This window comes from Musca domestica, unplaced genomic scaffold (genome assembly GCF_030504385.1).
Source record: "Musca domestica strain aabys unplaced genomic scaffold, Musca_domestica.polishedcontigs.V.1.1 3, whole genome shotgun sequence".
Taxonomy (NCBI): domain Eukaryota; kingdom Metazoa; phylum Arthropoda; class Insecta; order Diptera; family Muscidae; genus Musca; species Musca domestica.
In genome coordinates this window covers 16,547,376-16,691,554 of record NW_026712299.1, presented here as the reverse complement: position 1 = coordinate 16,691,554, position 144,179 = coordinate 16,547,376, and the positions used below count along the sequence as shown (strand labels likewise).

Genomic DNA, 144,179 nt, shown 5'->3' with positions numbered 1-144,179 from the left:
ATATATATGGGAGCTATAGATATATCTGAACCGATTTCCACTAAAATTTGAAGTACTTGCTTTTAGGCTAAATTCCGTCGTAATTGCCAAAATTCAGTCCATTTGATATCGGATAAATCGATCTTGACAAAATTTTAAAAGCTTATTTCTGAGCTGTATCTGATATCCTGTATCAAACATTATTGTTGTTGAATGCATACTCATTAAATTTAGGAGCTATAGCTTTATCTGAACAGATTTTTACCAAATTTGAAATACTATAAATTCAGTTGGAATTGCCAAATTTTTAGTTCATTAGCAATTTGGTGTACAATAAATCTGATATCGGATAAAGATATATATATGGTCCGATCTCTATAAAATTTGTCAGAGGTATTTAGATCTCCATAAGTTATCCGGTACCAAATATCATTTATGTGGAGGGAGCTATAGCTATACCTGAACCGATATTCACCACTAGACAAAATTCGGTCGGTTGTGCAAAAAAAAAAAAAAAAAGTGCACAATTAAACCGAAATCCGTTGAAGATATATAGGAGCTATATTTAAATTTGATCCGATTATCACAAATTTCAATAGGGCCAAACAAATATTTTTTGGAAAATTTCATCTCAATCGGATAATAAATGCGACCTGCATTTTGTTCCCAAAAATATATGGACAGACGGACGGACCATGTTACAAAACAAATGCACAGAGACATAATACCCTTACCACTATGTGGTGTAGGTTATAAAAACCCATCAAAAAATAAAAACCCATTTTAGGGTTAAAGTCATAGATCATGTGAGTCTGTACCGATTTCTCGTACAAAACATTATTTAAGAAGGATGATGTCAAAGACAAAAATAACACAATTATTGCATCATTGTTTTAAAAAATATTTTATACTTTTTCCAATATTTCATTTTTTTTTTTTAATTTTTCTCTCGAACTACAAATACTATTTTATAGGGAAAATGTGGCAAAAATCATTAAAATACCAAATATCGGGAGGACCGTTATATTGCGACTATACCAAAGCGTGGTATATCATTTTCAATACAACCATCCTAGACACAACAAAAATTGTCCTGCCAAATTTTGAAGCTCTACGTCAAATAATGTGGGCTGTATCGTGATTTCTACATACAGACAGACGGACATCGGTAAATCGATTTAGAGTTTAATGCTCATCATGAATATATATACTTTATGGGGTCTACGACGAATATTTATTGACGTTACCACCGGAATGACAAAGTTAAGTTGGAGGGTATGAATATTATACTTAGGCAAATAGTTGATCGTGGAAATTTTAGTGAAATTTGATGGCAAAATCTTCCTTTTTTTAGGCACTTTCTGTCTAAATCGAAATTATTTACTTTACTGTCCTAGGTTACTTGTAGTTAAAAGTTATAAAGAATATGTTTGTTCTTCACGCCCTAATTCTAAAAAGATGTTTTGTGGGCAAATTTTGCAGAAATTCATATGAAGTATGTCTTTAAACTTAAAATGTGGCGTTTAGGTACGATTTAGAGTTTTGGTAAAATTCTACTAGATTTTTATGACAAAAAAAAACAACATTTTGTAGAATATTTTGACTTGTTACGATCTCGTTCAAGCGGTATTTTAGTCATTTTTAAGAAGGTTCAATGATAAAAGTTTTACCAAAACAATCATTGTATTGTTATCAGTAGTTTCAGCCCAAGACACTATGCATCTAAAATGCAAGGTTTCCAAGGAATATTAATTTGCAAAAATGTTGAAGAGTGGGAAATTCCGTAAAAAGCAGTAAGTTCGACCGGGCCGAATTTTGAATATCCTCCAACATTTAGAACGAATTTGAAAATTTTCGAAAAAGATAACATTCGCCAAAAATTCTGTTAACATTTTTAAAATACCGAATATAGCCGTTATATTAGGGCCTGTACGACGTGCACCTACATTGGCATTGTTTGTCACAAGCCATTACCATATTCAAATTCGAAACTTGAAATAAACGATGAATAATGTAGCCAAAATCATCAAAATATCGTACATAGGGAGGTACCGTTATATAGGAGCTATACGAAGACTTGGACCTGCATAGACAATTTTCTGTCACAGGCTGTAGCTTCCATTACGAACTTCAAATACGACATCTCAAACAATTTCGGTGAGTATTGTACTTTAAATCGTCAAAATACCAAATATGGAGGTACTGATATATGGGGCCTATATGAAGACCTGGACCTGCATAAGCAATTTTCTGTCACGGACTGTAGTTCCCATTACGAACTCTAAATGCGTAATTTGAAACTACTACGGTGAATAATGATGGTAAAATCATCAAAATACCGCATATTGGGAGGTACCGTTATACGGGGGCTATATGAAAACGTGGACCTACATGGTCCATTTACGAACTTAACCTGCCTACTGGAAAAATAGACATGTGTGCATTTTAGCCTTTTATCTCAATTCGTTCAAAAGATAGCGTGATTCCAAAGACAGACGGACAGACAGACAGACGGACATGGCTAAATCGTCTTAAAATTTTACGCTGATCAAGAATATATGTACTTTGCTGGGTCTAAGATCATTATTTATTTATGTTGTTTATATTTTTTGTTCGTCACATAAAAATCTCATCTCCCAACTACCGGTATTTGAGTTTAATCCAGTCGATTTCATCTCTTCTCCCCAGTAAGGGAGATGAGTTAAAATAGTTTATTCTGGCAAACAAAATGAGTTGAAAATGAGACTGGAAGAGGGAAAACACTCACTATTTGTCAGTTTATTACCAACAAAAACAATAAAACCATATCATTTGTATCCGAAGCACAAAACTAGGCAACGACTGCAATGCTACCACAACTCTATGAGTTGAATTTGTGAAGAGCAAGTGCAGTTGGCGTTTTTATTGTGTAGTTAACACTCGAGCAAAAATGTCAGCTCATATTGACTTTGACCGATTGTTTTCAAGGTCAAGGAAGAGAAAAACAAAGTTAAGCGACATCAATGGGAAAATTGATATTTATTACTTCGTGAACTCGTAATACCGTTTTATGATGGATATAAATTCAGGCAAGAGCGACTAAGGAAAAAATGACATTTTTTTTCAATAAGAAGTGCTAATTGCTTGGAGTTCTTGCTTCAGAACGAAGTAATAAGGTGAAATATCTAATTTGCTCCTGTAAAGAAAAGTTTAGATCTATAGCACTAACATCGCAACGTTTCAGATTCAACTACATTCTTCGCCGCATTTGTTTTTCAACTGTTTAGCTGGAGGTTCAGAATTTATCCCAAATCTAAATGAAGTATTCCCAAAAGACATGGATATCTTTTACATACTGTATTTCCGGGGAGGTATGGTGACTCTTACTTTGCATCTTTATTCAGCGAGGTATGCCTTGTTTGGTTCCTTCTACTGCTTTATTTGATGTTGGAACCGAATCCATCGAAAACTGCTATTCAACATCGGTTTGAGGCAGTTGTTTAGAGGACAGTCACCATAGCGATACCATACGACAAGCATCTGGCTCTTGTTGTCTAGTAGCTTTGGATTTGTTATCGTTTAAGGCGATGACACTGAAAATAGAAGCTTTAAAGGTCTGACTAAGTGCCGGTGAGAGTTGATGGTCCTTACTGATCTAATTTACTTCACACCTTTAGATGATGAGAGCTTCTCATTTGTTGCAGCCGTTTATCACTTTACAGTCTTTGAAAAATACTCGCTCTTCTTTATAGTTTTATTGAGTGGCTCCGTATGGGATAATGCTGAACTGGATCTGATCATATGCAACAAATCAGTTATATTTCATTTGTGGGAAGGAACCGCAGATTATCTTATGGTACGGCTTTGTCCAGAGGTTGGAACTGAGTTGGTTTTGTCCAGAGGCTGGAACTGACCAGGCTATTTGAGAATTCCGATGAAAATTTCTTCTTAAGGCTCTATGAATCTGACAATCTGGATAGATTCTGAGTCGACAAAGTAATAACTCGACTCCAGCTCCCAGTAACAAGATTTTTTATTCTTTTGTTTCCCCATTTGTTTTATTTAGCCTGCATGTAATGCTTCTTCGTGGGTTAGCCTCATAATGATTAAAAATTTGTCAATTTGAGAGTTGGCTCCAGTGAAAAGCCTTTCTCAAAAGTTTTGTAATGATTTAAAAAAAAAAAAAGTAAAAAAGCTGTAAGTTCGGCCGGGCCGAACTTTGAATACCCTGCACAGTTTGGAACGAATTTTTCAATTTTCAAAAAAATCAGTTAAAATTCAATTAAAATCTTAAAAATACCGAATGTACCCGTAAATTTAGGGTCTATGCGACTACATGGACTTGCATAGGCAACTTCTGTCATAAGCCATTACAATATTCAAAGGCGAATCTTGAATAATGTATCTAAAATCATTAAAATACCGAATATAGGGAGGTACCATTATATGGGGGCTATAGCAAAACGTGAACCTGTACGAACAATTTTCTGCCAAAGTTTGTAGAATCCATTACGAACTTCAAATACCAAATTTGAAATAGTTCTGGTAAATAATGTCGCTAAAATCATCAAAATACCGAATATCGGGGGGTATCGTTATATGAGGGCTACACGAAGGCATAGACCTGCACAGACAATTTTCTGACACAGGCTGTAGTATTCATTACGAACTTCAAATACCAAATTTGAAATAGTTCCGGTAAATAATTTCGCTAAAATCATCAAAATACCGAATATCGGGGGGTATCGTTATATGAGGGCTACACGAAGGCATAGACCTGCACAGACAATTTTCTGTCGTAGGCTGTAGTAGTATTCATTACGAACTTCAAATACCAAATTTGAAATAGTTCTGGTAAATAATGTCGCTAAAATCATCAAAATACCGAATATCGGGAGGTGCCGTAATATGGGAGCTATGCGAAGGCGTGGACCTATACGAACAATTTTTTTGTCATAGGCTGTAGTGTCCATTACGAACTTAAAATACCAAATTTGATACATTTCCGATGAGAAGTATCGATTAAATCGCCGAAATACTGAAAATTGGGAGGTACCTTTATATGGGGGGCTATACCAACACGTGGACCTACAAGACTCATTTTCAAACCAAACGACCTGCAGATATAATATACATTTGAGTAAAAAACTATAAAAATTGTATCAACCTACTTCATTTCGTTCGGAAGCTAGACGGACGGCATCGTAGCTTTCGACACGTTCTGACAATAACCAAATAGGGTTGCCCACATTCGACGGACCTTTGGGCCCATTCCAATCGACGAGGCTTGTCCGCAGGCAACATTCTTTGCGTCAATTGAATTTTGTACGGGAACAAATGCAAATCAATGCGAATAATCCGTTGTAAAGTGGACCGAGCCATGCCCAACTGCTGAGAACGGCGTTTTTGGGATGTTCTTGGGGACCTCTCAACACTGGCTCGTACGGCAGCGATATTCTCGGCCGATCGCCTTGGTCGACTTTTATATGGCCTCTTCGGATTAGAAAGAGCCTTACCAGTCGAAATTTTTTCGTATAAACGCTTAATGGTGTTCTTAGAAGGCGTACTTCTCACATTTTTTTTTTTACAATTGACTTCTTCTGTTGACTTCTTGTAAATTTCAACTATATCAGAGCGCTCGCGTGGCGTGTATTGGTTCATGGTAAAAATCTGCTTTAAATGACGCTTCAAACGTGGTATGTCATTAAGCGATGTGACATCTCTGTCAAAAGCTATGGCGTTGCCAAATGGGTCCGTCGAATATGGGCAACCCTGTATAACCCGGCTTCTCTTAAACCACGTTTACAGTGCTCCTTATGGCTTTGTTGCATTTTCACCAAAAACTGCCATCAGAATATCTTTCGCTGATTTATGAGGATGTTTTTTGATTCGCGGACCATTTTCCTTGGCTGTCGCAATTCTGCTTCTTTGCAAGATATCTTGGATGTGAAAGGGTCTATTGCTCCCATTATTTCCTCGAGCCTAGTCCAGAGAAAATGTGAGAAAATGTTGTTGTGTGGTACAACAAAAACAAGAATCGAAAGAGCACCATATAAAACTAGTACCGATGCGAGTTTGTTTTGTAGCAATGCACTCATCGCCAACTTGACTCACAGCTACATATAGTTTCTGATGTTGTTGTTGGCGGAGGTTTTGTTGCTGCCGCCGCTTTTGGTGATTGTAATGTGACGCTTTCGCGCCCGCTGTACTTTCAATAATTTCATATTGTTGTAACGTATCCGCTCGATGTGTGTAATATTGGAAGTAAAAGTGTGAGTAATTGACTCGGATGATGGCTGGCGGTTGGATAAGCAGACGGTGACAATGACGACGGCGACGTTAACGAACGAAATTACAACAAGAATTGAAATATCAATTTTTGCAACAACTACAACATATAGATGGTGAAACTAGTGAAATAGGCAACCCGACGGACTGGCGGGAAGGCAGGCATGCAGCCAGTCAATTCGTCTGTTAGTTTGTCATTGCTCCCACCGCCACTGTTGGGGGAAAACTAAAGCTCTGGAGGCGATATGACTCGGAATATTTGAATGACGACGACTCGGCGAATGCATAGTCTGACTATTGGCAACAATTACAAAAACAACACAGTCACAATAATAAAAGGGAGACCAAGAAATAGCAGTAACAGCAATAAACGAGACAACAGCGGCATGAGCGCAAAATTGCAACAAAAACAACAACTACTACAGCAGCAACAACAACAATAATGGACAGGAGAAGAACTACAACAACAACACACATTGCACATTGAAATACAATTTTTCTCTACCCTTTAGTTTTGTCTTTTTCGCAAAAATACAGTCGTCAGTCAGTCAGTATGGAGCGCGACTTTGAAATGAACGTTTGTTTAAAATTACCTTGCATGCGGAGAGGGGGACATCCCTACACTAACAAAAAAAAACTAAAAACAAACGGAAGTAGTTTTGTGTTCAAAAAAAAAAGACAAATTTTAAAAACAAATAAATAATAAATAAAAAACGTTTTTAAAAACTTCAAAATAACTTAAAAAGTCAACAATAAAAGCGCTGGGCTGTGTACATCATTCAAATATCCCATCTGGAAAAAAAGTAATAATCTCATATTTTTGTAAATCTCGAAAAAAAAAAAATGAAATGAATTTCCTTTGTTTTCAAAATGTCTGGTGAATGGCTCCCATCTCAAAGCCTTTGGTGAGCAAAAAAAAAAAAACAGAAAGAAATTCTTGTATATTGACCTACGACAAAGGAAATGTAATCAACATGCAGTGCATAAAAGAAAATTGAGAAAATGGAGAAAGAGTCGTTCTGCCACCATTGTTCACCACTACCGTGAAAAAAGACGAGAGATATCAAACGGAGAATGAATCCACTAAAATGCACAAATACTCCCCTAAGAAGAGTCATAACATGCCATCAGTTAGTCATTGTGTTGGCTGTTGTTGCAGTAGCAGCGACGGCGGCAGCAGCAGCAATAACAACAACGATAACAGCGGCGGCATCTGGGCTTTTTAAGTTACTCACTTGCATAGAGGAAATGCACACTCACTAACACGCACGCATATGCACATTCATATACACTGATAGGAAACTCGTAATAGTGAAGCTCTCAGAGCAATAGTTGTTACTCACTTGCCATAGAGAAAGAAGAATACTGGACAACGAAACACACGATGTTCAAGAGTGTTGCTAACCTCAGGAAGAAGAAGTTGCTAACCTCTAGAAATTGAAAAACGGTAAAATGTGAGATTACGTTATTGATGATTGGGTTAGGTTAGGTTGAAAAGAGGGGCGAAATAATTCCCCGCATGCCCTGTTGGGCATACACTTAAGCCAGTAAGGCCTGTTGTGCGGTCTAGACTAAGAGGTTTTTTCGAAAGAAGGCGGGCAGTTTACATTCTGTTATATTTGAAATTCAGTTGCCTTTATGGAATTTCTTAACTGTTTTATATTATTTACCATGATCTGATTAAGGTCTGGTATGAAGTCATTTTCTAAGAATTGGGATCTGATACTGATTATTAACCTACTACATGTAATAGATCAATTGGATTAATGGAAAATGGAAAATATACTTCAGACTTTATAACCTCCACCAAACTATTGAGGGTATATTAACATCGACTGTAGTTCTCGAAATACTCATGTTAGACCCCATAAAGTGTTCATGTTTTTTATTTTTTTAGTTGTCTGTCCGTCCCTCAATCATATGGCTAGAGAGGGTATATATCATTTTATGCGTCCAAAACGTGCCTCATCGAAATAACGTTTTTAGATCCTAAGTCTCTTTGGACCAAATCCGTTTAAGGCCATATGGGGTCGATCTAGCGATGTCCGTCCGTCCGTCTATCTGCCTGTCTGCACACCAGCACGATAACTCTCGAAGGGAGTATCCAATTTGATCCAAACTTCCTACATCATAATATTATTGTCAAACTTAGATCGAGTTCGGAGATGGGCAATATCGGTCCTCTCCTTCTCCTTCCACCTCCCACACAAAATGTCAACATCTTCAAAGAAAATAATTTACTGCATATAAAGAGAAAGGATAATCTGACTTTGCTCCAACCTAATATTTGCATCAGTGCTGGGTTAGGTGCGAAAATGGAAAATATTAGTTCACTCCATGAAGCACTTCCCCCACAAAGGGTCAAAATTTTAAATAATTATAACTCTTAGAAAATGTGATGTAAGTGTCCGATTGTCTTTATGTTACACACATCACAATATTATTGCTAACCCAAGATATGGTGTGAAGATGGAATATATCGGTCCACTCCTTCTGGTTCCTCCCCCAAAAAGGGTTAACATTTTTTAAATATTCATGAAGCTCATAAGATTTCGATTCCGTTCAGACTTGACACATCTTAATACTTCGATCAACACAAGATCTGTTATAAAGATGGTAGATATCGGATCACTCCTTCTGGTACCTCTCCCACAAAGGTCAAAGTTTTAAATAACCAAAACGATCACAAAATCCAAAATAAGCATCCGGTTCTCTTTAAGTTACACACATCAAAATATTTTTATTAACCCAATATCTGGTGAGAAGATAGAATATATCGCTGTTACTTCCCCCACAAAGGGTTAAAATTTGGAATAACCATAAACGCTCATAAAGCGGGAAATTCATATCCGATTTCATTCAGAATTGACACAGCTCAATATTTTCTTTAATACAAGGTCTGTTATAAATATGGTAGAGATCGGAACATTTCTTCTGGTACCTCCCCCACAAAGGGTCAACGCTTTGAATAACCAAAACGATCGTAAAATTCAAAATAGGCATCCTGTTACACACATCACAATATTTTTATTAACCCAAGATCTGGTTTGAAAATGGAATATATCCGTACACTCCTTCTGGTACCTCCCCCATAAAGGTTCAACATTTTGAATATCCATGAAGCTCATAAAACGCGAAATTAACATCCGATGCCATTTAGACTTGGAACATCTCAATATTTCCTTCAACACAAGATCTGTTATAAATATCCCTCCTCCTCCCCACAATGCGTTCAAGCTTTTCGAAAAAATATCATATAAAGCGAAATAAGCATTCAGCTCAGATACATATTGTTCAATATTGGCCAACTGCTTCGGAACCTCCCCCATAAAGGGTCAACAGTTTGAATAATCATAAGTCAAGGCTGGGGGCATACATCTGTCGGCAAAACCGACTGATACAATTTTACTTGTTCTTTTTAATTTTCAGTATATTAGAAGATTTTGGTTCCAATTTCCACTCAAATCAGCTGAAACTTGACATTTCTGGTTCCCAAATATTATACGATATAGGCAAACATATAACGGAAACCCCAAAATTTACTGACTTTGAGGATAACCGATTTGGCCAACTGCTGTCTAATATTGTTTTTCTGACCTGGAGTTTAGATTGATTCAAATATTCCCATCAACAAGGCTGATAATTTTTATCCTTAAAAATAATTTATGTTCTTCTTCTGATATGAAATATTTTCAAATTTAATATACCGTGAAACTCTTACCCTTATTTCTGGTAAACCAAAGAGTCTAGGAAAAATAGCTCTATAATTTATTTGAGTCTCGATTATTCATTTGAGGGTAGCAGTGCATTTTAAACATCTTGGAAATATTGTAGCTTAACTGCTCTCTAATTTAGAATTATCTGATAAAATTGATTTTATTTTTCAAATTCTAAAAAACGTCAAATTAATATGAATTGAGAGCACAATTATGTGTAGAATAAACAAAAAAACGCAAAATTGACATCACATAACTCAAATAGTTGCAACTCCGAGAGTACTCTGAGCGAAATAACTGAGTGAGTTAACGGACGTTTGTTTATCATACCGTCAAAGGGGAGAGAGATTGCATCCGTTTATTTTGTTTCTTTTCTTTTGGCATGGCTATTTGCCTTTCTCCTCTTCTGCTTTGCACATTTAGTTGATTGTACTATTGCGCGCACACACAGCCCAAATACCGAACCTAGCCTAACAAAATATTCAGACAATACCAAGGAAAGAAAAAAAGAAAAATAAAACTTGCATTCTCAAATGCGCATGACTCACCCATACATTTATAGAATTCATTTCACGGCTTTGTTTGTATTCGTGCGAGTGTGTGTCTGTATATATGTGAGTGCAGTTGTTGGATCTATGAATGCATGCATGGCTTTCTTTGTTGTATAGGATCAGTTTTTATTTCTAGTTGTTTTTTTTGTTTTTGTTTTTTTTTTTTTTTTTAATTTGCTATTTGAGTTCTTGAGTTGGGTATAGAGAATTTCTTTATAGTTTTTCTTTTTGTTCATTTTTATTATTATTTCATTTACTCTCTGCATATTTCATTACTTCTATTTTCCAGTGGAGAATAAAACTATATACATATATGCACATAGGGTACCGAAATGGCAAATAACAATAAAAAAATAGGAGAGCAAAAGAAAGAGACTGGGGATTTTTATGATGACTGACATTAAAATGGGAGCTAAAGCCCTTAAAAATGAGAGCTGAGAACCTTTTAATAAATAAATAAATAAATAAATAAATGTGTATGTGGGCATTGTTATAAATAAAAACAAACGGCGAAGAGAAGTATTTTTATAGACAACAAAGAAAAGATTTATTAAACAAAGAACTTAATAAACTATTTCTACCCACTTTGTAGAGAAGTGAGTTTTGAAATTTATATAGCTCAAAATAGGTTTGCAAAATCTATTCCTTGAGAGACAGTGCAAAACATTACAAAAATTATAATAATAATAAAAAATAAATAAATTAATATTAATTTTTGCCATTATAAATACCTATGCAAATTAAGAAATTACATCAATTAATGAACCGGGCAAGTGCAAAATTTATTTGTTCCAACAAAGACTGAGACAAATATGTAAAAACAAACAAAATAAAAAAATGTTGTAAGAAATAAGTAATATTGTGAAATTACAAAAGATAATACAAAAATTATCAGCTTTAAAATAAACATTTGTATACAATTACATATGTATTTATTTAATATCAAGAGCCGATAATTTCAATGAAACGTACCCAGGGGAAACTATTAATTTCATAACTAAACCAGTAAAAAAAGTCCTATAGTCGGGCGGGGCCGATTTTATGATACCCTACACCACTTTGCTAATTTAGTTGAGCTCCGCATAACAATTAAAAGTTTTTATGGGAGAATTCAATCATACACGGACTAAATATGCCGAAGCATTTGTATCTTTTACATTCGGACTTGTATTGCCCATTTGGTGCGAAATTAATTTGAAATCGGATAAAAATATATATGGGAAATATATCCAAATCTGAACCGATCTCGATAAAATTTGGCAAAGATATTTCTGAGCTGTATTTGATATATTTCCCTGAATATCGTTGTTACGGAGTGCATATTACGGCTGTGGGTAACAAATACAATAAATAGGATGAACAAAATATATGGGAGCTATAGCTATATCTGAACCGATTTCGATCAAATTTGGCATACATATTTTCAGGCCTAATTTATGTGTATATGCAAAATTCCATACAATTCGGGCTGATATTACACGTTATTACACAATAAAAGGCAAATCGGACGAAGATATATATGGGAGCTATATCTAAATTTTTACCGATTATCTCCAATTTCAATAGGGTTCGTCCTTGGGCCAAACAAATGATTTGTGCAAAATTTCATTTGGATAGGGCAATAAAGGCGAACTGTACTTTGTTTACAAAAATACGTGGACAGACGGACAGACGGACAGACGGACGTACGGACATGCATAAATCGACTCAGAATGTGATTCTATGCAGATCATCAAAAGGAACTATGGCTCTATCTCGTTTCCTTTTGCCTGTTACAAACAAATGCAGACAAGACATAATACCCTGACCACCTTGTGGTGTAGGGTATAAAAAGTGAATCAGTTACTATTGAAAGTGGTTTATAACATTGCCAATTGGTTTTCATACCACCATTTTTCGACTTTTTCGTAAGGTTACTACATGAGTTTTATAGACCAGCGCATAGCGATTCAGAATGCTCCTAAAGGCGTCTATTCCCTAAATATGCAATTTTTGTAAATTTCAGGAGAAAGGCCTTAACAAGAAGCCCCCGATACTTTGTTTTTTGAAATTTGTTTCAGAGTCAGATATTTTTTCCTTGATTGTGAAAAATTATTTTTTTCTTGACCTGAAATGTTGGTTTTTTTATCGGCTTAGTAGATCCAGGTATGAACTGGGACTCTCTCTCAAGAATCAAGATTTTTTAATACGTGGAATTTCGTTCAAATATAACTGGGAATGTCCTCTTTTAGGCTTAATTTTACGTTTCAATTTCTTAAAGGGGAAAGTTTATCTGCGCTTTCCGGCATTTTGAAGGTTTCCTTGAACACTTCGGGCACTCAATGAAAAAATTAACTCATTGTGAAAAATATTTAATGTAGATTCTCTTTTTGGTATAGGCCCATAAAACGGGGTTTCCCAATTTTCAGAATTTTGAAAGCTTTAGCCAAATTTTTCATTCAAACTGGATGTGATGTTTAATATAAGTATAGTGCCCATATAGTGGATCTTTCTAATTCTTAAAATAGCAGATTTGGCCACAAGTTAAGTTTTTACATGGGTAGAGGATATAAAAAATTAGACAGGGCGGAATTAACGGTCCTGTTGTCCACTGGCTGTCGGACGAATTGAGAAAGAATGCTAAAATTTTGCACACATGTGTATTTTGTGATTAAGTTCGTAAATGGGCCATATCGGTACACGTTTTCGTATAACTTTACGTTCCTATCTTCGGTATTTTGAAGATTTAGATCAAATTTTTTTTAAAATTGGGTACTTAGAGTTTGTAATGGATTTTATATCCTGTGGCAGAACATTGTCCATATGGGTACATGTTGACACCCCCCTAAAAAGGGTGCCTCCTGATATCCGATATCATCAGAATGATTTCATGGGTACACGCCCCCATGTAACAATACCTCCTGATACGAATATTCCAATAATTTCAGGCACAATCTCAAACGGAATTGTTTTAAATTAGGTACTTATGGTTCGTAATGGGTTCCTTCTCCTGTGGCAGACCATTGCCTTTATAGGTTAACGTTTTGCTTTAGCTCCCCATGTTTCGGTATTTCCCTATATTCGATTTTTTAGTCACATTTTTTTAACCGAATACCTTGATATTTAAACTTGCAACACTGAAGCAGGATATTTTTTGAAATCTTCGGACTATTATTTCTTGGAATCCTTGTATTATTGGTACATTGTGTGTTTTGATAATATTACGTTGTCCTTTTTTGTCCTTTTTTAACAATATGGTACAAATTGCTTTTCAAGTGAATCGTAGCAAATCAAAATATTTCACAAAATTATTTGTCGTTCAAGTCTACTATAGGTCGCAGAATACATCAGAAGACTAAATGTTATCTAAACGCGAGGAGTGTTGAAAAAGTCTCCAACAAAGCAACATTTTAAAATTACGATCCATGAAAGTAGCATGAAATATTAAAATGTAAACTGACGCCAAAGGGGGTTTGCAGGTTTCATCTTCACAACAGATCTTGCGTTAGCAAAAATGTTTGTATGTGTGAAATTTTAAGATAGATGGATGCTTTTAGCGTTTGGTTTTGTCAAAATCTTGAACCACGTGTGGTGCAGGTGCTAGAAGAAATGGTCCGATCTTTACCATCTTTATAATAGATCTTGGGCTGATGGAAATATTGAGATTTACCAAGTCTGAAAGGAATCTGATGTTAATTTCGCATTTTATGAGCTTCATGGATATTCAAAATGTTGACCCCTTGTGGGGGAGGTGCCAGAAGGAGTGGACCGAAATATTCCATCTTCACAGCAAATATTGTTTTTGTAGAAATAATGGGAAGTGTGAAATATTAAGAGAACCGGATGCCTATTTCGGATTTTATAATCGTTTTGGTTATTCAAAATTTTGACCCTTTGTGGGGGAGGTACCAGAAGGCATGGTCCGATCTTTACCACCTTTATAACAGATCTTGCTTTGATAGAAATATTGAGATGTGCCAAGACTGAATTTTGACCCTTTGTGGGGAAGGTTACAGAAGGAGTGGGCCGATAAATTCTATTTTCACACCAGACCTTTGGTTAAGAAAAAAAATTGTGATGTGTGTAATTTGAAGATGATCGGGCTCTTACACCATATATTATATGGGTTATAATTTTTAAAAATGTTGACCCTTTGTGGGGATGGTACTTGATGGAGTGAACCGATATTTTCCATTTTCGCACCTAACCTAGCACTGACGCAAATATTAAGATTTGCAAAGTTGGAGCAAAATCGGATTATCGTTCCTCGTTCTGTGAAGAATATATTTTTTGAAAATTTCGACATATTGTGGGCGAGGTACCAGAAGGAATGGACCGAAATTGCCCATCTCCGAACTCGATCTAAGTTTGATATGATCGGATACTACCTTCGGGAGTTGTCGTACGCACCAGCTAGGCAGACGGATCGATGGACATTGCTAGATCGACTCCAAATGTCCTGAAACGGATTTGGTCCGCGGAGACCTAGGGTCTAAAACCGTTATTTTGTTGCTGATATATTTACCCTCTCTAGTCATATAGCTGAGGGTATAAAGAGTACAAAATGCAAAGTTTGATATATGTTATGTCGCTCCAACTATTTTGAAATGGAATTTTTCCAAGAATCTTGTCTAGTCCAGGGGAATAATCTCATCAATTTTGTTTTGAATTAATAACTATTCAATACTTGGTTAGATAAAAATGTATTATTATTTTCACAAATATGTCATTATTTGTGTTACTTGAAATTGCTTACCAATTAATACTCTAATGTTGTTGCGTGCGTATGATTAATAAATATTACACATACTATTACTCATACGCTGCTGGTGTTCATATTAATCTATTAATAAAGCAAACCGAAAGGTTTTTAAATAATATCAGATTCTAGGAACGTTTATTAAAATCTAATTAAAAAAGCTGTAAGTTCGACCGGGCCGATCTTTGAATAACCTCCACCATTTGGAACAATTTTGGGAATTTTCAAAAAATAAAATCCGTTAAAAAATATGTTAAAATCCTAAAAATACCGAATGTAGCCGTTATATTGGGGTCTATACGACGACGTGGACCTGCATAGGCAACCTTCGTCATAAGCCATTACAATATTCAAATGCGAAACTCGAAAAAAAGATGAATAATGTAGCTAAAATCATCAAAATACCGAATATAGGGAGGTACCACTATATGGGGGCTACACACCAAACGTGGTAACGTACCTGCATAGACAATTTTCTATCATAGGCTGTAGTATCTATTGCGAACTTCAAATACCAAATTTGAAACAATTCCGGTGAATAATGTCGCTAAAATTATCAAAATACCGAATATTGGGAAGTACTGTTATATGGGGGTTATACGAAGACGTGGACCTGAACAGAAAATTTTCTGTAATAGGCTGTAATGTCCATTATGAATTTCAAATACCAAATTTGAAACAATTTCGGTAAATAATATAGTTAAAATCATCGAAATACCGAATATCGGGAGGTATCGTTATATGGGGGCTATACGAAGACGCGGACCTACATGGCCCATTTTAAATACCAAAAGTCATGCAGACATAATATACATTTGCGTGGAATTGTATCAATCTACTTCATTTCGTTCGGAAGCTAGAGTGATTTCCACAGACGGACGGACATCGCTAAATCGACATAGAATTTTATGCTGATCAAGAATATATATACTTTGTGGGGTCTAAAATGTATATTTCGAGGTGTTACAAACGGAATGACAAACTCTATATACCCTCCATACTATGGTGGAGGGTATAAAATCTGATTCAGCTCTGATTGTCCTCCATAAAATATTTTGTTTTTATATCCGCCATCGTCATGATGTCAAAAGATCTTTGAGAAAAATACTGTGGAGATCCATAATCATAGCTCTGTTGGTCCTCTGAGAAAAAAGAGAATACAAATCTATGACCATGACTTCAATTGTCGTTTGGAAATATATCCTTCCAAAAACCATGGTTATGACACCGATTATCTTCCGAGAAAATTTATTTAAAAAAAACTCTTTATTTATAGCTCTAATTGTCATTTAAGGAAAATGCTTTGAAATTCTAAAATCATGGCCTTGATTATTTTTATAAAAACCTTGTTAAAAATCCTTGATGGTCCTTGAAAAACGTACAAATGCCACAAAATCTAAAATTGTCATAACAAAATGTACTAAAAGTCTATGATAAAGGCAATAAATGCGTTTTAAGAAATCTTTTGAAAAAAAATCCTCCTAAAACCCACTGAACTGATTTTTTATAAATCAATTAATTAACATTTTTTGAATAAATCTATATTACAGTTCTAATTGTCCTCCGAAATATATTTTTTATAAATCAGACATTTTAAGAAATCTTTTGAAAAAACATTCTACTAAAACCCACGATAAAGGCTCTAGTTGTTCTGGAAGAAATATTTTTAGAATCGTGGAGTTCTAAAAATAATTCTTCCAGAACAATTAGAGCCATTATCGTGGGTTTTAGGAGAATTTTTTTTCAAAAGATTTCTTAAAATGTCTGATTTATAAAAAATATATTTCGGAGGACAATCAGAACTGTAATTTAGATTCATTTAAAAAAATGTTAATTGATTTATTACAGAAATTCAAAAAGAAAAAAAATAAATAAAAAAATAACAAGAAAATTATTTCATTTGAATATAAGGCAATTTTTTATAATCTTCGAGGAGGGCTTTTCTTCCCTAATAATAATAAAAAAACTATTAATAAAACTTAAGGATAACCTGAATGCAAAGAGTTATATTTTTAATATCAGGAAAAAAACATTTCTCCCCTATACAAAAAAAAAAAAAAAAAAAAAAATAAATAAAATAATAAATAAATAAAAAAAAACATTTATGAAAAAATCCTGGTTATCCTTTTGAAAAATATGAGAATTTTTTTTTCCAATCATTTGGTCTCCCTACTTTAAACTATTCTATGTACAAGAGGGACCATCATCATTTCGTATATATTTCGTACATACACACACTATTATATACATTTATATACAAGAAATGTATACATGTGTATGTGTATGTGCGTTGTTTGATTACGTTATAGTTGTATAGTATTATATCACATGACGACGACGACGATGATGATGATGGCGCTTACGCAAAAAGGATGGCTGGCGTTAAAGGACAAAAACAGTTCAAGTGCAAGCGAATACACACCAATGGAAATTTTATTTTCTGACATTCACATGCACGCACACATACGCGCTCATGCAATCTCACACACACGTTTTGTACACACTTGTATCCTGCCGTGCCGAATAGTTATGGCACATCGTTCATTGTACCAGACAGAATACGAAGACCGGCAACAGTGGCAACACATTGGGGGAGTGTATATCGTTTGGACGCATCTGTCAGGAGGCAACGCGTCAAAACGCCTGGCCGACCAGGGGCAATGGAAAATTAAATTGGAAGTGAAAAGCAGACACACACACACGGGGAAAAGAATAAAGGAAAATTGCCGAAAGGGAGAGGGAGAGAAAGAGAGTTGGGGGAGCTGGAATAAGATAAGTGAGAGAATTGAGAGCCTTTCACACACACACACACATATATATATGTTCATATACATCTCCGCACAAAACTATAATTTGAAGTGAATAGTGCAGCTCGCAATGCATGTGTATAGGTGTTGTGTGCGTGTGTATGTATGTGTAACGGCTTAAAAATGGCACCCAAATAAATGCATGTATATATTTACCTAAGGATATTTATATACTTGGTTTAAATATGTATTTAAGCACGCGCACACACACACACACACATGTATTTACACTTTTTTGAAATAATACAAAATACACAGTCACACTTGGCCTTCCTACCTTCCCTCCAATTTTATTCATTTTCCTTGGTTGTTTTTTTTACGTTTTGTTTATAAACTAAATATTATACCTTTCCCACCACCCATTCACCCCCCTCCTACTTACCGTGCCATGATTTCTTTAGCCGAAATCCTATATTGTTAATTTCTTTTGAGGTTATGTACACACTTTATCCTTCCATCCATTTGCAATGTGGTTGTGACCTTTTTCCATGCTCTCTTTCTCTGCGATTCCTCATTTGGATAATGGATGCCAAGCCACATCATTGGTTTTCCGAACGTTTATCAATGGATTTTCCGTTTAATGTATGTTAATATATTTTGACCTATTAAGGTTTTTGTGAAAGGAGAAAGCTTTGTGACGTATTAGAAATGCATTCAAAATTAGAGAATAAATATTGTATATCAGAGTCGGAATAATTTGTAAGAATAGTTTTTTCTTCAGGGTTGTCCGAATTATTTTATAGCAGATTCTTAAAATATTGAATTAAAGGATAATCTTGGATTTTTTTCATTCATATTATAATTTATTGATCATTTGGTTTTGGATTTTCTAAATCAATATATTTTTTTAATGTTAAAAAGGATTTTTTTAAATATTTTCAAGGACATTGCAGATTTATTTAAAAATTCATAATTTTTAATAAAATCAGGAAAACGTATTTTTTTCGAAAATATTTTATCTATCAAAAAACAAGTTAAAAATGATGAGCCGGGTTTTCCAATACATGAATATCCTCAGCCAATGTTTTTTTTACTTAAATATATTTTGACATCCGTTATGATAATCAAAACGTTAAGAGTTCATGGGGAATCTTCCGAAGGAGTTGGACAATAGTGTTCCTTTCGATATATCTGATATAAATAGTATAACGTCAGATTTGGACTATATCGATATTTTTTTTTGGAAAATGTTGAAATGTGCCTTAGGTACCAGATACAGTGGAAGCATTCCTCTTACTCTAATGCTGATAAAAATATTGAATCAAAAAATCATAAAATTCTAAGACGATTTAGTGATGTCCGTCTGTCTGTTGTAATCACACTATCTTTCGAACGAATTAAGATAGAAGGCTAAAATATTGTACACATGTGTATTTTGCCCGTAGGCAGGTTAAGTACGCAAATGGTCCACGTTTTCGTATTGCCCCTGTATAACGGTACCTTCCGATATTCGGTATTTTGATGACTTTAACGATATAATTCAGCCGAATTGTTTCCAATTTCGTATTCGAAGTTTGTAAGGGGTACTACAGCCTATGCCTAAAAATTCGTATGCAGATCCACGTCTTTGCATAGCCCCCATACCTCCCTTTTTTTTTTTTTTTTTTTTTTTTTTTTTTTTTTTTTTTTTTTTTTTTTTTTGTCAAGGATCACCACAATTTTTATTCTCTCAGTCATATGGGTCTGTGTCAGGACATTTGGAGTCGATCTAGGGGCGTCCGTCCGCCCGTCTTTCTTACTGACTGAAACCAGGAAAACTAGATATAGGAGCTATTTTTAAAAACCCGAACCAATCTGTATAAAATTTTGTGGAGGTATTACTATGCAGTTAAAGCATAGCTGATACCAAATATCATTGCTTAGGTGTGAGGTACTTAAGTACAAAATTGGATAAAACAAATATATGGCATCTATAGCTAGTACTTATTTCTCAAATAAATTCAATTGCTAAGTATCAGTTAAGTTGGGCTGATATTTGCCTTGTGGTGTATATAGATATATATGAGAGCTATATCCAAATCTGATCCAATCTTGATAAAATTTGACAGAGGTATTCCTGGGCTGTATCTGATATCTGGTACCAAATACATACATGAAACATATATATGGGAGCTATAACTATATTTGAACAGATTTTTGATGTATATGTTTCTAGACTGAATTCGATCGGATGTGCCAAAAGGCAGGTCATTTGGACTGATATTGACCATTTGGTGCACAATCAATCCGAAATCGATTGATGATAGATTTGAACCGATTCTTACCAATTTAAATACCGTTTGTTCTTGGGTCAAGCAAATGATTTTTTTAAAAATTTCATCTCAATCGGATTATAAATGCGACCTGCATTTTGTTCACAAAAATGCATGGACAAACGGACGGACAGATAGACAGACAGACTATCATGCATAAATCGACTCAGAAAGTGATTCTATGAAGATCCTCGAAATTACTTAATATTTTTTAAGAATTTATTTAAGATATTTTGGACCAAATAATATAAAGCTACGACGCAAAGTGTTCGCTTTTGGCCAATTTGTGTCCGTTGATACCTCTACACATCTTTTTTCTTGTGGGTTTGGGCCAGATGACCTCGATCTAAACAATGTTTGGCGTCCCACTTTAATAAGAGCCTTCATACCGAGTTTTGTTACTACATTGGCGGAAATAGGTCTAAAGATGTTGTCCTTAGAGGTCTATAATTAAAAGCTTTTTACACCCCATACAATACTGTGGTCAGGGTACTATATCTTTGTGCATTTGTTTGTAACATGGTGAAGGAAGCGATATAGTTCCTGCTTACAAAATCCAGCTCAAATTCATAATCAGATTTATATAAAATATTACACAGATCATTTGTTTGATCCATGAACGAACCATATTGAAATTTTAAATAATAGGATTAGATATGGATGTAGCTCTCATATATATTTGTCCAATTTGTCTTTTATTGTGCACCAAATGTGTCATATTAGTTCAAATAGGATGGAATTTGACACATGCGACCAAATTGAGCCTAGAAACAAGTATGTCAAATTTGATCGAAATCGGTTCAGATATTGCTCCCATATAGAATATTTATCCGATTTGTTATTTTAGTTCCAAACAACCATAATATGAACTCCATAACAAGGATATTCGTGAAATGATATCATATACAGCTCAGAAAGGCCTCTGCCAAATTTTATCAATATCTTTTCTGACTTGGATATAGCTCTCATATATATCATTATCCGATTTCAGGTTAATGTTCACCTAACAGTTAATATAAGCCCGAATTAAATGACACATACGAACGAATTAAGCCTGGAAGAAACTGTATTAATTTGATGAAAATCGTTTACGATAAAGGTATAGTGCAACATAAATGTTTCATCTGATTTTATATTTGAATCACTCGTAAAATGCTTCCACAACTACGATATTTGGTGCCAGTTATCATATATATAGCCCCCATATAACGGTACCTCCCGATATTCGGTATTTTAATGCATTTAGCGACATTATTCACCGGAATTGTTTCAAATTTGGTATTTGAAGTTTGAATTGGATACTACACCCTAAGACAGAAAATTGTCTGTGCAAGTCCACGTCTTCATATAGCCCCCATATAACGGTACCTCCCGATATTCGGTATTTTAATGATTTTAGCGACATTATTCACCGGAATTGTTTCAAATTTGGTATTTGAAGTTTGAATTGGATACTACACCCTAAGACAGGAAATTGTCTGTGCAGGTCCACGTCTTCGTATAGCCCCCATATAACGGTACCCCCCTATATTCGGTATTTTGACGATTTTAGGTACAATACCCACCGAAATTGTTTGAGGTGTGGTATTTGAAGTTCGTAATGGATGCTACAGCCTGTGACAGAAAATTGTCTATGCAGGTCCAGGTCTTCGCACAGCTCCGATATAACGGTACCTCCCTATATATACGATATTTTGATGATTTTAGCAACATTATTCACCGTTTATTTCAAGTTTCGAATTTGAATATGGCTTATGACAAACAATGCCTATGTAGGCCCACATCGTATACACCTCAATATAACGGCTATATTTGGTATTTTTAAAATTTTAACAGAATGTTTTAATGAATTTTTTTCTGAAAATTTCCAAATTCGTTCCAAATGGTATTCAAAGTTCGGCCCGGCCGAACTTACTACTTTTTAACTTGTTTGTGCCTAAAAAGAGTAATATCAGCTCAGATAGGATGGATTTTGATGAATATCGGTTCAGACACAAATGCCTCCTAAAAACGATTCGGGGAAGGATACACCTCTCATATATTAGTTCCCATTGACTTTAAGTTATAACTATAATCATAGTTTGGATGATTTATTTGTCATAAATTCCACAAAAAAAAGTTTATTTGTTATGGGTGGATCTACTAAATATGAAACAGAGTGTAGGGTATCATAAAATCGGTCCCGCTCTACTTTTGACCTTTCTTTACGGGTTGTGATCTACCATAGAGTTATGAGCTTAAATAGTTTTGAGACTACTTTCAGGTAATGCAAAGCATGCAAAGATATCCAGCCCTAGGACATCGTAATGTTAAATCGATTAGTTATTCAAGGCATTTAAGTTATTTTTGAACTAGTCGTAACTTTACTGGAGATTTTTGTCACTAAAAATGACACACAATTTACGGATATCATACTAATTACGTATATCCGATATTTTCTATACTTTTTTATATTTTAGTGTGGCATTTCTTGTAATATTATTACTCACACTCGCCATTCAATTGCCTTTTGTTCGAATTCAAAAACCTTTGAATTTGTTATGGCCAAAATTCTCTCGAATTCTAATAGTTCTAATAATTCCAAACAATACACAATTAAATAAAATTGAACGCTATTGAAATTCCTTGTTAAAAATTTATGAGCCTTTTCGAAGAACTCAATATAGAATAATCATTGTTTCGTCGCGCTCTCTCTCTTTCTCTGAATTCAAAATGTGATTCATTTTCAAGTCATTTGCATCATTAAAACGTTTATAGCTCATTATGCATGAATTTAGTAGAGCGAACAAAAAAAAAAAACTTATCATTTGAAAATCTCCTACATTTCCTCCTTTACATCAGCGTTCGCCTGCGCTCGCTTATGTCATAGAAATAATATTTCAAACCAATTAAATAAATTACAAAGTATTTTCTCTAAGCACCGAGCGAACACACTATGGCAACAAAATGTCAAAAAGCGAGAGACAGACAACAACAACAAAGAGAAAAATGTGGACCATAATAATAATATTTGCATCATTTGGGAAGAATAGAATACACAACATTTCTGGAATAGACACAGTCTATAGAGGCGTACAGAGACGCTCACACACCCGCTGCGTGGAACTGTACCCCTAAAAAGTGGAAGAAAACGCATAATGGAATAATGCCATGGTTGAGCACTTGCTGGCAAAGTCCAGGGCCCACATCAAAGTCTCGTGGAGCTGTAATATTCCACAGTCACATCATTACTATTGCCGGTCCGATGGTCACATTGGCATCATCATTTCTGGCAATTTGTTGTGCTTTAGCACATTTCCACTAGTTTAGGTTATACACCTTGTATCTTTTTTCGCTCTTCTTCTCCTTTTCCCTTTATGTATTTCTACTTCAATGCCATCATCATCATCAGCATCGTTATTATGCATTCATAGTTTGACCATAGGAAACGATGCTCTCTCTCATACACACACACATGCTCACACAATTGAAAACTATTCCAGGCACACACACACACACACACTATTTTTCTCTAATATTCAAATACATTCGCAAATCCCCATAGTTTGGAGCAAATGCATACAAACACGACAAAATACAATATTGCCCATCTTTATACAAGAGATTCCACGAGAAGGGAGAGAGAGAGAGAGAGAAAGGCCACGAGAGGAAGGCCTTCACTTTATGAAAGGCACTAAAGAACGATACATTTAATATGCACTTGATGTTCATCTCATCCATTCTGCACGAGTGTTGAAAATATTTGTTTGAGAATTGTTTTGTTGTTTTTGGGTGAGGAAAACAAAGATAAGGCAGTTTTATCTTTGTTTTACCCAATTAAAAATTAAACAAGTTAAAAAGTATCAGTCGGTATTGCCGTTAGATATATACCCTCAGCCTATGTTCGATTATCTAAATATATTTTGACTAGTGTTAAGATTATTCAAACGTTTGACCCTCTATGGAGCAGATCCCGAAGGAATGGGCCAATATTGCCCATTTTCTATCGGACCCAAAAATATGATATAAATATTTCGACAGATGTGCCAAGTCTAAATGGAATCGGATGTTAATTTGGCGTTTTATGAGCTTCATGGGTACTCAAAATTTCAATATTTTGTGGAGGAGGTACCAGAAGGAGTGGACCGATGTATTCCCCCTTCACACCAGACCATGGGTTAATACAAATATTAGGATGTGTGAAATTTGAAGACAATCGGACTTTTACTTCACATTTAATGATATTGTATTCAAAATTTTGACCATTTGTGGGGGAGGTACTTGATGGAGTGGACCGATATTGTCCATTTCCACACCTGACCTAGCACTGACGCAAATATTAGGATTTGCAAAGTTGGAGCAGAATCGGATTATCCTTTCTCTTTCTGTGCAAAAAATATAATTTGTGAACATTTCGACCTTTTGTGGGGGAGGTACCAGAAGGAGTGGACCGATATTGTTCATCTTAACACCAGACCTTGGGTTAATATAAATATTGGGATGTGTGAAATTTGAAGACAATCGGACTCTTACATCACATTTTATGAGAGTTGTAATTATTCAAAATTTTGACCATTTGTGGGGGAGGTACTTGATGGAGTGGACCGATATTGTCCATTTTCACACCTGATCTAGCACTGACGCAAATATTAGGATTTGCAAAGTTGGAGCAAATTTGGATTATCCTTTCTCTTTCTGGGCAAAAAATATGTTTTTTTGAAAATTTCGACCTTTTGTGGGGAAGGTACCAGAAGGAGTGGACCGATATTGCCCATCTCCGAACTCGATCTAAGTTTGACAAAAATATTACGATGTAGCCAATTTAGACCAAATCGGATACTCCGTTCGAGAGTTATCGTGCGCACCAGCCAGCCAGACAGACGGACGGACATCGCTAGATCGACTCCAAATGTTCTGAAACGGATTTGGTCCAAAGAGACCTAGGGTCTAAAACCGTTATTTCGACTAGGCACGTTTTGGCCGTATCAAATGATATATACCCTCTGTAGCCATGTGGCTGAGGGTATAAAAAAACAGTAAGAAGAGGATAAAAAGTCGAGCGGAATCGACTATATGATACACTACATCAGTGCTGCAGAGTTGATATTTTTGATCGCTTTTAAGCTCGGCTCCGAAAACAAAATCATATTTAACCTCGAAAAAAAGCTTTAACTTTTATATCTTGCCGGAAATGCCGGTACTTCGTCAGGGAAAAGTGCACCGTAAAATTTTGGGATTTATTCCAATAGTTTGTGCTAGCCTTTTGATACCCTTCACCATACCATGGGGGTATATTGACTTTGTCCACGTCTTCGTATATCCACCATTTAACGGTACCTCTCGATATTCGGTATTTTGATGACATTATTCACGGGAATTGTTTCAAAATTGGTATTTGAAGTTCGTAATGGATACTACAGCCTATGATAGTTGTGGTATAGCCGCCATATAATGGTATCTCCCTATATTCGATATTTTGATTATTTTAGCTACATTATTCATCGAGTTTTTTTCAAGTTTCGCATTTTTTGCAATACAACCACCAGATACCAACATTGACCTCAATATCAAATTTGTGTTACAAATTTCAGATTTTTATCTTCGTCCCTTCATCACATACCAAATATAGTACTATTTGGGACTTTTCGTACAATTTAGTAGACATTTACAAAATCACCACCACATCTCAACAACAGATTCCAACAGAGGCGTCAATATCAAATTTCGGCTTTTCCTAATACCCAATTAAGTACCACTTAGTACATTTCGAACAATTATTGTACAAATTTTAGTACTTTTCTCACAATTATAGCACACGTTTCCAAAACCAGCTCCATATCTCAATCCCAGATACCAAAAAAGACCTTGAAGATATGAAGATTCCCCTTATATTATATTTAGTGTCATTTTGTATTTTTTTGTACAAATATAGGACGCATTGCTAAGCCACCTCCAAATCTCAAACAGAGATACCAATCCCAAGTATAGCATCATTTAGTAGGTTTCGTACAATAATAGTACACATTTCTAAAACCACCTCCATATGCCCAGACTAAACATGAACAGTGATCCTAATACCAAATTTCAGCTTTCAAGTACTATCTGTTCACCCAATACCAAATTGTACCAAGTATAAGTACTTTCCGTGCACTGGTAGCACACATTTCAAAAACCATCCTTTTATCACAAACATACCACCAACAGGTACCGCAGTACAAAATTGTCAAGATATCAATTTTCCAAAATTCCAGCTACATCCTTTCACCCTAAACAAACTGTTCTAAATTTGTCTGTCCGTCTGTCTGTTGAAATCACGATACAGCCCACATTATTTGACGTAGAGCGCCAAAATTTAGCAGAGCAATTTGCATTGTGTCTAGGATGGTTGGTATTGAAAATTAGATATATCGGTCCACGTTCTGGTATAGTCCCCATATAACGGCACCTTCCGATATTCGGTATTTTGATGATTTACGTCACATTTTTTCACGGATTTGTCTGAAAATTGGTATTTGTAGGTCATAACGGGTCCCTGTGCGTGTGGCAAAACATTGCATGTATAGGTCCACGTTATGGTATAGCCCCCGTATAAAGGTACCTCCCGATATTCGGTATTTTAATTTTTTTTGCCACATTTTTTTCACGGATTTGTCTAAAAATTGATATTTTTTGGTCATAATAGGTTCCAGCTCCGGTGGCGAGACATTGCATGTATGGGTCCATGATTTGGTATAGCCCCCCATATAACGGTACCTCCCGATATTCGGTATTTTGATTGATTGGTTTTTGTCACATTTTTTTCACTGATTTGTCTAAAAATTGGTAGTTGTAGATCATAATGGGTTCCAGCTCCGGTGGCGAAACATTGCATGTATGGGTCCATGATTTGGTATAGCCCCCATATAACAGTACCTCCCCATATTTGGTATTTTGATGGTTTTTGCCACATTTTTTCACTGATTTGTCTAAAAATAGGTATTTGTGGGTCATAATGGGTCCTAGTTTGTGTAGCGATACATTGTAATTATAGGTCCACGTTTTGGTGTAGCCCCCATATAACGGTACCTCCCGATATTCGGCATTTTAATGGTGTTTGGCACATTTCTTCTAATGTTTCTTTTACCCTAAGGTGGAGGGTATTAAAAGTTTGGCCCGGCCGAACTTAATGTTTTTTTACTTGTGTCTTTAAAGTCATCCTTCTAATCCTTTGACTTACTACGATCCAGATTAAAAGAGATACCATATTTTGAAAAAAAAAAAAAACTATCTAAAAAGTATTTTGCAAGGGTTTGATGGGGGCTTAAAATTTTGAAATAAAATTTTCGTATTTTTATCTACAACACTGCTGAGGATACTATCTACCCAAAATAAACGGATTCCAAGGAATCTTAATCCAAAATTTCTAAAAATGGGAAGAGGGGGAACTTTCCCCCCTCTATGTGGGTCACTTTGCGATGTAAACGTTAAAAAAAAAACCAAAATGTATGTCTTTTTTCGGTCTACTCTCATTATCTGCTGATTTTCCCTGTATCGTGGTCCTATTACAGCATTTTTCTGTAGAGATCCTCGAACAACAGAACCAAGAGAGCTGTTATATGAAGAAAAGCAAATCTCAACTGATTGAAATCATCCAAGGCAACCGGAGGTTCCCCGGCGTTCTTTCCTGCCTTCCGAACGATGTTATGCGTTGGCTTCCCATTTCCTTTAATTTATTTTCTGATTTCTAAAATATCTCTTACAAGTTGGTTCCGATATTTTTTACAAATTTTCTTACATATAATTAATTACTTCTCATTTCTCTCCTCATCTATCTTCCGAATCCCTTCATTCATTGTTCCATAATGCCATCCATCCATCCATCCATTTGGTAAATCTTCTTATCGCTGTTGCCTGGCTATTTACATTTCTGCATGAGTTGCGTCTTACTTTGTCTCTGGGTTTTAAGGTTATTATCACCCGGGCAGTTTCGATGCTGTTTTATTAAATTTTTCTGCTTTTCTGAGTGAGTGGGCTTCTGTTGTCCGACACGAGTTGTGATTTTATTGTTTGGCTGCTGCTGCATTTCAAAAAAAAAAAAAAAAAAAAAAAAAACGACAAAAGCAAAAAAAAAACGAAAGAAATGTAAATGCTTTTTATGGTTATTTATAAAATTTCCGATGCCGGTGTAGGAGATATTGAAATTGTTTTATATATAGAATTAAAAATATATGAAAATGCAACAATATCTTTACAAAATTCCGTGAGTGGTCGTATGAATGGGTGTTAGGTGTAAGTGAGTGAGTCATCAATGGACCATTAAAAGATCTATTCCATTAGAAACTACTGCTAAAATATTAAAAGAGCATAAAACTTAGAATTTTTGCTGGCCATCATTTTGAAATGTTCATGTATATAGCAATGATAGTTCTACAAAAATGATAAGGATACCAAAAAAGCTTCAAAAAATTAAAAAAATAATAATATACCCTAAAAATTTCCAAAAACTATATATACATTCAAAAATACGTTTATAAACCCAATATTTGGGACTCCAAAGGCCTCACTTCAAAAAATCTTTGAAATTATAATGATCGTAAGCTCTAAATTGAAAAACTAACTTATGGCCAAATGGGCTAACCACAAGAAAGCCGAAACATTAATTAATTTAGATTTCTGGAAAATTGAGCTGTAACCTTCAAAATATTGAAAATCTGGGGATACCATTATATGGGAACTATACCAACCAGTAAAGAAAGTCCTAAAGTCGGGCGGGCCCGATTTTATGATACCCTACACCACTTTGCTAATTTAGTTGAGCTTTAGTTGAGTTGATTGATTATAATTATAATTTAAAGTTCAAAAGACTAAACATGCCGAAGCATTTGTATCTTTTAAATTCGGAATTCTATTACCCCTTTGGTGCAAAATTAATTTGAAATCAGATAAAGACATGTATGGAAGCTATATCCAAATCTGAACCGATCTCGATAAAATTTGGCAAAGATATTTCTGAGCTGTATTTGGTATATTTCCCTGAATATCGTTGTTACGGAGTGCATATTACGGCTGTGGGTAACAAATGCAACAAATCGGATGAACAATTTATATGGGAGCTATAGGTATATCTGAACCGATCTTCATCAAATTTGACATACTAGCTTCTAGACTCAATCCGGTCGTATGTGCCAAATTCCATCTCATTTGGGCAAATATTAGACGTCTGATGTACAATAAAAGGTAAATCGGAGTTATATATTGGAGCTATATCGAAATCTGAACCGATCTCGATAAAATTTAGCAAAGGTATTTCTGAGCTGCATTTGATATATTTCCCCAAATATTGTTGTTACAGAGTGCATATTACGGCTGTGGAGGACAAAAATAACAAATCGGATGAACAATATATATGTGAGCTATAGCTATATCTGAACCGATTTCGATCAAATTTGGAATACTTATTTTCAGGCCTAATTTGGTTGTATGTGCAAAATTCCATAATATTCGGGCTGATATTGCACGTACATCCGTACATCACGTACAAATACATCCTTGGAGTCATATCAATGCCAATACAAAAATTCAAAACGCGAAATTCAGTAACGATTTTCCAGACGGACTTAAATCGACATAGAAATATACGCTGATCATGAGGTCTCCGAAAAATATTTCAAATTTTTCTAACCTTCATTTAATGTTGCACTAGCAAGTGCCCGCTACTTCTTCAGCGACAAGTCCACCTTAAAATCTTAGATTTTTTCAAAGAGTTGAATTTTTTAAGTCACCAAAATGCACAATTTGTTCAGGTTGAAAAAATTTTTAAGCAAAACTGCATACATGGGACTAAATTTTCAGACTTTCACAGTTTTATAAATAATATCAGTTTTCCTTTTTCGGAAAGAATAATAAGAAAATTTTTATCTTTTACACCATAAAGTCTTTAAAATCTTTCATTTTGAAACTTCAAAGCAGAATATATGTAAAACTATTGCGCAATGGACCCGCATCCAATTTTTACGCCCAAAACCATTTCAACCTCACCATATGTAAACCCTGGAAGCCAACAGGAACCTCAATATCAAATTTCAGAATTTCAGCTCCATCCCTTCACCCAATACAACATTTAGATCAATTTAGTACTTTTCTAACAATCCCCTTACCTAATATCAAATTTAGTACCATTTAGTACTTTTAGTACAAATATAGGACGCATTTCCACCACCGCCAAATTCCAAACACATATACCATCAGCAACCTAAATATCAAATTTCAGAATTTTATCTCCATCCCTTCGCCCAATACCAAATTTAGTACCACTTATTACTTTTCGAACAATTATAGTACTCATTTTCAAAGCCAGCTTCATATATCTTAAACTCAGACACCAGTTGTGACATCCATATCAAATTTTAGGATTTCAGCTCTATTTTTTCACCCGATATCAAATTTAGTATTTTTCGTACAATTATAGTACATATTTCCGAAACTACTTCCATATGTCCAGGCTACACATGAACAGCGACCTTAATACTGAATTCCCAAACCACCGCCAAATTTCAAACATAAATCTAAATATCAAATTTTCAACAAAGACCTAATTTACAGCCATTTAGTACTTTTTATACCCTACAACACTATGTGTTGGGGGTATTATAAATTTGATTGGGCCAAAAATTATGTAACACCTCGAAATATTGGTTTCCCACATAGGAAAGTATATATGGATCTTCCTATCTCGCCGAGCTGAGTCGTTCTAGCTATGTATGTCCGTCCGTCCGTCTGTCCGTCTGTCCATGTTAATTTGTAATCACTCTACAGGTTGTAATTATGGCCCGATCTTCACGAAATTTAGAATGGAGGTGGGACTGGGGTCAGAAAAGAACCCTATTTCTTTTGGAGATGATCGCATAATATTTAGGGGTTGAAATGGACAAAAACTGAAAAAAATCCTGGTTTTGCAGTTGCTCTACAGGTCGCAATTATAGACCAATCAAAGCAAATGTTAGCATGGGGCTAGAGTTTGGGGCTGGGCAGAAGCCTTCCAATTTTGATGGTCATCGGGTAATATTTAGTGGGTGAAATAGGCCACAACATTTGTGTTAAATAAAATTCAAATTTTCCATTAGACCGCGAAAATTTTTAATCCCGGCGAAATCACACATAGACGAACAGGTCAATTCTGACCGTTACGTAGATGCCGATAGTAAATATATCGGTTATATATAACGAAATGTATAGAATGTGTATATACAAAGGAAGGGGATGTTAGTTAGAATGCTTATATCTCAAGAATGGCTGGACCGATTTTGACAAATTTTGTCAATTCAGAATGCTCTCTTGAAATAAAAGTATAAAATCTAAAAAAATCCCAGAAAAATATGCCAATAATGATGATAATATACATTTTGTAGTATATTGTGACATATTTTTATTTTTTCATATTTTTTATCGCATGCGATTTTTTCAATTTGACTTATAATATTTTGTAATAGGCTAGGCCTATTGTTTTCAAAGATGTCCGCAATATATTAGGGGTTGAAATGGACCAACAACTAAAAATTTACCAGATTTTGAAGCCGTTATGAAGGTCACAAATAGAAACCAAAGGACACGAAATCTCGCATAAAGTTAGAGTTTAGGACAGCGGGTAGAATGGACCACTAATTTTGTGTGAAAAAATACCACCATTACTTACCGGCGAAATCTAAAATACACAAAAGGCGAACTTCTGGCTTTTTTATGCTGATTTCGTTGACGAATATAGCCAAATATCGTAGACAAGAAAATCATATAGATGAGTCTAAATTTGGAGATACAGAGATGCTTCTTGCTTTTGGAGATGATTGCAAAATATTTAGGGGTTCAAATTGATCAAAAACAGAAATGTTTTTCCGATCACACAATTGAAGCCAATCGACACACCCGTGAAGAGAGTTTAGGACAGGAAAGAATTATAGCATTTTGGATGACCATTGGGTTATATTAATCTGTAAAATAGAATACAACAACTAACAGCCCGACGGAGTGCATAAATGTTGGGCAAATGTCCCTAGTCAAAATCCTAATTTCAAAAGCGAAATCGTCCAATATGGATTTGGACATAAGGGGGCTTCTAACATATTGAAGTGTTGTAGGGTATAACATAGTCGGCCCCGCACGACTATAGCCTTTTCTTACTTGTTGTACAATTATAGTACATATTTGCGAAACCACTTCCATATGTCCAGGCTACACATGAACAGCGATCCTAATACCAAATTTCACCTAGTACCAAAGCGTTTTGAAAATAGTACTATTTAGTACTTTTCGTGCACTTGTAGTTCACATTTCCAAAACCACCACTTCCTATCAACCACTGAGACTAACAGTGACATCTAAATTAAATTTCAGGATTCCTGCTCTATCCCTTCGCCCAATATCAAATTTAGTACCAGTTGCCAGTTCAAAGTTGTATCTCTATCTCTTCTCCTCAGACCGATGATAGCATCATTTGGTACTTTTCGTACAATTATTGTACATATTTTCAAAACCATCTCCATTTCTTATTATACCCTACAACACTATGTGTTGGGGTATTATAAGTTTGGTTGGGCCAGAATTTATGTAACGCCTCGAAATATTGGTTTCCCATATAGGAAAGTATATATGGATCTTCCTAGCTCGCCGAGCTGAGTCGATCTAGCTATGTATGTCCGTCCGTCCGTCTGTCCATGTTAATTTGTAATGACGCTACAGGTCGCAATTATTACCCGAACCTAACGAAATTTTGCACGAAGGTGGGGTTAGGATCAGAATAGAAACCTATTTCTTTTGGAGATGATCGCCAAATGTTTAGGGGTTGAAATGGACCAAATACTAAAAAAATGTCGGATTTTGCAGTAGCTATACAGGTCGCAATTATTACCAATCGACACGGAATTTCGCATGTAGCTAGAGTTTAGGGCGGGGAAGAAGCCTACCAATTTGGGTGGTCATCGGATAGTATTTAGCGGGTAAAATAGACCATATCTTTTGTGTTAAAAAAAAATTCAAAAATTTTTATTAAACCGCGAATATTGTAAATCCCGGCGAAACCACAAAGCCATGACAAGGTTACTTCTGATCTTTACATTGATGTTAACATCCAACAAATCGGATATATAGCAAAATATGTGCGATATATATGTCTATCAAAGAAGATATGCTTGAAAGATCTCTTATATGTCGAGAACGGCTGAACTGATTTCGACAGTTCTCATTAATTCAGAATGGCCTCTTGGCAGGAAACAAATAACGTCTAAAAAAATCGCATAAAAATATCTCCCTAAAGATGAAAATATTGATTTTGTAACATTTTCTCATATTTTTCAATTTTGTCATATTTTTGGCATATTTTCATTTTGAATTAAACATTTGGTAATATTTCTACAGCTAACAAAACTAAGTAGTTAGGATATTAGGATATCATATACAGATCGCATTTATGGCCCGATAAGGGATAAGATAAGGGTCAGAATAGAAGTCTACTCTTTTTGGAGATGATCGCCATATATTTAGGGGTTGAAATGGACCAAAAAAACTGCAAAATTGTCAGCAGGTCGTAATTATCGTCCGATCCTCACGCACATTTGAATGGGGGTTACTGGACATTGCAAAAGCCAAGCAGTTTTGGATGGCCATCCAAAAATATTCAATGTGTGAAATAGTTTGCCAACTTTTGTATTTTGTCTACAAAAGAGAAAGAAAATGTCCATTCCAGTGACTTTTTGTAGAATTCACAAATACAGGAAAGACGCACTTCTGAATATTTCGTTAACGCTGATTTCGTTGAAGAATATAGTCAAATGGAAGAATATAGATGCGTTTCAGTCAAAAACCAATAATAAATGTTAATCTTTTGCCACTTCGGAGAGATTATAGGTTTTTGGGAAATTTTGGTTCCAGATCTAGGAACATCTCCATTTACGTGCAACATCTGCCAATAAATTGGAAATGAGCAAATTAGTTTAAGTTGCTATTATTCGAAAATTAGAGAACGAAACCTGACGAAACCTGGTTTTCTTTTATTATTTGTCACAATATCTTGTGGAATTTTTTCGAGTATTTCGCCTATATAAACTGTATCGTTTAATATAGTGTTGTAGGGTATTCAACGGTCGACCCCGCTCGACTGTAGCCTTTGCTTTTTTGTATTTTAATACCTACAGAGACTTTAATATCAAATTTACGGATTCCAGGTCTATTCCTTTAGCCAATACCAAATTTAGTGCGATTTATTTCCTTTTATCAAATGGAGGACGCATTTCCAAACCACCGACAAATCTCTACACACAATACAAACAGAGACTTTAGTATCCAATTTGGGAATTCCAGCCCCATCCCTTCATCCAGTACTTTTCGTACAATTATAGCACATATTTCCCTAACAACCTCCATATGTCCAGACAGCACATGAACAGGGACCCTTATAACCAATTCACGATTTCAAGTTCTTTCCGTTTACTCAATATTATATTGTAGAAAATATAGTACTTTTCGTTCACCAACTCTTTATCAAAAACCTACAACCAACAGCGACCCAATACAAAATTCCAGTTTCAGCTGTTCTCCTTAAACCAAAGTGTTCCAAATTTACAGGGTTGCCCATATTCGACGGACCCATCTGGCAACGCCATAACTTTTGACAGAAATATCACATCGCTTAATGACATAACGCGTTTGAAGCGTCAGCCCAAGCAGATTTTTACCATAAACCAATACACGCCTCGCGAGCGCGACAGAAGAAGTCAATTGTGAAAACTCAACGTGCTTTTAAAACATTAAAAAATGTGAGAAGTGCGCCTTCTAAGAACACCATTTTCGACTGGTAAGGCTCTTTCTAAACCGAAGAGGCCATATAAAAGTCGACCAAGGCGATCGGCCAAGAATATCGCTGCCGTACGAGCCAGTGTTAAGAGGTCCCTAAGAACATCCCAAAAACGCCGTTCTCAGGAGTTGGGCATAGCTCGGTCCACTTTACAACGGATTATTCGCATTGATTTGCATTTGTTCCCGTACAAAATTCAATTGACGCAAAGAATGTTGTCTGCGGACAAGCCTCGTCGATTGGAATGGGCCGAAGATGACGAGCAATTTTGGAACAAAATTATCATGTCTGATGAAGCCCATTTCACATTGAATGGGACCGTAAATAAGCAAAATTGCCGTTTTTACGCCACTGAAAATCCTCAGGAGATTTAAGAAGTACCTCTTCATGATGAAAAAGTTACAGTTTGGTGCGGCGTTAGTGCGAAAACGGTCATTGGGCCGTTTTTCTTCCAAAATGAAAATGGCCATGCTGTTACCATCAATCAGGAGCGTTATCGCGACATGATGACCAATTTTGTGATGCCAATTATTCGTCGAAAGCGTATGAGGCAGTTCTGGTTTCAACAAGACGGCGCTCCACCGCACACAAGTCCCATAACAATCGATTTTCTGAAGAATTTGTTTCCGGGCCGTTTGATGTCGAAAAGTAGTGATTTGGATTGGCCACCGCGTTCGCCCGATTTGACGCCGCCTGACTTCTTGTGGGGATATTTGAAGTCAAAGGTTTACGTTAACAAGCCAAGGACCGTAGAAGAGCGCAAGGACAACATTCGTGAAGAAATAGCCGCTATTCCGGCCGAAATGTTGGCAAAAACGATGGAAAATGCAGCAAAAAGGGCACAATACGTCATCAACGCCAGAGGCGACCATTTGAGAGATATCATATTCAAAAATTGATGTAAACAAATCTACTTGGAACAAATTAAAATTAACATTGCCAACCGCCAAATTTTTATTTTTTTTCTTTGATTAAAAAAAAAAACATGGGTCCGTCGAATATGGGCAACCCTGTAGTTCAGTTCGGACTCTAAGTACACATTTCTAAAACCACCTTCATATGTTAAACTTACTTTCGAATCTTGACTAGCTCAATACATTCACATAATAACAAATGGTAACATTTATGAAGTTCAGTACCGTTTTAGAACTTTTCGTAACCTTAAAGTTCAAATATTGCATACCATAAGTGAATCTCATTCCAAATTCTAGCACATTCCATTTGCCCAATACAAAGCATTAAGTTTTAAGTACATATTAGTACTTTTCGTACCCTTTTAGTTCGAATTTCCATGAACCCAGGTGTGTAACCTACGCACCAAGACTGACTCTCGTGCAAAATGTTAATATTCTTCTGGGCTTTAATTCTCGGTCAGTCAGTCAGTTAACTATTTCACTACTCTTTTAAAAATAAGGATAGTACAAACGGTTCTAGCCCTGGGATTCTAAGTTCCAATGATCTTATCTAAAAATATGTATGTGCATCTGTACATATTGTACTATTTTTTTTCGCTATTCAAACGTATATAGGAAAAACTAATAATTTCTTCTAATGATTGTCATCCGTTTAATTTAGATTATGTGTGCCATATTTTGTTTCCAACATCCCACAGAGACACACAAAGTACTTTTGCTCACACAGACACACACACACACACACACATAAATATGCAACAATAGTTGGTTGCACTTAGTGCTAGGCACTCATGCATATGACACTGTGTGGCAACACCAACCTTATTCACATTTCCCGGAGATGTGGCAGTCTGTCAGTCTGTTGGCCTTTGACTCACATTTACACCCGCACACACTCATACATATACGAACAGGCACGTCTGCTTTAGGGCGTGACTTTTCGGAAACTCTATTTGCTATTTTTTTTCTTGCAATTTATTTCCGTTCATCTTTTTCTAGTTTATTTTTTTGTTGTTGTATTCTTTTTGTTATTGTTGTTGCATATTTCTTTCTTGTGTCTGCATTGTCTGGAACTATTTTTCTGTTGCTGTTGTTGTTGTTTTCTGGTTGGTCGGTCGGTCGGCGGTCTGCCGCTAGACTCTTTGTGATGCATTTTTTGTTGATCTGGAATTCGTTCGTTGGTTGCATTTTGTCGGTCTCGTTATTTGTTGCCATTGTTGTTGTTGTTCATGATGATGTCTGCTATATGACCTGCAACAATTAGCACAATTTCTATGAAGTGATGTTCATTGCTTTGATGCAGCAAATGCATGATTCAATGGAATAAACGCTACACTTTGAGAAATGAAAAGCAATAAAAACATTGTTTTTGAAAAATATTTCAACCTTTTTCATTCGCGACGAATGGATTCTTGGAAAATCGTATCGAAATTTACATATTTATGATTGTAAATTACATATTTTACAACTATATGGGGTCTAAAATAAAATGTGAACCGACATGATCAATTTTTCAAACAAATGATTTTTGAATTAATTCAAATCTTTCTGTAAATTTTCAAATCTCTATAATATTTAAAAATTTGGGGAGTACTTTTGTATATGCCAAAGGCTAAATAAATGCTTTTCAAACAGGTTTGAGCTAAGAAACTGACACTTTTTTGGGGTTTTGATCTAAAAGCCGATAACTGTCAAATCCAATAGGAATTCGTCACAACCCAGACTGGCTATTGGACAGAAAAAAGTTAAAAACCTATACGAATACGGGTCAAATCTAAAATCGAAAAAAATTACGATTTTAAAATATTCTTCACAAATTAATATGAAAAAAAAAACAGTTTTAAGCAGTAAGTCCGGCCGGACCGAACTTTGAATATCCTCCACCATTTGGAACGAATTAGGAAAAAAATAAATAAATAAAATAAAATCCATTAAAAATTCTGTTAAAATCTTAAAAATACTGAATATAGCCGTTATATTGGGGCCTATATGAAGACGTGGAACTGCATAGGCAATTGTTGTCATAGGCCATTACAATATTCAACAAGTAAGCAAAGGCTACAGTCGAGCGGGGCCGACCGTTGAATACCCTACAACACTATAATAAACGATGCAGTTTATATAGGCGAGATATTCGAAAGAATTCCACAAGATATTGTGACAAATAATAAAAGAAAACCATTAGGTTTCGTTCTCTAATTTTCGAATAATAGCAACTTAAACTAATTTGCTCATTTCCAATTTATTGGTAGATGTTGCACTTAAATGGTATTCCTAGATCTGGAACCAATATTTCCCAAAGACCTATAATCTCTCAGAAGTGGCAAAAGATTAACATTTATTATTGGTTTTTGACTGAAACGCAACGAAATCAGCGTTAACGAAATAGTCAGAAGTGCGTCTTTCCTGTATTTGTGAATTCTCCAAAAAGTCACCGGAATGGACATTTTCGTATTTTGTCTACAAAAGTTGGCAAACTATTTCACACATTGAATATTTTTGGGATGGCCATCCAAAACTGCTTGGCTTTTGCAATGTCCAGTAACCCCCATCCAAATGTGCCTGAGGATCGGGCAATAATTACGACCTGTTGACAAATTTTGCAGTTTTTTGGTCCATTTCAACCCCTAAATATATGGCGATCATCTCCAAAAAGAGTAGGCTTCTATTCTGACCCTCATCTTATCCCCATGCAAAATTTCGTAAGGATCGGGCCATAAATGCGATCTGTATATGATATCCTGATATCCTAACTACTTAGTTTTGTTAGCTGTAGAAATATTACCAAATGTTTAATTCAAAATGAAAATATGCCAATAATATGACAAAATTGAAAAAATATGAGAAAATTTTACAAAATCAATATTTTCATCTTTAGAGAGATATTTTTATGCGATTTTTTTAGACGTTTTTTGTTTTCTGCCAAGAGGCCATTCTGAATTAATGAGAACTGTCGAAATCAGTTCAGCCGTTCTCGACATATAAGAGATCTTTCAAGCATATCCTCTTTGATAGACATATATATCGCACATATTTTGCTATATATCCGATTTGTTGGATGTTAACATCAATGTAAAGATCAGAAGTAGCCTTGTCATGGCTTTGTGATTTAGCCGGGATTTAAAATATTCGCGGTTTAATGAAAAATTTTGAATTTTTACAACACAAAAGATATGGTCTATTTTACCCGCTAAATATTATCCGATGACCACCCAAATTGGTAGGCTTCTTCCCTGCCCTAAATTCCGCGTCGATTGGTCTATAATTGCGACCTGTATAGCTACTACAAAATCCGATATTTTTTCAGTATTTGGTCCATTTCAACCCCTAAACATTTGGCGATCATCTCCAAAAGAAATAGGGTTCTATTCTGACCTCAACCCCACCTACATTCCAAATTTCGTGAAGATCGGGCCATAATTGCGACCTGTAGAGTGATTACAAATTAACATGGACAGACGGACAGACGGACAGACGGACGGACGGACATACATAGCTAGATCGACTCAGCTCGGCGAGCTAGGAAGATCCATATATACTTTCCTATGTGGGAAACCAATATTTCGAGGTGTTACATAAATTCTGGCCCAATCAAACTTATAATACCCCCAACACATAGTGTTGTAGGGTATAAAAAGAAAATTTTAAATAATTTCCTTGAATAGTGAACTATAAATCATTGAAATATCGAATATAGGGAGGTACCGATATAGGCCCCTTATACGAAGACCTGCACCTGCATAGAAAATTTTCTGTCACAGGCTGTAGTACCTATTAGGAACTTCAAATACGAAATTTCAAACAATTTCAGTGAATATTGTATCTAAAATCTTAAAAAAAAATGTAATATAGGGAGGGACCGATATATGGGGCCATACGAGGACCTGGACCTGCATAGATAATTTTCTGTCATAAAGTTCTCATTACGAACTCTAAATACGAAATTTGAAACAACTCCGGTGAATAATGTCCCTAAAATCGTCAAAATATCTAATATACGGGAGTATCCTTGTATGTGGGCTATACGATATAGTGGACCTATATAGACATCTCTCTTCAAAAGGGTAAAATGCTTAGAAAGAACTTCTAGTATGGCTTTTTAGACAATTCCATTGAAAAATGTGGCTAAAATCATCAAAATACCGAATATAGGAAGGTACCCATATATAGGGGATATACGATATCGTGGACCTATACAGATTATACTCTTTCAGGGGGCAAAGTACTCCTTCTGAGTACTTTGCGGATTTTCAGACAATTTCATTGAAAAATGTAGCTAAAATCATCAAAATACCGAACATAGGCAGGTACCGTTATATGGGGGATATACGATATCGTGGAGCGATACAGCCCATCTTCGAACATCAACTACCTGCAGGCAAAATACTGATTTGTGAAAAATTTTTTGCTTCCTATGGCCACCAAAATCTGCGGATATCAATCCACTGGACTATTGTCTTTGGAGTATCTGGGAAAGCAAGGTTGGCACAAAAAATTACCAAGTGTCGATCACCCCAAACAAGTGCTTCACAGGGAATGGTCCAAAATACCTCAGAGCAACATTCGGGCAACGTGTGACGGTTTCTTTGGCCGTTTGAAGGTCATAATTCGTGCCAAAGGCGACCAATTCGAACAAATCTAAACTTATTCTAAAATTTGATGCTATTTCCGACATTTTTTGCTTTCATTCAATAAAATTTAAAATAAAGTAAAAATTTTGGCGTTTGACTTTTTTGCGTTTTTTATCTCACCCTGTATTCATTAAAAATCTATGACTGTGGCTGTGTTGTCCATTTGATTGTAACTCTTCCTTGGCTCTGATAATCCATGACAAAAATATTTTAATATTTATTTTTAAACCCAAATTTCGTTTAATTTTTGTTTTAAATTTCCACAGATTCGAAATAATGATGACGAACATTGTGCTGAGGGGAATGTCTGTTTAACTTGTGAAATTGTTTCGTACTGCATCGTAAACAAATTAATTAGTACACTTGCTTAGTTATGACTATGGTCTCGATATTGTTGTCTGGCCATTTGTTAATTATTTTTCTAGGCCATGTCTGTGTGTCTGTGTCTTTGTTCATGCAGTTCGGGTATAGAAAACGATGTTAGAAGTTCATCGACATTGTGATGGTAATTTTCTAAACGTAACTCATATTTTTTCTTAAAACAAAGGATAGAAAAATTTTTTAAACAACAACATAACATTCGATGTCATGAATACTTTTTTAATCTTAAAAAGGTTAAAATTTATTCAAATGTACACTAGCAAGTGTCCGCTATTTTGTCAGCGAAAAGTCCAACTTAAAATGTTAGATTCTTTTCAACAGTTCGGGTTAGGCCCCTTTGTACTAAAAAGCCACAGTTTGGTACAATTTTTTAATCACAACTTCATACATTGTTCTACAGTTTCAGACCTTCAAGGTTATATATATTATTCAAGATTCCTTCTTCGAAAAGAATAATAGGAAAATGTTTACCTTGTACACCAAAAAGTTTTCAAAATCCTACATTTTGAAGTCTACCAAGTAGAGTATTAGTAAAAACCATTGCACAATGGCCCCAAATCCAATTTTATTATATTTAATTTAAATAATAATAACAATTGAACACCTCCATAAATCCTAGAAACCAACAGTGACCTCAAAATCAGATTTCAGGATTCAAGCTTTATTTATTCACTCAACGGTTAGTACAATTTTGTCCTTTTCGAAAAATTATAGTACGCATTTGCCAAACCAACACCAGATACCAACAGTGACCTTAATATCAAATTTCGGGATATCTGCTCTATTCCTTCATCCAATACACAATTTAGTACCATTTAGTACTTTTCAAGCAATTGTAGTACAAATTTCCAAAACCATCACCATTTCTTAACCACAGACACCAACACTAAATTTGAGGGTTCCAGCCCTTTCCCTTCACCCAATACCAAATTTAGTACCATTTAGTACTTATCGTACAAATATTAAACGCATTTTCAAGATACCACCTCTTTATCACAAACCAACCACCAACAGCGATCCTGATACAAAATTTAAAAATCCAGCTTCATCCGTCCACCCTAATTTAAAGTGTTCCAATTTTTATACTATTTAGTACTTTTTGCACAAATTAAGTACGCATTTGCAAAACCATGTTTGTGGTTCGCAACAGAAGATACCAAGAGAGACCTCTTTATGAAATTTCGGGATTCCGCCACTATTCCTTCGCCCAATACCCAATTTTGTGCCACATAGAACTTTTCAAACAATTATAGCATACATTTCCCAACCCACCTCCATATCTTAAATACATACACCTATTTTAGCAACAGTAACATCTATTTCATATTTCCGGATTTCAGCTCTAATCCTTACCCCAATGCCAAATTTTGTACTACTTAGAACTTTTCGTACAATTATGGTGCAATTGCTAAAGCCACCTCCAAATCTCAATTCCAGATACTAACAGAGATATTAATATCAAATATCAGAATTTGATCTCTATCCCTTCATCCAATATCAAACATAGTTCTAGTTAGTACTTTTCGTACAATCATAGTAAACACTTCCGAAACCACCTCCACATGTCCAAGCTACTCATAAACAGCGATTCTTAACCAAATCCCCCGCCATGTATCAAACCGAGCAAAAGGTGATCGTAATGTCAGAGTTTAGACTTCCAACTCTAATCTTTACCCAAGTTCAAAATTTAGCACCATTCAGTAACTTTTTAGTACGTATTTTGAAACCATATCCAAATCTAAACCCCACCCAATAACAGTGATCCTAATGCTAAATTTCGGGTTTGAAGCAGTATCTGTTCACACAATACCAAATTTTCTACCATTCAGTACCTTTGCTTAACGATTTTTAGCTAATTGAACCAAATTGGGAGATTGAAATTTCGAATTTTTAGCTGAAGATAAGAATCGAAAAGTCTTATGATCGATCTTGTATCCGCATGTATATGTCTGCACTCTTATATCTTTAATCAATCAAAAAAAAAAAAAAAAACATGTAAAGAAAGTCTAAATTTCGGGCGGGAGCTGTAGCTATATCTGAACCTCAATTTGGTCGTAAATTCCAAATTTCCATCCCATTGGAACTAATATTACTCGTTTGGTGCACAATAAAAGGGAAATCGGGCAAAGATATATATATGAGCTATATTCAAATCTGAACCGATCTCTATAAAATTTGGGAAAGGTATTTCTGTGCTATATTCGATACATTTCCCCAAATATCGTTATTACAGAGTGTATATTACGGCTGCGGAGAACAAAAATCGGATGAACTATAGTTATGGGAGCTATAGCTATATCTTTTATATACATTTGACAAACATATTTCCAGACATAATTTGGTCGTATATGTAAGACCAGTAAAGAAAGTCTTAAAGTCGGGCGGGGCCGACTTTATGATACCCTACACCATTTTGCTAATTAAGTAGAGCTCCACATAACAATTAAAGGTTTTTTTGGGAGAATTTAATCATACACGCTATGATTATAATTATAATTTAAAGTTCAAAGGACTAAATATGCCGAACCATTTGTATCTTTTAAATTCGGAATTATATTGCCCATTTGGTGCACAATTAATTTGAAATCGGATAAAGATATATATATAGGGAGCTTTATCCAAATCTGAACCGATCTCGATAAAATTTGGCAAAGATATTTCTGAGCTGTATTTGATATATTTCCCTGAATATCGTTGTTACGGAGTGCATATTACGGTTGTGGGTAACAAATATAACAAATCGGATGAATAATATATATGGAAGCTATAGCTATATCTGAACCGATCTTCACTAAATTTGACATACTAGCTTCTAGACTCAATTCGGTCATAAGTGCCAAATTCCATCCCATTTGGACAAATATTAGACGTTTGGTGCACAATAAAAGGTAAATCGGACGAAGTTATATATGGGAGCTATATCCAAATCTGAACCGATCTCGGTAAAATTTAGCAAATGTATTTCTGAGCTGTATTTCATATATTTCGCCAAATATTGTTGTTACGTAGTGCATATTACGGCGGCGGTGGACAAAAATAACAAATCGGATGAACAATATATATGGGAGCTATAGCTATATCTGAATCGATTTCGGTCAAATTTGGCATACATATTTTCAGGCCTAATTTGGGTGTATATGCAAAATTCCATACAATTCGGGCTGATATTACACGTTTGGTGCACAATAAAAGGCAATTCGGACGAAGATATATATGGGAGCTATATCTAAATTTTTACCGATTATCTCCAATTTCAATAGGGTTCGTCCTTGGGCCAAACAAAAGATCTTTGCAAAATTTCATCTGGATCGGGCAATAAATGCGACCTGTACTTTGTTTACAAAAATACATGGACAGACAGACGGACGGACATACATAAATCGACTCAGAATGTAATTCTATGTAGATCATCAAAGGGTACTATGGGTCTATCTCGTTTTCTTTTGCCTTTTACAAACAAAAAGACACAAAGACATAATAATGTGGTGTAGGGTATAAAAATTTACTTTGGTTTGCAAAAATCGATTTTTGTCAAAATACAAGATTGAATATTTAGCTGAAGGCAAGAATTAAAAAATGTCTACTGGTCGTCTTCGTATCCGTAACAAAATTTCTATAGGACCTCCAAGAAAAATTACAAATTTTATTTCGATTTGAAAACATTGATATTTCCTTAATCTATTCATATCTTGGCAAAACTACAAACCAAAAGATCTAAAAGCGAAACTTAATTTGGTTTGAAAAGCCAAAATCCAAGACGGATTTTTAGCTTGGTCAAAGTCGAAATATCGACACGTGGACATATTTTGTTGAAGAAAAGAATTGAAAAAATTCAAAAGTCTACTTTTAATTTGGATGAGCATATTTAGTTTACAAAGTACTTTAAAAAAATCTTTAAATATGGTGTTGTGGTATCTTTAATGGCGGATAATGCAGATGAAAATCCTAAAAAATATTATTCGTGTTGTTAACTAATTAATTTATATTTTTTTATTTTCAGATATGCGACAAACGTTCAACACCATGAAATTTTTCTCCTGAGGTAGGTGGATCAGGAACATATTGAAATTCAATAAGTAGCGTTCTTAATCAGAATTTATGGATCAGGGAACAATGTTGAAATCTAGGAAATGGCTAGCTTTAAAATCGTGAAAAATAATCCTAGTCGGTTTCCAATTTAACACAATATTGTCTACTCAGATAGCTTAAGTTTAATTTATGTTTTACAACTCATAGTTGGTGGTGCTTAATTCGCTGGGAACTTGAAAAAAATGTATGCAATCCACTAAATGGAAGTCTGCTTTAAATATGGGTCATATTAATTGGAGGCGAATGAAAATTAACTGTGGGAATATGAATAGACACAGCATTTCACACAATAAATGGATTAGCAAAGACTATTTTTATATTTGAAAGATAGAAAAATAAATTAATCATCATTCTTGGGAACCATTTGAAATTATCAGCCGATTCATGCATTTTGGCTGGGAAAAAATTATGACAAACGGGTTACAGATATTTTTGTATTACAACACACATGTTGAGCGATACAAGAGCAATTGAAGGTTCTCAGTTACATTGTTGTACAAAGACAGAAAAAATAATAATAAAAACATCTCTTTTTACAATAAAATACAGGGCTGAATGTAGGGAAGATATTATCGGCATATCATCATCAAAAAAAAAAAAAACTTGACATCCTTTTCCGTTCTCATTTCTTGAGTTCTTTGTTTTTTTTTCTTATTCACTTCTTTCTCCCTTTTGCATTTGGTCATTTATTCTTGACTTGTTTTGATGTAAAGATATCACCATGCGATTGAAGACTGACTTGAAGAGGAACGGATGGATGGACGCGCAAACCCCTTTAAGCTTGATGCGTAAAAACAAAAAAAAAGAAAAAAAAAAACAAAAAAAAAAAACGAGGGAACAAATACCTTGCACGCATTGAATTGGCATTTGAATGAAATACAAAAATAACAAATACGACTGTTAAGTACAGTTATAAGCGAATTTACAAGATCTTACAAATACAACAATAATATGTGGGTATTTCAAGGCATTCCTTCCCACACTTCCGTCCACCTTCGTAAAGTTGTTGCTTTTCTGCCAAGAAAAAGAAAGCGACAACAAAAGTACCGTTGGCATTTTTAGTCGGTCAATAACGGGAATAAAAGTTATGTTAATGTGCCATCAAAACAACGCCATAACAACATCCACATCAACACCGTCATTGACGGGTGCGTCGTCAACAATTGTTCCGAAATTTTGTGTAGGTTGGTGATATTGTTAAGGGTGTGTGTGCATGTCCGGTTAGAGAGTGTGAATGAGAAACAGGTTTTGAGAAAATATTTATATATATAGTGTAGGCCTGTAAAGATCTCCTATGCAGGACCTATATAAGATAAAAGTGGAAAACGGCTTGCCGGGAGATATATACAGGGTGAGATGAAAAAATTTCAGAAAAATTTCAGACTGCTGTCATTTCTAAACCACTCTTCCGACAGCTGTTAAAAATATTCCAGTGACAGCTCATTATATTGTTTGCAAACGTAATAAAGCATTTCGGTGAGAATTTTCCGGAGAAAAAGTTGTTCGTGATGGAATTTAAGCGTGATAGTTTGATTTCTTTATATTTGGCTGGAAAACCAAAAGTGGCTATCGTTGGAGCACTCCAGCATTTAAATGCAAATAAATCGTTTGTATCTTGTACCATTGCTCGTTGCCGTGATACTGGGATCGTAGCCCAACAACATCAGCAGAAATAATTCGAAAAGTAAAAAAGCGACTTGATCGAAACCCGCGTCGCAGTGGCCGAAAAATGGCTCGTATGCTGAACATATCGCAATATTCCATTCGGCAAATATTGAAAAATGAGCTCGGGGTAAAGCCATTGAAATTTCTAAAAGTGTAAGAATTTACACCGCAACAGAAAGAAAATATACCAACAGAACTCAGCACCATTGCACTCAGCACGCGCCATCCAAGAATGGTTACAAAATGAGGTTCCTCGCTTCATTTCCAGCACAAAATGGCCACCAAAATCTCCCGGTACCAATCCGATGGACTATTGTTTCGGGAGTATTTTGAAAAGCAAGGTTGGCACTAAAAAATACCAAAGTGTCTATCACCTCAAGCAAGCGCTTCGCCCGGAATGTGCCAAAATACTGAAAAGCAACATTTCGGCAGCGTGTGAAAGTTTCATTGTCCGTTTAAAGGCCATAATTCGTGCCAAAGGTGACCAATTCGAACAAATCGAAACCTATTCTAAAACTTGATGCTATTTCCGACATTTTTTGCTTTCATTCAATAAAATTTAAAAAAAAATGTACAAATTATGGCGATTGACTTTGTTATTTATTTTTATCTCACACTGTATATGTTGACTTGCGTCATGATTATTCAAGCTCTTGACCCTTTACGGGGACGGCTCTGTAAGGGTTGGCCAATATTGTCCATTTCGTATCTGATCTAAGTCTGATATAAATATTATAAGGTCCCAGATTTGGCCCATGTTGGCTACTTCCTGTACTTTATATGAGATATGTTATAATTTTTCGTGGGATCGTGTGCCGAAGTTCCACTTTATCTAAAACCGATAAAAAATATTAGGAAGTGAAAATTGTAAATAAAACCGAACATTTATAAAAAATCCTGTAGGAATAATTTTAAGTCTAGTTTAACCAGAAGGAGTCGATAAAATTCCACATTTGCATTAGATCTCTAAAATTCAGAGGAATTTTTTCTAAAGAAAAAATTGGTCCTCTGGGTCAGAGGAATTTTTTCTATAGAAAAAAGTAGTCCTCTCTCTAGGTGAGAGAAATTTTTCCCATAGAAAAAATCAGCCCTCTGGGTCTAGGGTTTTTTCTATAGAAAAAAGTAGTCCTCTGTGTCAAAGAATTTTTTTTCTATAGAATATCTAATATAATCTAATATGAATAGATTTTGGCGGGAAGGTACCAGAAGGATTAAATCAATATATCCAACCTTTACATCAGTTCTTGTGTTAGTGGAATAGTTGGAATTTTATTTTTCACTTTATAAGGGTTTGGGTTGTTCCAAATGCTGACCCGTTGTAGGGCAGTTACCAGAAGCAGTAGTCCTATATATTCCATCTTCACACCAGATATTATTATTTTAGTAGAAATATTGGGTTGTGTGAAATTGAAGATAATTGGATGCTCAATCGTTGGGCAGGTATTAGAAGGGGTGGTCCGAAATTTATCACCTTCAAAAAAATTTTTGTGTCATTTGTTTTAGTAGAAATATTGGGATGTGAGAAATTTGAAGAGTATCGGACTTTTATTTTACACTTTAATATTCAAAATTTTGTGGCAGAGGTACTTGATAGAGTTAGTCGATATATTCCATTTCTGTAGCTGACCTAGCACTGATAAAAGTATTGGGATTTCCCAAGTTTGCACAAAATCGAATGATCCGTTCTATTACTATGAGGTAAATTATTATACCCTCCACCATACTAAGGAGGGTATATTAAGTTTGTCATTCCGTTTGTAACACCTCCAAATATACATTTTAGACCCCACAAAGTATGTATATTCTTGATCAGCATTAAATTCTAAGTCGATTTAGCGATGTCCGTCCGTCTGTCCGTCTATCTGTATGTTCGTCTGTGGAAATCACTCTAGCTTCCAAACAAAGTGAAGTAAATTGATAAAATTTTAGTCAAATGTATGGCCAATACCAATAGTCCTGCAGACATAAGCAGGACTCCTCCCTATTTTGGGTATTTTGGTGATTTAAGCGACATTATCCACCGGAAATGTTTTAAATTTAGTATTTGAAGTTCGTAATAGATACTACAGTCTAAGTCAGAAAATTGTCAGTGCAGGTCAACGTCTTCGTATAGCCCCCACATAACGGTACCTCCCTATTTTCGGTTTTTTGTTGATTTAAGCGACATTATTCACTGGAAGTGTTTTAAATTTGGTATTTGAAGTTCGTAATGGATATTACAGCCTATGAAAGAACATTGTCTGTGGAAGTACACGTCTTCGTATAGCCCCCATATAACCGTACCTCCCGATATTCGGTATTTTGATGCTTTTAGCGACATTATTCACCGGAATTGTTTCAAATTTCGTATTTGAAATTCGTAATGTATATTACAGCCTGTGACAGAAAACTGTCTGTACAGGTCCAAGTTTTGTTATAGCCCCCCATATAACGGTACCCCTCTATGTTCGGTATTTTGATGAGTTTGGCTACATTATTCAACGATTTTCACGTCCACGTCCTCATATAACGTCTTAATTTAACGGCTACATTCGTTTTTTTTTAAGATTTTAACAGAATTATTAACGGATATTATTATTATTTTTTTTCGAAATTTGTCAACTTCGCTCCAAATGGTGGAGGGGGTATGCAAAGTTGGGTCCGGCTGAACTTACAGTTTTACGCGTTTTTTTTTTTTTTTGAAAATGTTGACTTTTAGCAGGTGAGAGATACCAGAAGCAGTGAACCGATGTTGTCCATCTTCGAACTCGATCTAAATTTGACAATAATATTACGTTTTTCCAAGTTTGGATCAAATATGATACTCCCTTCCAGAGTTATCGTGCGTACCAGGTAGACAGACGAATGGACAGACACTCCTAGATCGACTCCAAATGCCCTGAAACGGATTTGGTCCTAAACCCGTTAGAGCTCCACATAACAATTAAAAGTTTTTATGGGAGAATTCAATCATACACGCTATGATAATAAGTATAATTTAAAGTTCAAAGGACTAAATATGCCGAATCATTTATATATTTTAAATTCGGACTTGTATTGCCCATTTTGTGCATAATTAATTTGAAATCAGATGATGATATATATGGGAGCTATATCTAAATCTTAACCGATCTCGATAAAATTTGGCAAATATATTTCTGAGCTGTATTTGATATATTTCCCTGAATATCGTTGTTACGGAGTGCATATTACGGCTGTGGGTAACAAATACAACAAATTGGATGAACAATATATATGGGAGATATAGCTATATCTGAACCGATCTTAACCAAATTTAGCATACTAGCTTCTAGACTCAATTCGGTCGGGAGTGCCAAATTCCATCCCATTTGGGCAAATATTAGACGTCTGGTGTACAATAAAAGGCAAATCGGACAAAGATATATATGGGAGCTATATCTAAATTTTTACCGATTATCTACAATTTCAATAGAGTTCGTTCTTGGGCCAAACAAGTGATATGTGCGAAATTTCATCTCAATCGGATAATAAATGCGACCTGCATTTTGTTCACAAGAATACATGGACAGACGGACGGACTGACATGTATAAATCAACTCAGAAAGTGATTCTATGGAGATCCTCAAAAGTATATATGGGTCTATCTCGCTTCCTTCTCCATATTACAAACAAATTACCTCTATGTGGTGTAGGATATAAATATATATAGAAATGAGTTAATTTCTTGCTAAAAAGAACAATTCGAAAAAAACTTTGACCAAATTTATGAAAATACCGCATATCTGGGGCATAATTTTATATGGGGTATACAGGCATATATAGGACTATTGAAACAATTTTTTTTATCAAAGTCATACATATTCATACATATTAAGAGTACACATTGGATATCATGGATAAATGTGGCAAATCATCAGAATACCGAATATCGGGAGGCACCGTTATATGGAGGCTAGGCGATATCGCGGACCTCTACAGATCATTCTCTTTCTCTGCAGACCATTTTCTTTCACAATTTCATGAAAAAAATATGCCTAAAGTCACTAAAATACCGAATATCTAGGGGTACTGTTATATGAGGGTGAAACCTATTTACACATTTTTTGTCAGATTCATTAATGTCTATTAGGAACTTCACACATCGTATTCCAGACAAATCAATTGAAAAATGTGGCTAAAATAATCAAAATATCAAATATGGGGAGGTGCTGTTATATGGGGGCTATACAATATAGCGGGCCTATATAGACCATTCTATTTTAGGGGGTAAAGTACTCGAAATTAATTTCATGTGCAGAATTTCCAAAATTGAAAAATGTGGCTACAATCATCAATTGGCATGCCTGCAGGCAAAAGACTGATCTGATGTTAGCTTCCTATTTAATTCTCTTCGGCTTTCACGCAGATCAAGATTATATATTCTTTGTAGGGTCTAAAATCGTTATTTCAATGAGTTACATAGGGGATGACAAATTTAATATGGACTATACCTCCAAAAGGCAATAAAACTAGTTTATCATGCACGAATATAAAATTATCGTGTAGTCTATCTCTTCTGGCTAACTGAGGAATAACTGCTGGTTCTGTATGGGAGAATCAACAAAGATAGTGCGTAATTCCTCCATCTCCCCCATATAGTCTTTGTGTTACACCGAGAAGAGTTTAATAGTGGCAGAGTAAGGGCTCCACCGTTTCAGTTTCCTCCTCATCTTGAAAGAGTAATCAGTGTCGTCGACACTCCACTTAGAAGTCATGGTCATTATGTTTCAGTGACCTATGATGACTTCCACCACAAGTTTTAGGTCAGATTTTGCCATGGAGATGAGCGACCTCCCCGGAGTGTGTAGGCCATATTTTCTTCGGGACATTGGCATATCTATATAGTTCTGTTCAAATCTCACGAAATATTACTCATGTAAGAATGCAGAGGGTAATTGGTTATCATTACTGGTAATGCTGAAAGTGGGACATACGCCTAACAAATTGTTGATGGGTAGGATATATTTTGAGCTACATCAAAATATTGACCTATGTTGAGGTTGTTTAAAAAAAGCAGAAACATACACAACGAACCTATTTGCTTTGAAAATGTTATCTTATAATTGAGGTGACAATTTTTTTTTTAATCTGTATTTTGTAAATTCATGCCCATGAGTTGTGGTGTAACATATCACATAGTCATAGGGAGCCCCACTCTTTATCATTTTTTTATATCATTTTTATTCTCCTAAAATTTTTGAAATATTTACTTTTCTTCACACGAAGCGTTATTGCCCGCCTGCATGTTACAACATATTTGCATAAATCCATTAATTTAATGACCAGTGCAAACATTGCATCTCCACCCGATATTTACCTTGATGAATTCCCAGCAATTTATTGTCTGTTGAAGCGCGGTCGTTCGGTTGTCATAATGAATGCAATAATTGTCAATGACTCCGAACAGTTTTAATAATGTTTACACTCAGCGAAATCATGTTAATGATTTGTGTGTAATTTCGATAATTTTTACATAGCCACACAGCGAAATTGCTTCCTGTCATGGCAGGATGGTCAGGATTTCATGTGGATACATTTATATTTTTTAATAACATACATTTATATGTGTAATAACAGGACAAAGGGTATATTAGTGTGTATTGACACATACAGTGTGGGATAAAAAATGTAACAAAGTCAAGTGCCATAATTTTTACATTTTTTTTTTAAATTTTATTGAATGAAAGAAAAACATTTCGGAAATAGCTTCAAATTTTAGAATAAAATTAGATTTGTTTGAACTGGTCAGCTTTGGCACTAATTGCGGCCTTCAAACGGCCAATGAAACCGTCACACCTTGCCCGAATGTTGCTCTGCGGGATTTTGGCCCATTCCCTTGCTTGAGGTGATCGATACATTCGTATTTTTAGTGCCAACCTTGCTTTCCAAAATACTCCAGACACAATAGTCCAACGGATTGGTATCCGGAGATTTTGGTGGCCATTGTGCTAATAATAATAATAATAATAACAAGTAAAAAAAAATTAAGTTCGGCCGGGCCAAACTTTTAATACCCTCCACCTTAGGGTAAAATAAACATTAGAAGAAATGTGGCAAAAACCATTAAAATGCCGATTATGGGGAGGTACCGTAATATGGGGTCTACACCAAAACGTGGACCTATAATTACAATGTTTCGCCACATGAACTAGGACCCATTATGGCCCACAAATACCAATTTTTAGACAAATCAGTGAAAAAATGTGGCAAAAACCATCAAAATACCGAATATCGGGAGGTATCTTTATATGGGGGCTATATCAAATAATGGACCCGTGCATACAATGTTTCGCCACCGAAGCTGGAACCAATTATGACCAACAAATACCAAATTTCAGACAAATCCGTGAAAAAAATGTGGCAAAAATCATTAAATTACCGAATATCGGGAGGTCCCGTTATATGGGGGCTATACCAAAACGTGGACCTATAATTAAAATGTTTCGCCACACGAACTAGGACCCATTATGACCCACAAATACCAATTTTTAGGCAAATCAGTGAAAAAATGTGGCAAAAACCATCAAAATACCGAATATCGGGAGGTACCGTTATATGAGGGCTATACCAAATCATGGACCCATACATGCAATGTTTCGCCACCGGAGCTGGAACCCATTATGACCAACAAATACCGATTTTCAGACAAATCCGTGAAAAAATGTTGCAAAAATCATCAAATTACCGAATATCTGGAGGTACCGTTATATGGGGGCTATACCAAATTTTGGACCCATACATGCAATGTTTTGCCACACGCTCAGGGACCTGCTATGACCCACAAATACCAATTTTAAGACAAATCCGTGAAAAAACGTGGCATAAATCATCAAAATACCGAATATCGGGAGGTACCGTTATATGGGGACTATACCAGAACGTGGACCGATATATCTGATTTTCAATACCAACCATCCTAGACACAATGCAAATAGCTCTGCTAAATTTTGGAGCTCTACGTCAAATAATGTGGGCTGTATCGTGATTTCAACAGACAGACAGACGGACAGACAGACAGACAGACGGACAGACAGACGGACATCGGTAAATCGACTTAGAATTTTATGCTGATTGTGAATATATATACTTTATGGGGTCTAAGACGAATATTGAAGGATGTTACAAACGGAATGACAAAGTTAATATACCCTCCTTTCCAAGGTGGAGGGTATAATAATAATAATAATAATAATAATAATAATAATAATAATAATAATAATAATAATAATAATAATAATAATAATAATAATAATAATAATAATAATAATAATAATAATAATAATAATAATAATAATAATAATAATAATAATAATAATAATAATAATAATAATAATAATAATAATAATAATAATAATAATAATAATAATAGTAATAATAATAATAATAATAATAATAATAATAATAATAATAATAATAATAATAATAATAATAATAATAATAATAATAATAATAATATCATACACACCTCACTTAAAGTAAGACAAACCTTTCCAAAATATGCCATTCTGTATTGATTGTATATCGGGCAAATGCCAATAAAGTGAAAAGTGTTTTCCTCTACGTTCAAGTTGCACATTGAGCAAATGGTATCAGTATTTCTAAAACAGCTAGCGTTTAATTTCAGTAGACCACCTCTAGCTTTTATGACTAAGCTAGCCGCTCGCGCAGATAGTTTATCTGTTAGGCTTGATATTCGATCATATTGCAGATGGGCATATAGATCGTGATGTTGAGAAAATGAGGCTTCTGTGAAGAATGTTTGACGTTCTTTCGCGACCAATGCAGACAGTATTTCCTTCCAGAAGTGACACATAGGGACATTGATCGCTGGAGGAGAGTAGTTTAGTGATAAACAAAGGTTGGACCAGTCTTTGACCCAACTTATATCGCGGCGTAAAATTTCTTCGGCTAAAATTCGTGGAAGTCTTAGGGGGTTAAGGCGTAGTATTTTATTAACATAAAATAATTAACATTTATTAACATAAATGAGGTGTGTATGATATTAAATGGCTCTAATTTCGAATCGCTGTATAAGTATTTAGAAATTTGTATAAGATATAGAAATTTAATATTAAATGAATTCAACTATTGAATATTAATTACATATATATTTTTTGGGTGAAAATTATATAATTTTTAATGGCTTACAGCATAAAGCTAGCCAATTGTATTATAGATTTAATTTTGTATAATACATTTACTTTTTCTGTAACTGTAATATTAAAAAATCTATTAATAAAATAAAAAAAAAAAAAAAAAAATAATAATAATAATAATAATAATAATAATAATAATAATAATAATAATAATAATAATAATAATAATAATAATAATAATAATAATAATAATAATAATAATAATAATAATAATAATAATAATAATAATAATAATAATAATAATAATAATAATAATAATAATAATAATAATACTAATAATAATAATAATAATAATAATAATAATAATAATAATAATAATAATAATAATAATAATAATCATAATAATAATAATAATAATAATAATAATAATAATAATAATAATAATAATAATAATAATAATAATAATAATAATAATAATAATAATAATAATAATAATAATAATATAATAATAATAATAATAATAATAATAATAATAATAATAATAATAATAATAATAATATAATAATAATAATAATACTAATAATAATAATAATAATAATAATAATAATAATAATAATAATAATAATAATAATAATAATAATAATAATAATAATAATAATAATAATAATAATAATAATAATAATATAATAATAATAATAATAATAATAATAATAATAATAATAATAATAATAATAATAATAATAATAATAATAATAATAATAATAATAATATATAATAATAATAATAATAATAATATAATAATAATAATAATAATAATAATAATAATAATAATAATATAATAATAATAATAATAATAATAATAATAATAATAATAATAATAATAATAATAATAATAATAATAATAAAATAATATAATAATAATATAATAATAATAATAATATAATAATAAAATAATAATATAACAATAATAATCATACTAATAATAATAATCGTAATCATAATCATAATAATAATATATAATAATAATAATAATAATAATAATAATAATAATAATAATAATAATAATAATAATAATAATAATAATATAATAATAATAATAATAATAATAATAATAATAATATAATAATAATATAATAATAATAATAATAATAATAATAATAATAATAATAATAATAATAATAATAATAATAATATAATAATAATAATAATATAATAATAATATTAATAATAATATTAATAATAATAATAATAATAATAATAATAATAATAATAATAATAATAATAATAATAATAATAATAATAATAATAATAATAATAATAATAATAATAATAATAATAATAATATAATAATAATAATATAATAATAATAATAATAATAATAATAATAATAATAATAATAATAATAATAATAATAATAATATTTTCATCACATCCTCATGTTAAATAAATAATTTCTTTCCGAAAAATTCCCCAACTTTTTCCTTACAAAATCAAAAAAATGAAATTTTTAATATCGGTTAATGACTTTCCAAAAAAGTATTATTAAATATTAAAGTAGGTCGAAACATTATCATTATCAACAACATCATCATCATCACGGTCGACATACTACGAAGTTGTGGAATTTTAAATGAAATATCCAAAAATAAGTAAAGGGTGTCGTTGTTGTTGTTATTGTTAAGTATTCTCTTTTGTCTCTCTGCCGTTTCCTTGGCACGTAAAATATAAATACAAAATTATCTCCTCGTTGTTGTTGTTGCTGTTATTTTTAAAGAGTTGACATCAATACGACTGAGGATAAGTAATTTTTTTTGGTTTTTGAATGGAGGACATCTTCTCGAAACCAATGATGCATGTTGTAATGCTTTTACGCTTGTCTGAAACGTTTAATGTACCGATTAAATGTAGTGTAGCCGCCATATTCGATTCGAGTTGGAAGCTACAAACTTGTACATGCTGACTCTTTTTTACCAAGCCAAGGAGGGAAGGATTTTCAGGAATGGTTTTTTAGGAAATGAAAGTCACAAGGCCACAGCTATAAGGAAGATTGTGCAGTGTATGTGATGAGCTCCACAATGTGGGGAGTCTACAATAAGTACGTTTTGGTTTATAAAATATGGAATTAATGGATATCGAAAAATATTTACGGGTCAAACTCGAAATAAGCGAAAAGCGAAGATTGAAAAGCGAGTGATTTTTTAACTGTATCAAATATCATTGTTAAAAGGTGCATATAATGACTTTGGGCGGATATAAATTCCAATTTAGATGAGAAATATGTGGCAGCTATAGCTACATCAAAATCGATATGAAACAAAGTTTGACCAGCTTTATTAAAGGCTGAATATTTCGGAGTTGAGATTACCCTATGCAACATAAAAAATAATTATGGAAAAATCCAGCAGATTATGAAAAGAGAGCTAATATAAGAAGACACTTGTATTGGGGTTTTGAAAGTTTCACCATGCACCTAAATCGTGAGGAATAATTTCCGCCCTTTTCCACATTTTTGAACATTTTCAGACTAAGATTCCTCGAAAGTGATGCATTTTAGGTATTTAGAGTCTTTGGCAATGTTGCAGATAAAAAAACACGAGAAATATTTTAGTTGAAAATATTAACCCTAATGTGAGTCTACAAGGAGGTCTTTTTGATCCTCTTTTTTAATATATGACTAAAAACTGCCTTTAAACAGGTTCCTAGCAAGTCGAAATATTCTACAAAATATCATAAAATTCTACTATGGGTCATAATAAATAAATTCATAAATTTCTACTAAACGCCAGGATTACGTACAACTTAGGGTTACTTTGTACAAAAATCTCCAACAAAGCATTATTTTAGAAAGACAAAAAATATTCTTCATCAAATTTTACCATTAATTTCCATTTCTATTGTATATCAAAAAATATTTACATCAATGTTCCCAAAAAAAATCCGATTGTATTGCCTAATTTTTCAGATAAATTTTTACTTGGAATTTTTTTTTCGAGTTGTCGTCGGAAAGTAACATGAAATGTCCTTTTACCAACAACAGAGACCTCAATATAGAATTTTAGGATTCCAGCCCTATCCCTTTAATCAACATCAAATTTAGTATCATTTAGTGCTTTTCCTACAAATATAGAACGTATTTCCACACCCACCTCTATATCTCAATTCTAGTGATCTCAATATAAAATTTGAAGATTCCTGATCTATCCCGTCACCAAACAACAATTGTAGTATCATTTAGAACTTTTCGAACAAAAACACTCCCATATCTTAACCACAGACATCACCAGTGACGTCAATATCAAAGTTTGGGATTTCAGTTCTATTCTTTAACCCAATACCACATTTAATACAGTTTAGTACTTTTCGCGCAATTATAATACACATTTCCAAAACTCCCACCATACCTCAATTCCAGAGACCTCACTATCACATTTTGAGAATTCCAGGCCATAACAAAATTTAGTACCACTTAGTACTTTTCAAACAACACATTTAGGACGCATTTCGAAACCCACATCCATTTCTCAATTCCAGATACCAACAGTGACCTCAATGTCAAATTTCAGGATTTCAGATCTGTTTTTTCATCCAATACCAAACATTGTACTTTTTGTACAAATATAGTACACATTTCCAACACCAACTCCATATCTCAATTCCAGGTACCAACAGAGAACTCAATATCCAATATCGGGATTCCAGTTCTATCCCTTCATCCAATAACAAATTTAGTAATTTTCGTACAAATATAGGATACATTTCCAAACCAGCGCCAAATCTCAAACACAGATACCATCAGTAATCTTAATTTCATCACTTTATCACTATCCCTTTGCCCAATACCAAATATAGTACTATTTAGTACATTTTGTGCAATTATATTACACATTTCCAAAACCACCTCCATATTACAATTCCAGAAAGCAACAGAGACCTAAATACAAAATTTGAGGATTCCAGCCCTATTTCTTCGCCCAATAATAAACGTAGTACTATTTAGTACTTTTCGAACAAGTACAGTACACATTTTCAAAGCCATACCTTAACCACATACATAACCAGTAACACTTATATCAAATTTCTGGATTTCAGTAAAATTCCTTCATCCAGTTCCAAGTTTAGTAATATTTAGTACAATTATAGTACACATTTCCAAAACACCTTCATATCCCTATTCTAGAGACCTCAATATTAAATTTAAGGATTCCAGCCCTGTCTAATGACAAATTTAGTACCATTTGGTACTTTTCGTACATATATAGGACACTTTTGCAAACCACAGTCATATTTTAAACACATATGCCATCAGCAGTCTACATGTATAAAATGCCAGAATTTTATTCCTATCTCTTCACCCGGTCTTAAATATAGTACCATCCAGTACTATTCGTACAATTATAGAATACATTTCCGAAACCACCTCCATATGTCCAGACTGTACATGAGCAGCGACCCTAATACAAGATTTCAAGCACTATATGTTCGCCCAATACCAAGTTCTACCAAAAATATAGTACTATTTTTTACTTTTCGTAGACTTGTCGTATGTATTTCCAGAACCTCTTTATCAGAAATCCACCACCAAAAGGGACCCTAATACAAAATATCAAAGTGCCACCTTCATCCATCTCTAAACCCTAAGACAAATTGTTCCAAATTTAGTACCATTTAGTATATTTGGCATACGTAGTACACATTTCCAAAAATTACCTTCATATATCAAACTTATTTTCCAACCTTGATTCTCATACCAAATTTCGGTTCATAGCTTTATCAATACACATAATAGCAAATCGTACCATTTTAGAAGTTTAGTACCATTTTACAACTTTTCGTAAACTTAGCGTTCGAATTTCCAAAACCTGTTCGATATATATTTTCTTCACTCCATCAGTGACTCTCATTTCAAATATCTGAATTCGAGCTCATTCCGTGTGTCCAAAAAAAGTGTTAAATTATTAGTACATTTTGGTTCTTTTCGTATCCTTATAGTCTGACCCAGCTTTATGACACACTGGCTCTCGTGCAAAATTTCAAGATTCTAGTCCCAGTCGTTACGTCTGGGCGTTGATTCCAGGTCAGTCAGTCAATTATTTCACTTTTCTTTTAAATATATATATAGATTAGTTCATTATATCCTATACATAGTATTCACCATCTATATCACCAAATATATATCATCTCCTATCCATTATCTCGCCATCATCCACCCATCCCCTCACTTCCTTTGTTCTTACTGTCCAACTGCCAGACCGACTTTTACATTTATTTTTGGATTTCTTTAAAACCCCTGACATTTGATAGACTGCCATGGATATAACCAAAGATCTCACTGCCGACAATCAATCACACACACCTACGGCTATAAATGTGTCCTGGAAATGTCAACAACAAAAACAGCACCATCACAAGCTCAATCTTTCAGAATTTTCAGTAGAACGAAAAAAAAAAATCTCTCCTCACTTGATGACGTTGTTTAATTACGACTGACAGTGGACAAGACTTGAGATGGAATTCTGTTAATGAGTATGAGGACGAGAATGGGGATGGAGATAATGGGAGGGTATGGTTGATGTTGATGGATTCATTTGGTGTTCGTTGGTGCATTTACATATTTTAAAAAGCAATCTTCAGTCTGAGATTGGTAGAGATTCCTGCAAATATTCCACTTACATTAGCACATACTACGTGTGGGATGCAACTGGTTCTTTGTTGGATGCATTTTATGCCTTATTGGTGTTTGTATTTGACTTTTGTGGTCTCTCTCTTTCTTCTTATCATTTTTGATAAGTTCGGAAGCCATTGAAATAAAAAGACAATTACTGAAATTGGGGTCTAGAGACATATTCGAGGGGCAGAGAGTTTTCTAATCACAAAATTTAGTAGCATTTAGTATCTTTTCCAGTTCCAGTTGCTTAAAATATTTCTAAATATATAAAAATCGTTGTATTGAATTTCAAATATCAAAAGTCTAGGGCAGGATATGGAGGAACCTTCTTTGTTTAAAATCAGCATTCAAAGTTCTCCCTCCAATTAATTTCCATTAGTTACCCACAAACTTTTAATACCCCTGACTTAAGTAACATTTTTTTTTGCTTTGGTTAAAAATTCATTAAACACAGAGTACATTTACAATTATCATATCGCGAAGTTTCTCCAACAACTGTAGCATTATTTTCTGCTTACAAACTTATATACATATGTTTGTTGTTTTAATTTTCCTTCTTCTGGTGTTTATCAGTTGGGGGAATGTTTTACCTTTTGTAGTGCACTGCAAGTGGAATTCATTTGGTACACTAGCATTGCAAACGCAATGCAGATGCTACGTTTCTATTTTAGCATCCCTTTGCAAATGGGGTTGATATTTCTCGATGTAATCCTTCTGTTCAACTGTTCGTGGGGGAAATTTAATTACATCATCTTAAGGGGTATTGTTTTTCCGCTTTGGCATCAATGCTCATCAACTCTTATAAAGTATTAAGGAACAAATTATGCAGAGGGTGGTGACAATATGATGTAATGTAACTGCCAACCATATCTTGTGTCTTGGAAATTTTTTGGTTGTCAACTTCGAAATCTTTCGATAGTTGTATTCCTTTATAAATGCTTTTTTGGAATTTGAAATAGGATTTTAAAAAATAAATTATCAAATTTTCTATTAAAAATATTATATTTTTGTAATTGTTGTGGAAAGTAGAAACTAAGGTCTGAAATTTAAATGAAACAAGGCTAAGGAAGTCTGAGGGATGAACTACAGCTTATAAATATGCGATCTATTCCTGCACTTTTTTCGCTTCGTATAAGATTTATGGTTTTGTAACCTCTAACTTTAGTTGAGGCTACACGGTTGCCCATATTCGACGGACCCATCTGGCAACGCCATAACTTTTGACAGAGATGTCACATCGCTTAATGTCATACCGAGTTTGAAGCGTCAGTCCAAGCAGATTTTTACCATGAACCAATACACGCCACGCGAGCGCTCTGAAATAGTTGAAATTTACATTCAACAGAAGAAGTCAATTGTGAAAACTCAACGTGCTTTTAAAACATTAAAAAATGTGAGAAGTGCGCCTTCTAAGAATACCATTAAGCGTTTATACGAAAAATTTTCGACTGGTAAGGCTCTTTCTAATCCGAAGAGGCCATATAAAAGTCGACCAAGGCGATCGGCCGAGAATATCACTGCCGTACGAGCCAGTGTTGAGAGGTCCCCAAGAACATCCCAAAAACGCCGTTCTCAGCAGTTGGGCATGGCTCGGTCCATTTTACAACGGATTATTCGCATCGATTTGCATTTGTTCCCGTACAAAATTCAATTGACGCAAAGAATGTTGCCTGCGGACAAGCCTCATCGATTGGAATGGGCCCAAAGAGTAATCGAAATGGCCGAAGATGACGAGAAATTTTGGAACAAAATTATCATGTCCGATGAAGCACATTTCATATTGAATGGGACCGTAAATAAGCAAAATTGCCGTTTTACGCCACTGAAAATTCTCAGGAGATTCAAGAAGTGCCTCTTCATGACAAAAAAGTCACAGTTTGGTGCGGCGTTAGTGCGAAAACGGTCATTGGGCCGTTTTTCTTCCAAAATGAAAATGGCCATGCTGTTACCATCAATCAGGAGCGTTATCGCGACATGATGACCAATTTTGTGATGCCAATTATTCGTCGAAAGCGTATGAGGCAGTTCTGGTTTCAACAAGACGGCGCTCCACCGCACACAAGTCGCATAACAATCGATTTTCTGAAGAATTTGTTTCCAAGCCGTTTGACGTCAAAAAGTGGTGATTTGGACTGGCCATCGCGTTCGCCCGATTTGACGCCGCCTGACTTCTTCTTGTGGGGATATTTGAAGTCAAAGGTTTACATTAACAAGCCAAGGACCGTAGAAGAGCTCAAGGACAACATTCGTGAAGAAATAGCCGCTATTCCGGCCGAAATGTTGGCAAAAACGATGGAAAATGCAGCAAAAAGGGCACAATACGTCATCAACGCCAGAGGCGGCCATTCGAGAGATATCATATTCAAAAATTGATGTAAACAAATCTACTTGGAGCAAATTAAATGATTAACATTGCCAACCGCCAAATTTTTATTTTTTTCTTTGATTTTTTTTAAAAAAAAAAACATGGGTCCGTCGAATATGGGCAACCCTGTATACGAAGCCGTGGACCAGCATACGATTTTTTTTGTCATAGGCTGTAGTACCCATTACGAATTTTAAATACGAAAGTTCAAACAATTACAGTGAATTATGTCGCTGAAATCATGAAAATATTGAATATTTGGAGGTACTGTTATATAGGGGCTTTATGAAGACGTGGGCCTGCATAGGCATTTTTTGTCATAAATTGTACTACCCATTACGAATAATGTCGCAAAAATCATGAAAATATCGAATATCGGGGGTACCGTTATATGGGGGCTATACGAAAACGTAGACCGATATAGCCCATTTACGAAATTAATCTGCGTATTGGGAAAATATGCATGTGTGCAAAATTTTAGTCTTCTATCTTAATTCGTTTAAAAGATAGCGTGATCACAACTGACAGACGGACTGATACACAGACGGACAACTCTAAATCGTCTTAGAATTTTACGCTGATCTAGAATATATATACTTCGTAGGGTCTATCATGAATATTTCGAGGAGTTAAAAACGGAAAGACAAAGCTAATATACCCTCCATAGAATGGTGGAGGATATAATAAGAGACATTGAATAAAAAACCATATGAAATCTGAAGAGGTTTCTATCCTTAGAAGCCTTTTTGAAACTTTTCTATACAGGGCATCGATTTTAGGAGAAACTATTTTGTAAAGCATGCTCATACATACTATAGTGGACCTTTCAAAGGTCATTCGGCTAATAATTGACCTATGTACAGCGTTCGAAAATAAAGAGTATGGTACTGTACCGTAGTGTTCTGTACCGTTCCGAGGTGGAGTGGTACACTAATGTACGGTCCTGGAGCACAACCCTTAAAAAATTTTTTTAGTGATACTGTACCGGAGCACAACGAGAATCGTAGTGTACCGCAGTCGGAGCACTTAAAAAACGTAGTGTACCGCATTCCGAGCACTACGAAATCGTAGTGTTCCGCAGTGTACCGGTACACTACCGCTAAATTTTTTTTAGTAATACTGTACCGGTACAGTACAGGGTTGCCCATATTCGACGGACCCATCTGGCAACGCCATAACTTTTGACAGAGATGTCACATCGCTCAATGTCATACCGCGTTTAAAGCGTCAGCAGAAGAAGTCAATTGTGAAAAAAAATGTGAGTAGTGCGCCTTCTAAGAACACCATTAAGCGTTTATACGAAAAATTTTCGGCTGGTAAGGCTCTTTCTAATCCGAAGAGGCCATATAAAAGTCGACCAAGGCGATCGGCCGAGAATATCGCTGCCCTACGAGCCAGTGTTGAGAGGTCCTCAAGAACATCCCAAAAACGCCGTTCTTAGCAGTTGGGCATGGCTCGGTCCACTTTACAACGAATTATTCGCATTGAAAGAACGTTGCCTGCGGACAAGCCTCGTCGATTGGAATGGGCACAAAGGTCCGTCGAAAATGGGCAACCCTTACGGTTTATTTTCGAACGCTGACGCAAACAGAAAGAAAATAGAAAAGAAGTCCCGATCTTAATATCGGTTGTGTTTCATTTCGTTTTTCAAGAAAATACGGATCGAAAAGATTGCAAACGTTTGGTAGAGTTTATTTTCATAAGCTGATCTTCACCCAACCAACATTACAAAAAAAGGGTTCCCAACGGTTTCACATTTTTGTACCTGACCAGAAATTAGTCAAAACTTACATGAAAGGTCCCCAATGGGTCAGCGGAAGTGATCAAAATAAACTAGGCGTGTCCTCTATGTGTTTGCGTTTTCGTACTTTTTCCGAAACTTTTTAACATTTCCTGAAAGACTCCATAGGTCGCCTAGGTCTACGTCATTGACATGTTCCCTTGGAACTGGTCAAAATTTCGCAATCATGTTTATCAACAGCAAACTTCGTTGTCAGATTGACCGACCTTATATAGGCCATAGGTTTACAAATTTTATTTATTATATTTTTTGTGAAACTTCCGATATCAAATGATAAAAAAACAAGTAAGCAAAGGCTACAGTCGAGCGGGGTCGACCGTTGAATACCCTACAACACTATAATAAACGATACAGTTTATATAGGCGAGATACTCGAAAGAATTTCACAAGATATTGTGACAAATAATAAAAGAAAACCATCAGGTTTCGTTCTCTAATTTTCGAATAATAGCAACATAAACTAATTTGCTCATTTCCAATTTATTGGTAGATGTTGCACGGAAGACCATTTTCCTAGATCTGGAACCAATATTTCCCAAAGACCTATAATCTCTCAGAAGTGGCAAAAGATTAACATTTATTATTGGTTTTTGACTGAAACGCATCTATATGAGATACAGACATTTGACTTTATTCTTCCACGAAATAAGCGTTAACGAAATAGTCAGAAGTGCGTCTTTCCTGTATTTGTGAATTCTACAAAGAGTCACTGGAATGGACATTTTCGTATTTTGTCTACAAAAGTTGGCAAACTCCTTTACACATTGAATATTTTTGGATGGCCATCCAAAACTGCTTGGCTTTTGCAATGTCCGGTAACCCCCGTTCAAATGAGCCTAAGGATGGGGCGATAATTACGACCTGCTGACAATTTTGCAGTTTTTTGGTCCATTTCAACCCCTAAATATATGGCGATCATCTCCAAAAAGAGTAGGCTTCTATTCTGACCCTCATCTTATCCCCATGCAAAATTTCGTAAGGATCGGGCCATAAATGCGATCTGTATAAGATATCCTAACTACTTAGTTTTGTAAGCTGTAGAAGTATTACCAAATGTTTAATTCAAAATGAAAATATGCCAAAAATATGACAAAATTGAAAAAATATGAGAAAATTTACAAAATCAATATTTTCATCTTTAGAGAGACATTTTTATGCGATTTTTTTAGACGTTTTTTCTTTCCTGCCAAGAGGCCATTCTGAATTAATGAGAACTGTCGAAATCAGTTCAGCCGTTCTCGACATATAAGAGATCTTTCAAGCATATCTTCTTTGATAGACATATATATCGCACATATTTTGCTATATATCCGATTTGTTGGATATTAACATCAATGTAAAGACCAGAAGTAACCTTGTCATGGCTTTGTGATTTCGCCGGGATTTAAAATATTCGCGGTTTAATGAAAAATTTTGAATTTTTTCAACGCAAAAGAAATGGTCTATTTAACCGCTAAATATTATCCGATGACCACCCAAATTGGTAGGCTTCTTCCCCGCCCTAAACTCTAGCTACATTCGAAATTCCGCGTCGATTGGTTTATAATTGCGACCTGTATAGCTACTGCAAAATCCGACATTTTTTCAGTATTTGGTCCATATCAACCCCTAAACGTTTGGCGATCATCTCCAAAAGAAATAGGGTTCTATTCTGACCTTAACCCCACCTACATTTTAAATATCGTGAAGATCGGGCCATAATTGCGACCTGTAGAGTGATTACAAATTAACATGGACAGACGGACGGACGGACCTACATAGCTAGATCGACTCAGCTCGGCGAGCTAGGAAGATCCATATATGCTTTCCTATGTGGGAAACCAATATTTCGAGGTGTTACATAAATTCTGGCCCAATCAAACTTATAATACCCCCAACACATAGTGTTGTAGGGTATAATTACTCCCTGCAAAAACATTTTCCAGCACCTGTGACAAAAACAATAACAACGCACCTTCTACCTCACATAGCTGGTGGATATTCAAAAAAAAAAAAAAAAAAAAAAAACGCCACAATCAAATATTCCACCTCATAATCAAATCCTGCATTTATCCACACGTTTTGTATTGCAAATAAAAATAAAAAAATACCAAAAATAATTTTCACTTAAAAAAGTACAAAAATAATTTCGATTTTTTTTTGTTTAATGCAACAAAGTAAACCATACAAAATTATATGTTATGGACGAAAAATTTACATTTCTCAGAGATTGAAAACAGAAAAGCCAACTACAATGTGCCAATGACAGAAGATGAACAATGGAATATGAAAGAAAAAAAAGACGGGCGGACGAACGAACGGGCTGACTCCCTGCCTGAAATTGATTGAAACAAAGAAAACAATTTTACAGACAAAAGCGTAGAGCGAAAAAAAATTGCAGACGATAACAATTTTGCCACAAGAGGTAGCAATTTCAAAACCAGACATCCATCCATGGATGTTTGCAATGACACGACACGACACAGTTACTGGCTGGTTGGCTGACAATGTGACGGACGAACTTCGAACAATGATGACGATGTTGCGGTGGCAATTTTTATTTATTTTTGTATGTAGTTATGTACACTGTCCCGTCTGTTCTTCTTCTTCTGCTGCTTCTCTGGATGCCACATTGATCGTTTATTAGTTTGTAATAAAAGAAAACGTGCAACATTCATTTAGTGCAACAACAAAACATTACCGCATACCACAAACTATTGTGTACATACATACAAATAAACATACATACATAACGTGTTTGTAGGTATTTACATACCTCCACAATGGCATTGGGAAAGCAATTTGTGTTTTGGTCCCGGTATGGTCTCTTTGTATGTGTGTGTGCGTGTGTTGGTTGGTTCGTGTTTATGTATTCCGTTTGGTCCAATTGCATTAACCGGTGTTGCAAATCACCTTAACAAAGCACTTGGTAATAACGGTACTAGCACCAAACAGTAACTGCACTACCCTTGCCTTACCTTAACTCTCATTGAAGAAAAGCAAACAGGCAGGCAAGCAACAACAACAATAACTACCGCAACAATAATGGTTTGCTGTGCTGTGCTGTGCTGCGGATACCAAGGTAACCCTGCATACTCTCGGTAACTACCTCTACCTGCATTGCCCTACCGGAGTGTTGAAAGAAACAAAAGATGGCCACGCCATTAAAAGAAAGTTAATATCTGCTGGCGGGACAAACAAGTGAGGTTGATGTGTATATTAGATGGGGTCGTGGATTTTTGATGCATCCAGCAAGGTTTTATCCATGAATGTGTATAGATATAATTATACCCTACACCACATAGTGGTAAGGGTATTATGTCTTTGTGCATTTGTTTGTAACGGGAAGAAGGAAGCGAGATAGACCCATTGTTACTTTTGAGGATCTTTATAGAATCACTTTCTGAGTCGATTTATGCATGTCAGTCCATCTATCCGTTCATGTATTCTTGTGAACAAAATGCAGGCCCCATTTATTATTCGCTTGATATGAAATTTTCCGAATAATATTTGTTTGGCCCAAGGACGAACCCTATTGAGATTGGATCATGTTTAGATATAGCTCTCATATACAGGGTTGCCCATATTCGACGGACCTTTGGGCCCATTCCAATCGACTTTTGCGTCAATTGAATTTTGTACGGGAACAAATGCAAATCAATGCGAATAATCCGTTGTAAAGTGGACCGAGCCATGCCCAACTGCTGAGAACGGCGTTTTTGGGATGTTCTTGGGGACCTCTCAACACTGGCTCGTACGGCAGCGATATTCTCGTCCGATCGCCTTGTTCGACTTTTATATGGCCTCTTCGGATTAGAAAGAGCCTTACCAGTCCAAAATTTTTCATATAAACGCTTAATGGTGTTCTTAGAAGGCGCACTTCTCACATTTTTTAATGTTTTAAAAGCACGTTGAGTTTTCACAATTGACTTCTTGTAAATTTCAACTATTTCAGAGCGCTCGCGTGGCGTGTATTGGTTCATGGTAAAAATCTGCTTGGACTGACGCTTCAAACGCGGTAAGTCATTAAGCGATGTGACATCTCTGTAAAAAGTTATGGCGTTGCTAGATGGGTCCGTCGAATATGGGCAACCCTGTATCTTTCACCGATTTCGGGTTAATTGTGCACCAAATGGCCAATATTAGTCCATATGACCTGAATGTTGGTACATTCCACCGAATTCAGTCTAGAAGCAAGTACATCAAATTTGGAGAAAATCGGTTGAGATATAGCATAGTTCCCATGTATATGTTTCATCCGATTTGGGGTTTAAATTCCCTCACATGCGTAATATGCACCCCAGTAGAATGATATTTGTTACCAGATATCAGATATAGCCCAGAAATACCTTTGTCAAATTTTATCGGTCCAGATTTGAATATAGCTCCCATATATGTCTTCTACGGATTTCGGGTTAAATGTGCACCAAATAGCCAATACCAGTCCAAATGATTCAGGTCATTTGGCATATCTGATCGAATTCAATTTAGAAGCAAATACATTAAATTTGGTGAAAATCGTTTCAGATATAGCTATAGCTCCCATGTACCCCACATTTGTAATATGCACTCCACAAGTATGATATTTGGTACCACATTTCAGATATAGCCCAGAAATACCTCTACCAAATTTTATCAAGATCGGTCCATATTTGAATATAGCTCCCATTTATCCTTAAACCGATTTCAGGTTTATTGTGCAAATAATGGCTAATATCAGCTCAAATGGAGTGAATTTCGGATTTAAGTGGATAATTTTATCCACCAACGTGTATCATATTAACCGACAAAGCGGATAATTGTATCCAACAACGTGGATAATTATATCCACAAGCGTGAATAGTTTTATTCACCGAAGTGGATAATTTTATTCATCAAAATGGATAATTTTATCCATTAAAGTGGATAATTTCATCCACCAAGGTGGTTAATTATATCAACCAAAGCGGAAAATTTTATCCACCAAAGTGGATAATTTTATCCTGCAAAGTGGATAATTGTATCCACCAGAGTGGATAATTTTATCCACCAATGTGGAAAATTTTATCCACAAATGTTGATAGAATTATCCACCACAGTTGATAATTTTATCTACCAACGTGGGTAACATTATCCACCAATGCGGAAAGTTTTATCCACCGATCTGGATAATTTTATCCACCAAAGTGGATAATTATATCCACCAAAGCGGAAAATTTTATCCACCAAAGTGGATAATTTGATCCACCAACGTGAATAATTATATCCACCAAAGTGGATAATTTTATCCTGCAAAGTGGATAATTGTATCCACCAGAGTGGATAATTTTATCCACCAATGTGGAAAATTTTATCCACAAATGTTGATAGAATTATCCACCACAGTTGATAATTTTATCTACCAACGTGGGTAACATTATCCACCAATGCGGAAAGTTTTATCCACCGATCTGGATAATTTTATCCACCAAAGTGGATAATTATATCCATCAAATAGGATAATTTTATCCACAAATGTTGATAGAATTATCCACCAAAGTGGATAATTATATCCACCAAAGTGGATAAAATTATCGTATTTGATGGATATAATTATCCACTTTGGTGGATAAAATTATCCACCAATGTGGATAATTTTTATCCACCAAATTGTATAATTTTTTCCTCAAACGTGGGTAATTTTATCCACCCAAGTGGATATTTTTATCCACCGCAGTGGATAATTTAGTCCACTAACGTGGATAATTTTATCCACCAACGGGGATAATTTTATCCTCCAATGTGGATAATTTTATCCACCAACGTGGGTGAATTTATTCACCTATGTGGATAATTTTATCCACCTATGGGGATAATTTTATCCACCAAATTGGGTAATTTTATCCACCAAAGAGGATAATTTTATCGATCAAAGTGGATTATTTTATCCACCAACGTGGATAGTATTGGATCCACCAATGTGGATAATTTAATCCACCAATGTGGATAATATTACCCACCAATGAGGACTATTTTATCCACCTATTCGGATAATTTTATCCACCAAATTGGATAATTATATCCAGAAAATTGGATAATTTTATCTGCCAACGGGGCTTGTATTATCGTTTTGATTTTGTCGGACCCTACTTATTGCAATTTCCGAAACATTAAACACGTACAGAAGAAAATGAAAAGAAGAAACAGAGATACCAACAAAAGTACCCTCCATAAAATAAAGCGAAGCCAATGCAATGCAACAGTCGAACGAGCAGTGAAGTTAAACACGAAACATCGTAAATTTTTGTTGCAATAACACCAACGTAAATAAAGACTGAAAAAAACAACAACAACTACGACAATAATATATTAAAAAAAGTGCAACAACGCCAACCACATCGTCAAAAACTGATCAATGATTTTTTACAGTGAGACCCACATACACACCTAACTATACATACATATGCATGTATGTATGTACACATGTATGTTTGTGGATACACTTTCATGATCACATACCTTTTTCTGAAAATAATTTGCAACGGGAATTTGCGAATTACACATGGCTGTCTTTCTACTTTATGACCGGAATGCAGGATGACGTTTGAAGTGCAGCTCAAATGGTCAGATGGGAAAAGTCAAGATGGACGGCGGACGGCTGGACGTATGGAGGTTCGAAAAAAAGAAGATTATTTGTTAGCTCTGCATGGTGTACAGTGAACACACATTGTGGTATGATGACGGCGATGATGTGATGCGATGCGATGGTGTTGTGTGGTGCGGTTTTAGTTTGGTTTCACACTAAGTAGCCAGGTCAGAAAGCTGCCCCGTCGTTTTTTTTTTTTGTTTTTGTTGGAAATTATGACATGCACTTGCCTCAACATTCATAATTAATGACCAAGATTTATGCATTGATCAGAAAAAATCGAAAAAAAAAATCTTTCTTAAAAAATTGTTACCTGGACATTCTCCAGGCAGTTACTGTGGGTTGCTAAGCTTTATGCCGGCTTGCATATTATGAAGTCCAAGTAAGTGGGTTGTTTACTGGTTTGAATATCGAAAGGCGATTATTATGATTTATTTTAATGACAGGCTGGATTGATATCACTGCCAGTCGGAAACCTTGCCAAACCACCAGAGTCACTTAGTCGGTCTGAAAGGTGTTAAAGGGATACCGACAAATTGTCACACGGTCACAATGAAGGGGTTTTTGTTATTTCTTGTTTTGTATTGCCCATGGGCAGTAGTATGAAATTTTGATAAATTGAAAAAGAAAAAATGCGGGCATGAATTGAAAGAGTATTTTTTTTTGAAAATAAGTCGGATTGATTTTAACGGGTATTGTGGACTCAAATGTATAAATATAGTGTACAGGTTGAGATAAAAAAACTGCAACAATTACAAACGCCACAATTTTTATTTTTTATTGAGTGAAAGCAAAAAATATCGGATATAGCTCAGATTTTTGAATAAGTTTAGATTTGTTCGAATTGTCACTTTTGGCACGAATTATGGATTCAAAGGTCAATGAAACCGTCACACGCTGCCCGAATATTGCTCTGCGGTATTTGGGCCCATTCTCGGCGAAGCACTTGCATAAGGTGATCGACACCTTTGTTATTTTTTAGTGCCAACCTTGCTTTCTAAAATACTCCAGACATAATAGCCCAACGGATTGGTATCCGGAGATTTTGGGGGCCATTGTGCTCTGGAAATAAAGTGAGGAACCTCGATTTGTAACCATTCTTGGGTGGTGCGTGCTGAGTGCAATCTGTCACTGGAATAATTTTAACAGTTGTCAAACGAGTGGCTTAGAAATGACAGCAGTCTGAAGTTTGATGCAGTTTTTTCATCTCACCCTGTATATTTTTGATCAGCATAAAATTCTATGGTGGAAATCACTTCGGCTTCCGAAGGAAATGAAGTAGGTTGATAAAATTTTACTCAAATGTATATTATGTATGCAGGACTTTTGGTATTGAAAATGGGCCATTTAGGTCCACGTTTTGGTAACATATAATGGTACCTCCCTATTTTCGGTGTTTTGGTGATTTAAGCGACATTATTCATCGGAAATATTTCAAATTTGGTAATTGAAGTTCGTAATGGATACTACCACCTATGACAGGAAATTGTCTGTGCAGGTCCACGTCTTCGTATAGCCCCCAGATAACGGTACCTCCCGATATTCGAAATTTTGATGATTTTAGCGACATTATTCACCGGAATTGTTTCAAATTCGGTATTTGAAGTTCGTAATGGATACTACAGCCTATGACAGGAAATTGTCTGTACAAGTCCACGTCTTCCTATAGCCCCCAGATAACGGTACCCTCGATATTCGGAATTTTGATGATTTTAGCGACATTATTCATCGGAATTGTTTCAAATTCGGTATTTGAAGTTCGTAATGGATAATACAGCCTATGACAGAAAATTATCTGCACAGGTCCACGTTTTGGTAAAGCCCCCCTATATTATGGTACCTCCCTATTTTCGGTGTTTTGGTTTTTTTTAGCTACATTATTCACCGATTTTTTTTATGAAAAAAAGTTGTCTATGCAGGTCCACGTCGTCGTATAGACCTTAATATAACGGCTACATTCGGTATTTTTAAGATTTCAACAGAATTTTTAACGGAATTATTTTTTTGAAAATTCCCAAATTCGTTCCAAATGGTGGAGGCTTGTTTTAATAAAAGCCTTTTCGAAGTGATATGATGCACTCTATATCAATGTTATTCAGTATAAAAGATTAAAATGTCTCCGTCAAATTTAGTGAAAATCGATTCAGAATTGGATATGCCTCCCATATATTTGTTCTTTCTGAAATCAATCTACAACTGCTCTAAAGCCAAATGGTAATTTCAAATTTCAGGAATCCAGCTCCATCCGTTCTTCCAAATTTAAATTGTACTAAATATAGTACACTTAAGTACTTTTAGGGCGAATTTAAAAAACCCTTTGAATTTTAAAACACCCCTCATTCCAAATTTAAGAGTTCTAGTTCTGCTGGTTCGTCTAATACAAAGGGTACCATATTTACTACTTTTTAGTATTTTTCGTACCGTTCTAGTACCTCGGGATCAAGAGCGATCCTCCCCAAAAATTCACGATTCTACCTTTAGCAGTTTTTTCTGAGCGTTGATGAATCGTTGAGTCAATTACTTTACTTCTTATCAATATAGATTGGGAAATACTACTACATTTTCTATATTGTTGGTACCACATCTGAAGTATGGCATGACATGGTTTTTGAAAATTCGAATTTTTCAATGACTTGCAAAATATTGCAACACTAGTGTAATATATATTGTTCCAAAGGTATAGACATTTGAAATTGCACAAATTCTCACAAAGCTAAGTTTTTGGTATGGTTCGATAAAGCACCAGTGCAACGTACTGACTCTGTGTTTTTAGGAACGTTTCACCTTATTTTTAACAAGTGTTTCCTGCCTTTTGAAGTTTCATTTTTTCTCTGATCTAATTAAATCAATAAAATATTCAGCTTTTGTAATTTTTAATTTGGTTTATTGATTTAATTCTTTCTTTATGCCATGAATGAATTGAGCAAAATAAATGCAAATTCCGAAAAAAAACATCAACTCTCTTTTGCAGATATCCAAAACATAGATACCCAAACGAACATACATCCAAACACCGAGAAATCCGGACAAAAGCCTTTAACCCTTGCCTCATGTATGTCTGTCTGTTTTCTGCATGTCTGTCATCAAAGGCCGTCGTCCATGCGTTTTTTGCAACATTCTTTTTTATAGGAAAAGAATTCGCTCAGCAAAGGAAATGAAAATATACAGAATAACAACAATAACAATTCTGTTAAGACTTTAAAGTAGACAATAACCTCAACAACAGCAACAACAACGGCGAGAATAAAAACACGGCCTCTGCGCCAACAGCAACAACTCAAACAACTCGCGTTGTTTTGCATACAATCGTTGTTTCTCATTTGATGTTGTTGTTCGGTGTTTTTTTTTCAAAATACAAACAAACATTTGTTGTTCTCTGGAATGTTTTGCAGAGAATAGAAGATTAGAGTGTGTCGAAGATCCAGAGCTGTATATCGATATTTGAGATGAGGTTATATTGAATTAAATGTATTAATTTGATTCTGGAGAGTTTGGGAATAATTTTGATGCATAAATCACAGAGTTTTAGATTATTATTTCATCCGAGTCTTAATTGAGAGTTTTTAAGATTTTTTTGTAGGGTAGAAAAAATTCTTGAAGGACCATTCGCCCATAAAATTTTAAGAATATTTCTATGGAGCATGAAATTAAATCCTATGGAGCATAAAATGTGTGTTTTCTTAAGAATATTTTTAAAGGATCATCTGAACTACAATAATGAAAATATTTAGATTAGTTTTCAAGCTCCGTTGGAGCTGTAATCCTGGAATTTACAAAAATATTTTTTGAAAGATATTTTTAATTGATTTCTACATTTAATTGTGGATTTTAAGAGGATTATTTGAGCCATAATCATGGTTTTTAGAGTATGGGTCATAGAGAATGTTTAAAGGATTTTCTAAGCCTGAATATTGTACTTTTTGAAGAATGTTCTGAGCCATAATTCTGCATATTTTAAGAAAATTGTTTAAAGGTTTATATGAACCATAATCGTGGATTTTTAAGAAAATTAAAATATTGTTTGGATCATGATCGGGGATTTTTTTAAGTATTTTTCAAGGACCTTTAGAGCCATAATCTCAAATTTTTATGTAAAATATTTAATGATTTTTAGAGACATAATGGAGAATTGTTCAATCATTATAGTGAAGTAAAAAAAAAGAATAAAAGGACTATTAGAGCCATAATGGTGGGTTTTTGACACACGTTTCTTTTAGGAATACTTTTTTTTGAAGACTATCATATTTTTAAGGTTCGTCAAAGCCATAATGGTGGGTTTTATAAAATTATATTTTGAAGGATGATACGTAAATATTTGGAGAACATTTTTGAAGAGGATTATTTAAGCCTTAATCGTGAATTTTTTAAATAATTATTTGAAGTACTATCTGACCTTAATATCGAGTACTGTGAATAATTTTATTAGGCAAAATTATTGATTTGTTAAGAATATATCATAATTGTGAAATTTTTGAAGAATTTTCTGACCTCTAATCCTAGATTTTTTTTAAAAATTCTTCAAAGGATTATCTGAACTTTAATGTTTTATTATTAAGAAAATGTGTTCAAGGAATAGAAAGTGCGTAATTTGGACACAATTTTATGAAAAAGAAATGTTGTCCTTTTTTTGATGACTTAGAAGTAGGACTGAACCGATGTGTTTTATCTCCACATTAGATATTGTGTTGGTAGACATATGAGAATGTGCTCATTTCGACTTTTATGAGCGTCATGTCTATTCAAAAATTTGACCCGTTGTGGTGGAGATACCCGAAAGAGTGGTCCGTTCTATCTGTTCTTCATACCAAATGTTATGTTGATAGGAATATTGGGATGTGCGAAATTGTAAGACTATGTGACTCTTATTTCACATTTTATAAGAGATATGACTGTTCAAAAAAAAAAAAAAAAATGTTCTTGTGTTTCGCCTGCCTAGCACAGATGCAAATATTACGATTTGCATCGCTTGAACAAAATAGAGTGAACATTTCACTTTATATGAGATAAACAGTTTTCTTTCGAATTTTGGAACAATGGTGGGGGGGGGGGGGATGTACTAGAAGGTGTGAACCAATATGGCCTCTCTTCGAGCGCGACCTGAGTTTGATAATAATATTGCAATGTAGCAAATTTGGAAAAAATCGGAATCTGCCTTCGAGAATTGTCGTGATCACAATCCAGACAGACAGACGGTAAATCGACCTCAAATGTCCTGAAATAGATTTCGTACAATAAGGCTTGGGGTCTAATACTGTTATTTCGATGAGGCACCTTTTTTTAACCGTATAAAATGATATATAAGCCAAGGTTTACCTGTAGAAAGCGAACGAATTACAGTAAGTGAAATGCAGGATGCGAACAAACTGACATTGTTGTTCAGATCCTGCCAACTTGAAATTATTACATTTAATTTATTGGTCTTCTCTTGTATTAGTATAACATAAGCATATATTGTTTAATGAAAATGTTATTATTTCCTTTATTACCGATTTTTTTTTTCCATATTTTTTTTTCAGATCTACATGAATATATACAAATAATTTCCAAATGCCAAGTAATTTTAGGGATCCTTTCATCCGCCATTACAGTTTCTAAGCTATCCATCTGGTAGGTCCTTTGAAACGATTTTTTGGACTTTTGAAGTTCGAAGCCATCTTTGTGTAATTAATGCTGCATTTTAAAGCATGACTCTTGTAGTCCATCCACCTAATATATGTCTTATGAGCAGATTAACCAATCGTGTCTACATTGAGGAAGAGGCTGTAATAGCATTTCCCTGGAATCGTGTCTACATTGAGGAAGAGGCTGCAATAACATCTCTCTGGATTTTTTCCAACGAAAAGTTTAGATTAATAATTTTCTAGGGTGAAAAAAGTTGATCTGTGGTAATAAACAAAATTGAAAATTTTAGTTAATTTCCTAAAAAAAAAAATAAATTCCTACCTAAAATGTTAGCCCTATTGTTATAGAGGAGTTTTAATTTCATTTCATCTTAAATGTGCTACAACAAAATAACGAAAATGACATATCTGACAAATGGTAATATCGTACCTCCTCTGCGTTGTTTTACGTTGGGCGCCATTTCCGTTTCGTATCCTCCCTGCTTGCTAATGTCCTCAGAAAAAAGTTTCAGGAGCTGTGCATATTCATATTCTATTTCATTCATTAAAAAGGCGTTGTTTCACGTTGGGCGCCATTTCTTTTTCTTATCTTCCCTGCATGCTACTATTCTTAGAGAAAACTTTCAGGAGTTGTGTTAGTTGATTTTTTTATTTCTTACTTAAAAAAGGCGTTGTTTCACGTTGGGCGCCATATAATAGATTTATTTCCTATACTAAAAAAATATCTATTTCCTACTTTAAAAAAATGTATTTTATTTTTTCATACTAATTTTAATTTACTTTAACCCATACATTGCGGATACATTTGCTATAGATTGTTTTTAATAAAAACTTCACGCCCTCTAATTTTGGAGTGCTGATTCCTTCAATGGAAATACATGTAAGAGAATGTGTTATGGTATGGTACCGTTACAGAAATTGGAATTTTGCAATTCAAACTAAAATAGGGTTGATTGTATTCTAGCACTCAGAGTATATTTTAAACGTGGACGGCAGATCCTAATAACATATAAGAATCGTGACATTATTTATGATTTTTGAAGGGTATAAAATCCGGACTGCAACATTTTCAAAAAATAATTGTTTAAGGCTATCAGAGCTATGATATTAAATATTTAAAGAATTTTGAATTCATTTTGCAGCTAAAATGTGTTGTGTTTTGTTATTCGTTCGTTACAATGCAAAATTCTTTTTCCAAAAAAAAAGAATGTTGTCCTTCGTCAGAAGCCTCGTCACATCCCAATATATTTGCTCATACATTCATTTAGAAAGTCCGGCTCATACCACTAAACCTCCACATGTATGTATGGATATGTAAGCGTGTGTGTGTAAACATAGGATTTTGAACTTTTGCATAATGTGCGGCAAATGAGGGCCACAGAACTCTTAGCTGTTGCTGCTGCTGCGCTAAGCTTTTGAACTGTTGTGTGTGTGTGTTGATGTTGTGTGGTGTGGTATCGAACGACCGACCAGCCTTCCAGCCAGCCAGCCACCATTCATCCATGCAACCATAACCTAACCTAACAAACAACAAATTAATGTTAAATAGTCATACCACCACATCATCCGAGCCACATACCATTCTCATTCCACGTTTGTACGTACGTACGTTTGTTTCTTCATTCATTCATTGGTTCAGTCAGTCAGTCATTGTTGCTGCTAGTTCTGTGCTGCTGTTGCATTAGCAGTAGAAGCAGCAGCAGCAGCAGTAACAGAAACAACAAAGAAACCACCGGGAGGAATCAACAAACATTTAGTCATAGTACACACTTGCTACATACGGATATGTAAGTATTTATGTGTGTATGTATGTCTAAAAGAGAAGGTTTTTTTCGCTACGTCACATAGAGGATATGAAACAAAACAAAGTAGATTTCAAAATTTCATATATTGCATTTCTTGTTGATTTTTATTATTAAAAAAAATATAGCAGGTTGTTTGTTTTTACTCTGCCATAAAGGACGATTGCGCCACTCAGGTTTAGGAAAAAAATTCTAACTGAAAATTGTTTTTAGTATTACATTCTTGGAAATATTTAATTTGTTTTTGTTGCACCTTTGTCAACATCCTTGAAAAGTGTTTTAAAATTAAAAAACCTAAATGAAGCAAATTAAAAAGTATCAGTCGCCAGTTTTGCCGACAGATATTCGATTATTTTAATATATTTTGGATTCTCTTATGATTATTCAAATTGCTGACTCTCTACGGAGTAGGTTCCGAAGGCATGGGCCAATATTGTCCATTTCGTATCGGACATAAATAAAAATGATATAAATGTTGCGACGTGCCAGAGGAAGATCATATAATTTGGGCTGGCGATTATGGGTTGGTAAGGATCCGGATGAAAATTTTGTCAGTTGAACGGTCTTTATTTTTAAAAATATGAGAATAGTGAAACTCAAGATGTGAAGAAATTACAAGAAACCACTAACACTCATTCATTTCGCAGTTGGGGGCGACTAAGAATTATTTCCTTTAAATTATTGTAGAAGTAGAATTACTAGGACACTTCTGTCTGAAATGTTTATCCAGTTTCGGACATCATTTCATTACTTACTTACGTCCATACTAAATTTGGTTTCAGACCTACTTCAAATTATATAATTTGTAAATACATCGGAATTTTGAGATGTGATATCTTTCACGTTGGGCGCCACAACCCAAATTAGGGTTTCCCATTGAAAAAAATTAAACATTTTTTAATTTAAGCCATCAAAAAATCTTCCAAAAGCTGCATAGCTACATGTACATTTATTGGAACCAATTAAGTTATTGTGGAGAAATTGTTTGCGTAGTTGAACCTGGTTTATTCTGTTAATATATAAGTGTATATACAAACTCTGTTTAAGGACATTTGGCGAAATGTCATTTCCCTCAGTCAGTCATATCCCACATGGTCTGTGCTTGTTTTTCTCTCTTCCACGTTGGGCGCAATTTTGTCTTCGCTTCTTGCTACTTTCCCAATATTGTCCATTTCGTATTGGACCTAAATAAAAATGATATAAATATTGCGACGTGCCAGGTTTGGACTATATCGACTACCTCGTTCACTTTGTATGAGATATTTTTTGAAAATGTTGAAATGTGCTTGAGGTACCAGATATAAAAATCGAACATTTATATCCAATTTTATGCGAAATCATAACTTCCATATTCATCTCAGGTTTCTGGTTGAGAAAAATATTTAGATATATCATTACTGACTTTTTTCGCAAGTTATGACAGATACAATTATTAAAAATTGTGACCCTTTGTGGGAGAGGTACCGCAAGGGTTCCGCAGATGTATACCATCTTCACAAAAGATCTTGTGTTAGCAAAAATGTTTGTATGCGTGAAATTTGAAGAGAGTTGCTTGATTATTTCACTTTCTTTGAGCCTTTTTATACCCTCAGCCATATGGCTACAGAGGGTATATATCATTTGATACGGCCAAAACGTGCCTAGTCGAAATAACGGTTTTAGACCCTAGGTCTCTTTGGACCAAATCCGTTTCAGAACATTTGGAGTCGATCTAGCGATGTCCGTCCGTCCGTCCGTCTGTCTGTCTGTATGTCTGTCTGTCTGGCTGGTGCGCACGATAACTCTCGAAGGGAGTATCCGATTTGGTCCAAACTTGGTACATCGTAATATCTTTGTCAAACTTAGATCGAGTTCGGAGATGGGCAATATCGGTCCACTCCTTCTGGTACCTCCCCCACAAAAGGTTGGAATTTGCAAAAAAAATATTCTTTGCACAGAAAGAGAAAGATTAATCCGATTTTGTTCCAACTTTGCAAATTCTAATATTTGCGTCAGTACTCGGTCAGGTGTGAAAATGGACAATGTCAGTCCACTCCATCAAGTACCTCCCCCACAAATGGTCAAAATTTTGAATAATTACAACTCTCATAAAATGTGATGTACGAGTCCGATTGTCTTCAAATTTCACACATCCCAATATTTATGTTAACCCAAGGTCTGGTGTTAAGATGAGCCATATCGGTCCACTCCTTCTGGTACCTCCCCCACAAAAGGCCGAAATTTGCAAAAAATATATTTTTTGCACAGAAAGAGAAATGATAATCCGATTTTGCTCCAACTTTGCAAATCCTAATATTTGCATCAGTTCTACGTTAGGTGTAAAAATGGACAATATCGGTTCACTCCTTCAAGTACCTCCCCCACAAATGGTCAAAATTTTGAAGAGTTACAAGTCTCATAAAATGTGATGTAAGAGTCCGATTGTCTTCAAATGTCGGCCATCCCAATATTTATTTTAATCCAAGCTCTGGTGTTAAGATGGAATATATCCGTCCACTCCTTATGGTACCTCCCCCACAAATGGTCGAAATTTTCAAAAAAATACATATTTTTGCACAGAATGAGAAACGATGATCCGATTTTGCTCCAACTTTGCAAGTCGTAATATTTGCATCAGTGCTAGGTCTGGTGCGAAAATGGACAACATTGGTTCACTCCTTCAAGTACCTCCCCCACAATTGCTCAAAATGTTGAATAATTACAACTCTCATAAATGTGATGTAAGAGTCGGATTGTCTTAAAATTTCACACATCCTAATCATTTTATTAGCCCAAGGTCTGTTGTAAAGATGGAGTATATCGGTCCACTTCTTCTGGTACCTCCCCCACAAATATATATTTTCTGCACAGAAAGGGAAGCAATAATCTAATTTTGAAAAACATTACGTTCAAAGAAAGCGAAATAAGGATCCAACTCTCTTCAAATTTCACACATAAAAGCATTTTTCCTAACACCAGATCTGTTGTGAAGATGCTATATATCTGCGAACTCCTGCTGGTACCTCACCCACAAAGGGACACAATTGTCAATATTTACATCTGTCATAAATTGCGAAACAACTCAGCGATTCTTTACAATTGATTTATCCATCTGCTATAATAATATTCATATCATATTTATTTATCATATCATATTTATATTTATTTAGGTCCGATACGAAATGAACAATATTGACCCATTCTTTCAAAACCCACTCCATAGAGGGTGAAGAGGGCTGAGGGTATACATCTATCGGCAAAACCGACCGATACTTTTTTACTTGTTTTAAATCTTGAACTCTATGTGGGGAGGTATCAGAAGAAATTGTCCGATCTCTACCATCTTTATAACAGATTTTGTGTTGATGGAATTATTGAAATGTACCAAGTCTGAATGGAATCGGCTATAAGTTTTGCGTTTTATGAACTTCACGGATATTCAAAATTTTAACTCTTTGTGGGGGAGGTACCAGAAGAATTGGAAAACCATCTTCACAGAAGATCTTGTGTTATTAGAAATAATGGGATGTGTGAAATATGAAGAGAAGCGGACGCTTATTTCAGATTTTATAATCGTTTTGGTTATTCAAATTGGACCGATATTGTCCATTTTCGCATCTGACCTAGCACTGATGCAAATATTGGGATTTGCAAAGTTGGAGCAAAATCGGATTTACCTTTCTCTTTCTGCGCAATAAAATATTTTCTTTGAAAATTTTGACATTTTGTGTGGGAGGTACCAAAAGAAGATAGGCAGATGGACATCACTAGATAAACTCCAAATGTCCTGAAATGGATTTGATCCAAAGAGACAAACCTTTATTTTGATAAGGCAGACTTTTGGCCGCATCAAATGATATATACCCTTTCTAGCGATATGGCTGATGGTATAAAACAAATTGTCATAGGAGTTATTTTAAAATAACTGCTGGGGAGAAAATCCCTAGACAAGAACCAATTGATCTGATGAGGATTACTGGCTCTTTCCGAATCCTAATCCCTGGTATATATTACCTTATTTTTCCACTAATAAACAAACGTACTTTTTATAAAATCAACAATAATGAGATTAAGCTTAACTATTTTGGTCCGATATTGCCCTTCTCCGAACTCGATATATGTTTGAAAATGTTATTACGATGTACTAAGTTTGGAACAAATCGGATACACTCTTTGAGAGTTATCGTGCGCACCAGCCAGACAAAGGGATTGACAGACGGATAATCCCAAATCAACTCCTAAATGCCCTCAAACGAATTTGGTTCTGAGGCATCTAGGGTCCAAAACCTTTATTTCGATGAGGCACGTTTTTACTTTATCAAATAAGGGTACTATGTAACCATTTGGATGAGGGCATAAAAAATTATCACCTTTTCAAAAATATTTTTAAAAAAATAGTTCAACAAAAATTTACGACCTCGTTAAAAATATTTCTGTGAATAATATTCTTTAGAAAAACCAAGAAAATTTTTCAAATACACAACTGAAAAATTTAAAAAAAACCAACGGAATCTGGTCTTATTGCCCCAATTTTTTTTTTAATGACAGCAAATCTCTGACCAGATAGTTCCTTAAGAATTCTTTCTCTTTTTTTCTAAAAAATATCTACTATTTTCTATTTCATCATATCCTAGAATGTGATTAAATTTAGACAAAGACTTGAGGATATTTTTCCACAAACAAATTGACTTAATCTTATAAAAATATTACGATGTTCTAATGGATTAATTCTATTTTTCCACTTCATATAATATTGATAAAAAATATTTGGATGTGTGTAATTTTGAATTAACTCGGTGACGTATTTCACATATTTTTGGCGGTTTGAACTAAGTTTTACACAAATGCTATTTTTGGTCGTAGTTTTGAAATTCCTTAGCTGTATATGTTACCTATAATTTTTATAAAGGTTTTATTCATTCAAAAATGAGAGTATAATTATACTGAGAGTATAATTATACTAAAATCAAACAAATATTTGTGCAGATATATCATACTTTTCTTCGTAACTTGATATAGGTATCTTAACAAAATACTGTCTTTTTTGCTTTTTTTCAAAGAAAAACGAATTTATTTATTTAGTTAACTATCATGACCGATATTGAACTTATAGACTATCTTAACCAATAACTAAAATTAAAAAACTAATTAAAAATTTTTTTTTCTATTTTTTTCTATTTTTTTCAGAATTTTGGAATCTCATGCTGCTGCAGAGGTAAGTGGTAATTATATGCAAATTTAAAATGCTTAAGTGATTAACATCCATATAATTTTCAATTAATTATTTTCGCCAACCACTTTAATTTGTAATCTCTATCAAGAATTGACCACAATACAATTTGTGGCACATGTTTACGCCACATTTATCGCATTGTCCTGATTGCATATTATTAACCTTTTCGTTATTCAGATAATTTGAGGGTGGGATGGAGTTATTGTCTTTGAAGCTATTAATTTTGTTGCAATTCAAATAAACTAATAGCCACAAAAACAATAAAAATAGGGCATTTTCATTAAATATGCGTTTACACCCATTGGTATATGAGGTTTTAATGAATTTTTAAACTAATGGTAATTGTGTAGGAAAGAGGGAACCTATATCTGACGTTTCATATGATTTACAAAGAATTTGGGTAGTTTGTCAAACATAAGGAACTAATTTAATATTTTATTAAAAAAAATCTCTCCCATTGAGGGAAAGATGTCAAATGGAATTGACCCACATTTTCTACTTCATTTTTATATAAAAGCTTCAATATACAAACATCACTTTAGGTTGGATTTTTATTATTTTTTAACCGTCTGTGGGTTTTAAAATATATCCCATGAAAAAATATTTCCATAACAGCACACCCTTAGACCCAGCTTTCTATAAAATATATGAGTTTTTTGAAAATGTTTGCCCTTAGAAGAGCAGGTGCCAGAAGTGAGCCGATATTCAATAGGTAGCGCGTACAATAGGCTGATGGATGGATATCTCTGGATCGGCACCGAAAATTCTAAAACCATTATATCACATGCTTCCTATATAAGCAGAAAAGTTTGGGATGTGAGGTACCGAAATTAGTAACAGACTGACTATAATATTACTTGGTTTAATTAAATATAATTTTTCAAAATTATGTATTTAAAGTTTGAAGCTTGTAACGAGTACTACAACTTATGACGGAAAATTGTCTATGTAGGTCCACGTTTTCGTATAACTCACATAAAACGGTACGTACCTTTATTTGATATTTTGATGATATTAGCAACGTTATTCTTCGGAATTGTTTCAAATAGCCCCCATATATCGGATTTCATTTCAGGATTGATGCTTTTTTAATTGATAGTACTCGAAATGTACAATTGGTTCATTTCAACATCTCCATATGGAAGTGACCCAATACCAAATTTAGTACTTTTCGTACAATCATAGTAACATTTCCAAAACCACCTCCAAATCTTAATTCCAGATACCAACAGAAACCTCAATACCAAATTTAGTACCTTTTAATACTTTCTTTTAATAATTTCCGTAGAATTATAGTACACATTTCCAAACCACCACCAAATCTCAAATACAGATACTATCAGTTATATATATATCAAATTTCTGTATTTCATTTTATCCCTTCACCCAATACCAATTTGTATTAAATTTAGTACCATCCAGTACTTTCCAAATTATTGTAGTACACATTTCCAAAATCACCTTCATATCACAATTCCAGATACCAACAGTGACATCCATAACAAATTTCAGGATTTCCCAATACCATCCTATTCCGATACCCAATACCAAATTTAGTACCATTTAGTACTATTCGTACAAATATAGGACGCTTTTTTAAACTACTGCAAACTCTCAGGCATATTTACCATCAGTAATCTAAATATCAAATTTCAGGTATAGAGGTAATCTTCACTCACGAAGTATATTACCATTTAATACTTTCCGTACGATTATAGTACCTCCATATCTTAACCATAGACACCAAATGTGACATTCATATCAAATTTTAGGTTTTCAGCCCTATTCTTTCACCCTTTACCAAATTTAGTACTATAAAGTACTTTTCGTACAATTATAGTACACATTTCACAAACTCACCTCCATATCTCAATTTCACATACCAACAGAGACCTCAAAATCTAATTTTAGGATTCAAACTATATCCCTTACCAAATATAAAATTTAGAACCATTCAATACTTTTCGTACAGTTATAGTACAAATTCCCGAAACCACCTCTATATGTCCAGGCTACACATGAACAGTGACCCTAACTCAAATTTCAGATTTCCAGCACTACCTATTGTATCAAATACAGTACTTTTCGTGCACTTGTACTACACATTTCCAAAACCATCTCCTTATCACAAACCAACCACCAAAAGGCACTCCAATACAAAATTTCACAATTTTACTTTCATACGTTCACCCAAACCATACTGTTGCAAATTTAGTACCATTTAGTAAAGGTCGCATGCAAAATTAAATTTTTAGCTCTATCCGTTCAAATAATACCAAATGGTACCATTTGGAAGTTTAGTGCCATAATAGAATTTTTCGTTACCCTCAAGTTCGAAATTTCAAAAAGCCTTTAGTACATCGATCGGGCATTCCATCAGTGAAACTCATTCTAAAATTTCGAATTTTGGCTTATTCCGTTTGTCCAATACAACGTATTAAATTTCAGTACATTTTATTAAAAAAACAAGCCTTATAACATGCCTACGCGCCAAGACTGGCCCTCGTACAAAATTTCAAGTTTCTATCTTCTGCTGTTGCGGCTGTTCGTCGATTCTAGATCAGTTGTTTTACTACTCTTTTATAAACATAGATTATCTTAAAGACTTCTATTGGTTGGAGATATCCTCTAGGTTGTAATTATAAAATACCTTTCGTAGATTTTTCTCTTACTATAAGTTTCCATGTGAGAAATCTATAGAACCCGCCTTCCTACAACACTATGTGTTGGGAGTATTATAAGTTTGATTGGGCCAAAAATTATGTAACACCTCGAAATATTGGTTTCCCACATAGGAAAGTACATATGGATCTTCCTATCTCGGCGAGCTGAGTCGATCTAGCTATGTATGTCCGTCCGTCCGTTTGTCCATGTTAATTTGTAATCACTGTACAGGTCGCAATTATTGCCCGATTTTCACGAAATTTAGAATGGAAGTGGGGCTAAGCTTATTGCTTTTGGAGATGATCACATAATATTTAGATCGCAATTATAGACCAATCGACGTGGAAGTTAGCATGGGCCTAGAGCTTAGTGCTTGGCAGAAGTCTTCCAATTTTGGTGGTCATCGGGTAATATTTAGAGGATGAAATAGACCATAACAGAAACAAGTAAAAAAGCTGTATGTTCAGCCGGGCCGAACTTTGAATACCCTCTACCATTTTGAACGAATTTGGCAATTCTCAAAAACAATAAAATCCGTTAAAAATTTTGTTAAAATCTTAAAAATACCCAATATAGCTATTATATTAGGGTCTATACGATGACATGAACCTGCGTAGGTAACATTTGTCATAAGCCATTACATTATTGAAATGCGAAACTTGAAAAAATTGGTTATAATGTCGATAAAATCAAAATGGGGAGCTTTATGAAGAGGTGGACCTGCACAGACAATTTTCTGTCTTAGGCTGTAGTACCCATTCAGAACTTGAAATACCAAATTTGAGACAATTCCCGGGAATAATGCCGCTAAAATCATCAAAATACCGATTATCGGGAGGTACCGTTATATGGGGGCTATACCAAAACGTGGATCTACATGGCCCATTTTCAATGCCAAAAGTCCTGTAGGCATAACATACATTTGAGCAAAATTTTATCAATCTACTTCAACTCGTTCGGAAGCTACAGTGATTTCCACAGACGGACAGACGGCCGGACATCGCTAAATCGACATAGAATTTTATGCTGATCAAGAATATATATACTTTTGGGGTCTAAAATGTGTATTTCGAAGTGTTACAAACGGAATGACAAACTTAATATACCCTCCATACTATGGTGGAGGGTATAAAAACTTCCTGATCACACAATTGAAGCTAATCGACACGCCTGTTAAGAGAGTTAAGGACAGGGAAAAATTTTAGCATTGACCATTGACCATTGGATTATTGACCATTGGATTATATAGAAGTGCGTAAATATTGGGCAAATGTCCTTGGTCAAAATGTTAAGGGTAATATCTGGACAGTGCTCCGTGACATAATTTTAAAAGCGAAATCTTCTAAAATGAGTTTGGACATAAAGGGGATTTTAACAAATTGTACTTTTGTAGGGAATCACATTATCGGCTCTGCACGACTTTAACCTTTGCTTACTTGTTATACATATAAATTTAATATAATATCGGACTTAACCTTCTTTTAAATACTCAACATAAATAAATATTTTTACTACTCCACTAAACCAGCTTGAAAAAAAACCAAAGAAGCTACTCTTTTTTTTGCATATATACACTGGTGGCCAAAACTAAAGCAACTGAAATTACAAGGAGAATGAATGTCCTGTAACTTTTTTAAAAATTAAGAAAATGAGAAAGTTTTTCTTGTTTTAAATTAGGTATTTTATTCGCTTTTTAAAAACCTAAAACAAAAAAAAAACAAAATTAATTTTTATATAAAAAATAATGTTTGGTAAAGTCAATTAACCCGATTTTGGCTTGGACAAAACAAAAGCAACTCTGTTGTACATTCATATAACCGCTGCAATTTCAGTTGTGTTTACTGTGATATTTATCGCTTTTTGCTTCCTTCGACAATTTCCCTTGTCATAAATCCTTTTTGAGAAGTTTTTTACAACAGTATGTGTTTTTCTTTTCGTTTTTTAAGTACTGCCCAAAAAATTTTAAAAATGGCTAGAAGCAAATACAGTACCTGAATAAAACAGCAAATTATCAGTGACTATCAAAACAACATATCACAGAAAATGATTTCCGAGAAATGTTTCATAAATATTTATGTGATTTCATAATTATTTCTGTATACTAAGTCGGTTTTTTGAAACTGGATCACTAGTAACAGTCTATAACGGATGAAGGCCGTGAAAAACTTCAGCCCGTACTGATCTACAAATTGTGAGAGAAATAAAAAACAACTATTTAAGAGTTCAACTGGATTGGTGAGAGAGCAATCATTGGATATAAGCCAGGGGTGCTCAAAACCGTGTTCTAGAACATGAAGAGAAAAAAGAGATAATTTAAGAGAAAATTAAAATTCTGTTTTTCTTTATGTTTTACTGTTCTATTTAATTGTTTTTAAACACGAATGTTTGCCAAAATAGTTTATAAAGCAAATGGATAAAAAATATTTGTAAAAATAATGACTTAACACTGTTTTGTTCTTGATTTAAATTAGCAAAGAGAAATTTGACTGAAAACAGATATTTCTGCTTGAGCACCCCTGATATAAGCATAGACAAATTAAGGTATAGACTAAAAAGTTGTCTCATCTGTTATCTTCGAAAAAAGTGCTTCAATAGATGTCGTTCATGCTGTGAGAGAGCAAAAGTCTATTCACTCAATTCTCTCAAAATACAAAATATTGAATATTTTTATTATTCTTTATTATTTATCAATTAAAAATGAAACAGCGACTTTGTTTATTTTTACATTATCCAAATATGGCGTGAAATATAAAAATATAGAACTTAAATAGCAGGAAAATGAATAAATTGTTTTCGAAGTCGAGTGACTTCACTAGCCCTGAGTGACTTGACTGGCCCATGATCAACAATAGTGACATCTGCCGGAAGGGGTAAATTTTAAAACTTTTTAGTCTATACCTTAGATGAACAAAACAGTACGTTTGCGGTGGTCTCAGTCGTTGATTAGACTTCAACGAATGTAGACATGCGTGGGGGGATGCACGCATTGTTGCTCCGTTAACATTAAGAAAACAAATTATAGATAGCTTTTGTAGAAAATTATAAATATATGGAGTTTATATTTAATGTTTTTTGATAATTTTGCTAACATAAAATTAAAATTCTTGCTACAAAACGTCCAAAACAAGAAGGGAGATATTTTTTATGTGCTTTTTGGTTTCTCTCACACACACAAGCGCAATGTTCATTTTGTGCATCATAGGTCTATACCTTAATTTGTCTATGATATAAGCTCGAGATCAGTGCGTAGACGAGTAGTGGCAGCTGGTCTGCATGCCCGTAAGACATCAAAAAACCATTTATATCTGAAAAAATCAAAAAGGCTTTCGGAAACGATAATATTAAGTGGAATCAAGCTCAATGGAAAAACATTATTTCTGGGATGAGTCTACGTTTAATATTAAAGGCTCAGATGTGAAAAATTTTACATCCATAAAATAAAGGATGTTGTGGATTGGTTTGTTTACAAAGATGTGTTGGACATCACGTTGTTCCCTTACGCTGAGTAAAATATTCGGCTGATTTGGGTGTTTCAGCATGACAATGATCCCAAACTTGTATCAAAACTTGTCAAATATTGGTTGCGGGAGTCAAAAATTCATGTTTTGTTATGGCCGGCACAATTACCTGACCTAAACTCCATAGAAAACCTTTGGAGTATCGTAGATATGAAGATCAAGAGAGATTCGGAAATAAATAAGCACAACATTTTCTAAAGAATTCGGGGTGCCTGGAAAGCACACCCAAGGATCAATTTGAGCGTGTTATAGATTCAATGCCTCGTAGGTGTGCAGCTGCTATCAAATATAATGGTTATGCTATCGACTACTAGCCAAAATTTAATTATTTTAAAATAAAAAATCAAAAGTTGCTTTAGTTTTGACCAAGCAAAAATTGGGTCATTTTAGTTTTCCACATGTTATTTTTCGTTCAAAATTATTTTTGTATTTTTATTTTTAGTTTCTTGAAAGTGAATTAAACCACTCTTTAAAACTGGAAAAATAATTACGATTTGTTTATTGTTGTAAAAGTTACAGGACATTTATTGTCTTTGCGATTTAAGTTGCTTTAGTTTTGGCCACCAGTGTATGTACCGTTGTTTTTGTTTGCGGGGAATTTGTGCAAGTGTTGCAGTTTTTCCTTCCACACACAAAAGCCCACAACAAGAAAATAAACATCCTTAAAAAAATACGATAGGATAATACTTCGTGTGACATACTTGCATGCATCCATATGAGAATAAGCATATGTTTGTGTGTGTTTCCTGTTGATGTGGCATTTGGTTTAGCTCTTGCTGTTTTGTTGTCGTTTTTTTTTAGATTCTTATATCCCTTTTGTTTGGGTATTTTGTGTTTTTTCTTCTCTCACTTGAATCAGTCAATATTTTGTAATTTTTGTTGATCTGCTGATTTTACCCTCGTTTTGTGGTAATTCCGTTTGTTTTTTGCTGCCGCTGTTGCTGTTGTTTGTCTTCGCCTGCTTTTGTGTCCTTCTGTGTTTATTTAAAATCCTTGCCACTGCTGTTTGAAGGATTCCCAAGCACAATCGTATTGGGAATTGTATTCGAACAATGGGATTTGTGAAAATGGGAGCAAGTTTGTACTTGTTTTGAATTTTGTTGGTGTTTTTGCCCTTTCGATCGTGTGTCTGTTGTGTTTTTGTCTCGTAATTTATTCAAGTGTTGGCTTTATATCTTGCTTTTTTGTTTTTTTTTCATCTAAGTTGTTTTCTTGGCGACAGTTGTACGGCGGAGAATCCTTACCCGGAATAGTGTTGAAATTTTATTATATTTAATTAGACAACCTCTCTTGAGAGGAAATTGTCTCACTTTGCAGGAAGGCAGACGGAACAGAAACAGAAACGGAGGAGAATACTTGAAATTAACTTCTTGACAAGAGCCAACAAGCGCGATCCTGCCACTAATTGACACTTTGGCAATGGATCTCAGTACGTGTAGGTCCTTTGAGCTGCATATATGTCTTTATAAAGGAAAAAATAATATTTGAGTGCTCGATTGAAAGAGTGGCAAAGAATTTGAAATTTGGATATCTTCGCAATTTGTAAGGTAAGGAAATTGAAAAATACGAAAATGGATACCGAAGAGAAAAAATGACATTGGAGACAGATTCAGGAAATATAGCTGCGACCTTAATCGTTTAATTTTGGAAAAAAAAAAAATAAAGGCAAAAACACCATATCCAAAACATGAAAACAGATGAGTACATACCGACTTCCACGAACCGACTTATATAAAATTTGACAAACTATGTTCGCGTGAATCGCGGAGAGAATTATATAGGGAAACTATATCATATCACCTTTTGTGAAATCCTCAACATAAATAAATATTTTTACTACTCCACTAAAACAGCTAGAAAAAACGAAGGAAGCAACTTTTTTTTTTGTTGCAAATATATGTACCGTTGTTTTTGTTTGCGGGGAATTTGTGCAAGTGTTGCAGTTTTTCCTTCCACACACAAAAGCCCACAACAAGAAAATAAACATCCTTAAAAAAATACGATAGGATAAGTCAATTTCAAAAAGAGGGTTTCTATGATATTTGGAGTAGATCTATAAATGTCCGTGCGTCCATCCGTCTGTTTTGTGCGGACGATAACTCGGTACATCCTAATATATTTACCAACTTCGGAAATAAGCAATATGGGTCCACTTATTTCGGTACCTTTCACCAAAATGTCAAAATCTTGTAAAACGGTCAAGGCGAAGTCAGAAAGTAGAGAATTTTCCCCCTCTTTATACCTCCCCCACAAAAGGTCAAAGTATGAAAGCAGTGATGATTTTCCTGAAACTTCGAACATTCCAATGCTTTTGATCGTTGATGTTCTCTAGAATTCGTGAATCGATTTTGTTTCTGCAAACTTTATATGAAAGGTGACGTCAATACCAAGGTTGATGTGTGTATGTCCATAAATTCATGAGTTACAGCCATTTTAGAACTGTAAGTGTACTAAAAGGTACTAAAAATCAAATATATTGTATTGACCAAACGAAGCTAGAATTCTGAAATTTGGAATGGGCTGCAGGATAGATGTACAAAATGATTTGTTATACCCTACACCACAAGGTGGTCAGGGTATTGTGTCTTTGTGCATTTGTTTGTAACAGGCAAAAGAAAACGAGATAGACCCATAGTTCCTTTTGATGATCTGCATAGAATCACATTTTGAGTCGATTTATGCATGTCCGTCCGTCCGTCCGTCTGTCCATGTGTTTTTGTAAACAAAGTACAGTTCGCATTTATTGCCCTATCCAGATGAAATTTCGCACAAATCATTTGTTTGGCCCAAGGACGAACCCTATTGAAATTGGAAATAATCGGTCAAAATTTAGATATAGCTCCTATATATATCTTCGTCCGATTTGCCTTTTATTGTGCACCAAACGTGTAATATCAGCCCGAATAGTATGCACATACAACCAAATTAGGCCTGAAAATAAGTATGCCAAATTTTATCGAGATCGGTTCAGATTTGGATATAGCTCCCATATATAACTTCGTCCGATTTACTTATAATTGTTATGCGAAGCTCTACTAAATTAGCAAAGTGGTGTAGGGTATCATAAAGTCGGCCCCGCCCGACTTTAAGACTTTCTTTACTGGTTTTCTTTTTCGAACTATACGGAGTGAGATAAAAAAACTGCAACAATGTCAAATTCCATAATTTTTACATTTTTTAAATTTTATTAAACAAAAGCAAAAGGTGTCGGAAATAGCATACAATTTTAGAATAAGTTTAGATTTGTTCGAATTGGTCACCTTTGGCAAGAATTATGGCCTTTAACGGTCAATGAAACAGTTACACGCTGTCCGAATGTTGCTTTGCGGTATTTTGGCCTATTCCCGGTGAAGCGCTTGCTTGAGATCATCGACACTTTGGTATTTTTTAGTGCCAACCTTGCTTTCCAAAATATTCCAGACACAATAGTCCAACGGATTGGTATCTGGAAATTTTGGTGGCCATTGTGCGCTGAAAATGAAGCGAGGAACCTTATTTTGTAACCATTATTGGGTGGCTCGTGCTGAGTGCGATGGTGCTGAGTCCTGTTGGAATGTCCAAGGTCTGCAGTTTGTTTTGTTTGTTTACAAACTGCTGGACATCGAATGTTTTCTCATCGGAAAAAACGAAATTCCGCAGTTTACCACTTTCGTCCAAGCGAAGCAAGTCTTTAGCTCTTTTGGGTCTATTTTCTTTTTTTGGAGGTGTAAGTTCTTGCACTTTTTTAAATTTCAATGGCTTTACCCCGAGCTTATTTTTTTATGTTTGTCGAATGGAATATTGCGATAGTTCAGCTTACGAGCCATTTTTCGGCCACTGCGACGCTGGTTTCGATCCAGTCGCTTTTTTACTTTTCGAACCATTTCTGCTGATGTTACGATTTTCTTTCGTCCACTTCCTTGACGTCGGGCTACGCTACCAGTATCACGGTAACGAGCTATTGTACGAGAAACGAAAGATTTATTCACATTTAAATGCTGGAGTGCTCCAGCGATAGCCACTTGTGGGTTTCCATATAAAGAAATCACACTATCACGCTTAAATTCCATTAGGAATAACTTTTTTTCTGGAAATTTCTCACCAAAATGCTTTTATGCATTTGTTAGTAATGTAATGAGCTATCCCTGGAATAATGTTAAGAACTGTCGGACTAGTGGCTTAGAAATGACAGCAGTCTGAAGTTGGTTGCAGTTTTTTCATCTCACCCTGTAATTGTACGAAAAGTATTAAATAGTTTCAAATTTGGTATTGGATGAAGCGATATAGGTAGATAGAGGTACTGAATGATAAAATTTTTGGATCACTCTTGGTGTCTATGAAATTCTGAAATTTGATAATGAGGTCAGGGGACTTTGAAATAGTTTTCAACAGCAAAATTGGATGTGGGTCCATTGTCCAATGATTTTACTAATATCCTACTCAGTAACTTCAAAAGGAAAGATTTTGAAGACTTTTTCCAGTAAAAGGGAAACATTTTGCTGTTATTTTTTCCGAAAATGGAAAAAACTTGTAGAATATTTAAAACTTTGAAATTTTGAAAATTTTCTACGATATATGAAGTTTTTTTTAAAAAAAATGTTGTCAAACTGAACAAATCGTGCATTTTGAGAACAACAAAGGCCTGGCACGAACCGGTGGGCACTTGCTAGTTTTATTTATAGTCTATAAAATATAGATTATGTTCGAAAATTGGCATTCCCTTCTAAATGGTAACTTTTTAGGATTGTGGATTTAATATAAATTTCAAAGAAATTTTTCAACATCTGAAATTGAGGAACTACTTTCGTTTGGCAGTTCATTAATTTAATCGTTAAACAATCATATGATGATACTTTTTATTTTTCAGAAATTTATTTGTTGAGTATTCAGTACCTCTCTTAACTTTTGGTACATATTTTGTTTATCATAGACAACAATGCTATTTATATCATTGAAGGGACTGATGCATTTCCATTTGGGCGTTTCCGTCCAAATTTGGGCGGAAAAAAGATAAATTTTGTGGTTTGGGCGGATTTTGGGCGGTTCTTTTCCATATTGGGTACAAATTTATTTTTCATTGTTTATTTTTACGTAATTTAATTTTTTTATTACTAACTGAATTTTATATTTTTTTATTGAGATGAATCGTTATTTATTTTATATAATTTTGTTAAGTTTTTTAATAATATATATAATACATTAGGCTATAGTCGTGCGGGGCCGACCATGTGATACCCTACAACACTACAATATTTTAGAAGCCCCTCATGTCCAAATCCATTTTGGAAGATTTCGCTTTTGAAATTATGTCACGGAGCACTGCCCAGATATTACCCTTAGCATTTTGACCAGGGACATTTTCCCAATATTTATGCACTCCGTCGTGCTGTTAGTTTTTGTGGTCCATTTTACAGCTAAATATATTCCAATGGTCATCCAAAATGCCAGAATTCTTCCCTGTGCTTACCTATCTTCTCAGGCGTGTCGATTGGCTTCAATTGTGTGATCAGGAAATTTTTCTGTTTTTTGTTCATTTAAACCCCTAAATATTTTGCGATCATCTCCAAAGGCAAGAGGCCCCTCTGTGTCTCCAAATTTAGACTCGTCTATATGATTTGCTTTTCTACGATATTTGGCTATATTCGTCAACGAAATCAGCATAAAAAACCAGAAGTTCGCCTATTGTGTATCGCCTGTAAGTAATGTTGGTATTTTTTACACACAAGTAGGGGTCCATTCTACCAGCTGTCCTAAGCTATAACTTCATGCGAGATTTCGTGTTCTTAGGTTTATATTTGGGACCTTTATAAAGGCTGCAAAATCAGGAACATTTTGAGTTGCTGGTACTTTTCAACCCCTAAATATATTGCGGACATCTTTGAAAACAATAGACTAAGCCCTTCTGAGCCTAACCCTACCTTTGTGAAAAATTGACCTGTTCGTCTATTTGTGATTTCGCCGTAAAACTGGCAAAGGCATTTCCGAGCTCTAAAAGACAAAATAAGGGTGTTTTCGAATGCATATTACGAATGTGAGGGACTTAAACACCAATTCGGATGAAACATATATATGGGAGCTATAGCTATATCTGAACCGATTCTGAAATTTGAGGTACTTCCTTCTAGACTGAATTCGGTCGTATAGGCTAAAACTCAGGTCATTTAGCTATTTGGTGAACAACTAACCCGAAATCGGTTGAAGATATATACAGGGTGAGATGAAAAAAAACTGCAACCAAATTCAGACTGCTGTCATTTCTAAGCCACTCGTCTAGATTTTTTAAGAAAAAAAATTATTTTTTTTATGTGGCTGGAAAATCACATGTGACTATCATTAAAGCACTCCAGCATTTAAATGTGAATAAATCTTTTGTATTATGTCTAGAGTTCCCCATTTGGACAGCATTATGGACATGCATTACTATTTTGTTTCTTTTTTGACCCCTCAATTTGCACGCCCACAAAAATTCCAAACTCTTAACAATGACTCAATACCGTTGTTACAAAATTTGATATACTTTTCGTGGTCTCCACATATAAATATACAGAGATCTTCCCGATCGATCAATACTAATGATACAATATTAAATAGCTTTTTGTACTTTTCATACATTTTTCTTTATAATTCTAATTACTTAACTCTGATACAGCAATTTGTACTTTAAGTGCGAATTTCTAAAAATCAGCCTTCTAGGCCGATAAACTTGTTGTTGATTTATTTTGTGATAATCAATAAATAGATAAGACTTTGAGATATTTCTGTGGCACAATCATTATTACTCTTTACTATGAATTTCCAAAAATTACTTATTCAATAAATAGATCGAAAAACAAAATTATTACTTCGAGTTAATTTCGATTTTTGTTACTGTTCTGTAAAAATATTTTTATTCATATCCATTGAGCATATCTCTTAATACCTCAAAAATTCACCCATACAAGTCATTGCCTGGAAATGCATCAGGCCCTTCAATGAATTGTTAAACAATATTCCTAGACAAAGAATGAAAGCAAATTTCAATAATTTATGCAAATATTAAAACGCAAATTATTTAAAGCTATTTATGCCAGCAATAACAACAACAACAATTGAATAATTGCATAATAAATGCCGAACAACAACAAATACTACAATTGGATTTCCCAATATGAATGAAACACATGTGGCGTAAATTAAAACTAATAGACAAAGCAGCAATCGCTGGGAGAGCGACTACATATTGACCAATTGAATAGAGGCATATTAGAGATTACACTGTGGAACAATAACGAATAAATGTGAAAATAATAATTTTGAAATTGGCGAGAACAATATTTTCTAATTTATGGGTGAAAAGTGTGAATCGGATACTCACTTAGATTATATATTTTTGAAGATGTGTTAAGGAAGTAAAGGGTGATTTTCTAAGAGTTATACAAAATATAATAAAAAAAATAGTTAGAAAGTATCAGCTGGTTTTGCCGACAGATATATACCCTCGGTCAATGTTCGATTATTCAAATTTATTTTGAGTTGTAGGTGTAGGTTCCGAAAGAATGGACCAATATTGTTCATTTCGTATCGGTCTCAAATAAATGCGATAAAAATATTGCAACGTGCCAGGTTTGGACTATATTGGTTACTTCCATCACTTTATATGAGATATGTGATCATTTTTAAAACATTTTAAAATTTGCGTGAGGTACCAGATGTAATCGACCGAAGTATTCCATTTTCATACTTCATGTAATACAAATAAAAATATTGGTATGGGCAAAATTTCAAGAAAATCGAACATTTATATCCACTTTTATGAGAAATCCTAAATTCCATAATCATTTCAGGTTTCTGGATGAGAGAAATATTTCGAAAGAATCGCTGACTTGTTTCGCAAATTATGACAAATAAAAGTATTGAAAATGCTGAACCTTTATATATATCATCTTCACAACAGATCTTGTGTTAGCAAAACTATTTGTATGCGTGATATTTGAAGATAATTGGAAGTTTATTTCGATTTCTTTAAACGTTTTGTTTATCAAAATCTTGAATCCCACATGGGGGATGTATCACAAGAAATGGTCCGATCTCCACCATCTTTATAACAGGAATTATTGAAATGTACCAAGTCTAAATGGAATAGGATGTTAATTTCGTGTTTTATTTTATAATCGTTTCGGTTATTCAAAACTTTGGCCCTTTGTGGAGGAGGTACCAGAAGGAATAGTTCGATCTCTGCCATATTTAGAACAGATCTTGTGTTGATGGAACTGTTGAAATTTACCTTGTCTAAATGGAATCGGATGTTAATTTCGCGTTTTAAGAACTTCATGGATATTCAAAATTTTGACCCTTTGTGGGGGAAGTACCAGAAGAATTGGATCAATATATCCCATCGTCACAGCAAATCTTGTGTTAGTAGAAATAATGGAATGTGTGAAATTTGAAGAGAACCGGATGCTTATTTCGGGTTTTATAATGGTTTTGGTTATTCAAAATGTTGACCCTTTTTCGGGGAAGTACAAGAAGAAGTAGACCGATTTACCCATCTTTACAGCAGATGTTGTGTTTGTAGATATAATGTTATGTGTGTAATTTAAAGAGAACCGACTGCTAATTTCAGATTTTATGATCATTTTTGTTATTCAAAATTTTGAACCTCTGTTGGGGAGGTACCAGGAAGATTGGAACAATATACCCCATCTTGTGTTATTAGAAATAATGGGATGTGTTAAATATAAAGATAACCGGATACTTATTTCAGATTTTATAATGATTTTTATTATTCAAAAGTTTGACCCTTTGTGAGGGAGATACCAGAAGGAATGGTTCGATCTCTACTATCTTTATAACAGATCTTTTATTGATAGAAATATTGAAATGTGGCAAGTCTGAATGGAATTGGATGTTAATTTCGCGTTCTATGAGCTTCATGGATATTGAAATTGTTGACCCTTTTGTGGGGGAGGTACCAGAAGGAGTGGACCGATATCTACCATCTTCACACCAGACCTTGGGTTAATAAAAATATTGTGATTTGTGTAATTTGAAGACAATCGGACACTTACATCACATTTTATAAGAGTTGTAATTATTCAAAATGTTAACCCTTTATGGGGGAGGTACTGGTGGAGTGGACCGATATAGCCCATTTGTGCACCTGATTTAGAACTGACGCAAACATTAGGATTTGCGAAGTTAGAGCAAAATCGGATTATCGTTTTTTTTCTGTGCATAAAAGTTATTTTTGGAAAATTTCGATCTTTTTTAGGGGAGGTACCAGAAGGAGTGGACCGATACTGCCCATATTCGAACTCCATCTATGTTTGACAAAAATATAATGATTATTACAAAATTATCATGCGCACAACCAATACAAACAGACAGAACGACGGTCACTCCTAGATTGACTCGAAATGTCCTGGTCCGATGAGGTACGTTATGGCCGTATCAAGTGATATATAACGTCTGTCTGACAAGTTTTGATCAAATCGATTTATGTGTTTTTTATTCGATTTCAAAATGAACCTCATGAATTCGGTCAGGTTTTTCAATAGCATTTCCTGAAATTGGAAATGTGAAGCTCTTAACAGTTATTTTTTTCTTTGCAGAAAATTATTTTAATGGGTCCACGTTTAACAGTAGTCCCCATATAACGGGGACTATAATGTTCGGAATTTTGGTGACGTGGTGTCCGTTGGAATTGTATTGTTTTCGAAGTTCGAAAAAATGAAAATTTTGCTAAATTCTGCTAGGTTTGTGCTCAATTGTGTCGGTTTTTTTTTTTTCAAAATTCGAAAAACTGGCTGGATATTCAAAGAAACATTTTTTTCCAAAACATTAGCGAGTAACGAGTAAATAGGAAAATTCGTTATTGTATGGGAGAAAAGTTGTGCTAGGCGACCACAAATCAGTACAATATACAATAACTCGATATTTTAACAGATATTGCAGCGCTTTTTATTCACAAATATACAATTTCGATTTCAACGAGTAACGAGTGGAAATACAAATTTGCGATGTGTTTCTTAAAAGTTTACTATCTGACCACATAAAAGCTATAAACAATTCTATAATTATCAAACAAAGTACGCAATATAGTCTCCAGTTACTCTCCAGTACTTGCGCCACTAAATAAACCCTAACGTTCCCACCCACACATACACACCTACAGAATAATAACAAAAATAAAATCACAATACTACGCCACAATTATGCAGCAGCACCAATCCGAGGACAAAAGCATTCCAATGCACATTCCCCAACATTTTGTAGCGTCTCTCTCTCATTGTCTCTCTCGAAAACAACTACGAGAAAGGTAGGTGCAAACAAAATGCACAAATGCATACCACCACCCAACAGTTTCCCCTTTATATTGCACACACAAAGATTTTGAGAAATACATCCAAATGAGTGGTGAGAGTTTGAAATCTCAGTGCAGTAAATAAAACAACTCTTGCAGATTTTGTTTATTTACTCTCTGGCTCTCTTCACAATATTGAATGGGTTGCTCTTTGAAAAAATGCTCCCCTTTTTAATCTGCACACATTTGAGTGAAACTGTATAAGTTGAGTGCTGAGAGTTGGTGAATCGTTGTTTGTGTATGTGTGCGTGTTGTGTTTTCTTTCTGCTCTTGTACAGAGGGAGAGCTCGCTACAGTGGGGTTTACATTGCGTGTCATTGACCTTTGTTGAAATTGCATCTTGGTTTGTTGTGTAGCAGCTACGGCTGCAGCGCTGCGTTGCTGCGACTCGACAATAATGAGGATGAGGCTGATGATAATGGTGTTGCCGATGTTGATTAAGGCGCAAGTACAAACAACCAAGACAACTTTGCCTTGAATATGCCTAACTTTCAGTTCTGGTCTTCCCCCATCTTCTTCGGGGTAATATTTCATGTTACTGTTCCCATTGATGACATCCAGTAATGCAGATTTCTTTTCCACAATGATTTGTGGTGGAAGCTCTCTGTAAATTGTACTTTACACATTTCTGCAGAATATCAAGCGAATAAGAAGGTGCCTACTTTGCTTGTATACGACTTTAAGTAGGTACCATTGCAGTTTGTAAAGTAATTTCTATGAGCCAAGTACATTTTCTCGAAGAGAGGCCAGGGTTAGTAGGTTTATTATACCCTACGCCACGTTGAGGCACAGGGTATTATGTCTTTGTGGATTTTGTTTGTAACATGCAGAAGAAAACCAAATAGAACCGTAGTTCCTTTTGATGATCTCTCATTCTTAGTCGATTTGTGCACATCCATGTGTCCATGTAATTTTATAAACAAAGTACAGGTCACTTTTATTTTCCGATTGAGATCAAAAATTCCAAATCATTTCAATAATGGGTTAACATTTTGATATAACTCGCATATATACCTTCGTCCGATTTCAATTTTATTGTACGTCTTTTGTATAATATTCGTCGGAATTGGATATATATCAGCAATTTTTTCGAAAGGTAGCGTAATTACAACGGCCAGACGTGCTGTTATTTCTCTTATGGCCTTGAAAAAAAAAAATAAAATCCGAGAAAATAGGTCTTAAGTTAAAAGATATCAGTAGGTTTCGCTGTCAGATTTATACCTTCAGTCAATGTCCGTTTATCTGACTGACTGAGAAACAACGCCCAGAAGGAACGGCTGAAGTAAATTTTTTGAAATTTTGCATGTGGGTCAATGTTGCAGGGTAGGTGTGAGAAATCCGGACTAGAAGTGTACTAAAAGTACTAAAAAGAACTAAAAATTGAATACTTTTGTAGGCGTGAGAATTGGCTGTTCCTTTGGAAATATACTAAAAGCACCAACAATTGAATATTTTAGTACGGTGAGATAAGGCTGGGTTTTCAGAAATTCGGAAAAGAAGTGTACTAAATTATACTTAAAATTGAATACCTTGTATTGGACAAATGGAATGAGATAGATTTTGGAAATTTGGAATGAGAGTCAGTAATGGAGTGCACGATAGATGAACCAAAGGATTTTTGGATATTCGAACTTTAAGTTTACAAAAAGTTCCAAAATGGTGCAAAACTTCTAAAATGACACCATTTGGTATTATGTGAACCTGAAATTCGGTATGATAATCAAGGTTGGAAATCATAATTGATAATGGGAGGGGTTTGGTTTTGGAAATGTGTACTAAGTGTGCGGACAGTACTAAATTGTACTAAATTTGGAACTGTTGGGTTTAGAGTGAATGGATGAAGCTGGAATTTTAAAATTTTGTATTGGCGGTTTGTGATAAAGAGGTGGGTTTGGAAATGTGTACTAAAAGTACTAAGTAGTACTATATTTGGTACGATTTGGAATTGAGTGAAACATATAATGCTTGAAATTTGAAATTTGGTATTAGGATAGCTGTTTATGTGTAGCCTTGACATATGGAGGTGGTTTCAGAAGTGTGTACTATAATTGTACGAAAAGTACTAAATTGTACTTAATTTGTTATTAGGCAAAGGAACCGTGATAAATTTCTGAAATTTGATATTAAGATTACTGATGGTATCTGTGTTTTAGTTTTGGCGGTGGTTTGAATTGAGATATGACAGTGGTTTAGAAATGTACACTATATTTCTACGACAAGTACTAAATCGTACTAAATTTTGTATCGGGTGAAGGAATAGGACTGGAGTCGTCATATTTGATTTTGGGGTCTCCGTTGGAATCTGGGATTATGAAAGTTGTACTAATTTGGTATTAGTGAAGGAATAGGGCTGAAATCCTGAAATTTGATATAGATGCCGCTGTTGGTGTCAGTAGTTGAGAGATGAAGATTAATTTGGATATTCCTACCATAATTTTACTAAGTGGTACTAAATTTGGTAATGGGGAAATTATAGGGCTGGAATCCTCAAATTTGATATTTAGGCCTCTGTTTGTATCTGGAGTATATGGGGGTGGTTTTGGAAATGTGTACTATAATTGTACTAAATGGTACTACATTTGGAAATGGGTGATATTACAGATCTGAATTCCTGAATTTGGTATTGGAAATGTGTACTACACGTTTCGAAAAGTCCTGAATTTTAATATGGATGTCTCTCTTGCTGTCTATAGTTGAGAGAAGTAGCTGTTTTGAGAACGTGTACTATAATTGTACTAAATGCTACTAAAGTTTGCAAATAAATTACAGTGCTTAAATTCTGAAACTTGATATTAAGGTCACTGTTGGGAATTGTGATATGGAGGTAGTTTGGGAAACTTGTACCATAATTGCACGAAAAGTACTAAGTGCTACTAAGAAAGGAATAGGGTTCAAATCTTGAAATTTGATATCGATGTCACTGTTGGTGTCTGTGGCTTAGGGAAGGAGATGGGTTTGGATATGCGTACAATAATTCTACTAAATGGTACTACATTTTATCTTGCGTGAAGGAATAGAGCTGAAATCCTGAAAATTGATATAGATGTCACTGTGAGTGTCTGTTGTTGAGAAAAGCAGATGGTTTTGGAAAATTACACTATAATTGTACTAAATGGTACTTAATATGGCAATGGGAGAAATTAAAGAGCTCAAATCCTGAAATTTTATATTTAAAGGGATAATTGTTCGAAAAGTACTAAATAGTACTAAATTTGGTATTGGGTGTTGGCATAGAGCTGAAATCCTCACCCTGGGTGTATATAGTTGAGAGGACGAGCTGGGTTTGTATGTTTAACAATAAATTGTACTAAATGGTACTATACTTCAAAATTAAAGATTTTAAGAACTTTTTGGTACAAAACGTAAACATTTTCGTATTGTTCTGTCCGAAAAAGAAAAAAATTTTATTGTATATAAAAGGCAAAAAAATTAGTAAAATGTATAAATTTTTGATTAAAAAATTGTGTCAAAAATTATGCTTTTTGAGTACTAAAAATGCGTGACCAAGCGTTAGACTGAATCTAAAAATACGATTGTTGTCCCAATGATCAAAAAAAAAAAAAAAAAAAAAATAAATAAATAAATAATTAAAAATTACAATAATTATATACACAATTTTTTCAAATTTTGCGGGAATTTGTGGTCCTACATTTCAAAAAAAAAAAAAAAAAAAAAAAAAAAAACATAAATTTTTCGACAGATACACAACAAAATTATTCTTCCAACATTCAAAACTCCGGGGAAAATTCCAAATCCCTTTGAAATATTTAAAACGTTCCCCTAACTGGCCCAATCCACAGAGCAATCCTTTCTCTTGTACTTCCCCCCATTAAAACATCAAAGAGCCACGATAAACAATAACAACAACAAAGTTATCAAGGGAGAAATTTATTGCTCGATGTCGCTTTGGTGCTTCCTTTTGTCGCTTTATATCACCGCTAAATAAAATAAAACAACAGCAGATAATAAACGAGACAACAGAACAAAGATGCCATTCGGGAACCAGAACAGAAGAAGTAGAAGCTGAAGCTGAAGCAGCAACAATTACGATTATTTTGTTCTGAATTAATAATAAGATGCACGCGAATTTCATAAAAAAAAACAAAAAATGAAACATGCACAAAAAAGGATGAAACATAAATAACTCAACACCCTTGAGATCAGAAAGAAAATAAGAAAGAGGTAAATGCTACAGAAAATAAAATAAAAAAAAAAATGAGAAATGATACAAACTTTCGAATATTCAGCATTGGAATTCAGATTTTTTTTTTCACCTGAATAATATATTTCTTTAAATGCTCAATAAACATTTTTCAACCAAGTTTTGATAAATTTTCGTACAGGTACTCTGGGGGTAATACGTGATATTGCTGATCTCGGAAGTGTTTTACACTAGAATCGGTTTAATATGAAAAAAAAATCTATACAATTTGGGCTGATATTACATATATGGTGAGAAATAACTTAAAAATCGGATGAAGATGAAAACCGAAGCTATTTAAAAATCTGAATCGATCTCGTTAAAATTTGGCAGATGTATTTCTGGACTTCATCTGATATCTGGTAACAAATATCCTTGTTTTCTAGCCCATATTACGAAAGTGGGGACTTAAACACCAAATCGAATGAAACGTGTATATGCGAGCTTTAGCTATATCTGAAATGATTTTCACCTAATTAGAAGCACTTCCTTCCAGGTTGAATTCGGTCGGAAATGCCAAAATGCACTCCATTTGGGCTGATATTAGCCATTTGGTGTACAATAAACCTGAAACCCAATTAAGATATATATGGGAGCTATATCAAAATCTGAACCGATCTTGATAAAATTTTAAAAACTTATTTCTGGCCCATATCTAATATTTGGTAAAAAAGATTATTGTTGTTAAGTCACTTACGCTTGTGAGTGACTTAAAACCCCAAATCTGATGAAACATATACAGGGTGGGATAAAAAGAAATGCAACAAAGTCAAACGCAATAACTCTTACATTTTTTTAATTTTATTGAATGAAAGCAAAAAATGTCGGAAATAGCATAAAATTTTAGATTTGTTAGAATTGGTCACCTTTGGCACGAATTATGGCCTTCAAACGGATGCACGAATGTTGCTCTGCGGTATTTTGGCCCATTCCCGGCGAAGTGCTTGTTTAATGTGATCGACACTTTGGTATTTTTAGTGCCAACCTTGCTTTCCAAAATAATTTAGACACAATAGTCTAACGGATTGGTATCCGGAGATTTTTTTTGTAAATGAAGCGAGGAACCTCATTTTGTAACCATTCTTGGACGGCGCATGCTGAGTGCAATGGTCCTGAGTGCTGTTGGAATGTCCAAGGTAGGCGGCCAAAATGTTTGCGTGCCCAAGGCTTTAATACACCCTCCAGAATATTTTCGCTATTTATTCTGATGCCACGGTCGATTAATACGAGCGGAGAGCGACCATCGGCTGTTATGGCGGGCCACACCATCACCATGGTCGGCGCTTGAGTTCTGAGGGCCAACCGAAGGGTCACATTTTCAGGTGGCCTCTTGGCAAGTAAACACGATCATTTTGTTTGTTTACAAACTGCTGGACAACGAATGTTTTTTCATCGGAGAAAACCAAATTCAGCAGTTTACCACTTTCGGCCAAGCGAAGCAACTCTTCAGCTAATTTGAGTCTATTTTCTTTCTATTGCAGTGTAAGTTCTTGCACTTTTTAGAATTTCAATGGCTTTACCCTGAGCTCATTTTTCAATATATGCCGAATGGAATATTGCGATATGTTCAGCTTACGAGCCATATTTCGGCCACTGAGACGCGGGTTTCGATCAAGTCGCTTCTTTACTATTCGAACCATTTCTGCTGATGTTGCTGTTATCTTCCGTCCATTTCCTTGACGTCGGGCTACGCTACCAGTAAAATCGGATAAAGATGTATATCGAAGCTATATAAAAATCTGACCCGATCTCGATAAAATTTGGTAGAGGTATTTTCGAGAAGTATCTGAAGCCCGGGGTCAAATATCATTGTTGTATAGTGCATATTATGCATGTTAGGGACTTAACACCCCAAATCGGATGAAACATATATGTGGGGTGTTATAGCTTTATCTGAACCGATTTTCTTCAAATTTTATGTACTTGCTTTTAGGTTGAAATCCGTTGGAAGTGCCGAAATTCAGTTCATTTGGACTGATATTAGCCATTTGGTGCACAATATCGGATAAATATATGTAAAGGAGAAACATCCTAATCTAATCCCTTCTCGACAAAATTTGACAGAGGTATTTTTGAAATCCATGAGTTATCTGGTACCAAATATCATTCTTTTGGAGTGCATATTACGCATGTGAGGGACTTAAACTCCACATCGGATGAAACATATGTGTGGGAGCTATAGCTATATCTGAATCGAATTTCTCCAAATTTAATGTACTTGTTTCTTGACTAAACTCGGTGCGATGTACCAAAATAAAGGTTATTCGGTGCACAATTAATCTGAAATCGGTTGAAGATATATGGGAGCTATATCTAAATTTAAACCGGTTCTCACCAAATTCAATGGGGTTAGTCTTTGGGCCAGAAAATTATTGTTTGGAAAATGCCATCTCAATTGGACAATAAATGCGGCCTGTATTTTTTCACAAAAATACATGAACAGACGGACGTACAGAGGGACTTACATGCATAAATCGACTCAGACAGTGATTTTAAGAAGATCCTAAAAAGTAACTATGGATCTATCTCGCTTCCATCTCCATGTCACAAACAAATGTACAAAGAAAAAAAAACACATTATTAACACATTTTCCACCCCCTCTATTGCATTACATCCGACATTTAATATCCGACTTTGTTTAACAAAAAACCATAGTAAATTGGGATAAGGCGTATAGAACCTAATTAAGCATCATTATAACGTAACGTATACTCTCTCCCACGACACGCACTCACACACACATACAAACATGCCAAAAGAAAGAAATCACAACAATAAAAAAACACATTTTCCTCCATACATGGAGGACAGCAAAAAATTAAAGGAATCAAAAAGGGATTCGTTTTGCCTTCGGACTTAAATGAAACAATGTTGCTGCATGTAAAGGAACAGCAAATATGAAAGAAAACCAGAGAGAGAAAAAAGGGCAAGCAGAAATAACAACAAATCATTTTGTGGCAGGCAACCAACCAACGTAGCAAAGTTGAATGAACGATTCAAAAGCACGCATCCACACAGGAAAATGGGAACACAAAACTTTGTTTTTTTTTCAAAAAAGGAAGATATACACTACAACAACAATGAAATAATAATAAAAAAAGGGATCCCACCATGAGAGAAAATTTTATGTAAGGATACAGAGGATAATATAATTTACAAAATATTTTGGAGACTGGTAGGAATTTTAAAAGGGAAAAGTTTGTTTAAGGAACATCAATAAGAAAAAAGGATTCAGTTTTCGTTGTATAAATAGAAATTCTGTTTATGCAACGACGTTGCAAATATCTTTCAATATTGGAGAGACTACTATTTCGACAAAAAAAAAACTTTTTAGGAATACGTAATTCGACTTCGACATGATTGAACTTTGCTATTGAAAAGCCTCGAAGTCGATTTTCGTTGTGGGAAGTTTGACCATCCATACCTTGAGCCATACGTGCAGAGAGGCCTCTTCGAAATAGTAGTTTTACACACTATGTCTCTTTGGACAAACTAGGGGTCCGTCCGTTCGTCTGTCTGGCCGACTTTTGCGTAGTATACCTCTCGGAGGAAGCAGCTGATTTTGTATATTATAAAATATAAATCGATCGGGCAATACAGGTCCACACTTTTTGATATCTCCCCAAAAAAAGGTGAAAGTCAAGTAATTGTTCAAACATTGCCTTTTATCTTTTTATTTGTATCAGTGCTAGGTAAGGAGTGAAAATGAACTATATCGATCCAATCCTTCGAGTACCTCCTCCACAAGGTGTTAACAGGCGAAATGGGAAACGTCGGTCCACTACATCCGATACCTCTCCCATATTATGTATCAAAATTTGAAATATCATATCTCTTATAAGATGTGAAATAACAGATGTCGCACATCCCAATACTTCTACCAACACAAGATCTGATTTCAGGAACGAAAAGAACGGACAACTCATTCTGGTACCTTCCATTATGATTAAAATCACGAAAATACAATAAAATTATTTTTAACTTGTTACATCATACCTATACAATATCTAGTGAGGAGATGGGATATATCGGCCAACTTCTGATGGTACCTCCCCCAACAAAGGGTCAAAATTTTGTATAAATTCTCATAACAAAAAAAAAACTAAGTGAAGGATTTTCTTGAAACTTTGTATATCACAAGATGTTTACCAACCAAATATAGAATTTATCGGCCCACTCCTTATGGCACCATCCCTACAAGGAGTCACAATTGTGAATATGGATAGCCCTTATACATAAATAATGATCTAATGTAAATATGGGATATATCGGTCGCATAAATTTGTATTCGATTTTCTTCAAATTTTGCACATCCCAATACTTTTATCAGTACTAGATAAAGAGGGGTTTGGAATACACCGATTCACTGTTTCTGGTACCTCCAGAAAAGAGTGGAATAGAGTGGAACGTTGTCATATTTTATCAGACTTAGGTCAGATGCGAAATGGAGAACATTTGTCCACTTCTTTGGTATCTCACGCAGGTCAAAATATGTTAAACCACACGGATATAGGCTGAAGATATACAGGGTTGCCCATATTCGACGGACCCATCTGGCAACGCCATAACTTTTGACAGAGATGTCACATCGCTTAATGACATACCGCATTTAAAGCATCAGTCCAAGCAGATTTTTACCATGAACCAATAACGCCACCCGAAATAGTTGAAATTTACATTCAACAGAAGAAGTCAATTGTGAAATCTCAACGTGCTTTTAAAACATTAAAAAATGTGAAAAGTGCGCCTTCTAAGAACACCATTAAGCGTTTATACGAAAAATTTTCGACTGGTAAGGCTCTTTCTAATCCGAAGAGGCCATATAAAAGTCGACCAAGGCGATCGGCCGAGAATATCGCTGCCGTTCGAGCCAGTGTTGAGAGGTCCCCAAGAACATCCCAAAAACGCCGTTCTCAGCAGTTGGGCATGGCTCGGTCCACTTTGCAACGGATTATTCGCATTGATTTGCATTTGTTCCCGTACAAAATTCAATTGACGCAAAGAATGTTGCCTGCGGACAAGCCTCGATTGGAATGGGGCCAAAGGTCCGTCGAATATGGGCAACCCTGTACTATATGGTTCCTTCATCTTTTTTTATGAGCTTAGCGCGTCTTTTTATTCACCAGAATTTCCTTTGAGACTGGCTGACTATTCATCAACGTTCAGGTGAAAGTGAAAGAGCTAAAATTTTGAAATTTTGTATGAGGGTCAATGTTGGTGTTTAGAGGTGGGATAAGGCTGGGTTATTGTAAATTGTATTATATTTGGTACCCTTTGATATTATGCGAATGGATACAGCTAAAATCTTGATTTTTCGTGAGATGAGTTTGATACATTCTGAAAAACACACGAAAAAATACGAAAAGTACTAAATGGCATTTAATTTGATATTTGGGGAAATGAATGAACTGGAAATCTTAAATTTGAAATAAGAGTGTAAGATAGGCAAACCAAAGGAATATTTTAGGAATTTGAACAAGTAAGAAAGCTGTAAGTTCGGCCGGGACGAACTTTTAATGCCATCCATTATTTGGAACGAATTTAGCAATTTTCCAAAAAAATAAAATCCGTTCAAAATTCTGGTGATATCTTAAATATACCGAATGTACCCATTATAGTAGGGTCTATAAGACAACGTGGACCTGCATAGGTAACTTTGGTCATAAGCCATTACAATACTCAAATGCGAAACTTGAAAAAAACGGTGAATAATGTAGCGAAAATCATCAAAGTACCGAATATCGGGAGGTATCGTTATATGGGGGCTGCAGGCTGCAGTATCCATTGCGAATTCCAAATAAAAAAATTTGAAACAATTCCGGTTAATAATGTCACTAAAATCATCAAAATTCCGAATATCGGGAGGAACCGTTATATGGGGTGAATGAGAAAAGAAAACCGACCGAATGGTTAGGGTGCTATTTCAATTCTGATTTTATTTCTAAAATATGCTCCTTACGTACTACTGAAACTAATCTAACTTAACCTAGTCGCAGCCACACTATTGTTCTTATCTATTCTAATACTGAATGGAGAACATTGCAGGGCTGCTTGACATATCATTCAAGTAGTCTTGTGCATCTACTAAGCGCATCAATATATGTGCGTGTGGGTCATAACCTTTATTATCTCTCACATTATCGTATGCGTCAGCGCACAAGATCACCGAATTCTTCACATGTGATATTTTATGGCGGCTGGGAAATATTTAATTTGAGAACATTTATTTTTTATTGCTTCATTTTCCCAGCGCCTCAATCACACTCAAAAGTATGTACAAAGTATTTTGTACATGAGGGCTATATGAAGACGTGTACCTGCACAGACAATTTTCTGTCATAGGTTGAAGTACCCATTACGAACTTCAAATACCAAATACAATACAAAACGTGGAACTACTTGACCCATATTTAATACTAAAAGTCCTGCAGACATAATTCATATTTGAGTACAATTTTATCAACCCACTTTGTTTCGTTCGGAAGCTAGAGTGGTTTCAACAGACGGACGGACAATGCTAAATCGACATAGAATTTTATGCTGATCAAGAATATATATACTTCGTGGGGTATAAAATATATATTTCGAGGTGTTACAAACGGAATGACAAACTTAATATACCCTCCATACTATGGTGGAGGGTATAATAATAAATCTACCAAAAGTACTAAAATGATTTAAAATTGGTAGTATTAGGAATTATGGGAACGGATAGAGGTATAATCTTGGTATGAGAATCAATGTATAATCGATACACGGAGGTGATTTTCGAATTTGGAATTTTCTACTGCACAAGTATGATATTGATGGTAGAAATTTGGTATAAAGCGTAAAAAATGGTAAAAAAAATTGGTGTAAAGCGTAGGAAAATAAGTAGAATTGTAAATATTGACATAGTGACTAAGCGGCCTTAAAAGCAGCCTAAAAATCTGAATTCAGAACCCCGTAATATAACATGAAACAAAGTACTAAATGATACAAAATAGAGAGGACAGTTATTGGAAATATGTGCTATATTGTGTACGAAAGGTACCAAATTTATTACGAAGTGTTATAACAGAGCTGGAAGTGTAAATATAAACGTTTGCAAATGCTTACCATAAGTTAAGTACCAAATGGCACTAAATTTGGTACATAGAGAGGGAAAGGAAGTAAAATTGATGTCCATTAAGATATTGTATTCGTATTTAACTAGAAAGGACACAAACAAACTTTGTCAACATTACAGTTACCATAGCTCAGTTAAGGGAACCAGAGCTATGGTTCCGTTAACTCTTCATAATACATAAAATCGGTAGTCTTGTGAAGACTTTGAAAGAAAGTGGTTCTTGATTAATCAGTTTTTTGCGAAATGAACTTATATCCCTGGATATTTCTGTTTAGCGATATTTACATTTAAATCGATTACAATTGTAGTTACTTTTTAAAGATTTTAAATAAGTGTCAATTTTATCAATTATTCTTTATTTATTTCGTTTTAGGAAAAAATTCACTCCGATTCTGCGTGGTAAGTATGTTTGACATTACAATCTCCCATCCAAATATTTTTCAAAACTCGAACAAATATTTTTTTTGAAACGTCTTTTTATTCGTCATTTAATAATTTTAAAGTTTTTTTTTTTTGTTTTCAAAAACAGTACAATTTTTTGTACCCTTTGTACCTTTTTTTTAGCAAAATATAGACATTCCAGAAGTCTTTGATGTTATCTTTTACCGTATACCAGAAAGTACAATTTTGGTAACATAAACTAAAATAGAGAAGAAAATGAAAATTAACACTTTATCCATAGAAAAATAAAGGTATAGACTAAAAAGTTTTAAAATTTACCCCTTCCGGCAGATGACACTACGGTTGATCTTGGGCCAGTTAAGTCACTCAGGGCTATTGAAGTTACTCGACATCGAAACAATTTATTCATTTTTCTGCTATTTAAGTTCTATATTTTTATATATCACGACATATTTGGATAATGTAAAAGTAAACAATGTTACTGTTTCGTTTTTAATTAATAAATAATAATGAATCATAAAAATATTCAATGTTTTGTATTTTGAGAGAATTGAGTGAGTCTACTGAACCTCTCTTACAGCATGAACGACATCTATTGAAGCACTTTTTTCGAAGATAACAGATGAGACAACTTTTTAGTCTATACTTTTATTTGTCTATGCTTTATCAGGATATAATAGTGGACAGTTAAAAAATATTTTAAGGAATTTTGAATATGACTAGCAAGTGTCTGTTACTTCGTCAACGAATAATCCGACATAATATTTTAAATTCGTTGCATAAGTAAGGCCTTTTTAGTACTGAAAATTTACAATCTATATCTATGTATCAAATTTCGTTATTTTATCCATATTTTATCCACCCAATTCCAAATATAGTACCATTTAGTACTTTTTGTACAATTATAATATACACTTCCAAAATCACTTCCATATGTGAAGACTACACATGAACAACGATCCTAATATCAAATTTCAGATTCTAAGCATTAGCTATTCAAACAATACCAAATATAGTACAGGGTTGCCCATATTTGACGGACCTTTGGGCCCTTTGGGCCCATTCCCATCGACGAGGCTTGTCCACAGGCAACATTCTTTGCGTCAATTGAATTTTGTACGGGAACAAATGCAAATCAATGCGAATAATCCGTTGTAAAGTGGACCGAGCCATGCCCAACTGCTGAGAACGGCGTTTTTGGGATGTTCTTGGGGACCTCTCAACACTGGCTCGTACGGCAGCGATATTCTCGGCCGATCGCCTTGGTCGACTTTTATATGGCCTCTTCGGATTAGAAAGAGCCTTACCAGTCGAAAATTTTTCGTATAAACTCTTAATGGTGTTCTTAGAAGGCGCACTTCTCACATTTTTTAATGTTTTAAAAGCACGTTGAGTTTTCACAATTGACTTCTTCTGTTGAATGGAAATTTCAACTATTTCGCGTGGCGTGTATTGGTTCATGGTAAAAATCTGCTTGGACTGACGCTTCAAACGCTGTCTGTCATTAAGCGATGTGACATCTCTGTCAAAAGTTATGGCGTTGACAGATGGGTCCGTCGAATATGGGCAACCCTGTATATACGAATTTCCAAAAAAAAAAACAACCTTATCTCATGCCTATACATTTGGACTGACCCTCGTGTAAAAGTTTAAGATCTAGCTTCAGGCATTTCATCTGGGTATTGATTCGTGGTCAGTCCGTTATTTTACTGCTGTTTTACATATGTAGATGTAGTGGAGGAGGTATGGAACTAATCTGACACGTCGTTTAGGTCAGATATATATGTATATAGACAATTCGTAGGATCAATATTTAGAACAATGGATTCTTTATGATATTTTCAATGAGAATTACTATCAGAGAAGAGACAGAAAATATGACCAGACAAATGTCTGTCACTGACATCTGAAGAAACTGGAACATATCAATTTCAATATTTTCGAAATATTTAATATCCATTCAGAAATGATTACAAATAAATGAAAGTTTGCAATGTCAAAAGATCAATAGGGCCAGCAACTAAATGAAAAATATTTACTAAATATACAGCTATATATATTCCTGTGTCTGTATATATGGTGTTGATGCATGGTTGACGTGTTGATAATGAAATAAATTCAGATTTCGGAAATTGATAAAACAGACAACACATTAAATGAATTCAATTAAAAAAGCGACACATAAATCTCTGCTCTTTTTCGAAATATACAGTAGCAAATTCTTGCAAATTTTAAATCCAAACTAACTTAACACCCCAAATCTCACAAAACAAAACGAGACATTTTTATATGGGGCCAATATAAAAATAACTCCCCTTCCCACAAAAACAGGCAAATAAATGAGCAGAATAACAAACCTCCTCGTTGTCTGTAACAGTTGCTGCCAAAGTTCCATTTTCTTGTTTGCTGCTATTGTTGTTATAGTGGCATAGTAGCTAAATATATATTTTGTGTCTGTGCGCTAAGAAAAAAAAAAAAAAAAACAATCGAGTCAAGCCTCTTTCTTCTTCGTAGCATGCAAACCATGACCCACACCAACATTTGACGCATAGAATGGGCAGAGCAGCGGCAGTGCCAGCAACAACCACAACAAAAACAACATTACGAGAGACTTGTGCAACATTTTGTTATTGCTATTTTGTTCCTTGTGTTTTTCTTTGCTACGCCAAACACCAACACATGCAAACAAAAAAAAAAAAAATTGTTGTTGGTAGTACCTATAATAGTATCGTGACAAAGCAAAAAATTTTACGTACACACTGTGGATAATGACGTTGACCAGGGGGTTATGAAGAGGTGGCGGGAGGGAGGGTGATCAGACGGGAGACCCTACCATACACGCGTGCACCAATACTTGACAAACAGAGAAAAAGGAAGTCAAACAGCCGACTTAAAGAATGACGACAACACAAAACACGTCGAGTGAGAAGAAGAAGAAGACAAGAAGAGCGAGACTTGAAGAAATGCGTCCAAGGAATAAGAAAAAAAAAAAAACGAAACTGGTAAGTGAATTCTTGGCTTGTGACGCGATGTCTTTTCGCTGAAGTTTAATTAAATGTGGAATTTGTGGACGATGCTGTAATTTTAATTTAAATTTCAGTTACATTTAAATGTGAAAGATATGGACTGGAAAGCTGAGGGGGGCTAATCGAAGAGGCAAACTTGCCTCTTGGAAAATTGATTTAAGGTTAAAATTTTGATGAGATTAAAAAAGTCTATCAGAGATGGAACATCGGTTTTAAAAGAATAGATAACTATTAGAAATGTAATTGCGTATCTATGTCTTAGAGGGCTATTCGACTGTAATCGTGATCTTTAAATAATGTTGTTATGGACTCTTATAGCTATAGTCCTGGATTTTTTAGAAATGTCTTCAAAAATAGCTCGCAAAGACTATAATCGAGTTCTTAAAGATTTCTGGAAGGAATTTCAGAGTTGGAATCGTGCATATCTTTTTTTTATACCCTACACCACAAGGTGGTCAGGGTATTATGTCTTTGTGCATTTGTTTGTAACAGGCAAAAGGAAACGAGATAGACCCATAGTTTCTTTTGATGATCTGCATAGAATCACATTCTGAGTCGATTTATGCATGTCCGTCCGTCTGTCCGTCCGTCTGTCCATGTATTTTTGTAAACAAAGTACAGTTCGCATTTATTGCCCTATCCAGATGAAATTTTGCACAAATCATTTGTTTGGCCCAAGGACGAACCCTATTGAAATTGTATCTGTCAAAATTTAGATATAGCTCCCATATATATCTTCGTCCGATTTGCCTTTTATTGTACACCAAACGTGTAATATCAGTCCGAATAGTATGGTACTTTGCACGTACGATCAGATTGGACCTGAAAATAAGTATGCCAAATTTGATCGAAATCGGTTCAGATATAGCTATAGCTCCCATATATATTGTTCATCCGATTTGTTATTTTTGTCCTCCGCAGCCGTAATATGCACTATGTAACAACAATATTTGGGGAAATATATCAAATGTAGCTCAGAAATACCTTTGCAAAATTTTATCGAGATCGGTTCAGATTTGGATAAAGCTCCCATATATAACTTCGTCCGATTTAAATTTTATTGTACACCAAACGTCTAATATTTGCCCAAATGGGATGGAATGTGGCACATGCGACCAAATTGAGTCTAGAAGCTAGTATGCCAAATTTGGTGAAGATCGGTTCAGATATAGCTATAGCCCCCATATATATGGTTCATCCGATTTGTTATATTTGTTACCCACAGCCGTAATATGCACTCCGCAACAACGATATTCCGGGAACTATATCAAATACAGCTCAGACATATCTTTGCCAAATTTTATCGAGATCGCTTCAGATTTGGATATAGCTCCCATATATATCTTTATCTGATTTCACATTAATTTTGCACCAAATGGGCAATACTAGTCCGAATTTAAAAGATACAAATGCTTCGGCATATTTAGTCTTTTGATCTTTAAATTTCAATTATAATCATAGCGAGTATGATTAAATTCTCCCATCAAATCTTTTAATTATTATTTGGAGCTCTACTAAATTAGCAAAGTGGTGTAGGGTATAATAAAGTCGGCCCCGCCCGACTTTAGGACTTTCTTTACTGGTTAATAATATTTTTATGGGCTGTAATTTAGGAAAGTGCATTTTTGAAGGGGTTTAAAAGCCAGCATTGTGAATTTATCTCGAAAGGGTGATCAAAAAAAAAAAAAAAAAAAATTTTTTTAGAATTTTTTAAGTTCTATTGTTTGGGGACAATCGCATTTTTTCTAAGAACTTTTTAAGTACTGCTATGGATTTTTCATAATTATTTATTGAAGGACTATACATGGGTTTTTAAAAAAATATTTTTGGAACGATTCTAAGAATATTTTGAAATACTAGAAAAGACATAATTACGAATTTTAAGAGAACAAGGATACAAATCCTTCCTGCAGTCCCTTCTTGTGGTGCCTCTTGATTTTGGTAATTATAAGATTTTGCCTTCAAACTAAATGTTTGTAAATTGTCTCCTTGAGTTCTCGTAAAAGGGAAATTTGCAAAAATTCTCACATAAATCCCATATAGGGGTTACTGCTGATTTTAGATGGTTCTGGGCACATATTTCAGCTAAAGTGACTGAAATCGTAGAATACATCCCCGCAAAAATAGCATAACGTAGAATAGAAATGTAAGTTCGGCCGGCCGAACTTTGAACACCTTCCGCCATTTGGAACGAATTCGGCAATTTTCAAAAATATAAAATCCGTTAAAAATTTTATTAAAATCTTAAAAATACTTAAAAATCTTAAAAAATTATAATATTCAAATACGAAAAAATTCGGTGAATAATGTAGCTAAAATCATCAAAATACCGAATACAGGTAGGTAGCACTATAGAATTCTCCATTCATTTATATTACAATGACTTGGAGCTGTCTTCCCTGCATTAAGTTAGAAAAGACTTATGGAAATACCCAACTAATTATAAAGTCGTAGAGGTATGCAACAACTTTTAGGGTAAATTTTATCGCAGCCTTTGAATAATTCATATATCGATACAAGCTATATCAGTATTGATAGAACGCATTCATGTGATGTGCCCTATAATGAGAGGCTTCCGAATGAAGATCCCCCAGATTTGGATATAGCTTCAATATATATATTCGACTGATTTAATTTTGCACAATACATACAGTGTACTTTAAATCGGACCAAGATAAATATTGGGCTATATTCAGATCTGAAACGGTAGAGGTATTTCTGAGCTATATCTAATATCTGGTACCTAATATCATTGTTGTGGAGTGCTTATAAAGACTGGAAGCGGGTCTTAAACACCAAATCGGATGAAACTTATATATGGGAGCAATATCTACATCTGAACCGATTTCCTCCAAATTTGATTCTATTGATTCTAAGCTGAATTCGTTCGGTTGTGCCGAAATTCACTCAATTTGGAAGAATAATACACATATGGCGCCCAATCTCTTTATATAATTGGATTTGTCTCTGGGCCAATGAAAGTATTTGTGGAAAATTTCATCTCCATCGGAGAATAAATTCGATCTGAACTTTTTTTACAAAAATACATGGACAGATGGACGGGCATGCATAAAGCGCCTGAGAATGTGAATCTGTGGAGATCATCAAAAGAAACTAGGGTATCCTTTCTTTCTGCATGTTACAAAAAATGACTAAACACATAATAACCTATATCGCAGTGTGGCGTAGGGTATAAAAATACCTCCACCAAATTTAGTAGAAATCGATTCAGACTGAGACCCGGAAACCCCGAAAATCTCAAATTTAGTCCCTCAATTTTTTTAATATGTTTGAAATACTATCAAACATTATTAATTACAGTGTGAGGATTGTCAGAGCTATCATCGTGCATTTGTTTGTGAATTTCGATGTACTATCAGACTATCACATCTTGAAATTCTCATAACTACCAGCCTACAACATCTTGCCTGGTCGATGAGAGAACAAATGATTCGAAGAGGCAGAAGGCTACGGATACTCAGCATAAATTGAATATTGTTGTTTTCGTTTCATTGTACCCCCCTCAAGTCCGCACCGCTGCCGTCGTGTCGACATCGTCATCATCACAATCATTGTGTCGCTGTGTTGTTCGTTTACTGCCATTGCTGCGATTCTGTCTGAAGTAAAATCCGAACGTTGAAAGGTTAATCAACTCTGCACGTCTGCTTGCTGTTATTTCCTATGGATGTACATATGTATGTACATACGTACAGAACGAATAAACAAGAAGAACGCGCAGAAGACAAACAAAATTCGCATTACAATCATTCATTCATACCTACATAACAACGTGTTGTCTGTATACAGTCAAGCGTTCGTACGTACGTTTGCACATAAATATATGTACGGATTGACGTACATATTTACATACGTATTTGATAATACAACAACAATGCCAACAACAACAACAATGATTCACATACATAAGTACATTCTTTCAGTTGATTATATGTGCACTGAATGACTGACTAACTGGCTGGCTGGCTGGCAGGCTGTCGGACTGTGTATTGCCGTAATACATATCAGCACGACCATGGACTACGACGAGGTTGAAGCGACCCCATATTGTTAATGGTTGTTGTTGTTGCTGCTGCTTTGATCGGAACACCATAGCGAATATATAACAGCAAACAAAAACAATGCCGCCGCTGTCGACTCCGTCATCACACAGCGGTCAAAAGAGTTATATTTTGGTTTCAACCTGTTTTAGTCTCTGCCTGCCACCGCCACTTACAACAGTGCACTGTGGACATTCCAAAATGCATGCGAGAGTGCATGAGACAGAGAGGGTTACACGTTACGTTACATGTGCATGCACCCACACCACCACCTCGGGAGTTTTTGTGCCACATCGTACCTACTTTGGTTGCATTTGCATTGACTGCCAGGGCGGTGCGGCATACTGCCTTTTTCTTCCTCTTCTTCTTGCTGTTGTTGTTGTTGCTGTTCGTCTTTTGCCATTTACTGCCATCTTGCCATCAGCAATGACGTGAGACAATTACAGCAACATCAAGTAATCACTTACACACACACACAGACCGACACAACGGCATTGGTGTGTGTTTTTTTATTCTCGTTTGATTTGTTTGTGTCAACACGACTAGACTCGTTTTTTGTTGTTCATTTGCAATACCCTGACACTGGCATTGAGTTAATGGCGCGGCAGCAAGCAACAGTGCAGCTAAGTTGTAATACCGGTAATGTTGCCGCTGCTGCCGCTGCGAACGACGCCACCGAACCGAACTCTCCCCATTAGAGGTTGTCAACACATTCTTGTTGTGAGTGTTAGCTTCAAGGGTCTCACAAGAGAGTTGTGCTCCATTTTAAATGGCAATGTTGTCAACTCTTGAGTCGCAAAAATGGCAATGAAATGAAGTAGGTTGTTTTGGAAGATTTCGCATTCTGGCGATTATTTGTCTTGGAAGTGGGACTGACTGGTTGATTTTTTAAAGGATAGTTTTGAAGGTCATCAGCTCTTTTAGGAATATTTTGTGAGGTGTGGGTAAAATTTATGAAGGACTATTAAAGCCTTATTCGTGGATAGTTTGACTAAGTTTTCTGCAGATTTTTAGACAATTTATAAAATTTATAAATATTTTTGAAACAATTATCAAAGCCATACTCCCGATCCTAACCACTTTGAGGAATATTTTTCGATGGTCAAAAAGAACTCGGAATAACTCAAAAAAAAAAAAAAAAAAAAGAAATCTCAGTACTATTTTCGATTTTTAAGCATAATTTAAAAATTAATTTTTGAAAAATAGCTTATTTTTGTAGATTTTCTTCAACTTCTTAAGGATATATTCTTTAGGGATGGTCCGCAGTAATCAGCATTAATCTATATATAAACCAGTAGGGAAAAGTCAAAAGTCGGGCAAGAACTTACACCGCAACCGAAAGAATATAGACTCATAGGAGCTAAAGAGTTGCTTCGCTTGGCCGAAGGTGGTGAACTGACGAATTTGGTTTTCACCGATGAGAAAAAATTCGTTGTTTACCAGTTTGTTAACAAACAAAATGATCGTATTTACTGGCCAAAGAGGTCAGCTGAAAATATACACCTTCGGTTGGCCACCAGAACTCAAGCGCCGGCCATGGGGATGGTGTGGGCTGCCGTAACAGCCGTGGCATCAGAATAAATGCCGAATATTATCGCGAAAATATTCTGGAGGGTGTATTAAACAAACATTTTGGCCGCAGACCTTGCACATTCCAACAGGACTTAGCACCATCGCACTCAGCATGCGCCACCCAAGAATGGTTACTAAATGATGTTCTTCGCTTAATTTCCAGCGCACAATGACCACCAAAATCTCGGAATACCAATCTGTTGGACATTTCATCCAAATTTGTTGAATTCGGTGGGGTGTTACGAAATAGAGGTTATTTGGACGTATATTGGCCATTTGGTGCACAATTAACCCGAAATCGGTTGAAGATATGTGGGAGCTATATCCAAATCTGATCCGATTATCACCAATTTCAAATACTATCGTGTATTTTTTAAGATGTAATAGTGGACTTTTTAAACACCAGAATGCAATCGAGGATTTCAATGATATAATGGGTGTTTTTATACCCTACACCACAAGGTGGTCAGGGTATTATGTCTTTGTGCATTTGTTTGTAACAGGCAAAAGGAAACGAGATAGACCCATAGTTCCTTTTGATGATCTGCATAGAATCACATTCTGAGTCGATTTATGCATGTCCGTTCGTCCGTCTGTCCATGTATTTTTGTAAACAAAGGCCTGAAAATAAGTATGCCAAATTTGATCGAAATCGGTTCAGATATAGCTATAGCTGCAATATATATTGTTCATCCGATTTGTTATTTTAGTCCTCCGCAACCGTAATATGCACTCGGTAACAACAATATTTGGGGAAATATAACAAATACAGCTCAGAAATATATTTGCTAAATTTTATCGAGATCGGTTCAGATTTGGATATAGCTCCCATATAAATCTTCGTCCGATTTGTCTTTTATTGTGCACGAAACGTGTAATACCAGCCCGAATAGTATGGAATTTTGCACATACAACCAAATTAGGCCAAAAAATAAGTATGCCAAATTTGATCGAAATCGGTTCAGATATAGCTATAGCACCAATATATATTGTTCATCCGATTTGTTATTTTTGTCCTCCACAGCCGTAATATGCACTCGGTAACAACAATATTTGGGGAAATATTACAAATACAGCTCAGAAATACCTTTGCTAAATTTTATCGAAATCGGTTCAGATTTGGATATAGCTTCCATATATAACTTCGTCCGATTTACCTTTTATTGTGTACCAAACGTCTAATATTTGCCCAATCGGGATGAAATGTAGCACTTACAACCGAATTGATTCTAGAAGCTAGTATGTCTAATTTGGTGAAGATCGGTTCGGATATAGCTATAGCTCCCATATATATTGTTTATCCGATTTGTTATATTTGTTACCCACAGCCGTAATATGCACTCCGTAACAACGATATTCAGGGAAATATATGAAATACAGCTCAGAAATATCTTTGCCAAATTTGATCCAGATCGGTTCAGATTTGGATATAGCTCCCATATATATCAAATGGGCAATAAAAGTACGAATTTAAAAGGCTTCGGCATATTAAGTCTTTTGAACTTTAAATTATATTATATCATAGAGTGTGTGATTGAATTCTCCCATAAAAACTTTTAATTGTTATGTGGAGCCCTACTAAATTAGCAAAGTGGTGTAGGGTATCATAAAGTCGGTCCCGCCCGACTTTAAGACTTTCTTTACTGGTTTTTAATTTCAGAATGTGATCGTACATTTTCTGAGAATGTTGTTATACAGGAAATAATGATGATTTTGTTGAAAATATGTTTTGAAGAATGTTTCTGAAAAGGTAATTTGTTGGAATTTGTTTATTAAGAATATTATCAAAATTTTAAAAATTCCGAAATGTATATAATTAATATATTTAGATGAATATTTTATCCAAGGATAAAATCGGGATTTTATAAAAATTTATATTTTTAATACATTTCAGAGCTATTATCAAGTTTAAAAATATTTTTGAAATACCACATGAGATATTATAGATTTTTTTTAAATAATTTAAAAAAAATAATGACTTGAAACCTGTCACTGAGATAATAATTTTAGCATTTTTATCATAATTTTCTTGAAGAAATTGTCTTGAAATATGAGTAATAATAGTCAGTTTTTTTAGGAATATTTTCCAATAATCATAGGTTCTTTTAATTGTTACTAGCCTAGAATTAAAAAAAAAAAAAAAATACCGAAACAGTGTTTTTTCAATCCAACTGTATGCTTAAACGGCAACTCTACGTAAACAACATCTAATTAACTCATATCTCAGTAACATAAAACATTCTCACTCAAATCCATCTCTCCTGCATAATACACAACCAAACATACGCATTCACTCCAAAGGGCTCACACGAATGAATTAGAGTTCGTTCAGTGTTTTCTTTTTTTTTTTTGTCGTATTTTACACTATGTCCATTGACCATCATCGTCATTCACCATGTTCGTCAAAAGTTGGGGTAGCTCCGATGTTCGGGTCGCTTTTGTGGGTATCTCATTCATTTTATGTTCTTTGTTTTTTTTTTTTGGTAAAAGTCCTGTTAGCTGTTTGAAGTTTAGCTTTTTATTGTGGCACCACTCTCGTGGTAGTTACTTGCATGGCTTGCAGTTTAAAGTAGGGGAAGGCCATCGTTGTTCGGTGTATTTATGTTGGTGTCGCTTTATGAATATGATGAGGTAATTTTTTCCTGCAGCTGAGGTAGTTTTATTATTACAATTCGTTGGTTCGTTTTTTGTTTCAGTTTGTTTTGTTATTTCCGACTACTTGCTGTCTGTCGGCCTGTCGTGTGGGTGGATGGATGTAAGAACTTGCTGTGGTATGAGCATGTTTTGTCATGAGAGCGCAGTAGATATGAAATGGTTGCACTTGTATTTGTTTTTTTTTTCTTTTTTTGTAGACAATGCAAAATGTGTCATTTATTAGAGGTTATGACACAATTTTGATAATTTTTTAATTATGCTCGTTTGTGTTCATGTGTTTTACGAAGGGGAAGTGTTGTGAAATAGAAGGGTCAAAGGCACTGGAGGGTTTTAGAAATATGTATGTATGTGTTCGAATGTGTGGTGGGTGCACTGTATTGAAGACATGCTTCATTCGAGACGTTTATATGGCTTCAATGTGTAGATTTAAGTAAATCTACAATTCAGTATGATAGTGTACCTATCTGGTGATTTGTAATTTTTGGTAAAGAGGGGCTCAATTCTTTCAAAAAATACTTTTAAAACTGAATGACAATTTTGTAAAGACAATATTTTTCATAAGCATCTATCAGAAATCTATCACATGCATTGATAGGAGAATGCACACGACCTTTCTTTCTTTCGACCTTTCAAAACGGTCCCCGATATCTTATATCCCCCATGTAACGGTACTTCCCGATATTCGATATTTGGACGATTTTAACCACATTTTTCAATGGAATTATCTGAAAATCCACACAAGGAGTTCCTTCTCTGTAATTATACCCCCAGGAAGAGAAATGTTTACATATTTCTACGATATCGTATAGCCCCCATACAACGGTAGCCCCCGATATTCGGTATTTTTACGATTTTTACCACATTTTAAATAGAATTCTTTGAAATTCTTCACAAGGAGTTCTTTCCAAGTACTTTACCCCCTGAAACAGAATTGTCTATATAGATCCACGATATCGTATATTCCCTATAAAGGGTTTCATTTGAGCGGCATTTTCGACTGATTTATTTTTTTTAATTTTTCAAGTTCCTTCCAATTTGTGGAGGGTATAAAAAGCTGCACTGAAACACAAAAAATTAAGAATTTGCCTAAAGTTAGAATTCGTGTGGAAAACATTCATTTCGGAAGTTAAAAAAACGTGAAATGAATGCTTAATTACATTAAGAAACGATTTTTATACCCTACAACACTATGTGTTGGGGGTATTATAAGTTTAATTGGGCCAAAAATTATGTAACACCACGAAATATTGGTTTCCCACATAGGAAAGTATATATGGATCTTCCTATCTCGCCGAGCTGAGTCGATCCAGCTATGTATGTCCGTCCGTCCGTCTGTCCATTTTAATTTGTAATCACTCTACAGGTCGCAATTATGGCCCGATCTTCACGAAATTTAGAATGGAGGTGGGACTAGGGTCAGAATAGAACCCTATTTCTTTTGGAGATGATCGCATAATATTTAGGGATTAAAATGGACCAAAAACTGAAAAAATCCTGATTTTCCGCAATTATAGACCAATCACAGCGGAATTTAGCATGGGGCTAGAGCATAGGGCTGGGTAGAAGTCTTCCAATTTCGATGGTCATCGGGTAATATTTAGAGGGTGAAATAGGCCACAACATTTGTGTTAAATAAAAGTCAAATTTTCCATTAAACCGCGAATATTTTTAATCCCGGCGAAATCACAAATAGGCGAACAGGTCAATTCTGACCGTTACATAGATGCCGATAGTAAATATATCGGATATATATAGCGAACTATATACAATGTGGATATATACAAAGGAAGAGGATGTTAGTTAGAATGCTTTTATCTCAAGAATGGCAAGACCGATTTTGACAAATTTTGTCAATTCAGAATGCCCCCTTGGCATAAAATTATAAAATCTAAAAAAATCGCAGAAAAATATGCCAATAATGATGTTAATATAGATTTTGTAGTTAAAGACTTTGCATGTTAAAGACTTAGTCGTTGTGTTCCTGAAGGTTTTATAAATATTTTTAAAACGATTGACAGAGCCATATTCATGATATTTTTGAGAGCATTTTTAGAAGGAAAAACAAAGGACATTTAGGATTATTTATTATAAAAATAGCTTTAAGTGTGACATTTAAATGATTTTTGAAAGAATAACAGAGCATCAATAGCAGATTTTTTTCAAATATATTATTGAATAATTAGCGGGGCTATTATCGTGGGATTTTTTGACAATGATCAATATTTTCTGACACTCAACCGTTCTATAATCATGACATTTTTAAGATTTTTTTTTTTTTAAAGAATTTTAGGGTAATCATGTGGGACTTAATAATTGCTGTTCTCTGAAATAGTGCAATGAAAACATTTTTAAAGGAAAAAAATATAAAGAAATTCATTTTCATTTCATATTTTCAGGGAACAATAATCCTTGTGGTTTTAAGACTGTTTTGAATGATATTTTTTAAAAGGTCAATCAGAACTAGGTATAACTCCAATTGAGAAAATATCACTGATATTTTCGTGTATTATAAGGATAAGGCTGGGTTTTTGTAAACTCGTACTAACAAGAATGAGAGTCACTGATGGAGTGCAGGGTTGATGCCAAAAGGTTTTTTTGGAAATCGAAGTTTAAGGTTAAGAAATTTAATTAAATAGTAATTAATTTAATTAATTAATGGTACTAAATTTGAAAAAAAATTAGGGCGATGGTAGGTTTGTGATAAATGGGTGGTTTTGGTAATGTGTGATCTATAATTGCACGAAAAGTACTAAATAGTACTATATTTGGTGCAATTTGGTAGTGGGTGAACCGATAGTGACCGATATCCAAATAGGATATAAGGGTCGCTGTTTATGTGTATCCTGGAATCGGATTCGGAAATGTGTCCTATAATTGTGGAAAAGTACTGAATGGTACTATATTTGACATTGGATGAAGGGATAGGGCTGCTATCCTTAAATTTAGTGTTGAGGTATAGATAGATAGATATATAGATAGATAGATAGATAGATAGATAGATAGATAGATAGATAGATAGATAGATAGATAGATAGATAGATAGATAGATAGATAGATAGATAGATAGATAGATAGATAGATAGTATCTGGAATTGAAATAAGACGGTCATTTTGCAAAAGTGTACTATAATTATTCGAAAAGTACTAAATGTACTGTAGATTTGGTATTTTTGGAAGGTATAGAGCTGATATTCTAAAATTCGATGTTAAGACTACTGATGGTATTTGTGTGTTGAGATCAGGCGGTGGTAAAGAAATGCATCCTTTAATTGTATAACATTTCTAAATGGTACTAAATTTGGTATAGGGCGAAGGAATTGAGTTGAAATGCTGAATTTTAATATTGATGTCACTGTTGGTGTCTATGGTTGAGCGAAGGAGATGTTTTTTGATATGCGTACTATAATTGTACTAAATGGTACTTTATTTGGTAATGTGAGAAGTTACCGAGGTGAAATCATGAAATCACTTTATGAAAATAACTAAATTCTATTAAATTGGTTATTGAATGAAGACATAGAGCTGAAATTCTAAATTTTATATTGAGACCACTATTGGTTTCTTGGGCTTACATATTGAGACGTTGGAATAGTTTTGAACAAAAAAGTTTGATGTGGGTCCATTGTGCAATTGTTTTAATAGTATTCTCCTCCTTAAACTATAAAAGGTAAAAATGTTCCTATACAGGGTTGTCCATATTCGACGGACCCATCTGGCATCTGGCCATAACTTTTGACGGAGATGTCACATCGCTTAATGACATACCGCGTTTGAAGCGTCAGTCCAAGCAGATTTTTACCATGAACCAATACACGCCACGCGAAAAAGTTGAAATTTACATTCAACAGAAGAAGTCAATTGTGAAAACTCGACGTGCTTTTAAAACATTAAAAAATGTGAGAAGTGCGCCTTCTAAGAACACCATTAAGCGTTTATACGAAAAATTTTCGACTGGTAAGGCTCTTTCTAATCGGCGGAGAATATCGATGCCGTACGAGCCAGTGTTGAGAGGTCCCCAAGAACATCCCAAAAACGCCGTTATCAGCAGTTGGACTTAGCTCGGTCCACTTTACAACGGATTATTCGCATTGATTTGCATTTGTACAAAATTCAATTGACGCAAAGAATGTTGTCTGCGGACAAGCCTCGTCGATTGGAATGGGCCCAAGGAATCATGGGTCCGTCGAATATGGGCAACCCTGTAATTCTTTGCGAAAAACGAAAAACTTGAACAATATATTAAACCTTGAAGGTCTGAAATTTTAGTACGATGCATGAAGTTGTACAGGCATGGAGATTTTAAAAACATTTCCTTGAAAAATTATCTACTGATACTAGGGTTGTGCCAATATACTTCATAGTTCAGTACTTCAGTTCCTAAACGTATGAGTGAATCACTCATAAATGTCATATATTTCATATCACTCATACGCAGACTTTCTATAGGAACGAGCGTAGTCCACGGAACTCTAAAGTGATACTAATAGGTCGAAAATATAAATGAGAGCTATATCCAAACCTCCACCAATTTCAACACAATTTGACAAATAATTTTTTAGACGAAATTCACGAATTCTAAATTGTATTGAAATTGGAGATGCTTTTTCCAAATTTGATCTTATTTCAGTATAATTTTACAAATTTGTTGTTATACCGAATTTTCAGTTTTTATACCCTCCTCCTTGGAAAGGAGGGTATATTAACTTTGTCATTCCGTTTGTAGCATCCTTAAATATATTCATAATCAGCATAAAATTCTAAGTCGATTTAACGATGTCCGTCTGTCTGTCTGTCCGTCTGTCTATCTGTTGAAATCACGATACAGCCCATATTATTTGACGTAGAGCGCCAAAATTTAGCAGAGCAATTGGTATTGTGTCTAGGATGGTTGGTATTGAAAATGAGATATATCGGTCCCCATATAACGGTACCTCCCGATATTCGGTATTTTGATTATTTATGCCACATTTTTTCATGGATTTGTCTGAAAATTGGTATTTGTGGGTCATAACATTGCATGTTACGTGTGGCAAAACATTGCATGTATAGGTCCACGTTTTGGTATAGCCCCCATATAATGGTACCTCCCGATATTCGATATTTTGATTATTTTTGCCACATTTTTTTTAACGGATTTGTCTAAAAATTGGTATTTGTTGGTCATAATGGGTTCCAGCTCCGGTGGCGAAACATTGCATGTATGGGTCCATGATTTGGTATAGCCCCCATATAACGGTACCTCCCGATATTCGGTATTTTGATGGTTTTTGCCACATTTTTTCACTGATTTATCTAAAAATTGGTATTTGTGAGTTATAATGGGTCCCAGTTCGAGTGGCGTAACATTGTATGTATAGGTCCACTTTTTGGTATAGTCCCCATATAACGGTACCTCCCAATATTCGGTATTTGGATGATTTTGACACATTTTTTCACGAATTTCTCTGAAAATTTGGTACTTGTAGATCATAATGGGTCCCAGTTCGTGTGGCGAGTCATTGTAATTATAGGTCCACGTTTTGGTATAGCCCCCATATAACGGTACCTCCCGATATTCGGTAATTTGATGAATTTTGCCACATTTTTTTTCACGTTTTTGTCTGAAAATTGGTATTTGTAGGTCATAATGGGTTCTAGCTCCGTTGGCGAAACCTTGCATGTGTAGGTCCACGATTTGGTATAGCCCCCATATAACGGTACCTCCCGATATTCGGCATTTTAATGGTTTTGCCACATTTCTTCTAATGTTTCCTTTATCCTAAGGTGGAGGGTATTAAAAGTTTGGCTCGGCCGAACTTAATGTTTTTTTTACTTGTTATGTGGAACTTTTGTTGGTAATAAATGATATTGTCTTTGTGGCGTTGCTGCTCTTTTTGGTATTTGGTTTGAAAAACGGCAACCCTATCCACTCTGCAAAGATTCTACCAAGCTCGCTATAATCAAGAGAACTCTGCAAATTAATACAATTACAGAGATTCCTTCGATACATCTCTTATCTCTGCCCATAGAAATGCAACAGTTTTGTTTAAGAGTAGCAGCATTGGAAGAGAGTTCGTTCGGTTGCAAATAATGTTGCCTTGGGCATCCACAAAAGTTTGGCAACATTTCTGTTTTCCCTCATGAGAGTTGTTGTTACTTTTGTTGTTTCTGTTGCATGGACAACAAAGACCTGCTAACAAAGGGAGCCAACATGAGAAGTTGGCAACATGTTTGGAACTTGGGACCTCAAACAGGGTTAACACCAACACAATACACATACTATGTCAAGAACATATGCCCACACGCACACACACACACACACACACACACACACATGCATACATACTTTCCATATGTACTTACCACAAAACGAAATAAGGAAGGAAGCATAGTCCGAAAAACAGAACGAACAAACATACAGACGTACTAACCGGTCCGGTTATTCGTCGTTCTGGGATTTTAGGTTCTACGTTATTCTTTTTTTTTTTTTGGTTTTGTTGGTCTTGTTTTTTTTTTTGTATTTTGGTAAACTTTTTTTTCGGTTGTTTGGGTTGTGTACCCAGTCAGTCAGTTAGTGTAGTATTTGCGGTGTTGTTGTTGTTGTTTTGATTCTGTTTTGGATTGTTGGCAGCATGCATGTGTTTCATACGCCACCAGCAGCCAGCCAGTCAGTTGTAGTCGGTGCATTGTTGTTGTTGGTTTTGTTTTCCAACGTTGTTTTACTTACCTTCATCCTTCTTTGGCTTTCTGGCTGGCTGGCTGCGCCATGGCGAAAGAAGGAAGGCACACCGAAAGGGGGAGTGTTTTTGTACGAAAATTTGTGTTGAGGCAGGTCCTGAATACACACGAAAAATAGGTACAGCCAACGAACTCTGACAATGAGGAAAACAGATGATATTGCAAATACACACACACACACACTCGCACACACAAAAATGTCGTTGACGATGATGACCGACAAAGGGGACCCCAAACAAAAAACGGGGATAGGTCGTTGATGGCTATGGCGGTCGTGTGCCTGTTGGGGTTTTGTGATGATGGCGGTTCTGCTGCCACTGCTGTTGTTGCTCTGCTCTGCCATTGATGGTGGACGCTGACCATGATGGTGAAGTTGTTGGTTATTATGGCATACCTAGCCAAACATTCAGCCATCCAACCAGCCTGCCTGCCTGCCTGCCAGTCGGTTGGCCATTCATATTCTGTTACATTTTAAATTTTTCTCTAGATTTTTATTGTTGTTGTTGCTGTTGTGTGGAAGGTGCAATAATTGCGGTTAGCCTTATCTTTTGCTGAGTATCTCTGTTAGAAACATTTGTTTAACTCGGAACAATGTCAAGATTAGATAATTTTATTCGATGTTGTCTTTTTCAAGTTCAAATTGGTCTTTAGAGATCTTATCTCTTCAGTTTCTGTACAAAGAATCTCATTACTGCTACTGTATTTTATTGATGCTTTCGTTAGTTAATAATGACTTCAGAGGTAATTAGGTGTGTGAGATGTGGGAATATAAAACCAGATGAAAAATGAGTTTTACAAATTCGGACTTCTAATAGATGTTGGAGGAAATAGAAGAAAGGGTTATGGTCTAAATAAAAAAAAAACTTTTTCTGACGGGTCATCACACTGAAGTGTACACAACTTTCTAAAGGCAATAATTCATAAAACGACAATTTCATTAAATAATTAACAAGCTAGCAGAGGCTATAGACGTGCGGGGCCGACCATGTTATACCCTACAACACTACAATATATCGAAAATCCCTTATGTTTAAATCCATTTTGGAAGATTTTGTCTTTGAAATAATGTCATATAGCCAGGCTCAGCTTTAGGTATTAAAAACCATTTCATACGAAAGTTCTAGTCCATTTTGCAGCTACATATAAGCCAAAATGCTAGACTTCTTCCCTGTCCATAACTCTCTTATCATTCAAAGTTCCGTCTAGACTGGTTTTTAATTGTTACCTGTAGAGCGGTTCTTTGGTCCATTTGAACCCCTAATGTACAGGGTTGCCCATATTCGACGGACTTCTTCTGTTGAATGTAAATTTCAACTATTTCAGAGCGCTCGCGTGGCGTGTATTGGTTCATGGTAAAAATCTGCTTGGACTGACGCTTCAAACGCGGTATGTCATTAAGCGATGTGACATCTCTGTCAAAAGTTATGGCGTTGCCAGATGGGTCCGTCGAATATGGGCAACCCTGTACATTTTCAAAAACATCTACATCTTTAATTCTGACCCTAACCCTACCCAAATGCAAAATTTCTTGTGGATCGGACGATAATTGCGACCTTTTTTTTTTTTTTGGCAAAATGCCATTGCCAATTGACGAAAATTGTGAAAATCAGCCCAGCAGTTCTTGACTTATAAGCAGAACAATGAAGATCTATTACTTTTACTTATACATTGTACCTATTTTGCTATATAACCGATATCTTGGATATCAGCATCACTGTAATGATCAGAAGTGACCCTTTAATGCATCTGTGATTTTGCCAAGATTAAAAATATTCGAGGTTTAGTGGAAATTTTCCAATTTTTTGACATAAATGTTATAGTTTGTTATAGTTTATTTTAGCTGCTAAATATTGTCCGATGACCTCCAAATTGTAAAAAAAGTTCCGGAAAAAACTGAATTGCCGTAATCGGGTCAAAAACACTTGCCACATAATGGGGTTTTAATTCGCATTCGTTTTGGACATAATCCTCATTACAAGAATGGGTATTAGAGTATTAGGACACGGCGCCCAAATTATTGTCACACTTATTATTCAAATTTCCACAACATTAAAGACCACCTTTCCAATATATCCTGGTCTATCCTTTTCTCATATACCAAAATTAATACAATTTTTACTGTTCGTAGGTATTTCCCAATACTCCTCCGTATATCAACCCCACCATACAAAAAGTGATCATAATTCTTAATTTTAGATTTTCAGCTAAATATCAAATTATACCACCTCCAAATCTCAACCCAACATACTGACAGTGATCCTAATGCCAAATTTCAGATTTCAAGTAGTATCCTGTTTGGTACCATTTAGTCAGACAGCCACTGACAGTCTGTTATTACCATGCTAAAGTCCCAACGACTTGTTATAGGAAACTAAAATTTTACACAGCCCTGTTTTTTGTTTGCTGGCAGATTGATCTGACCGAAAATTGTCTTTATAGGTACACTAAGTGACGTTGAGTCCCAATATTCCGTATATAAATGATGTTAATCAGATTTTAAATGGAAATCTCTGAAATTTTGTATCTGAAGTTGGCAATAAAACCAATCCCGCTCGTAGAAATTGCCTAGATAAATTTACATTTTGTTATATATTTGAAATAACGATTTTAGACCCTAGGTCTCATTGGACCAAATCCGTTTCAGGACATTTTGAGTCGATCTAGCGATGTCCGTCCGTTTGTCTGTATGACTGGTGCGCACGATAACCCTTGAAAAGAGTATCCGATTTGATCCAAACGTGGTACATTTTAATAATATTATCAAACTTAGATCAAGTTCGGAGATAAGCAATATAAATCCATTCAATCAAGTACCTCCCCCATTAAAAGGTCGAAATTTCAAAATACAATTTACTGCACAGAATGAGAAAGGATAATCCCATTTTGCTCCAACTTTGCAAATCCTAATATTTGCATCAGTGCTCCTTCTGGTAACCCCCACACAAAAGTTCAACATTTTGAATAAATATAATTCTCATAAAATGTGATGTAATAGTCCGATTGCCTCCAAATTACGCTCATCGCAATATTTTTATTAGCCCAAGGTCTGATGTTAAGATGGACAATATCGGTCCACATCCCCCACAAAAGGTCGAAATTTTCAAAAAAATATATTTTTTGCGCAGAAAGAGAAAGGATAATCCGATTTTGCCCAAACTTTGCATATCCTAATATTTGCCTCAGTGCTAGGTCAGGTGTGAAAATGAACAATATCGGTCCACTCCATCAAGTACCTTCCCCACAAAGGTCAAAATTTTGAAAAATTATAACTTAAAAAATATGATGTAAGAGTCCGATTGTCTTCAAAATTTCATACATCCTACTGTTTTTATGAACCCAAGATGGGGTAGTAAGTTGGAATATATCTATATGATAGAAAATTGTCTGTGCAGATCCACGTCTTCGTATAGCCCCCATATAACGGTACCCACGATATTCGGTATTTTGATGATTTTAGCGACATTATTTACCGGAATTTTTTAAAATTTGGTATTTGAAGTTTGTAATGGATACTACAGCCTATAAAATTGTCTGTGCAGGTCCAAGTTTTACAACCCCCCTCCCTATATTCGGTATTTTGATGATTTTAGCTACATTATAAACAGATTTTTTTTCAAGTTTCGCATTTGAATATTGTAATAGCTTATGACAAATGTTGCCTACGTCGTCGTATAGACACTAATATACGGTTACATTCGGTATTTTTTAAGATTTTAACAGAATTTTTAACGGATTTTATTTTTTTGAAAATTGCCCAATTTTGTTCCAAATGGTGGAGGGTATTCAAAGTTCGACCCGGTCGAACTTACAGCTTTTTTACTTGTTTTAGCTGTATTAGATGAAGTATGAAAAATGGGCAATATGGGCCCATTCCTTCGGAACCTCTCCAATAGTTTGAATAATCATAACATAAGTCAAAATATATTTAAATAATCAAACATCGGCTGAGGATATACATCTGTCGGCAAAACCGACTGATACTTTATAACTTGTTTTTGTTTTTAATATTGGAATTGCCAAAAAAAAATAGATCGCAGTCGTGATATATCCCTTATAATGCTAGTATTTTTCCGAAGCAGTCGAGATATTTGATAACTGCGATTTTTGACCCTCATATACCTAGAAAGACTAATTTCATAATAATAAACAGGGGTCATTTCACAATGGTACTCCACGTCTTCATAATCACCATGATCCCGATAGGCTGAATCAAAATGATAGATGCGTTGTGTTTTGTTTTTCTTACCTTAGCAACAAAATTATGTAGTTTATTTATAGATTACAACACATCTCGAATAAAAGAATTCTTAGAGTAATATATGACCAAAGCGTTGCGCTTCTTCTTCGCCTTTGCATTCCTGTTTTCTTATTGTTTGCACTTGAGTTGCCTTATTTTCTTTTTTTTAACAGAAGAAACCAGATTTAGACAAGTTAGTAATGTTCGTTTGCCTTTTTCGGTTTGGGTTTCTTCGGAGTCTGTCATTATTTTATTTACTTGGTTGGTTGGATCGGCAACTTCGTCATCATCATCCTTAAAGTTGGTCTTTGTTCTAGCCAGCCATGATGCTTGATGCTGGAGATGTGAATGTGGTTGGTGATGATGACGACGATGATGCTGGTGCTGGTGCAAATACTTGTCTATCACGTTGGTGGAACACAGACAACGTTCGGTATGGTATGGTTTGGTTTTGGTTTGCTTATGTTTATAATTTCATTCCGACTTGTCGAGAATTGTTTGGCGGCGGTGGTGCATGCATCAGTTTTCTCTCTTAGCTAGTTACTCCAATCATAGTTTTCGTTGTCTCGGAGGCATCCAGCCAGGAGCTAGCTTTTGGTGTGAAGCAATACACAAAAACTTTTGGTGTGTGTGTGTGTGCGTGTGCTGTTTTAAATGCTGCGTTAAAGTTTAGAGATGCACGAATAACCGCCTGCCTACCTGCCTGGTTGGTTGTTTGGTTAGATGGATGCCTGAATGGAGTATTACTACAACACCATAGTATAATAACAACAACAACAATAATATTGATCTAGCTTGTTCGTTGTTGAGGTTATTTTATTTTTTTTTTGTTATCGTGTTGAGAGCTGGAAAAACATCTCTTGAAAAATAGTGCAGAAAAATTGTGTTCGATGAAAGGAACATGGTCAAAAGAAGGCAAGGCAAACAAAAAAAGAAGAACTGAGCAAAAGATGCAAAAATTTGTTGGTTGTTCGGTCGGATGGCAGTGGGCTATTGTTGCCACACAACTAGTACAACATGTTGGCAATGTTGCTGCAGCTGCTGCTGTGGATAAAGGCAATGCTGCCGGTAACGTTGGTGGAGTTGCTGGAGCAGCTACATGGATGGCTGGCTGGCTGGTTGGTTGCATGGCTGGCGAAGTTATCGTTTTTGGTGTTACACTCTTTTTTCTGTTTTCTACTAGAGCTGCTGCTGCTACAGCCGCTTCTAGCTGCCTTTTGTTGCCGGTTTTATTTCATTTCATTTCGTGGTTTATACGGTTGTGGCAGTGGTTGTTGGCCATATTTTTCTATGTTGTCGCGGCAGACAGACAAAAATGGAAAATATTTAACGATTTTTTTCCCAATTAAATAATAAAATATTTTTCCGGTAAATTGTCAATATTTTCCAGAGAAAAAGATGAAATTCTAAAGAAAAGTGCGGAAAATTGGTGTGAAAAAAAAGTTTTCAAGTAAAAAAAAAATCATGGAAAGTTAGTGAAAAAGCAAAAAAAAAAGAAAAAATTTTCAGACATTTTTTGAAAGAAAAACTAAGGTCCTTAAAAACTTTTAAAAAAGGAATCTGCCAGAGACGCTTAAAAGAAACAGTTTTTAATGGCAACTTTTTCAGATGTTTTTCATGGTCATGAAAGAAAAATGCATTTCCTTAAATAAATAAGCATTATTGCTTCAAAGAAAAAAAGAAAAATCTGCCAAAAACGCTTAAAAGAAAGAGATGTGCTGAAAATATTTAAAAATTAAAAAAAAAATTGAAATCAAAAAAAAATAAATAAAAAATTTGGGAATTATTGCCACAAACACGGGTTTATCAGGTGTGTGTGTGTGCTCGAACAAATTAACAATTAAAAATTTATAAAAAAAAAAATTAAAAATAATAATTTCCCAAAAAATACTTTAAATTTAATTTGTGGGATTTCGAAAAAATGTTTTTTTTTATTAAATATATAAGCCGTCCGTGAAAATTCCGATAACATTTTCAAAAAAGAGAGGAGAGGAGAGACCCACAAGAAAAAAATATTCAAGCCGTCCGTGAAAATTCCGATAACATTTTCAAAAAAGAGAGGAGAGGAAGAAAAAAGAAGAAAAAATATTCATTGCAATTTTGTTCTTGTTGTTGTTGCATGTCCATTGTCGCTGCGATTCCGTTTGTGAGATTTCGAAAAACTAATTATTTTTCTTATTAAATAAAATCAGTCTGTGAAAATTCCGTTAAAATTTTTTCGAAAAATAAAGAAAAGACCCACAAGAAAAAATATCCATTGCAATTTTGTTGTTGTTGTTGTTGCATGGCCATTGTCGCTGTTGCTGTTGGTGCTGCAATTTGTTTCCAATCTTTTCTTCTTTCATTTTTCCCCACATATATTTTTCTTTATTTCGTGATTCGTGATAGCAACCTCGTCCTCCCCGGTCTCTGCCTCTGCCTGTATCATAGAAAAATCATTTAACCAACCAAGCAGCCATCCAGCCAACCAACCAAGCCAACGAAAGAAGGTTATTGAACTTGAAATTGCAAAGCAGCACAAGAAACATCATCATCAGCAGCAGCAGCCAAACTCAGCGTCATCGGCTGCTGCAGCAGTAACAACAACTCCAGCAACACCATGTGAAAAACTCCATGGTGAAAAATCTCCATTTAAATCTGTACAAAATGTTCGTTTAAAAGTATCGGATATAATACAGAAAGTCCCCCCCACACACACAGACACAAAAACTAGATATGACCAAAAAGTTGCAAGAGACATGACAGTGAAGCTGCAATGGCAGAGGCAGTGTCGCAACTGAATGGCCACACAACCATAAAAACGGCAGCTGTGCGGCAGCCATAACTTCATCTAGCCAAAGTATTTACTTTCATGGCATAGAACAGCAATTGCAAATCTACCCACTGCTCCTACTACAACTACTCGCACTCCCCTGGAATACATAACCAAATGGAGTTATAAAGAAGAAGAAAAGCGGAGGCAGCAGTAGCAGCGCCAGCATCATCACCATTGCCATCATATGGCTTAATATTGTGAAATAATAGTGTAGAATTGTTTGCTGGATATGCCAACAGGAAAGAAACGAAAGAGAGTTATAGGCACCCCAGACATGGTGAGAGTTTTTCACATCCAGACCATATGATTTTGTCTCGGAAAATTTTTAATGGGTATGATGCCATCGAAGGTATGTAATTCTGTTTTCTTCTTGTCATAATTGTTTTTCGCATATCTGTGTGTTTGTGTAAAGGAATTTTTGTTGATAAATTGTTGTTGTATTACTTGGGAACAAATTGAATTGAGTTTTTTTTATTAAAAAAACTAAATATTACTGAATTCAACTCTTTTGAAAGCTTTTTTACAACATTGTGAAATTACTGAGAAAAAAATCTCTGATGGTGAAATCAGATTTCTTGTTACTCTCGAAAATTTAAAAAAAAAACAACAATAAATTTTAGCTTAGTTTAGCAGACACTTCTAGCCTAAGATTTTTTGTTTCGTTTTTAAACTCAAACCCATGTTTTAGTAATTTCTAATAAAATATTTCCTCTTGAAAATTTTTGAAACAAAATACAACTTGGTTTTCGAGATATGGCGTATTTTGCATTAAATTATCATTAATATTTTATCATATTAATAATTAAGTATATATCTCAGAATCAATGTAAGTGAAATTTAGTAATAAAGTATAATGTATCAGCCAATAATTTGGAAGCCACACGAGCCGAATTAACCATAAGAAGGTAATGTAAACAACCTACTTTTTGCATTACTTAGGTATAATTAAGATGGTAACCTCATTTCTAATAAGCATACCCAACTTTGTGTTTTTGAAATACGCCAAATTTCTAAACTGTCAAATCAAAAAAAAAAAAAAAAAACAAGTAAAAAAAGCTGTAACTTTGCCGAACTTTGAATACCCTCCACCATTTGGAACAAATTTGGAAATTGTCAAAAAAATAAAATCCGTTAAAAATACTGTTAAAATCTTAAAAATACTGAATTTAGCTGTTATATTGGGGTTTATGCGAAGACGTGGATGTAGCCGGGCCAAACTTTGAATACCCTCCACCATTTGGAACGTTCTTGACAATTTTCAAAAAAAATCGCTTACAAATTCTGTTATAATCTTAAAAATACCGAATATAGCCGTTATATTGGGGTCTATCCGAATACGTGAATCTGCATAGGCAAATTTTGTCATATGCCATTACAATATTCAAATACTAAACTTGAAAAAAAAAATCCGGTGAAAAAATTTTCTAAAATCATCAAAACACCGAATGTAGGGAGGTATCTATATAGGGGGGCTATACGAAGACGTGGACATGCATAGACAATTTCATGTCACAGGCTGTAGAACCCATTACGAAGTGAAAATACGAAATTTGAAACCATTCCGGTGAATGATGGCTAAAATCATCGAAATAGGGAACATATACAAGACCTGGACCTGCATAGACAATTTTATGTTATAGGCTGTAGTACCCAATGCGAAGTACAAATACGAAATTTAAAACCAATCCGTTGAATAATGTAGCTAAAATCATCAAAATACCGAACGTAAGGAAGGTACCGATATAGGGGGGCTATACGAAGACCTGGACCTGCATAGATAATTTTATGTCATAGTCTGTAGAACCTTTTAGGAACAATTCCGTCTAATAATGTCGCTAAAATCTAGAAAATACCGAACATAGGGAGGTACAGTTATATGGGGCTATACCTAAACGTGGATCTATATAGCCCATTTTCAATACCAAAAGTCCTGCAGATCAAACACACATTTAAGTAAAAGTAGTTTACCATTCGTTCAGAAGAAATATATGTATATTTTATGGGATCTAAAATGTATATTTCGTGGTGTTACAAACGGAATGACAAAGTTAATATACCTTCCTTTTTAAGGTGTAGTATTAAGACGGTGATTTGATTTCAAATGAGCATACCCGGCTCTGATTTTTTTTTTTGAAATTTGCCTTGTCAAATGTAACTGCATGGGATATATGTTAAGGATTTATGTGTGTATACGAAGGATATAAAATATAGATTTTTACATTAATTGTATTCAAAATTTAAATTGAAAAAAAATTAAAACTCATGTGCATTGGAGGAAAATAATTGGTAACTCCTTAAAAAAAAATACAAATCACCATTTGTTATATAACTCATAGAAAGTACATGGCCGACTACAAAGCCTAAGATTGTGAGTGCGATAAACTATCAAACGATGATAGATAGATAGATAGATAGATAGATAGATAGATAGATAGATAGATAGAAAGATAGATAGATATATAGATAGATAGATAGATAGATTATTAAGTCAATTGTTGGCAACTGAAACTGCTTACAAACACCCTGCCAATCCGTTATTAAGTCATAAACATAACATTAGTATTAACTTATTTCCAAATCACAATAAAGACTAAATAAATAAATAAAATACATTTTTTGGAACATCATACATAAGTTTGTTTTTATTTTTTACCACACATCATGTTTGTTGTGTTACTTTGCTTATCCGATGGAAGGATTGAACTTGTGATCTTCTGGTTTTTAGATGGCAAAGTGTAGGCAAAATAACAAGTAATGACGGCCTAGAGTTTGCAAAACCTAAGGTTGCTGGTTAGAATATCTTGGCATAAAAATAAAGCGAAATAAGAAAACATGTTTAGTAAGTGCTTATATCCTATGAAAATTGATTTTTATACCCTCCGCCATACATAGTATGGAGGGTGTATAAGGTTTCTTATTCCATTTGTAACTCCTCGTAATAAGCATTTTGGACTTTACGAAATATATATATATATATATATATATATATATATATATATATATATATATATATATATATATATATATATATATATATATATATATATATAAGATTCTATATCGATTTAGCCATGTCTGGGAAAGTCACTCTAGCTTCTCATCGAAATGGAGTAGATGTATAAAAATTTCTTAATATGTATTTTAGGTTCGTTGAATTTTTTTATTGAATATTTACAGACATAGTTCTATATTTTAATATAGCCCTCATATAACTGTTTAGACACATTGAACGAGTTTTGGCGATTTTAGTCACATTTTAAATAAATTTAGCCGTAAATTGGCAATATGTGTTCCCTATATGTAGGAAACATACTTTGAAAGATCCGGCCATATAGATGCATGTTAAGATAGAGTTTAGGTATATATCATATTTTGTAAATAGTTGTTAGTCCAAGAAGTTCTGCATGAAAAAAAAAAATAAAAAACAAAATCTTAAAAGCTTATTGCGTCGCTCAGAATCAGACATTATCGAAGATCTCGACCGCATTTTACGATAATATTGTAGGAGTTAGGAAGGTATAGTCCAAACTCCTTATATGGAGAGTTATATGTTGGCCTTTTGTTAGAGAGCAAACCTACATATTTTAAATTTCACACATAACTTAAGATTAATACAAATGTTTCTATGAGCGAAATTTGGAATAAATTCTAGACTTTGGCGGTCCTATATGTGATCTATAGCTTTTCAAAATTGTATTCATATATTTTTTTCGTTAAAGTATGAACCCCATTATTTATGGTGAAAATAATTAAAGATTCTGAAGTAAATCCATATTAAGTCATAGTAGTCTACCATGTTCACCGTAGAAAGAGAGAATATTAAATGTCGTATTTCGTTTGTAAAACTTCAAAATATTCGCCGGAGCCCCCTTGCAGTATATATACATCCGTGTTTAGTAAAAAATGTTAGATCGATTCAATGATATCCGTCTCTATGTCGGTTGAAATTAATGTATAAAGATATTAACCAGTTTTACCATGAAATTAAAAGATTTATATTTTTGAAATAAAATGCAGGTTTATATTCATCCTCCGCGCTATTTTAAAAACAAGTTAAAAAGTAGCAGTCGGTTTTGCCAACATATGTATACCCTCTGTCTTGCGTTGTGATTGTTCCAACTTTTGATCCTTTATGGGGGAGGTTTCAAGGGGGTGGACCCAATATTGTCCATTTCGTAGACGTGTGTGTGATATAAATATTATAAACAGCTGAGGTACCATATATAGCGGACGGAAGTATTCCACTTCATCTAATACTGATGAAAATATTGGTATTTGTAAAATATTAAATAAATCGAATATTTATTTCCAATTTGATGTGAATAATCAAAATGTTTAACATTTGTGGGGGTTGATACATTTATTATTCACATCAGATGTTTGGTTGAGAAAAACATTTAGACATACCAAGTTTGAAAAGAATCGTTGACTTGTTTCGCAAGTTATGAGAGAAATAAATATTGAAAATTGTTACCCTTTGTGGGGGAGGTGCCATAAGGGGTGGGCCGATATCTATCATCTTCGCCGCCAGATCTTGTATTAGTATAAATATTGGAATGTGTGAGGTTAGGAAAGAATCTGAGACTTATTACGTATTTTGTGAGAGATATAATTATTCAAAATTTGAATCCGTTGTGAGGGAGGTGGGGGAGAGTAGAACGATATATCCCATCTTTTGCAAAAGTATTTCAATTTATTTGGAATTTCATGATGTAACAGACAAAACCAAATTACATGGTTATGCTACTTCGTTCAGGTTGAACGAAAGCATAACAAGTGGAGAAAGCTGTAAATGTTTATAAGTGCGGTTGTAAGATTTAGAAGTTTTTCCAAAAGAATTTTAGTTTTTTTTAATTCTTTGGTTCCTCTTCTATTGAGCTTACGATCTCGTCACTTGGGTAAAAAATGTTTTTTGTCATAGAAGTTATTTTTAAAATAACTTCTGGGGAGAATATCCCAGACAAAAAACAAGGGAACTGATGAGGATTGGTGGCTCTTTCCGAAACCTAGGTATTCCCTGCCTTACCCCCTGGTAAACATTACCATCGTTCTCCACTAATAAACAAACGTTGTTCTTATAACAACAACAATAAAGGGATAAAGCCTGACCATTTTGCAACAACAAAATATAAATATTCAAAGTTTTGACCCATTGTGTGGAGGTATCAGAAGGAGTGGTCTATATCATATTGATACCAGATCTTGTGTTGGTAAAAATATAATGATGCGCGAAACTTGAAGACAACCCTTTTCCACATTTTATAACTATTCAAAATTTTAACCCCTTTCTGGGGGAGATACTTTATGGGGCATTGTCAATTCTCGCAACTGAAATTTGAACAAAATTGGATGATTCTTTCTTGTTCTATTAGGTAATTTTTTTGTGAATTTTTTTACCTTTTGTGGGGGAGGTATTAGGAGTGGACCGATCCGCATTCGATCTAAATTTAACAATAATATTGGATCAAATCCAAACATTTAGTTGGAACCAAATCAGATACTCCGTTCGAGAGTTATCGAGCGTACCAGCCAATCAGACGAACTGATGGACATCTCTAGATCGACTCCAAATGTCCTGAAACGGAATCGCTTCAAAGAGACCTTGGGTCAATTCGATGAGGCATGTTCTGGCCGTTTAAAATTGTCAAATGGTTATACGTAATAAGGAAAAATATTTAATAAATGAAAACAACTTGTTGCATTTCATTTTGAAAAATTCTGACAGAAAGCGGGCATAGCCTCAGAACTGTATTCCGTTAGTTTTATGAAGCTGTTATACCCTCCTTATTGGTAGTATGGTAGTATTTCTAAAATAGCAGTGGTCTATTAAAAATTGAAAATTATTATTTTTTCAAAAGAAAGAAAATTTTCCAACCAAAATAGATAATAAAATTTCAAAAATTTGAATATGTTTCGTACGAAACTTAGGGCAAATGTGATATGGCCTATATATTTTATGTGCCAATAATAGTACATTATTTTTTTACGACTTTAGAATGAAAAACATTTGTAATACCTGTTAACAAAAGGGATCGCAAATGAAAATGTGGTCAATATTTTTATTTAGATATTATCAATTTGATTGTGTTGGTTTTTTTTTTTTTTTCTAATTTTCTGTGTTCTTTCTTTTTCAGGTTGTGATATGCCGGAATGGAAGGAATTTTGAAGTCCGTTATACGATTATATCCACTGTATGCACGTACCAACCAACCACGTACAAACCAACTTTCAATATTGAATGTCGACTGTCGAAGGAGCCACTGGAACTCTAATTGGGTCAATAGGAAATCAAATATATTCACATCTAAAATTTTTTATTAATTCATTTCTTTCCTCTTTCAGATAAGATGTATTCTGTAATTCAAAATAAAAAAAAAAACTAACAAACTGAGGGAATCTCCAGGAAGTGATTCAAAAAATAAACATGAAATAATAAAAGTACTGTGATATATATTTCAAAAATAACCCCCCTTTTGTAAAGCATTGAGAGCAGACGATTTTGAAATGGTGCATATTTGACTATGGACCATTAACAGAAACCCGTAAATCCGAACTTGTGCTATTCTATTGAGGTTACAAGACCGGCATTATGGGAGTCTGTCAATGTAAACAACATATAAATGAAAAATACAAAAATCACTTTTATTTTTGTCTAACCGATAACCCGATAATCTGGGTCCAGTCCCCCAAGAGGAAAACTCCAAACCCCAGCCTAAAAACCCCACCAACCCCTATGAGATGAAGAAATCTATAATAGATCCTAAATGAAACTAAAGATACCAATCAATCAAAATTAATCTCTTCTCTTACTCACTCTTAATCTCTCTCTCTCTGGCAAATTGAGGTAGTAGGTTGTATAGTAGTCTCACTAAAATTAACATACTATACAACGTGCTAGCTTTCTTTGCTTGACTAAAAGCAGCGAAATCCATAGTCTCGAAATCTCAGC

At 34.7% G+C, this 144,179-nt stretch overlaps 1 long non-coding RNA gene across 1 annotated transcript; it reads left to right on the top strand.

The window, feature by feature from the left end:
* The first annotated feature begins 76,820 nt into the window (after positions 1-76,820).
* Positions 76,821-143,866, top strand: LOC131803387 (uncharacterized). Its single transcript, XR_009342556.1, has 4 exons — positions 76,821-76,907; positions 83,890-83,917; positions 112,122-112,147; positions 143,365-143,866. It is a non-coding gene; the product is annotated as an uncharacterized LOC131803387 (long non-coding RNA).
* Positions 143,867-144,179: the final 313 nt, after the last annotated feature.